The following is a 121,860-nucleotide window of genomic DNA, read 5'->3' on the forward strand; positions in this document are numbered from 1 at the left end:
AAAGTATTTTTTAAACTCAGCATAAATTAAAAGCACTTCAACAAATACTACCATGATGTATTAATACATTACAATGTAAATAATAATTACTGTTATTGATACCTGGCACCATTATTTTCATTATTTACATTGTAAAGTATTAATACATTATATTATTATTTAAAAAAACTGTAGAAAAATTATGTCAATGCATATTGGAGGGGAAATGTGCTTAATTGTCATGAAAATAATGTCATTTTGTCAACAAAAAATATAATTTCTGTTCATTCTTTGGATTTTGGGGTAAAATCTATCCCTGACATGTTCCTGACATGAGAAGGTATCACCACGGTAGAGGTGTCCTTTCTTTTGCATAGACTTTAAAATAAGCTATTTAAAAAAAAAAAAAAAAAAAATATTAGGTGATTTCAATGACTAAACAATAAATAAAAATTAGTACGTTACCAGAGGGATTGCACTAAATTGGGATTTTTCAGGAGGGGGTGCACATGGTCATCAGAATTGTTTATCAATAATTTCTGTGCTGAAGTAACATGTTGGTATGAGAAAAAGTGAGAGCGAGGCTGCGTGGCCAATGTAGTCAGCTTCACTTCCCAGCATGGCTCTGGCCTCTCTAACTCTCTCACTGCTGCGCCTGACCCCCTCCAAGCTCTTTTGTACTAAGACCCTTGCTCCCTATGGACTGCCCGCTTTCTGGCCTTTCACATGCGACTGTGTCAAATCATTCCCCCTCTGAATTCCGTCCCCTCTGACCCCCCTTCATTGCTCTGAGCCCTGCCACGCTGTAGCTTTCCCCTTCTCACATGCACACACACACTTACACACTCCCACCAGCCCAAAAAACAAAGAGAAGGAGGGCGAAACAGAGGTAATGAACGAGATGGGCACAGATCTCGGATCTAAACAGAGAGATAGTGTTTGATAGGGTTGTAACATACATGACCTGAGTGCAAAGATGTCTACAGCTACTCTTCTAGAGCGTGGGTCATGCTACCACCTTTGATTTCATTCCAGGACCTGTTGAATCCATACAGCCCCATACAGAGGTCTTTAGAGGCAGTGCAGGGCTCTCGGACAGCCTGCTGCTCTTGGCTTGGGCTGAGCTTTTTTCCCCTGACAAAATCCCATTCAAGAAGACAAAAAGCTCAGTGTGCTGAGGTACAGAGAGGTGAGATGAATGGGAACAGTTTGGGGCAAAAGCCGCCAGTATAGGCTGGGGAAAATTTAAAAAATGGATTCAGAATCTCATTGTGTGAGGATAATAACAATTCGATTGTTATATTCTCTGAAGAAATTGCTATGTGGTTGCTAAAGCATTGTTAGGTGGTTGCTTATCAATGACTTCATGCCTCATTTTATTAGTAGAATTCACATGAGATCAGTAAAAGAAGCTGCAAAGATGGGTGTATAAAAGAGAGTGTGGCACCTCTTGTTCATCGGAAAGGAGGAAGCGGGAACCAGTTTATCAGCCAAAAAGACTTTTAATAATAAAACACAACATAAAACTTCTTTTCAGCATAACCAAAACACACATTGACACACACATACACAGATCTGTGTGTGTCTCTCTCTCTCTCTCTGGCGTCTCCGGCTCCTCCTTATCTCTCTCTCCCGCTGAATGGAGCAACTCAGCGCCAGGCGTACATCCTCACGGCCCGGCCACGCCCTCCTCCTCGTCACATACCCCAAACGCCTGATTCAGGCCGGGGAATCAAGCTCAACTGATGAAGCGTTGCAGTTGCAGGCACGACATGTGACCCAAAAGTGTCATAGAAAAACCACAAAATGATGTGGTTTCTTCAGCAATTGTGTTTTTCATCTCAAATTTGCTTTTACGACACAATCGGTTAGGTTTAGATTTAAGGTAGGTAGGTAGGTTTTGTTGATTTGAAACTTGACCTTAAAAACTGAATCTTTTAAGGAGAACATTCCATTCACTTTTAGCACCACATAGTGGACATTTCACCTCGAAGACAAATGATGACAACAGTTTCATTTTTGGGTGAACTATTGCTTTAATACAAGTTCACCACTATAAAAGATTGAATTATTTCACAGTTTTAGAATTGATAACAGCTGTAAATCTGTTTTAAATAAAAAAAAATGTAATGGGAAAAAGAGAGGGAGAGCGGGCCATGGGGGATGTTGGCATGTCCAACTCTTCTCAGGCAGAAAAGAAATCAACAGTTGTCAGATAAGAGGGTCTCCACACTCCAACAGTTCTCTTTCTCCATCTCTACTTCTCTCTCTCTCTCTCTGGTGTCAGGGATCTGTAGGCTGTTCGGCTTGGCCGAGACCACAGACAGCATGTTTGGAGGAATTGGATCACACCTTCCACTGGAATGGGCTGTCAGATGGCAGGCAGCACCTGCTGTACTCCGGTCCGGGTGGGCTGCTTCATCATTCCAATGAGCCCAGCCTATGATTACAGGCGCAAAGATGATTATGCTATTTACACATGCCCATTCGCAGAACAGATGATTGCTTCACACACAAACTTGGGCACCCAGTACACTGTGAACCACTGGCTGTACACACACATTCACTCACACACACATTAACCAGCCAGCAATTCCCTCCACACCTGAACTACTCCCCACACACACCCTCATCTCACAAAGTGCTGAGGAAATAGTCCCAGCCAAACAACATAAGCCACGTCCAATTTACAATCCTGCGGCCAAATTTAACCCACTGAATGTAGCTACTCAAACAAGGCACAAACACACTCATTTTAACATGTGCTACAAGAGTGAATAACACACAACAGCATGTGCATTCTGAATAGAGTGTCTTACTGTGGTGTTTAAATCCATTTATGGTCTTTAGATACCTCTATCTTTTTTTGTAACTGTCCTTGTCAGTGATTGACTGAGGAATGTGCTCTTTACAAATATATCACATACTTCCTGAAAACTCCTGTATTGCTGGGGGTTATAGAGGCATGCAAACAGGGCACCACCTGCCAATCACAACAAGGGTTGACAGGTTTAGAATAGTGGAGAAAATGTATCAAATACATTTGATAGCAATAGCAGCACACTGTAATAAATTATGTCTGGGAAAATGTTCTGTAGATAGAAAGATAGACAGACAGACAGGCAGGCAGGCAGGCAGGCAGGCAGATAGATAGATTGATAAATAAATAGAAAGAAAAGTATTGAAAGGATAGTTCACCCCAAAATGAACATTCTCTCATCATTTACTCACCCTCATGCCATCCCAGATGTGTAGGACTTTCTTTCTTCTGCTGAACACAAACAAAGATTTTTAGAAGAATATCTCAGCTCTGTAGGTCTATACAATGCAAGTGAATGGTGACCAGAACTTTGAAGATCCAAATATCACATAAAGGCAGCATAAAAGCAATCCATATGACTCCAGTGGTTAAATCCATATTTTCAGAAGCGATATGATAAGTGTGGGTGAGAAACAGATCAATATTTAAGTCATTTTTTACTATAAATCTCCACTTTCTCATTCTTCTTCTTATGTTTTTGGCGATTCACATTCTTTGTGCATATCGTCATCTACTGGGCAGGGAGAAGGATTTATAGTAAAAAAAAAGATTTAAATATTGATCTGTTTCTCACCCACACTTATCATATCGCATCTGAAGATATGGATTTAACCACTGGAGTCATATGGATTGCTTTTATACTGCCTTTATTTGCTTTTTGGACCTTCAAAGTTCTGGCAACCATTCACTTGCATTGTATGAACCTACAGACAGGGTTGGGAGGGTTACTTTTGAAATGTATTCCACGACAGATTACAGAATACATGCTGTAAAATGTAATTTGTAATGTATTCCGTTAGATTACTCAAGGTCAGTAACATATTCTGAATAATTTGGATTACTTCTTCAGCACTGGTAGATTTTTTCACTTGTTTTGACTATAAAAACTCTGCCAGTACAGTAAGACAAAATACACATGTTAAAAATACATTCTCTGAAAAACCTAAATATCTTATGCAGTGTTGTTTCTAAAACAAGATAAATCAAATTGATCTTGTTTTAAGGATTTTTAGATATTTTTACAGGAAAACAATAAAAAAATTATTATCAAGAATAGCGAATATCAAAGGTCTTACTAGAAAAGAAGAAATTATGATCCAACGTGAATTTTCTTGATAGAAAATATGATCGTGTCTGGTAACATGTGCATGTAAAATGGCTTGAAATAGCATTTTAGCTTAGCATAAAGCTGACAATTTACACAAGGTTTATTTCTATTTCTTCTGCTCCAAACTTACTTCAAACGTACTTCTCTGTCTGCTCGTATGAATGTAACACATCATAAGAAAGTGTTTCACCGCTGTTCACATGCACTTTGGATCGCATCAATTATATGTATAAATGTTTTCCATCTGAAAGGACTAAATATTAAATGAAACAAATGACAATAAAATGCAAAGTAATCTCTTCAATGATCAAAATACTTTTTGAATGTAACTGTATTCTAATCACCAATTATTTAAATTGTAACTGTAGTGGAATACAGTTACTTATAATTTGTATTTTAAATATGTAATCCCGTTACATGTATTCCGTTACTCCCAACCCTGCCTACAGAGCTGAGATATTCTTCTAAAAATCTTTATTTGTGTTCTGCAGAAGAAAGAAAGTTACACACATCTGGGATGGCATGAGGGTGAGAAAATGATGAGAGAATTTTCATTTTTTTGGTGAACTATCACTTTAAGTGCCAAGCAATGTAATGGATTACATAATTATTTGTTCATTAAATTACATAACATTTAATTGCATTAGATAACGCTAAATTATAAACCATTTAAGTGTAATTACAACCATCAATTATATTAACATTTGTAATTAAATTAAATGTATAAATGTGTATGTATTAAATACTAATACATATTTAATAAAAGCAACTGTAATCAGAGTTAAATCCAGGTTGAGGATGGTTTTGGTTGTCGGGGTGCAAGGAGGCGGGTATGTTGTATATTCATTGGTACACACACACACACACACACACACACACACACACACACTCTCAGTCAAAGCAGTAGGGGCAACCCGCTGTAGGCTATAATCGAGCTATAGGGCTGGAACATTCCTGTTCTGACGATCTGCTGTGCTATCTGATCCTCTCTCTCTCCGAGTGTGTGTGTGTGTAGTAAAAGACAGTTGTAGAGAGAGAGAGAGAGAGAGAGAGTGAACGCGTGCAGGGAGAAGAGAAGAGAGAGCGAAACAGTTAGACGGGTACGGTTCACTTACTACGAACTTATCCAGGATCAGAAGTTTTGCGTTCATACTCAGTGACTTCAAACCAACGGCGGCGATCACACCTTCTTCTCCGCCAAGAACTGCCTCCAGTGCGGGACCGAGAGAGAGAGTGAAGCCGCGTATCGTTACTCTTTTCTCTCTGTAGCGTGCACTTTGCGCCCGTGTCTAATGGAGGGCCCCGTGCGGATTTGCCGTCAAGAGAATGCGCTTTCCTTCTAGTGTGTCCGGCCGGTCGCAGCTTTTGCCCTCCTGTAAGAGGTAAGAACAAAGTCTTCTTCATGCACCGCCGCGGACAAGATCCCTCTCCCGATAAAAAGTGTACATGTGAAAACAGAGTAATGTGTATTCATCTATTTACACTGCACGCGACGCGAGACCACTCAAACTCAACCGTTATAATCAAATCAGTTGTCTCCACTACAATTGGCTGAGAAAGTGTACAGTGTTAAAAGTGTTTTTGGAGTGCTTTAAAAAGGTACAGACATTTTAGATGTAAAAACAAAAGTTTTGCAGCTGTAAACAGTGTAGGTGCAAAATTGTATAGAGTAGCTAAATGATACGTTTAAAGTGCCAAGTAAAAAAAAGAAGAAGCTAATTTTGGAAAACATTAACACACTTCATCCTCAAATGTATAAAGTTTAGAAACTAAGCCTATAGTTTCAGGAGTCTGAAACAAAATCTTGTCTGAGAGTAAAGACAAAGCACCAAGTGTAAAAGACTTTCTTGTATTGAAAACAGTTGAAAACAAGAGTTGTCTCAGTGTCAAGTAGGTTGAAACAAAGTGTTTAGAGTTTGAACTCCTCTGTGAGTGTAGTGTAAGTGTTAAATACTGTATATCTCTGAAATGCATGAACACCCCATTTCCCAAAGTGTAAAGTGTTTGAAACAAACTCTTCCCCAAGTGTAGAGTGTAAATGTAAAAGTGTAAATTGGCGATCATCAAATCTGAACTTTTATAACCAATCTTTTGTAGCTAAAACAATGCAGATATGAAGAAAAAACAAATGGTAATCTTTATAAAAAATGAATAACTATCTATACGAAGAAAACACAAGGTTATTGTTGCTCTCTCTAGAAAGCGGGGCGCTGGCGTAGTCATCTCACCACAAAATATGAAAACATGCAACTATTAGTAAAGTTTTCCTATGTGACAAGTGTTTTATTGTTTGTATTGTTGATTGTATGTTCACAGGATCTTGTGTCTCTTTGAGGAAAAGTTTGGGTCAGAACTTGTGCATAAAACTCAGTTATAACATTGTGTTTTTTGACTTTGAAATCAGTGAATTATGATTTTCTATGATTATTAATTACAGTTTTGTCATTTTTTGTATGTGTGGAGAGATGGTTTTTCAGGCTGTGTAGTGTTCCTTCACCACCAATACAGCTTGATTATCTTTTCTTGATGAAAACGGACCACATTTGTCAGACCCAAAACATACAGCTCTTTGAAATGAGATACCTGTGAGACAGAACCCAACTTATTGCTCCAGAAAGCTTTCAAAGAACAGACACTGAACAAAAAATGGGTTATTTTAAATATTGTGTATTTTAAATAATAAAAAGAACTAGTTGACCTAATGACTTTAAAACATTACATTTATATATTTTTTATTTTCTGCTTTTTCTTCTTTTTACTTCAGAACATGAAACATGAAACATAAATGCTTATTAAGCGTGGAATTATGTGTTATAGATAGATAGATAAGATTTAAAACAAATATATTATTATATATAAAATAATTATAAATAATTTTCTTTAATATTATTTAAGGAAATGCGTTGAATTGTGTGTGTGTATGTGTGTAATATATATATATATATATATATATATATATATATTTAAATCAATTTTAACAGCTTGGGCTTTTGTGAATTTATAAAAAAATTATTGTGTTTATTTGCAACCCAATGTTTATGATTCCACGAGCAGATAGTGGTTTGTATCTCAGTATTGTTCCTTCTGGCGTAATGACTCTTTTGATGTTTTTCTTCTAAAGAGGCGTAAATGGATGCCTACATGTGGCATGTGAGTGTCTTTTGTCTGATCCGAGAGGTTAGGACAACATGACTGCTGGGCAACAAAGCCCTCATGCTTTCTGCTCGGGAGAGAAAGAGACTCAGAGATCGTCTCAAGATACCAACACAATAAAAGTTTGAAAAAGAGCTTTCCAGGATAAGGCAAGTGTAATGAATGAATGTATGAATAAGAAGCATTTTCGTTTCAGATTTTGCATGCATCTTTCACAGCTTTTTGCCGGCTCATACATTTAGCTGAAAATTGCTGTGCAGTTATGTTGCGGTATTTTATGTGATGTGTGAAAGGCGTAGACAGACAGCGGGGTGAGCATTTATCATGTCTTTATTTTTGTCCAGGCAGGAATGTTGATCTTGATCAAGTATAATCCAGCTTGTTCTCTTTCACCTGTTAGCTCTTTTGTCTTTCTCATTCTTAGCATGATCCTCTCGGAATAAAATAGAGCGAGACATGACAGTTCTGATTGCTGAAACACATGCTCATCATCTCGTCATAATCACTGCTTGAAAAAAATCACAATTAGACTTGTCGAAATTGTTTCCTGTTCTCTGGTTAGAGATAAACCAAAGTTTGAAGTTCGTAACCACCATTATATGGTGTATATATTGTTGCAGTAGCATGTTTCAGTTTTCTTTTTTTATGTAACTCAGTTTAGGTCTGTCTTTCCCTCCGGATGTCTATTTATCGACCTCATTTTGCAAGGTATATACTGTATGTTTTCCCTCTACTAGGTATATACTGTATGTTTTCCCTCATTTTACATTTTATCTTAAAAATCTGCTACTTATTATAATATATATATATATATATATATATATATAATGTAAAACTTGGATTATACAGTGGCCCAAAAAGTATTTGGACACTTGGCACCCCTTGACACTTTGGCCACATTTTGAACACATTTAAGCTGGTATTTTTAAACAGATATAGCACAAACACACTTTTTAAGCAAAACATTTAATAAAAGAGGAATTTGTTAGGTTTCAAATAATATAACAATAGATATAATGTTCAAATTAAGAAAGTGTTTGGACTGGAGGTGGGTAAAATTAGTGATTTCCCGATGCATTGCGATCTTCAGTTGGACGATCTCAATATCGATTCTTAAATCCCAAGATCTTTACTCTATGAACAACCCTCCGCTACAGTGAGAGACTAAAATGTATATATTTGGCACCTGGCTGGTAACTGTTAAAATGCGCTCATATACAGATGTTCTTTATAGAAATGCCGGTTTTGTTAAAGAGACAGTACCGATTTTTAGCATGTGTTCCGCAAATCAATGTGAATACCTGTATATAGTACAAATTATGCAATTAAACAATGAACATGTAACAAAATATAATATATGCAATATAATATCATACTTATTGATTGAATACATTGATTTTTTAATTTTTAAAAAGCTAAGATGTTACCAAAATTATTAAAAACTAATCAAATATAATTAATAAAATTTGCATTTTCGTAATGTACCTAGTTAGAAGGTCCCCTGTATAGTTAACAGCATTAGCTGGGAGAGAATGTATTTTATATGTGAGCAAAATGAGATTATAACTGATATATATGAATCAGTATTGAATCAAATCGAAATCTGGCATCTTTAATCGTTTACTGATACTGTTTATTAAGCTCCCCCATCTCAGATGAGATTTATTTTCTTTCTGCTACTACAGTGTAATGATGCCCGTATACCTCCACGGTTTCAAACAGACTTTTCTTACATAGGGGCACTTAGAATCTGGAAGAATTAGCGTTCCAGAAAGGGATGACATGAATATTTTTCCTGAAAGTACATCAATACTTTGAGCCACAGGTGGGCACCCTCAGAGAAACCATGCTTAAAGTCTCTCAATCTGTGTTTTATCCTGAGGGGGACAAGAAATAATTTCCTGTTCATTCGCATCCTTTAAATTCAGTTGCAGGATTACGCATAGTTTCTGAGGTCACACTTTTCTTGATAAGTTGGATAGAGAAGTACTTAGTATGCTTCCAAATTTTGGGGTTTCCAATTTAATTCATTTTTAATGTTAAATTTTGCTCCCCCATTTGCAATCAGGCCTTTTTAATTGGCCAATTAAATGGCTTAATGACATATTGTGATGTTAATGTCACGACCCATCAGTGTCCCTTTGCTAATTACGAGCATTTATAAATCATTAGCAGGGCATTGGTTATCCAGTACAGACTAGAGCTAAACACTGCAGTGCTATTTAGAGAGCTAGAATAATGTTTGGCCGTTTAGAGGGCTCTGGGTAATGATAAACACATGGGGCTGTTGAAAAGGTATGCTAAGTGGCCAATTTAAATGTAAGCATGTGTAATGATACGGACCCAGTGATGGCCTTTCCACTCATTCTGGTGGTCTGTCGTAGTTTATCCAGCATGTGGAAGTTGAAAGCTGTGCCTCACTTTAATACACTGAGATCACGAGTATTGACATTGACTACCACCCCTGGAGTCGTGAGTTCGAATCCAGGGTGTGCTGAGTGACTCCAGCCAGGTCTCCTAAGCAACCAAATTGGCCTGGTTGCTAGGGAGGGCAGAGTCACATGGGGAAACTTCCTCGTGGTCATGATTAGTGGTTCTCACTCTCAATGGGGAGTGTGGTAAGTTATGCATCAATCGCGGAGAGTAGCATGTGCCTCCACATTCTGTGAGTCTCCGCGGTATCATGCACAGTGGGCCACGTGATAAGATGCGCGGATTGACTGTCTCAGAAGCGAAGGCAACTGAGACTTGTCCTCCACCACCCAGATTGAGGTGAGTAACCGTGTCACAACGAGGACCAACTAAATAGTGGAAATTGGGCATTCCAAATTGGGAGAAAAGGGGATAAAATTGTAAAAATTATATAAAATATTTACAAATACACTGAGATCAATACATAACAAACTAGGGCTGGGCGATATGGGCAGAAATATTATCATAATATTTTTTTTCATGTCGTTCATGTGGGTGGAACTGCATTCCATATGTTAGATGGACCTCACTCAGTTTAGGATTTCTACATAAGGATTCTACATAAAGATTCCTACATAAGTTGTGTGACCTCATTTCGATTAAATTTCACCAATTTCATCATCTTCAGCTGACATTTGACACCACAGAAAGACTTTGTGACCCTCCATACTACAGCTCAGTAGGTGGCGGTAATTGCCAAACGGCAATAAAAATCACAAGAAGAAGAAACACTTTCTTGCCTGTGACAGCGCTATGGATCATGAAACAACTTTAACTAAATAGTACATAAATAAAAAGCAATGGTGTTGATGTCGGAGATGTTGTTGTGTTCAGTCGATAGCTGTATTGCATTGTCAGTGCTGTCCTGTTTGGTACACAATGATATCAGCTTAGCTGGATAGCTAGCTGCTAGCTAGCGGTTACCAAGCCTCATTACTGGTTTCCATGACAGCAGGGCTGCCTGCTAATACTTTCTAACAGGTGGATTTCATGACTGTGATTCAGTAAGCTAGTTGTGTCTAGAACTAGGGGTGTAAATCGGACGTTTCATCACGATATGATCTTGAATCGATTCTCTTGGCCTGCGATCCTATATTTGCCAATACTTCAAGTGGTCATCACTCGTTTGATGACAGCAAATTTTTCTGTTTAGTCCAATTCAAAATACTCATGACTTGTTACCAACTATCCATGCTATCTGTGGTTTTCTTGGCTACAACTTCCACAGTTGTAATGAAAAATTCTGTCACAGTTAACTGGGATAAATGTTAGTAAGGGTGTTGATGTGTAGATGTGTAAAGTCTTATAACTGATGCTGGAGCTGAGCAGGTGTTTCTCTTTCCCTTGTTAGTGCTGTTCAGAATGTCGGCATTTCACATGGTTGAACTTCTCCATGGTACTTTAAAATAGCAAATTCTCATGTAAAATTCAAATGGATCGCATGTGCAATGATATTGACGGAAGCTCGAATGAATCGCGCATTTGAGCTGCTCTGCTTTGGCACTAGAGCTCACGTTTTAAGGAGTGCCCGGTTGATGTGCTCGCACTGATCCTGTCAATGGAGCTTGCATTTCGCTGGAAGCCCGGTTGACGCATGCGCACACCGCACGGATAGCAGAGCACAATTTGGCTTCTAAGACCCCGCGCACATCCGTGTCCCACATGAAAAGCATATTTAGTGCTCATAAAGTCAAATGAATGTAATAAGGTTGCTTCATCGCCTGACGGAAATGCGTATGGACGTGGCTGACATGAGAGTATTAAAATAAAGGTACATCTTAAAATGTATATATCGATATTTACGCGTTGTATCGATAACATTGATCTTCATTTGATCGATGCATCGATCCAGATCGATGGATTGTTACAGCCCTATCTAGAACTGCTTGCATTTTTAGCAACACACATGATCCAATCGTCTAGATGTAGAACATAGACTAAATATCGAAAAGTATCGTTGATATCGAAAACCATGTTGCAGGAACTGCGCTTGTTGTGAGTGATCAGTCTGAGGCGGAAAAGGCGGCCGTGTTTTTAGATAGAAACGTATAGTGTATTGAGCATTTAGATTATGTTTTCGGTTCTTTTTTTGTTACATCTCTGTGTGTTTGGGCTGCGGGCTGGGTAGAATGTAAATGCTCATTATAAGTGAGTGATAGATGCATTTGAGAAGGTTTGAGTGGCCAACCGGGTGTGTCGGCGTGGAAGGCAGAGCACTTGAACAAAAGAGAGGGAGAGAGGGCATTTACACTGATCAGCCACAACATTAAAACCACCTGCCAAATGTCATATAGGTCCCCCTCGTGCCACCAAAACAGCTGTGACCCATTGAGGCATGGACTCCACAAGACCTATGAAGGTGTCCTGTGGCACCAAGACGTTAGCAACAGATCCTTTAAGTCCTGTAATTTGTGAGGTGGGACCTCCATGGATCGGGCTTGTTGGTCCAGCACATCCCATAGATGCTCAATTGGATTGAGATCTGGGGAATTTGGAGGCCAAGTCAACACCTTGAACTCCTTGTCATGTTCCTCAAACCATTCCTGAACATTTGTTTGCAGTGTGGCAGGGCGCATTATCCTGCTGAAAGAGGCCACTGCCATCAGGGAATGTGGTCTGCAACAATCTTGTGGTACGTGCCAAAAAAATAACATCCACATGAATGCCAGGACCCAAGGTTTCCCAGCAGAACATTGCCCAGAGCATCACACTGCCTCCGCCGGCCTGCCTTCTTCCCATAGTGCATTCTGCTACCATCCCTTCCACAGGTAAACGATGAACACGCACCCGGCCGTCCACATGATCTAAAAGAAAAAGTGATTCATCAGACCGGGCCACCTTCTTCCATTGCTCCATGGTCCAGTTCTGACGCTCACATGCCCATTGTAGCCGCTTTTGGTGGTGGACAAGGGTCATCATGGGCACTCTGACCGGTCTGTGGCTACACTGTCCCATACGCAGCAAGCTGCAATGCACTGGGTGTTCTGACACATTTCTAGAGTGGATTTATCCTCTGCCCTGCCTCTGTTACCCACAGATGTTGGGCAGCTTTTTTTTTTACCCCCTTCCTGGGTAAGGAGGGATGAAAGTGAATTCAGTGAGCTGTGTGGTTTAGAGGTTTATTTGGGTTGGGCCTATGATCTTTGCTCTCAGCACCATTACATGATCAGCTGTTTGCCATAGATGGAAAGATATAGTTCCAAATAGGGCTAGCCGATATATGGCTAAAAATCTGTAATATTTTAATATTTTTCAGCTTTGTGACAATATATATTTTAAAAGGGTTTTTAATGTGATCTTATGAGAATATGTTTTCTTATGTAAAGTTTGGTTCTAGCAAACGCACATTCTCTTACGTTTGCATAGACACCGAAACTTACAATATTGACATATTGACAGCATCTAAACATCATCATTTGACATATTAACGCCTATAGAAATGTACAAATGTTTATGTGTACTGTTTGAAGTGATTAATATTGAATTCATAGAATTAATCAGTTAATTACATTTAATTTATAATCAATTAGATTAGTTAAATGCCATCAAATTTATTTAATGCAGTTGACATTATATGACAGTTTAACGGTTTCATTCATTTACATTTATTCATTTGGCAGATGCTTTTATCCAAAGCGACTTTCAACAGAGGAATAAATACATCATAAGCGATTCATCTTAAGGAGACAGTAGTACAAAAAGTGCTGCATTACAAAGTTTCACTTGCATCAGAATAATAGTATCCAAGACAGATTAGAGTGCAATAAGAATAAATATTATTATTATTATATATTTTGAATGAGTGCATGGTCAAGTACTCATGGAAAAGATGTGTCTTTATTCAGTTCAGTGTGATTTCTGGTGCCCTATACAACGTTTTATAGGATTATATCACTTTAACCAAGACTATATTTTAAAACTAAAATTAATACAACTCTTTAATTGTTTAATCATTTACTAAGCATTTACTTTTATTTTTGTTTGCAATGGGACACAAAATGAGTTTTCACAATATGCCAAAAACTAAATAAACCACAAAAAGCCCCATAAAACAATAATAAAAGTAATCCATAATTTTGTTAGCTATAATCCAAATCTTCAGATTGCCTTCTGTGAGAAACAGACCCAAATTCAAGCCTTTTATTCAACGATTTCCATCTCCATCTGCTGTAGAGCCATAGCGCCCTCCGTAACCGTCAACCAGTGTTGTTTGGTTTTGTTTTCAAAATTAAAAAAATGCCACCAAGAAGCATTACGACCAGCGGTTTTACGGCAGTGATGTCACATGCTCATTGGTTCTCAAGTTTCGCGTGACCATTTGCGACTTCCGTATTCTGCGATGATATGGTGTGCATCAGAAGATTTACAGCAATTAATAATTTAAATTTCACTCTCTACCTCACACAAAGCTATTGTACGCCATCAGAGAGCACATCGGATGCAGCGCATTCCCCTTTGGACTACTTTTGTACTGAATTTAGCAGTTTTTCTGCATAAATTATTGTGATTAAATTGATCTGCCTGTTATGTGTTTTATATGCTTAATAAATGGTTATGGTTAGGTGTAGCAGTAGGTGTGGGATTAGCGACTGTAAAATATAGAAATTAATATATTGTAACAAAAATGATTACATTAATCTGCTTGTTGCATGTTTTTATATTGTTGAAAAGTGGTTATGTTTAGAGGTTGTTGTAGAGTTAAGGGATCTAAAATATCTATAAAACAGTAATAATGTAAAAATATATTTATAATCGATTCGTTTATTCAAATATATTTGTAATGGATCCATCAATATTTTACGTTTCTAAAGCTGTAACTACGTAAAAATGTTTACGTTTTAGATGCTTTCAAATGTCCATATTGTACATTTTAGTGTCTATCCAAACTCAAAAACATGTACGTTTAAATGTTACAAACAGTAACGTACAAATAGCTACGCATATTAATGAGATCAGGCTGGGGGTTTTCTTGGGTCAAAAATGGTCTTCGTTGGTGACTGACGTACGAGACGGTCATCCATACGCTCAAAGTAGGTTTGTTACATAATTGCATTTAATGAATATATAACATAATTACTTAATTACATTTCATGTTTACATTGGACATGAGTTATTTTTCACCATCTAAGTATATGGAACATTTTCAACAGTATTCTTAACTTTAAGGTGCTATGTGAAATCAAACTAAACTTAGTTTAATTAACACCTTATTTCATCATTTATTTTTTTAGAAAGACTAGCTACATTGACCTAACCACAGTAATGAAGAGACATCCATGGTCTTACCTGTGCTTATATTGCATTGCACTGTAAATATAAGGGCAAGTACATAAAGAGCTTTCACGTCTGGATCTCCATGACTTATCAGCAAATTATGGACAAAGATTTCCTCCTGTCTAATATATGTTCTGTTCAAATGATGTTTGATGTTATGTAATAAACTGGCCTTGTTTGCCTACAGGTATTCCTAAAGATGACTGAAATGATTAAGAGCCTGATGAAAGGAAAACAATATATCGAGAAGGAAACAGAAATTTTCACTTGCACAGTCCCAACTCAGTAAAGTGTTTACTCATGGAAACAGTCAGAATATTATAACTAGTCTTGCGGAATTTATTTATGAAAAACATATTTAAAAAAATAGTAGCCTGAACACATTTAGAAACTTTAACTACAACTGCCACAATTGTAATAATAAAGTATAATAGATTTCGCCTTATAGATTAGCATATTTAATATGACATTTTTGAAAATTTTTTGGTCAAAATACCACAGTTACTGTTACTGCTGTAAAATTGTAATCGATTTTAGTACGGGTGATGATGTGTATTTGAAAAGCTTTTATTATGGTGCATGTCAAAATAATCCAGCATACCGGACCGAATCCCTTGCACGAGCGATTTTGCACCTAAACCATTCTTCAGTTGCACTGCACAAACACAGGTCTCAGATAAGAAGTGCATATTTAGTGCATATAATGTGCCAAACGGCAGATGAATATCATTAATTTTGTTTCGCCGGCCCAACATTACACTCTGGCGGCTGCCGAATATTTTTTAATGCATTTTTAATGCTACTTAAAAATAATCAAAGCATGTTTTTGACTAAATTAACATAAAAACATTTTAAATTACAGTATATGTGACAATGTGCTGATGCATTAATTTAACAGCAATGTTAACCTGTTTTTTTTTTTTTTTTTACCCAAACATTTCAATACATGAAAAATAGGCGAGTTTTCCTTGGACAGTTTTGAAGGATGACAAAATTAATTGTTGGAAATAATTAATTGAAATGGACTGTTTAAAAAGATTCATGGAAAACGAAAAATGAAATCAAACTTACTAACTCTTAACAACATTTTGTTACTGATGATTAAATCAGAGACACTATTAAAACATACTTGCAAGTTGTGAGAAAAGGAAACATTGTAAAATGTATTTAATGTCACGCTCTTTAGGAAATGTAATAAAAGTGTATTGTAATAATTGCAATATTCACAATGGGGTTTAAAAATATTTTCCAGCATCTTGTTCCAGGCAGACAGAACTGGAAAGATGTGCTTATACAGTGCAGCAAGCATATTGTCACACAGCTTACATAATCAGCCCCATCCTGATTAGAGGAACCACCAAACAGATGTTAGGTTGACCATGAAGTCCTGCTGGTTGGGAAAGGAGAAAGGGCATTGCGCACAGATTGAACATTTCATGATAGTACGTTACACATGCTATAATGTAGTGATACTGAGTTGATCCACCACCCAGAATAATTGCCCTTAATCCCTGAAGTCCAGGTCTCATTAGTTCGGGTTAGCTGACAGCCGCCATCCTTCTGGAAAGCTATAGGAACAGGAGAGGGATTACGGCTGGCTGCCAAAGCTTTGCTGTGATTTAGGTCCCTGGTTATGCTGATGGACACCACCCAGCAGTTATGTACATGGGGTGATAGGTATATTCAGCCAGAGGGTTAATGGTTGTCTTTCTGGGGGTTGTTCCCCCTACTGGTAAAAGTCTAAAAGGAGCTCATTGTCATTGTTTTTCATAACCACTTTATGAAAAAACACCTATAAACTGCCTCTTAATAGATGATCTAACACAATGGAATTTGATAAACACCAAGGCCATCTCCCACTGGTCTGAAGCAACAATAAGAATTTATTTTTTTTGTGAATCATACTTCTAGCATCCTTAGAGTTAAACAGAAAATGTAGACACATCCCTTAAAATGTACTCCCTAGTTATTTTATTAAATTTCTTTGACATGCGTACTAAACAGAAAATCTCTACCTTTGGCTCACCTATCAGCTAGATATCAAAATATGTTCCTCTCCAGCTTACTCATAAGTCATTGCAAAGAAAAATCAATAAAAATGACAGCCTTAATCATGAGAATGAAAGTAAATGATGGGTCGATTCTGTTCCAAAAGTATGACATTCTGTCTTTTTCGTACTGTAATTTAACAGAAACAGGAAGTTTAACTGCACTTCCCAGCCCCCTGAGGAATCAAGGCAGCATAAAAATGTGACACCTAATTGTTAAAACAAACAAACTGTTTTGAGGCAATGGAAACAGATGTTTGAAAGTGCATCTGAATGCAACCTCCAAGTACGGCACCTGAAATTCAAGCAAACACAAATTTATAGGTACAATGTTTTTAGTAACGACTGAATGTTGTAACCATACAGAGTGAGGCAGATGCATTCAAGGAGTGCTAACACTACACAGACTATGGTAAATCCAGTTGAAAAGATCAGCAGAAGTTCTGTTGAATTCATAAAATCCACCCATTCAAAGCAGTCAACCTTGAAACCAATGACCAAACTAAGCTATTTGGAAGTTCACTTGACTAGCTCTTCATGGGACTGATCTTTGGTATCGTAATATAGACTTGGATATGAGGTGTTCCTGTGATGGTTTTTATCATCTGACTTTTCATCAATGAATGGGTCTATTTTCTGTACTTATTTTTCATCGTATTTTAGCAGGTTGTTGAGTTTCTGTGACATTTGACATTTCTGTAACAACCTCCTTTTGTGAAATTCCCTAATGTTGTTGCTATGCCTATTCAAACCTAGAAAGTTGAAGGCATAACTGTTTAAAAAAAAAAATGTCGCTTTAGGGGTAAGGTATTACCCAAATGAAAAGAAAAAAAACGGTTATAAACCTCAAATAAGCATGTTTTTGTTTATATGACACTTGAGAGAGTTGCTCTGGAAGTTGCATTATGGAATTATCTTAGCTGTTGTTGGCAAAAAAGAAAAGAAATAGATTGTTTTAGTAGCCTATCTGGGACTTCTGAACTTGTAGTTGACAGTTCCCACATTTTAAAAAGACAGGAGTGCCCTGGCCCTGTGCAGAATGTAGGAGAGAACCTTTCTGGGTCCTTTCAGCACCTTTCTGTTTTCAAGATTCTTTTCTCTGAGATTTCCTAAAACTGACCCTGAATCTTCACTAGATCCTTTTCCCAGTCCAGCCCTGAGAGCAGTGAAAATTCTTCCTTACATGCTTTTTTTTCTCTTTTACTTGTTTGGTACCAGCCCAGCTACACCACAGCCTTCTATTTCAAACACTGCAGCCCATAAGCGACATCTGACATGGTTTTCTCTGCAGCCCAGTGGCCAAGCCAGGCAGTGGATCAGCAAGACTATATTAAGGCAAATGCGGCCACGGCTGGCTCCCCACCTCCTCCTGACAAACAGACTGTTTGTTTGGAAGGGCTTCGTAACTGGCAGATCAGAGCCTCAGCCTGTGTGGGTAGTACTACTGTGAAGCCTGTAGTTGCGAGTGCCATTTTGAGTCTTGCAATGTGGGAAGAGGCAGCCCCTCTTGTGAACCGAGTTAAACGGTCATTTATAGAGTCTATTTCAACTGGTTGGGGAAACGGGAATTAATTACAGGGGTTGGCCTGAAGAAGGCCCTGTATTGTTACGCCTCTGACCCATCTCTGTAAAACAGCCATGATTAGATGGAGAAAAGGATGAGAGATTCATAATATTTATGATTCTCGGATGGACTAGCTTCCATGTCCGTAAAACCTCATCAACTGCTGTTCGGAATGAGGCTTTTTTAAAGCTTTCCCCATTTGTTGAAACCAATGTCGCTACTGCTCTCCTCCCAGTAGCGGGAAGGTGTACCGCAAACATATTTCGTACAAGTGGCATTATTGCTCTGTTTTGATGTTGTGCTGAGGTGCTGTTGGTCTTGGCACTGTCTAAAGCTATACGCCACCGTCCAGAGTCTATTCACACCTTCTGAAGAAAACCACCGAATTCAGAACTCTTCAGAAGGAAAGTTTAATGATCTGATGTGTATCCAGCAACAGAAATTCAGACAAGCATGTTTGTTGAACTCACACCACACAATTTGGTCTTGTTATTTTGGAAACACTGGGAAACATGACCTCTTGGCTTGCAGATGGCTACAAGACAAGACAGCTAAACATTTAGACAACCTAAATAGATTTAGTTGGAGGCAGTGTTTGGAGTGGATATTTATTTCAGAGCCATCAAGCTTGAACATACAAGGCAGAGAGTTGGCCTTATGTTTTTGGGGGGTTTTCAACGCACTCTGAGAGAGAGTGATTCAGGCCTTCTCAGCCTCTTAGATCTTGTTTGTTTTTGTTCTATATGGCTAATTTTTCATGCTCGAAGAAACCGGTGTATAAAACAGCACAGTGATCAAATTCTTCTTTCTTTTACTAAATCAAATATTCAACATCAATCTGAGTGAGGTTGTGATGCAGTTGTAGTTTTAATTTTGATCTCTTCTAGTGTTGTCACGGTACCAAAATTTCAGTAGTCTATACCGATACCAGAGTAATTTCATGGTTCTTGATAACACAGCAAAAATATGCTAATATGATAATGTGCTATTGAACACATAAGTTTAGTTACTGTATTTTTAATCATTTAATAATTATTATTATTTTCCAGAACATGTTTTAGTTTAATTTAATCATCAAAATGGTGTCTAATCAATTTATTCTTAAAACCTTTAATAAGTGAAAATAGAACTTTTTAACATGTCATTGCATTTTTTTTCTTTTATTCAACAGCTGTCTTACTTGTGATAAATTGATTAAAGCTACACTATGTAATTTTTAGCCCTCTAGCAGTTCAAAAAATAAAACTGCATGCGTCTTGCGGAAGAACATTGTTTTGGTTGTGGTTCGGCTCTGCTCCTCTGTATGTACACATGGATACAGGACATCTTATCAGAGTGAATGGACAAATAAATAATGAAAGACAGGAAAAGACGGATATCCGAAAACATGTCATCTGAGCAGATAAGTACCTTATCTTATGCTGTTGTTTTGACTTATTGGAAACATTGATGTTTTGAAATAAATTACGTTACAAAAGTTAGGCAACGTTCGATAACATTAGACATGACGATTGCTAGTCTGGTATGGTCAAACGTTGTAAAGTTTTTATAGCTGCAGGATATTCTGGCCAAATAGACCACGATAGTAACTAATTTATAGATTGTCATTGTTACCGACCAGTGGTCAACATAATTTCAAGACTCACATGTCCTTGGCAAGCCTTGGACTAAATGATTTATTTATATAAATTATTGCCGTTATAAAGAAAAATACACACGTGTGCTAGCAAGTGAAAAGTTCTGCACCGATTACAGTATAATTATTGTATTTCACTACACACACACACACACAGGCGTGTGATTACACAACTATACATAAACCATATCAATAAAATATTTTACCTGTTGAATAAGAAAAAAGCCATCTCTGGGTCGCATTTAAATCCTTTCAGTTGTTGCCACCTCTGAAAATCCAAGCCGATGTTGATTTGGGTATTATTACGGACTCTGTCGCTTTCCCTTTTTGCTTGAAGACTCTGCTCTGTTCAGGGTTTCTTTGTTTTTACAACCGGTGATTCCCCAGAGGTTTGCCGTTTTGAATGATCCATGGTCAGTTTTTCTCGTTCGTTGTGACAACAAACGTTTAGCTTCACGCCACATGCACTACAGAAGCCAAAGCTTATTTTCTCAGTGTACGGATACGATGTCAACACACATGGACGAATGATGTATGTATGCAGTTTCCCACAAAATCCATCCTGACAGCTCTAAAATATAAATTATTATTATAGGTTTATCAAAGTGTATTTGGGTAAAGACATGGTTTCGAAGATGGATTTTTGTTGCACTCTCCCATTAATAACATTGTGTTATTTCTTTAACAATAAAAAGTTACATAGTGTAGCTTTAATTATTGTTATTATTACTACAGAGAATATTACATTTTACTATACAGTTGTAATATATTTTTTTTCTTAAATTTTTTATTTAATTTCTTCAATTTCAAGCATCTAGATTTTATTTTGAATCGTGCTTTTATTATGACGTGTTTTTTGCCGGAAGCTTCACTTTTCCGGATAAACGGTTCGCAACATGGCCCAGCGTGATCATTGAAAACTTTTAAGTCACATCTAAAATCTCATCTGTTTACACTGTCCTTTGATTCTGACAAATGAAATGTAGGACACAGTTTTGGAGTGTTTGTATTTTAGATTACTGGTGTTTGTGTATGTAGTAATGTTGAAATGTTATGTTTTAAATGCTATTACTGTGAAGCACTTTGGTCAACCCTGTTGTTTTAAATGCTATATAAATAAAGTTGAGTCGAGATTAAAGTGCAAATGCTGTGATTTAATTTTACAAATATAGTCATGTAATACACACTTTACAGTGAACTAGTGCTCTGCTTTGTCATCTCAAACAATGTGAATGATTCTCAATGTCTGTGGAGTTTCCAGTGTTTGAGCGGTCGGATTTATATATTCATTTAAAGTACGCAGCTCATCCACGCTGAGATTGCAGCCTTCAGTGGTTTAATAAATCACACTAGGACTTGCATAAATTGTCAGGGTAAAAGGAGTAACAGAGCATGCATTCAAAATAAGCCTGTGAACATTTGAATGTTGTGGTGTGTCAGTCATATTGCACACTGTTACCGGGTAGAGTCAGTGCTCGGTACTACCAGTACAGCAAAAACACTGCTATTGTTACATCGTTTTTATTTTAGTACCGAAGTACTGGTACTTTTGACAACACTAATGTCTTCCCTTCCCTACCATAGCCAGTTAAGTCATCATTAATGTCAGCATGACATTTTTGGTCTTTATGATTTCGGGTCCTTCTGTCATACATTGTTTGTTTGTTTTTTTTAATTTTTTTATTTGCACATGTTTTGCATTGCAGCTTTTAATATATGTCCCTGCCCTGTGAGTGCTTTTGGTCGAAGGCCAAAGACCTATCGGCAGGATACTTAGCAGATCCCCTTGTGTGGTTGTATGTCCGGCCTAGTTGCCATGGTGATGGAAGAGGTGATGGAATCCAGAAAGGCCAGGGAGGATTGACTCTGATTTCAAGCAAAAAGAGAGGAGAGATACAGCTCCAACTTTTGTGCAGCCACTGTTCTATTGCAGTCTTTAGCAATAAATGGTGCTGGAGCATTCTTAAAGCTAGGGTATACTTCATTTTTGGGCCATTAAGTATCGCTCACAATTGGGCACTCTAGCCTTAAACAGTATACTCTTTGGACAGCAGACAACACACACAGATGCAGACTTTCCGTGGGGTCTAGAAAAACAAGGCTGCACATGGACAGTACTGCGCTGATGACAAAATTTGCATTGCATGCACTGAGTGCGAGACATAGTGGGACACAGAAAACCAAAGTATACTTTGGCCTTTAGCTGCTTATATCAGCATAATTGAAGTAAAGCTTTGAATTTAAGTTTTTTTTAGAAATCACATAGAGAGAAAAGGGGTACAAGGATCAGGACTCGATGCATGTCAGATTCAAACTTGCATCTCCCCCATGAGCACCATTGTTGAACATGTCTGTAGCAAACCACAAGGCCACAGTTCAGACATGTTGCTCTTAATTTATATTCAAAGCTTGTGGAATTTGAGTTCTCAGCATTGACCAGAGAGGCCATCCAAAGCTCTGCTGACTCTAAACACCATCCACAGCTTGGCTGATGAAACAAACACTCATGGTACAGCCTGCCGATCAACCTCATCTCTCAGCACACCCTCTAGGCAAGCAGAACCTCAGTCTCTCCTGTCTCTAGAATTCCTCTCCATTTGAATTACTGTTCCTGTGTGCAAACATCCCCTCGGGGGTTCTGAGTAGCTGTGAATTCTGGAAGAATATTCTGTAGTTCCCACAATGCCATGGGTGTTGGTAGTTATGTGTGTTGCTTTGCAGCAGTTTTGGCCTTGTGCGGCAGCAATACTCTTGAGATCCATTTCCAGTGTCTGAGACAACCCTATTGAGTTTCAGCCCTCTGCCTAATCCCTGTTGTTGAAAACCTTGGGAAACGGTCTCCTTACCTCTGCACCCCTCCTTTCTCTCACCACCTCCCCTTACATACCACCTCTTTCCTCCATTCCCAGGCAAACAAGACACCAAAGAACAAACTCCAATTAAGAGGGTTCCTCTGTACTGTACTGGGCCTAAGGGTCTCCCTCCCACTCTTTCTCACCGGGTGATCTGTGTGTGGAGTGCTTGTGACCGAGGCCAAGTCGCCAGGGGCAGGGATTAGCACTGTCTCCCTGGTCTGAGGCCTGGCACTCTAGGGAAGGAGGTGGAGGTAGACTGGGTCGCCACTGCTGAGAAACATCAGGGAGGGGAGACGAGGGAAGGGGATGTGTGTGTTCTTCGTAAACAGTTCTTTGTTAGAGGTGACTGTCTGTTCCCAGGGGCCTCTGTTCTCAGTCCTCTACCCTTTCATTTCTTTTTCCTTCCACTGTTAACCACACCACGGTCGCCAAGGCAGTGCCCTGTCACCCCGCGAGCATTTCACCCCAAAGCCGCCCGCACTTCGCAGACGCTGATGTGATTTCCCATCACAGAGGCAAGCTGAGTTTTATGGCCTGGGGGAGGTTAGTCCTGGAAAGCAGTATCAAACTATTGACATAATACTTCTCCACGCACATGCATGTTCATCCACTCTCTTTCACAGCACCAAAGAGAATAGTTGACGGTTAACCTCTGTTTGCCTTTTCTTTTCGAACCACAGACTTTTTAATGCAGATATACAGTCATTTAGTTTGATTTCCACGTCTATTTGTGATAAAAGAGAGATTCCATCCTTGTTTTACTGTCACTTTTACTGCTTACTGTACCTTACAGATTAGCATTCTTTTTTCTCTTTCTCTTTCCCCAGGCCTTCTTGCCCTCTCTCTCTCTTTTAATAATGTCTGCCCCCTTTAATCACACATAGACTGCTCAGTTCAGAGGCCCAGTATTTCCATTCATTACTCCAATCTGCATGGCCTGGAGCTGCCCTCATTCTTGCCACTTAGACCAATAGTAGCCTGTTATAGCCCCGCTTGGGCCATCCAAACTGGGCCTTGCTTACCGCCAACCGCCCCCCCCCCAGTTTGCCTCATTCTCCCTCTCCTGTTTGCTGGGTCTCTCTTATTGCACACCAAGTTGTACCATCAGTTGACTGGGAGGACTGCAAGCAAGGTTCACACAGTATAAGTTTGTCTGTCAGGCATTAGCTGGGGAAATGAACTGAGGTTTGGCAAGTATTCACCTCCCAATGAATCCCTTCTTTTTTTCACTGGCCCTCCCTTCCTTGCTCTCTCCTGCCTCCTGTTCTTCCTGCTTGACTTTTTTTTGTCTTTCTCTCACTGTTGAGGGGGTTGCTCTACTCACTTCCACCTCTGTCTTTGTGGTCTTTGTGTCTGTGTCATGTTTTTCTTATTTTATTTTTGTAACCTTTGTACTGCTTTATTTGTTTTCCTTCACCTCCCTCTCTCTCTGTGAAATGTGTGGAGAGCAGCTCTTCTGTCAGAATTTGTGGAGGCGAGTGTGGACAGGTTCAGGATACGACAGAATTATCAGGCTCGCCACATAGGTCAGATTAGACAATCAAAAAAAAAATAATGATTAACTAGCTTGTGTTTTTACTGGTGTCACACTTTCACTGTGTCTTCTGTTTTCTGCCTTTCTTCTGTCTGTTTCTTTCACCATCATATTTTCACTGTAGGTTTTTGTGCCCTCTTTGCTGTAATTACCTGCATCCTGTAGCCATACCAATGATTTGTGTTAAGTTGTTTGTTTCCTTAGAGCTTTTGTCTAGAACTCTGAGTCATTGACCTCACTGGATCTACCATTACAATGTTCTCTTTCTCTCTTACCTAGCTGTGGAGTTCAGACTTCCAGTTTTGTACCAGTCATGACCTGTTCTACCAGAGACCTGTGGGGTCTTTGATTCTTTGTCTGCATTTACTCAATATGACAGGCAGATGACATTTCAAGCACTGCCTGCAGAGTAGCACTCATCTTTTCTCACTTGCACCTTTTTTGGGACTGCAGGTGCCACCTCCCACCTCCTTTATATATACACCTAGGGGCTTGTCAGAATGTTTATTTTCCTTGTTGTCATCCCGATAATACCCCTTTTTGCTTACACTGCATCCATCTTATAGTGCCCCAACATTCTCGAATTGTGTTATTTCAGAGGTCATGTGTCACGTACAGGCATGAGGGTATCAGAGCCACCTCTATTTTCAGCACTGATACTCTGTATTGTGCATGAAATAATTGTCAGGATAACCTTGGTAAAACTGCAGAGGATATATTTTTTAAGGACGATGCTCACGGACATCCCATTAGAGACTGAGTCTTCCTTCCCTATACTTTGGCAGGATTTGAGGTATGACCCCTGAACTACTCCCTCATTCCAGAGAGAAAACAGAAAGGAAAAACAGCTATTGCACTGACAGCTGATAAGGTTTAATTTATGATCATCAACTACCTGTGGATTTGCTGGACTGCTGTTAAATCGAGCTCTTTGGAAGCCCCTCTCAGAAAAATTAGAACGTGTGTGTGTCTTCACCTCTGGCTTGACAAAATCCACACTCAAGCTTATAAGTGAAAAAACAGAATGGGAAGAGACAGAGATTACTGCTTTTCCAAAACATCTGACACGTTGGCCAGAGATTTACCCCTGTGAATCAAATAGCCCCACTGAAAAGTTAATCACCAACACATGTTGTGTTTTAGATGTTGGTTACCAGCTATGTTATTGTTCCCTCCAGGCTTCAAACTAACTAACTTTACTAGTAAAAACTCCTGACAACTATTGTCACTTGAAAGACTGTGATGGTCGATCAGTTTTGCTAATGAACAGTATGGCTGTACTGGCCAACTAGTTGGACCAGCACAAAACCAGCATAAACTAGAGTGAATCAGTATGAAAATGTATGCTGGTCTTAGCTGTTTTCTTCAGGGAGACTCTGGACTCTTATTTATATCAGTTAACACAACCAATAATTTTAATCTGATATTTGGGAAACAGAACAAGCTTGAAGCTAACTAGAAGATCCCAATTCATTCTCTTCATCCTTTCCTCTTTAACGGTCCAGTTATTTATAGATACTGAGAATTACTGTAAATTCTCAAACTTCATACACATTTAATAATTTAATTTGATGACAATATCATGCAGGCCACAAAAGAGGGTTTGCGGGCCAGATGCAGCTTGCGGGCAGCCTGTTGAGTACCATGGACCTAGAGTAAAGCTTTCCCAGCTGTCCCCAGTTCAAAGAGTGCTAACGCCTGTAGCATTGGCTAACATTCTTGCTCAGGTCAATGGGAGTGTAGTGATGTTACCTAAATAGAGGCACTGTCGGAATAGAATTATGTTGTAATTCTCGCTTTGATTGTTAGCCGCTAGTTTCCTGCACTTTTTTCCTCTGCCCTTAATCTTCTCTTTAGATGTGGCATGTGTGATGGAGATCTTCAGCAGGTATAGAGGACTTCCCTTCCCTTATGCCATCAGACATGTCTCTGCACTCCACTACCCACTCTGTCTCTTTCTTTTTACTTGTATCTTTCTTATTGAAGGCTCCAGATTGCTCCAGTTCCCTACTGTCTCTCTCACCTGCATCTAGTAAGTATGTGCCTGTCTCTCTCTCTCTCTCTCTCTCTGATAGAAGTCAGCAGATATCCTGTCAAGTGTCTCTCTGCCCTGAGCCTGGCACATACAGGCGGATATCAAAAGAAAGGCATAGAGATAAAACCCAGGAATGATGCTTGTGTTTCCTCGTCATGCCAGATCTGTTGCAGAGATAATGAGAGGTTTAGCATCGCTTCTCACACCAGATATCTCGCTCTGGAGTTATATCCACCCCTTTGGGTGTAAATAGCCTTCTCTGCACACTCTCATAGACATGGTGCAATGTTGCCCGTCTTAGGCTGTGTGTTTCATTAAAGGCTGTTGTTATTGTTGAAATTATATATTATTATTCTGGGAGTGAGAAGAAGATTGTTTCCACTGATGGCATAGGGGCACTGCAGAGACTTGTCGGGACTTGTGGACAAAGAAACGCTACCCTAGAATCCCAGGACTGACAAACCAAGCACACACACATACACTTATAGTCATTGCACACACGTTTCCTTAATCTTTTAGTTTATGACTGATCTTTGTAAAGTTTCTTTGAGATTTGTTGTGACCACAATGTCTAGTTTATAAAAGGCCTGTCTGTCTTTCTGCCCGTCTTGCTCTTGTTTGTGCTTGTAAAGTGAAGACATTGTCCCCCTTTTTCTCACCCTGTTTTTGGGGTGACCCCATGGGGTGGGGCCATGTCTGGCAGACACCCGCTGATTCTCTGCTCTCTGGTGACCCTTGAACTCTGGGGTTAGAGTGGGTGTGAGCAGGAGGCTGAGAGAGTTTATTATTTCCTGTGTTTCCTACTTCGTCTTCCTCTGAGTGGTCCCGCATGGGGCGGGGTATATGTATATGTATGTTTGTTTGAAGCTTGTGGCGAGTGTTTTTAGGCCTTTTGTAATTTAAAATAAATGATGGGTCATTGAATTTTTTTTATTTTTTAGAATGCTGCAGTAACTAGATTTTACATTTTCAGTGTAGACAATTAGAGTTCTGCTTGCTCATGCTAAACTTGCCACCAAGATCTTAGAATAATGTGGGTGGCTGCCAGGGTGTTGCTATGCCATTGCTAGGGTTTTATGGGTGGTTGCTAAGTTTGCCCAAGTCAAAAGAGCCCACCACCAAGTCTGGTATGGTGTCCTGAGTGGTTTTTGGCATGTTGCTATGAGGTGCTAGAGTGTCTTGGGTGGTTGTTAGGGCATCGCTAAGTGGCTGCTAGGGTGTTATGGTTGGTTTCTAAGTGGTTGCTTATTGGCCCAGGTCAAAAGAGCTCAATCCCCTCCGTCAATGCAAGACTATGGGATTTAAATAAAAATATACAGTTCTCTCAAAAGTGTAAAGGACTTTGAATTGTAATGAGCAACACAGTAGAAGGTATCAGTTTGCCTGAGTGTGAAAAAATGTCAGCATGTGTGTGTAAGAATTTAGGACTGAACGGTTTGGACCAAAAATCTAATTGCGATTTTATTTTATTTTTTAAATATTGTGATTGCGATTTAACTGCGTTATGATTATTAACTCTGAAGAAAAAAATTCCTCTTGACCAAAATTAAGTCATGTGCAAACATGCTCTACTGTCAATAGAAACACTGTTCAAGAAATGATGTTTACATCTTTATTTTTTGGAACCCAATTATATGTCATTATTACGTTAAGAAATTATCATGGAAGTATATTTTTGGATAACATCATCATTAACAACAACTATTATTATGATTATGTTTATTATAAAACAGTACCATATTTATGGAATATTTCCTTAAGCCTTTATTTTGGCTGAAGCTTTTATTTTGGCAGTACACTGAAGGAAGACATTTCTATTTCCACTAACTTTTAGCAGCCAAGCATATTTGGAATCACATCAGTGTGCAATTAGTCAATCTAGTATGCTGTAAAGTGAGTTCATTAACCTCAAGCGTACTTAGAATATGTGTAACACTACAGAGTACGGAGTTGCGCACATACAGTAAGCATAGCGAGCAGCACGTGCAAACTTTAAATCGCAGCCTTTGCAGTTTGATAATCAAACTACGTTATATAGCAATTTTAATTTGATTTAGATTAAAGCCCTATGAGGATGTGTGTCTCCGTCAGAGACCTGTTCAGCTCTAGTGGTCCCACCCAGAAATCACCCCTTTAATTTCACCTAGTCAAGTGGCCTGTCCTTTTGGCTGGTGTTGGGCCAGGCACAGAGCCCTATGGCACCCACAGTGTGAATATCACAGCTGGATGGCCATTGTCCCCAGGCCCCTGGCCCAAACTACATTCACAGACCAGGAGCCTGTGATCAAAGGCCCTTCGGATTAATGCAGCCCTGATACAGAGGACTAGCGCTAGGGGAGGGACGGGTTCAAAAGCAAAGAGGAATGCTCCTAATTACGTTCCTTTCACTCATTTTCGTGTCACTCTTTGGGTGCTCCCCTTGTCTTTCCGTTAGAGTGTTTGAGACTGTGTGAACAGCATGTAGCGGCTCTTCAGGCTACAGTGGATCTGTGAGAAAGCAGTGTGCTGTGACAGGAGAGTGATATTAAGAACAGACTGCTGTAGACCCTGCGACTGCAGTCCATCAGAGACGGGCAGGACTGAAGGCGAGGGAGAGGCAGGGTTGGGGGTGAGGGGGCGTAGAGCTTCAGGAATTCCTGTTTTTACTGGAGAGGCTCTATGTGGGAATGGGTTGTAGATCAGCAGAAATAAATTTCTCATCAGGGGAAGGCTGTGTGAGATCAAGGAGTGTATAAGGGGATGTGTCGTAAAGAGTATTGAAAGTATTGTTTGGGATTAACCCCACGACCAACTACAGATGTATCACAGGATCTGTAGAGAAAGTGTCCATGTCATGTTTTATTTGCAAAGGCAAGTATCACTAGTATTATTATATTTCAAACCCCAAACACCAAGTATTAAGCTTGGACATGCAATTCATTTTGCACTTTTGGAATATGGTTATGAATGAGACTTTGGAAAAAAAATTATTGGGGACAAACAATGGGTAAAATGATCCTATAGATTTATGGTTGTTTCTTTAACTTAGGGCACTTTTAGCACTGTTGACTTATACAAAAAAAAAAAAAAAAAATCTACAGTGTCCAACATTGTATGTACATGCATCACAGGATATTTGTCATTTTCTTAATTTTTTTCTCAAAATCACTGAAAAGTCCACAGTGCCATCACATCTCAAATTCTGTATTGTGTTAAATAGAATTATGTGGTGAGTATGATTGATGGAAAGATTCTCTGGAATGACTAATTTCATAGCTAACATTTTAGGTTTCAAAAATACACACATAAATAATATTTTCACTCTTTTTGCATAATTGTACAAAATTACAGCTTGATTGGAAATGGCGGCAAGTGATATTTATCTCATTTTCTTTATTTTATTAAAAAATCACTTGTCTCGTAATTAATCTAAAAAATGCTCTTCACTGACACCTTTATTGATTCAGTAAAAAAGTACACTAAGTTTAAGAAAAAATATAAGGGGCAAAATTGTGCTGGAAATGACGCCACAACTGTGGACAATTGGACAGTTGTAATTTTCACACAATAAATATTGAAATTGTTTGTTTTAAATGTAATAATTTGTATTTTATAATTGATTTTCATAATTTAGTATTAACATAAGTGTTGGTCTGGGACAAGGCTAAAACAGTAAAATTTATACATAAAAGGCATTTGAAAAGTACCAAAAATAAATGATGACGGTCTGGTAAATAGTTTCCAATTCAGTTATAATGAGACCTTCATATAGCAAAAAAGTTTGTTTGTTCGAAATCTGTTCATTTAACAAAAATAACCCCCTGGGACATTAAAGTGTTGGAAGTTGAAGAAACACCCTGACAAAAAAGTAGAGACCCAACCAAAGCCATATCTAGGGACAGAATATCATCTTTTGACCTGTAAGCAACATGCTAAACACACTCGGAAAACCTTAGCAGCTGCATAGCAAAACACCTTGGCAACCACCCACAGTACCTTAACATTATGGCAACAACTTTTGAATGGGACTCTTTGATAATAGCTAGACCTGGAATCTACGTCCACAGAAAGCTAAACAAATTTCCACAGAATTCTGAAAGCCTTCATTGTCGAAGTTCTGCATGTTAATTTGTTTGTTTATTAGACATTTTATTCGTTTTACCATATTATTGAAATCCATTTCACAGAATTCCAGAGATGTTTTCCACAATCAGGGAAGATAATGTGTGCAGATTCTGTGTGGCCTAACAAACTTTTGTTGTCATTGCTGTTTCATCGATGTGTTCGGCTTTTTGAAATGTTTTTGAATGGACTGTTTTTTACATGTCTGTATTGTGTTTTTGTGTGTGTTTCAGGTGTGAAGTGTGTGGAGGGGGTGTGTGTGAGCCCCTGGTTAGCACATAGAGGTGAAACTGCGTCATGGAGGACGGTGGCCTGAGATTACTCTCTGCTGTGCTGTGTGTGTGCCATACCCTGCTCCTCAACTGCCCATGTGAGTACACACAGAAAAAATGTGGTCCCACATAGTAGTTAAAGACACCTACTATAAAGTGGGTCCAAAAATACTAACACACACATTCAAAATAACAAACATTTCTATGAACCTACATGATGCCGTTGGAATTGAGCAGCTAATAGAGACATTTGGCAGATTTTCTTATATTTCTGCTGCTCTGTTTCACACACGATTAATAATAAGAATGTTGAAGCCAAAGAATGTTCTATTACTTTTTGCCCAGGTTTTGCTGGTAAGCGTAATGGCTATGCTTGTTCACTAGTTAGACCAGCACCACACGTATGGCTTATGGTCTGTTGATGTCTGCTTCCTCTGTCTTTCTTTCTCTCTCTGGCTCTCCTCTTCAGCTGTTCTGTCTCTCTCTTTCCGTGTGGAGCCTCTCTCTGTGGTACAGAAGCAGGGTGGTACGGTCCACCTGCGCTGCGCGGCTCGTCCCGCCACCGCCAGACTCAGCTGGCTCTTCCAGGGTCGGCCCCTAGAACCTGCCCACCAACCTGGGGTAGAAGTCAGTCAAGGATCCCTTTCGCTGTCCTCCCTTCAGTCAGATCTCATGGGCTCCTACCAGTGCGTGGCTCACTCTGAAATGGGCTCTATTGTCAGTCGCCATGCACGGGTGCTTATTGCAGGTAGGCACATTTGATTAAACATGCCGTATGCTGACTCATGCGTTCTTAGTACAGCTGTAGGAATAACACTTCTACAAGTATGCACTTCAAAGAGACTGCAGGAAAAGAAAGGCAGGAAGTATCAGAAGGCGGATTTCTCGAGCCATTAACAATGTGAGAATAGGCGACCGTAAACGAGTGTTGGAGGGGAAGGAAATGGTTCTTTATTTTCAGTCTGGCACTTATCCAGATACCTCTTCAGCAGTATCCTTAATGAGCCCGGGGGCTTCCTGTGCCGTACCAAGGGCTGATGCCGGGAAGGACGCCGTATCAGACGCAACCCCCCAGTGGTCTGCCCGGGGCCTGATCAGGCTTGCAGATAAGGCCACATTATTCAGTGGAAAGCACATGTTATCTGCCACTCACAATCCAATATAAACACCTCTTTGACAGAAGGTCTTTGTGTGAATTGCTGCTGCCATGGATGAATATACCAGTTCATTACAGAGCTCTCTGGAATACTTGATTCCGATTGATCAATTGAAGCATTCTGCTGTCAAACATTTTTGTATAATGGCCTCTGTCCCAGGAAAATGTTTTCCTACATAGCTGTGCAAGTTTCATGTCTCTAATATAATTTCTCATATAATCTTTCTATCGGCATAGTAAAATCATTTTAACTCAAATCAATATTTCATGTCCGTTTATTAATTTGGTAAGTAGCTGTGTAATAAGTGGGATAATGTATACTGCTGTACAAAGGCAAAATGCAGTAACTACACATTTTGACATATTTTAGTTTTCAAAATCAGGTCTCTTAGACTATGTTCTGTCCTGTAACAGACGGCTTTGGGTCAACTATACTCAGATTCAGAGAAAAATGGCGTATGTAAATCGCAGTAGCTACAAAATCCACGCTATTGAGCATTTTGTTGATGTCTTCATGTAGGAATTGAGGAGTTTTCAGAGACCCATCGGCGGTCATTAACAGTGACGAAAGGCGACACTGCTGTTATAGAATGCCCCCTTCCGCGGAGCAATCCACCGGCTCTGCCACGCTACCGAATACGGGGAAAATGGCTGGAAGAATCCACAGGTAGGGAAGAGACAACCGCTAATGCCAAACCCTCCAGGAAACACATAAAGATACAATTGAAACATTTTGAGAGTTTGTTTGTTTTGTCTGTTTTTCAGACGAGTATTTAATCCTGCCCTCCGGGAACCTTCAAATCATCTCAGTGTCTTCAGAGCATCAGGGCATGTACAAGTGTGGTGCATATAATCCTCTTACTCAAGAGACTGAAGTAGAGGCCCATGGCACTAAACTCATAGTTAAAGGTTAGTCGAGTACACTTGATACACTCAACTGTTTTTGGTGATCACAAATATATGAGAATTAAAAAACATGGTATTACCCTAGTATATGTCCAAAAAATGGTAGTACAATGGTACCATGTCCAAAAAACATAGTATTACCATAGTACATGTCCCAAAGCACATGGTATTACCATGGTACATGTCCACAAAATGGTAGTATAATGGTACCATGTACAAAAAACATGGGATCACCATAGTATACAGTGGTGTGAAAAAGTGTTTGCCCCCTTCCTGATTTCTTATTTTTTTGCATGTTTGTCACACTTAAATGTTTCAGATCATCAAACAAGTTTAAATATTAGTCAAAGATAACACAAGTAAACACAAAATGCAGTTTTTAAATGAAGGTTGTTATTATTAAGGGAAAACAAAATCCAAACATACATGGCCCTGTGTGAAAAAGTGTTTGCCCCACCTGTTAAAACATAACAAAACTTAACTGTGGTTTATCACACCTGAGTTCAATTTCTCTAGCCACACCCAGGCCTGATTACTGCCACACCTGTTCTCAATCAAGAAATCACTTAAATAGGACCTGCCTGACAAAATGAAGTAGACCAAAAGATCATCAAAATCTAGACATCATGCCGAGGTCCAAAGAAATTCAGGAACAAATGAGAAAGAAAGTAATTGAGATCTATCAGTCTGGAAAAGGTTATAAAGCCATTTCTAAAGCTTTGGGACTCCAGAGAACCACAGTGAGAGCCATTATCCACAAATGGTGAAAACATGGAACAGTGGTGAACCTTCCCAGGAGTGGCCGGCCGACCAAAATTACCCCAAGAGTGCAGCGACGACTCATCCAAGAGGTCACAAAAGACCCCACAACAACATCCAAAGAACTGCAGGCCTCACTTGCCTCAGTTAAGGTCAGTGTTCACGACTCCACCATAAGAAAGAGACTGGGCAAAAATGGCCTGCATGGCAGAGTTCCAAGACGAAAACCACTGCTGAGCAAAAAGACCATTAAGGCTCGTCTCATTTTTGCCAGAAAACATCTTGATGATCCCCAAGACTTTTGGAAAAATACTCTGTGGACTGACGAGACAAAAGTTGAACTTTTTGGAAGGTGTGTGTCCCATTACATCTGGCGTAAAAGTAACACCGCATTGCAGAAAAAGAACATCATACCAACAGTAAAATATGGTGGTGGTAGTGTGATGGTCTGGGGCTGTTTTGCTGCTTCAGGACCTGGAAGATTGCTGTGATAAATGGAACCATGAATTCTGCTGTCTACCAAAAAATCCTGAAGGAGAATGTCCGGCCATCTGTTCGTGACCTCAAGCTGAAGCGAACTTGGGTTCTGCAGCAGGACAATGATCCAAAACACACCAGCAAGTCCACTTCTGAATGGCTGAAGAAAAACAAAATGAAGACTTTGGAGTGGCCTAGTCAAAGTCCTGACCTGAATCCTATTGAGATGCTGTGGCATGACCTTAAAAAGGCAGTTCATGCTCGAAAACCCTCCAGTGTGGCTGAATTACAACAATTCTGCAAAGATGAGTGGGCCAAAATTCCTCCACAGCGCTGTAAAAGACTCATTGCAAGTTATCGCAAATGCTTGATTGCAGTTGTTGCTGCTACGAGTGGCCCAACCAGTTATTAGGTTTAGGGGGCAATCACTTTTTCACACAGGGCCATGTAGGTTTGGATTTTGTTTTCCCTTAATAATAACAACCTTCATTTAAAAACTGCATTTTGTGTTTACTTGTGTTATCTTTGACTAATATTTAAACTTGTTTGATGATCTGAAACATTTAAGTGTGACAAACATGCAAAAAAATAAGAAATCAGGAAGGGGGCAAACACTTTTTCACACCACTGTATGTCCAAAAATGGTACTGCTGTAGTACCATGTCCAAAAACATAGTATTACCATAGTGCATGTCCAAAGAACATGGTAGTATCATGGTACATGTCCCAAAAATGGTAGTACAATGGTTCCATGTCCATGGTGCATGTCCAAAAATGGTAGTACAGTGGTATCATCTCCAAAAACTTGGTATTACCATAGTACATGTCCCAAAAAACATGGTACTACTGTGGTACTATGTTCAAAAAACATAGTGTAAGGAGGAGGTGAGAAGCAGCTTTCCTGGTTCAGGTAAGGATTTATTTTCTCTCTCTGCAGCACAATTACAGTCTCACAGTCTTTGCGTTATGCACTAAGTTAATCTACAATCACACACCGCTTCACAAAATAAACTCTCATCATTTGTAATAAAAACTCTTTGCTTCTTGTTCGGGTCTGTGGTGCCCAGGCTCTCTCTCCCTTCTATTTGCGGTGTGTCTCTATTTATGCCGCTCTCCCCGTGCTCACTGAAATTAGAGACAGGTGTTAGACATAATTTAGCTCAGGTGTAAGCGCCCTTACCGCTTTCTCTCTCTCCGGAGAGATGCTTGACCACGCCCCCCTGCCACACATAGTATTACCATAGTACATGTCCCAAAGCACATGGTATTACCATGGTACATATCCAAAATATGGTAGTACAATGGTACCATGTCCAAAAAACATGGTACCACCATGGTGCATGTCCGAAAATGGTAGTACAGTGGTACAATGTCCAAAAACATAGTATTACCATAGTGCATGTCCAAAGAACATAGTAGTACAGTGGTACATGTCCCAAAAATGGTAGTACAATGGTACCATGTTCAATAAACATGGTATTACAATAGGACATGTCCCAAAAACATGGTACTACTGTGGTACGATGTCCAAAAAACATGCTGTTACAATAGTACATGACCAAAGCACATGGTAGTACCATAGTACCATTTCCAAAAAACATGGTATTACCATAGTGCATGTCCAAAAAATGGTAGTACAATGGTACCATGTCCAAAAAACATGGTATTACCATAGTATATGTCCCAAAAACATGGTAGTTCAGTGGTACCATGTCCAAAAACATGGTATTACCATAGTGCATGTCCAAAAAACATGATATCACCATGATACATGTCCACAAAATGGTATTACAATGGTACCATGTCCAAAAAACATGGTAGTACTGTGGTACCATGTCAAAAAAACATGGTATCACCATGTTACATGTCCAAAAATGGTAGTAACGTGGTATCATGTCCAAAAACATGCTAGTACTGTGGTCCCTTACAAAAAATCTAAACTAGCCGCAAACTTGCCACAGATTTGCAGCTAATTATTTTCACATGCAAATGAGCTTGTTATTCGCTGCAAATCTTTGCCAGAACTTTGCAGCTCTTCACCTCTAGTGGTGAACCTGCAGCAAACCTTTGGCAACAGTGGACAATTTGCTGCAAGTTTGCTGCAAAGCTCATTTGCATGTGAAAATGATTAGTGGCGAATTTGCGGCAAGTTTGCCGTTAACTTTCGATTTTTGTAAGGGCTACCATGTCCAAAAAACATTGAACTTTTGGTGTATTTTTTTATTTTTATGTATACTGGTCAACCAGTAAGATTAGCACGAACCGGCACAATCTAGTCTGAACTGGTCTAGTCTAAGCTGGTCTTCTCAGAAGAGTACAAGTACTAGTTTTGTAAAGCATATCAAAGAAATAATTACACATATTCTGTGATTTGTGTTTTTATTGTTAGAAAATTGGCAGTACTCTTTAAATTGTAATTGTGTGTAATATCTCTGGAGAAATGAATCATAAAATACATATTTTGTGCACATACACCAATTAGCCACAACAATAAAACCACCTGCCTAATATTGTGAAGGTCCCCCTCATGCCACCAAACCTGCACCAACCCGCATCTCAGAATAGCATTCTGAGATGCTATTCTTCTCACCACAATTGTACAGAGCGGTTATCTGAGTTACCGTAGACTTTGTCAGTTTGAACCAGTCTGACCATTCTCTGATGAAGTCTCCTTGAAAATCCCAGGAGATCAGCAGTTACAGAAATACTCAAACCAGCCCATCTGGCACCAACAATCATCCATGCGATTATCTAATCAGCCAATCGTTTGGCAGCAGTGCAGTGCATAAAATCATGAAGATACGGATCAGGAGCTTCAGTTAATGTTCACATAAACCATCAGAATGGGGAAAAAATGTGATCTCAGTGATTTGGACCGTGGCATGATTGTTGGTGCCAGACAGGCTGGTTTGATTATTTCTGTAACTGCTGATCTCCTGGGATTTTCACACACAACAGTCTCTAGAATTTACTCTGAATGGTGACAAAAACAAAAAACATCCAGTGAGCTGCAGTTCTGTGTACGGAAATGCCTTGTTGATGAGAGAGAATGGCCAGACTGGTTCCAACTGACAAAGTAACTATGGTAACTCAGATAACCACTCTGTACAATTGTGGTGAGAAGAATAGCATCTCAGAATGCTATTCTGAGAAGCGGGTTGGTGCAGGTTTGGCGGCACGAGGGGGACCTACACAATATTATGCAGGTGGTTTAATGTTGTGGCTGATCGGTGTATATGGTTTCTTGGAAATGTAAAGTCATGCTAATAAAAATAATAATAATAATAATAATTTACTCCTTTGACCTTTAGATTCAGACAGCCCTTCTCCTGTTAGGATAGTCTATCCCGTTACCCCTCAAAATCTGTCGGTGGAACAGTCCAGGTCCTTGACCCTTGAGTGTGTTGTATCAGGAAGAGCATCTTCAAAGATCAGATGGACTAAAAATGGGGCGGAGCTTTCACTGAGCTCCAAACAGATATTGTTGCATAGCAACCTGGTGTTGAGTGACGTTCAGCAGAGGGATGGAGGCCATTATTGCTGCTCTGTTCTGAATGATGTTGGAGCTGTGATCAGTGTCAACTACACTGTGAATGTACATGGTAAGTATTAATTTCAGATCATGTTTCCAAGGTTTGGGTTTTCGCTCAGTGTTACTGCATGCACTTTAGTTTCTTCTCAGGTTTTTCTCAAATTCTTTAGGTTTCTGTGTTGCATTTTCAGCCAATGGGCAATGTTCTCTGCATGAAGAATCTTAAATAGTAATTGTAACCAAACAAAACATAGTAGTGCTGTGGTGGCGAGTTTTGCGATGGCAAGCACCATTCACGTTTTGCCAGAAAATGTAAAAATCTAGTTTTATTTTTAAGATAATAATTCCAGTTGGCTTCCTCTCTCTACAGAGCATGTGAGCATCCTGCAAGGCCTGTTAGACCAGGCTGTGATCATAGGCTCTTCTGTGCGATTTACCTGTGCTGCCAGCGGTAACCCCACACCCAATATTACATGGCTGCTCAACTCTGCCTCTCTCACTTCCTCATCCCACCTCCAAATCTCTGGCTCCTCCCTTCACATCTCCTCAGTGCTGGCTCAAGATCAGGGAATCTACCAGTGTCTCCTGGACAACGGGATTAGCTCTGCCCAATCGGCAGGCAGACTTAGCATCCAGTTAGGTAAGTCAACACTGAAATGAAGTAGCAATCAAAAAGCATTTTTCCACCATGAGGCCAAACAGTTCTGAGCACGGTGAGTAACGGGTCCAGTAGTATTTTTACTACACAAGGTGCAAACATTCATTGATGCTAAAGAAGACAACACACTACTATATTCATAATATACTTTCTGTAAATATCTGTAATGTAGATTCTGAAGAGCTGTACTAAATAAATGTTTTTTTTTATCTCTTATATTTTTATAAATTATGAAAGGGGTGTGAATATTTATGAGAGAAAAGGGAATGCAAACTTATCTTCTCAACTATATATACTCTTTATTAAACCTCCAATTAATGGGTTATCAGCCATCTTCCTTTTCTTTGGCTGTCTGTCATGTTTCTGAACAGCAATCTAAATCGAGCATTTCTGTGATTTGGTGACTAAAAACAGCCATTTGGCTCCTTAATGTTTCCGTTTAGGAGCCAATGGCTCCCAAGTCATTTTTATAGTCTGGAGCCCTGACATAGCAAGAGGGCTAGGAGCGAGATGAGACACACTCTATATCTTCTAGCAGAAGGATACTATTGTTGTGTGGTAACCCTTTAATAAATGTAATAAGGCACTCAAGGCTCTGCCATATTGTGAATATAGTCATAGATGAAGGGATTGCTGGCTCTCCGCTTTGCTCTTCAGGTATGACTATATTCACAAATATAGCATGGTTTCGTATCTTAGCACTGATGAATCATGCAAATAATACCAGGAACATTTATTAGGAAAGGAAATAGGTTTAATTTTGATTTCATGTTGTCTATAGATTTATATAGTATTCTCCTGCTATGGAGCAGCAGAAGATACAGGTTTACAGTATAGTTAAGTGTTAGGACAGTATATCTTTCCAAAGAGTTTAGAAGCTTGGCTGGAGAAGGGAGCGGGAGGGTTGGGGGGTACTTGGCTGGCAATAAGAAAGCTGTGAGAGTGAGCTTTGTGCGTGCTGTTGGGGAAAAGTTCTTGGACAGTGGAATGTAAGGAGTAACTACACAAAGTTATGATGAGGAACAGACCACCCAGCTGTCAACATCACACACATCCAGCCCTATATTTATTAATACACACACACACACACACACACACACACACACACACAGCCTCTCCCTGCCCTCCTTTGGGGCTATTCTTCAGCCTTGCTCTGTGTCTCCAAACATGATTGATAAGCCTAGCAATATGCAGACTTCACAATAGATAAAACATGTCAGAGGTCTTTTCCAAATGTTGGCTCACGTCGTTTTTTTTTCCTGGCTCGGCCACAGGGGTGATTTATTTTGCATTGATAAAATGCAGGTCAGTTTAAAAGCAGTGTTGGTTATGTTTAGCGGTAAGATTGGAGTTAGATTCGTGATCTGTTGGCCACTGGAAAGAGAAAAACAACATTAGACATGATCAGATCTGAGCCTGAGAAAACACATCATGGATTTAATGCTTTAGATTTATCAGATTATAATGACTGGCCTTGTATTTTTAAAGACCCCATGAAATGGCTTTATGAGCACAGTTTATAATGTTGGCATATTTCCTTTTGAAACACAGGAAGTTGATATTGATATTGCTAGTAAGATCCTTTAAAAAAAAAAAAGAAAAGAAAGAAATGTGTACGGAATGATGCTGCCTTCATGTGCTATCGGAATGATCCTACTTCCCTCTTCTAAGGTCATATTTACGAGTGTGTTATATTCAAGTGTTGTGTTGTCAGAAAGAAAAGGAAACATGGAGGCCGTCAGGTTCATTCTTTGCATATTTCTTGGGGAACTTTTATTTTGACATCGTAATATGTGTTAGCCAGCTTGCCTTGTTGATGATAATGGAATTTTGGTCAAATACATGCTATTTTCTGTGTGAAAAATGTACAATATGCATCAAATGGGTACTGATATACATAAATGTATATGACAGAAACAGCGAGAGATAACAACCCTTACAAAAAATCTAAACTAGCCACAAACGTTTTTTTGCCACTCATTATTTTCACTTGCAAATTGGCTTTTGATTCGCCGCAGATGTTTGCCATAAGTTTGCAGCTCTTCGCCAGTAGTGGTGAACCTCCGGCAAATCTTTGGCAACAATGGACAATTTGCCAAAAGTTTGCCGCAAAGCTTATTTGCATGTGAAAATTATCAGTGCCGAATTTGCGGCAAGTTTGCGGCAAATTTGCCAGGAACTCTCGATTTTCGCAAGGGCAGCCCTTACAAAAAACCTAAACTTGCTGCAAACTTGCCATTTTCTTCTCGTTATTTTCACATGCAAATGAGCTTGTGATTCGCTGCAAATGTTTGCCAGAAGTTTGCAGCTCTTCACCGCTGGTAGTGAACCTCTAGCCAACTTTTGGCAACAATGGACAATTTGTTACCACAAAGCTCATTTGCATATGAAAATTATCAGTGGCAAATTTGCATCAAATTTGTAAGGGAGGTAGCTGCATTTAGAAAAATAAATAAAACCTTTCATTCACTACAGAAATCGTACTGTCCTCCACCATGTTGAAGGTTTATGTCTCCTCACAACTCAGAAACTCCAAATTATGTCATTGAATTAAAATTATACTTGAGGGGCTGTTCATGTGCAACTTCCAAGTAGGAAATTCGTATTTATGATAATTCCGAAAGCATGAGTCAGCAGTATTTTTGGCCGTTTTCCCGGTATAGAAAGACCGAACATTTTAAATGTGCACAGTAAATATCTAATTTTGTCAACTTTTGGGAGTACACTAGCATATGGATGGCCACAAAGCTAAAATTATTTGGACTTAAAGCCCCTTAAGTCAAATTCTGATGCAGGGGGTCTTTTTAGGTGAGAATTCCAAGCCCATGATCAGTGGGTGAGTCTAGATGATACAGGGCCCAACCAAAGTCTGTTATGACTTTTGCATGTGCAAATACCACTACGGATGCATTCACACAAGCACTTTTGGTGCACACCCGTGGTCAAATGACATCAAAGCTTGGTTCGTTTGGATAATGTGAACGCTGTTTTCTGAACTCTGGTGCGCACTCGTGAACTGCACCCGAGTCCACTTGAAAAGGTGGTCTGGGGTATGGTTCGTGTGCACTCCAGTTCCAGAACTCCAGGTTCGCTGCTGATATGAATGCAATTGTACCAAATCGTGGAAGTGAACTGCTTGTGATGACGTATAATTTGCTTCTTTGCAGGCTCGTGATCACAATTATTGTGGTATAATGCATAACTGCTATTATACCACTCATACCTAAATTCTTATATTGTGTCCAAATAAATCCCCTTCAGAGAGCAGCTCACATTCTTCACATCTTTTGCAACACATCCGCGGGCTCACGGCAGACAAACACAAACATTCATCACATTATTCATTGCATCAGCGGCAGACAGTACGAGTGTTGTTCTGTGCATGGTAAGTTTTCGTGGTAAATCCAAAGAGACAACTTTAATACTTGACTTAACACAGTAAGGTCTTCTCGAGTTTTTACCTAATTACAGTGGTAAACAGCTGTCGCTTGTACTCATGTTGTTGACGTAATCGGACCGCAGTTTGGACCCAAATAATATGATGTGAACAGAGACCAGCGGGGGCAGTGGAAGAGGGGGGAAACAAACTCGGGTTCAGTCCTGGCAATCGAACCAAGCGTGAAAGCACCCTTACATTGTCTTGAGAAAATGTAAAAGTGGAGTTCTATATATAAATCATTTCAAATGCCTGGTGCAAGACCATGGCTTATCCATGAAGCTCACGGATAGGCTCAAACAGGACAGATTAATTGAAGAGTTAAAGAGGTATTGGTCTGGGAGGTGGGTATGTGAGCTGGTGTAGGGCTCTGATTCTCTCTGGTATTTTAATGGCTGATGGGTGGAATGTGAGGCGGCTGGCGGCAGGCCCAGTTTGAGCTCTAGTGTTACTGGCTCTGGGCTGTTTGTTTTGTAAGGTAAACCAGTGCCACACACACAATAACAGGCCCAAAAATCTCACATCTCAAACAACTGCTTTTCAGCTGTTTTGCTGGCTTGATAAAGTGGCTAACCCATTCTTCCTCTGCTGTGATGTGGATATTGTAACACACAGTGCATGGTCACCTGCAAACACACCTGAATTTACACACGTTTTTACACAGAATTTACCTCCTTGTCGTCCACTAAATTATGTGTGACCAATTGACTACCAAACCAGTGGTATATATATATATATATGTACACACCGATCAGCCACAACATTAAAACCACATTCCTAATATTGTGTAGGTCCCCCTTGTGCCGCCAAAACAGCGCCAACCCGCATCTCAGAATAGCATTCTGAGATGCTATTCTTCTCACCACAATTGTACAGAGAGGTAGTCTGAGTTACTGTAGACTTTGTCAACCAAGTTCGAACCAGTCTGACCATTCTCTGTTGACCTCTCTCATCAACAAGGCGTTTCTGTCCGCAGAACTGCCGCTCACTAGATGTTTTTTGTTTTTGGCACCATTCTGAGTAAATTCTAGAGACTGTTGTGCGTGAAAATCCCAGGAGATCAGCAGCTACTGAAATACTCAAACCAGCCCATCTGGCACCAACAATCATCCATGCGATTATCTAATCAGCCAATCGTGTGGCAGCAGTGCGGTGCATAAAATCACACAGATACAGGTCAGGAGCTTCAGTTAATATTCACATCAACCATCAGAATGGGAAAAAAAATTGATCTCAAGTGATTTGAACCATGGCATGATTGTTGGTGCCAGACGGGCTGGTTTGAGTAATAATAAAGCTTTATTATACAGTATACTGCTGTGCAGCTCCCTGCATTTGTTTTTATGTTGATTGCAAAAAGCCAGATTGTATTGTAAAATATTCTTGCCTGCCTCATTGGCAGTCAGAGTAGTAATGGCTGTGTTTAATATATTCCAATAATACTATAAGTAATATATAAAAGAAGAAAACACAGAAAGAAATTATAACTGTATTAACAACATTTTTTTTAATAAAAATGTATTTTTTTGCTGCAAAAACTCATTAAAATTATGCTAGGATGTTGTGGGTGGTTGCCAGGATGTTGTTAAGTGGTCGTGAGGGTTTATTTGGGGTGTTGCTATGCGGTTGTTAGGGTCTTCTGGGTTGTTGCTAGGTGCTAAGTTCAAACGTTTCCCCAAGTTTCTAATATAATTACATACACAATTCCAGTTTGCTAATATAACATTTTTGTCCAATCACTTAGAAAAGTAATAGCACACATCTCCTCAACAAGCCATACCATTTGAGGTATCATTCATGTCTGTAGCACAAATGGTATAGGATGACTTACACTTTGAATTGTAATTCTTTGTGTTTTTTTTTGTTTTGTTTTTTTTTTTTTGCAATAATTATAGCAAATACCAATAGAAATTGTAATAAAAGTGGAAGTTTTGTGGCCAAATCTGTTCTTTTTTGACAGAACCCCAGTCAAGTTCCATGTCTGGAGTTCCCATGGAGACACTACCATCCGTCCACCCTATCCAGAGTGATGAGGGTGATGAACTCCTTTTGCTGGGGGAGGAGGAGCTTGGGGACACCATAGGACCACCCACTGAGAGAAGCAGTGACAAACCCACACCTGAGGCCCCAATCATAATAAGCCCACCTCAAACGCACAAACCCAACATGTATGATCTCGAGTGGCGAGCAGGTCGAGACTGGGGCATCCCTATTAATGCATACTTCGTAAAATACAGGAAGGTAAAAAATTGTAAATATGGTTATGGATTTTTCCATTATTTATGTTTTACTGATTTACTTTTTAAAGGTAATGTGTGCAATTGTATTTTATGTGGGTAATGTGGGTAGACAACATATATATGTAAGCCATTTATAGGTTGATTTTACCTTTAAGTGGGATAAGTAAAATATTCTTACTTCGAAGTAAGACTGAACTTTACTCCACCCACTTTTTTTCCCCCTGACATTAGTTATCAGATCAGATTTATAGTTATTAGATTTGAGAATGAGCAAATACTCATAACAACGCCCAGTGACTGTAAAAGTCAGTGCTAACACAATTCAGCAACCTCTGCCAACTGAGAGCATTTTGGTAAGAAGTTGGTCATTTCCTCTTTAAAATCCCATGTTTTATTCAATAATAAGCTCCCTTGGCTAATAAAACTCCACTGGTTCTTTTCAAGATTGTATTGGCAGTGTTTGTCACATTGGCTCAGGAAAAAGTGACACAGCTTACGCTCTCAGGAATAGTTGAGTGGGCTGATCTTTTGTCATGATTCAGAGTAGGAGAAAAAGAAAGAGATTCACTGTTCTTTGTTAGATTGGACGTGCAGTATGTGTGAACTTTTCCATCCCAAAAGTCAAAGTCAGATTGTGAGGGTTGATTCGGTACACCTGTGTGCATGAGATCACAGCTTGTATGGATATGGTAATGTCAAATGCACATTACAAAACTGAAGGTGGTGCTCACATTTAAAGACTCACAGTTTGTTGTTTTCTGTTGTGTTGGAGCATACTTTCCATAACTAATGGCAGATCAGGTTTTCAATTTCAAGGTCATTCTCCTCCCTGACTGTAGTTATGATCCAGAAATTCAGTTTGCACAAAAATTCATGCACACAGAGTTGATTCTTGACAACATGTCAAGAAACAAAAGGGAAGAATGGCTCATTTCCACACTGATTAGCACAGAATGTGAAATACATTTAAAGAGACGAAAAAACAGATGAGATAGTGATTGGGAAGATTTGAGCAGCTTGTTTTGTTTTGTTTTTGTTTTTTTGCTTTTTGTTTTGTTTTGTTTTGGTTTGGTTTTTGGTCTTAGCATCTGCAACTAGCCGCAGTGTGTCAACAAGCATGTGAACTGAGGCGTTATGTCGCAGACTTAAAACATGAAACAGGCGACGAGCTTGATTCTCGTAGTGTGCGCTTGACTTAAGACCGTCCCCTGACTGTGTGTGTGCTCTGCATGTCTCTGTAGGTGGATGACATGGGGAATGTGGTGGGGAACTGGCACACTGTGCGAGTCCCTGGCAGTGAGAAATCTCTGCCCCTGTCTGAGCTGGAGCCGTCCAGCCTGTACGAAGTTCTGATGGTGGCCCGCAGTGCTGCAGGAGAGGGCCAGCCCGCCATGCTCACTTTCCGCACTGGCAAGGGTAAGAACGCAGCTTTAGGAGTCATGCAGTTGGATACACTTGTAAACTTTAAAATGAATGAATAATCTGTCATTAATTACTTATTTTACTACATTTTGAAGTACATCTGATGCTGAGCTGAAAGTTTACTGTCAAACTCCAAAAACAATCTGTGCTCAGGGTTTAATAGCTTTGAAAATTAAAGCAACCATCTGATCATAATGTTTTTCCAACTCAACAGAGTACATGCCAGAACTCACTAAATTCATTATGAATCAAATCATAAACTTTTTCTCTCTCTCAGAGAGGGCCTCCCCCAATAAGAACCCCTCCAAGGCCCCATTTGTGTCTATTCCAGAAAAAGCACTGGAGGACAAAACCACTAATACATATTATGGAGTGGTTATACATGACAGAGGTAAGAGGACGGCCCCATGACATTACTACACCTTAAGGACTTGTATTTTGCTTACTAATGATCAATGATATACAGTGTCTCCAAAATATGACATTCAGACATGTCTGCGTGTATATGTCCAAATACGTTTGGGACCACAGCACAGGGTATCACAAATGTGCTTACATTAAATGTATTTCTGGATTTAGAGTGTGAAAAACAACTCCAATGTGTGTGTGTAGATCCTAATGGGCTTAGGCCCACTCTTTATTTGTTGCATAAATTTTTCTCTCTCTATCTTTCTCTGCTTGCGTCTCTGTGTCTATGGCTCAGAGCCTATTCAGTAAGTACTTCAACTGACTCATTGCATGCTGTTGGTCTGTTGTGTGTTCATTTATTTGATTTTGGTCTGCTCTTTTAGTCTTTCAATGATCAGTGTGTAGGTTACAGCTTGCACTTCACATGAAAGCTGCTGTATATTTTAGGAAGCAGAGTAATCAGAGTTTGGTTTAGGGTTGGGTTTTGTAAACCTCTGATTGGTGGGTTTCTCTCTTTAAGTTCCTGAGGCCCCAGACCGCCCAACTATTTCTATGGCAACAGAAAGTTCAGTCTATGTCACATGGATCCCTCGAGCCAATGGCGGCTCCCCGATCACAGCCTTTCGTGTGGAGTATAGGAAGCAGGGACGGAGTGGTGACTGGATCATTGCAGCCGATAACATCTCACCCCTTAAACTGTCGGTGGAAGTGCGCAACCTGGAATCAGGTGAGGTTACAATGTCAGGGAATTTCCAAATTGTGATTTCCAGGACTGTGAACATCATGGGCATTCATGAAATTGTAAAAAAATAAAAAATCATGGAAATCTCTTTAGTGAATATATTTTTTTTCTAGTTATGCTCAGCTCTAAAATATTTCATTGGATAGAAATTGCTCTTAACCTCCTGAGACCTCGCGTCCACATGTGTGGGCATTACTTTTTGGCTATGCTTTAGGCTATGCATTATTTAATTTAATTTAAACTGACTGGTCTCAGTTCAGGAGACTGTAGGCTGTCATTAAAATGTTAAACTTTCTACGCACCAAGTCACGTGTCAAAACATGGCGCCAATCTCAGCTGAGTTTGTCTTTGGGAGAAACGGCAAAAAAACTATATCTGGTAAGAAACATCATTAAGTTTGACATTAAAACCTGTTTGAGTCAAAATAGTATAGAGTCTCTAGTTTCATCCGATATGCCATTTAAAAATTTTCTTCGATTTATCACGAAAAGGTACGCTGTTAAACACAATGGCCACGTACGTGGACTTTAGGCTAATTTTCCTTAAAATATCCTATATTTGGGGGCCTGGGTAGCTCAGCAATAAAAGACGCTGACTACCACACCTGGAGTCACAAGTTCGAATCTAGAGGGTGCTGAGTGACTCCAGTCAGGCTTCCTAAGCAACCAATTGGCCCGGTTGCTTGGGTGGGTAGAGTCACGTTGTGTTAACCTCCTCGCTATAATGTGGTTCTCGCTCTTGGTGGGGCGCGTGGTGAGTTGTGCGTGGATGCCGTGGAGAATAGCGTGAGCCTCAACACACGCTAGGTCTCCACGGAAACGCGCTCAACAAGCCACGTGATAAGGTGTGGATTGACTGTCTCAGATGCGGTGGCAACTGAGATTTGTCCTCCGCCACCTAGATTGATGCGAGTCACTACGCCACCACGAGGACTTAAAGCGCATTGGGAATCAGGCATTCCAAATTGGGAAGAAAAGGGGAGAAAATCCAAAACATAAAAAAATATCTATATTTACTGCGCATTATCACATTGAGAATCGATGGATGCTTCCAAAAGCTGGAAAAGTTTGCTTTCAGAGGCTGTATGCAGAGTTAGGATGAAAATAAGGTGCATTGCAGGTCAAACTGTTCTGAGACCAGTGCAGACATACAGCACAATGGAGGTTATGTCATTCCCTAATTAGGCAGTTAGCAAGGGAGCATCCCATAGCTTTCCTGTGCAGCCAAGTGCATTCACTTCTAACATCTGGTCAAAAGTTCAGTTTTAGTCTGCAGATTATGTTTGGACCAATCAACATGTTTGGCAGACATTGGACAATGGTAATCAGTACATAGATTCAATTTTTCTGAATCTATGGCAGTTGGTTGGCAGTGATTGGATAATGCTGGCTATTACTTTGAATATATATATAATAATAATTTATGCTAATTTCTGATGTAATGTCTGTAATGTCTCAAAAACATGAATAACCAACACTCCTAGAATAAACTAATAAACTATTTGAAAAAATAAATAAATCTGACTTTATAGGGGGCCTGGGTAGCTCAGTGGTAAACATGCTGGCTACCACCCCTGGAGTTCGCTTGTTCGAATCCCAGGGCGTGCTGAGTGACTCCAGCCAGGTCTCCTAAGCAACCAAATTGGCCCGGTTTCTAGGGAGGGTAGAGTCACATGGCGTAACCTCCTCGTGATCACTATAATGTGGTTCGTTCTCGGTGGGGCACGTGGTGAGTTGAGCGTGGTTGCCGCGGTGGATGGCGTGAAGCAACGCATTCAACAAGCCACATGATAAGATGCGTGGGTTGATAATCTCAGACGCGGAGGCAACTGGGATTTGTCCTCTGCCACCCGGACTGAGGTGAATCACTACACAACCACAAGGACTTAAATAGCACATTGGGAATTGGGCATTCCAAATTGGGAGAAAAAGGAAAAAAATAAAATAAAATAAATAATAATAATAAATCTGACTTTAAACCTTAGTCCCACTGTCCACATATGTGGACATACTTATGCATGTTTTTTAGGGGCTACTAGTTACAAATCAAAAAGGGAAATGGAAAATGCACACAGTAGTCACGCTCTGGTCTTAGGAGATTAAATATCTAGTAATCTTAAAATGACTGAAAAAGTCATTGAAATTCATTGTTTGAAAGGTGTAGGAACACACATACAGTCATTGACATAAAATTCTTACAAAATATTTTATCAAGATATAAATGTATTTCATTTTCTGTAGATCTTATAAATGTTTTCATGACAGGTTCCACATACCGTTTCCGAGTCATTGCCATGAATAACTACGGTGAAAGTCCCACCAGTGCCACCTCCAGGCCGTACCAGGTCTCTCTGTCAAATCCACCTGTCTCGAACCGCCCAGTTGCTGGCCCGCACATCTCTTCCACCGACGCTGTCAGCGATACTCAGATCATGCTCCGCTGGACTGTGAGTACACTGTATTACACATTAACTGCCAGTTAACCTTAAATTAATAAAATACATCATTTAGCTCTGTTTCGAAACCCTAGTGAGTTGCCTACCTAGATAGCATTTTAAGGCACATAGACATGACCCAAAGACTGTTCCAAATAGTAGACAGCAAAATATGCTCCCTTAAAAAATACCTTCTTTTGGCAAAACTTTAAGGCAGCATCACATGTATCCATGTAGAAGGGAATACCATGGGGGCCTGGGTAGCTCAGCGAGTATTGACGCTGACTACCACCCCTGGAGTCGCGAGTTTGAATCCAGGTTGTGCTGAGTGACTCCAGCCAGGTCTCCGAAGCAACCAAATTGGTCCGGTTGCTAGGGAGGGTAAAGTCACGTAGGGTAACATCCTCGTGGTTGCGATTAGTGGCTGTCGCTCTCAATGGGGCACATGGTAAGTTGTGCGTTGACCGCGAAGGGTAGCATGAGCCTCCACATGCTGGAAGTCTCCGCGGTGTCATGCACAACGAGCCACGTGATAAGATGCGCGGATTGACTGTCTCAGAAGCGGAGGCAACTGAGACTTGTCCTCCACCACCCGGATTGAGGTGAGTAACCGTGCCACCATGAGGACCTACTAAGTAGTGGGAATTGGGCATTCCAGATTGAGAGAAAAGGGGATAAATTGTGAGCATTAGTTAAATCTTTTGTGCACTTTGTGTTGTGCGTGACTGACTGTTAAGATTTGCAAGAGTTATATCAGTCACTTATAAGGTTCCATGTTGGTTAGGATGCTACCTTAGAAGGTTGCTGTCTATATAGGCAGTACACAGTGAGGCAGCTCAAAAGGTTTTGGAACAGAGCTTCTGTCATGCACCCAATAAGTCATCACTGGATAAACTGTGAGTTTTGCTGTGCTTCCATGCTTCTGCATGTGTATTATTAGCACATTCATCTTGAAAAGGGTCTCGCCACTTGTACAAACAAATATTGTTTCTGTTTCTGGCCTGTTGAAGGAATAACGATGAGCCTCACATAACAGCTCAGAGGCTGGAGTACTAGTATGTTTGTGTTTTAATGTTTTAAACATATGCCTTTTATATCTAATGGCCATTTTAATAATACTCACATTTCAAGTTTAATTCGAAAATGAGAGTGTAAAAAGTGCCAGAACTAACCACATAACAAGCTCGCTCACAATTCACCTCCCCTTATTGGTCTTTTCTATGGTGTCAGTGGTGCAAAGCATTTTTCAGCACATTAAGCAAGAGTGTGTATGTGCAATTTTCTAGATACTGTGTGTTGTAGGTTTAATGTGGGAGTGGCTCTTTTTGCCATTAGCCGCTGAGAGCCATCACAAAATGCTCAAATAGACCACTAATTTGCACACTAGCCGATGCTTACTGCTGCCTGTTTCAGCAAGGAAACAGGTTTGGCTATAATTGAAGTGCTCGCTAATATTGTGAAACATATTGAAAACCAACTTGAAGACATTTGATGTGGTCTTCAGTATTTGAAAGGCTAATAAATCATCCAAATCATGTTTAGCTTTAAATCCAATACTGTCAATAAGTTTATGGTAGGGTTAGAATTACGTTTATGGTTGGGGTTTAGAAAAGATAATCACATCCATATAAAAACCATTGTGTATATGCATCTAATTAATAGATTACCTGTATGTATGTGTAAGTGTTTTTAGTACAGATTAAGAGGCCTTATCAAGAAAGAGCTCTGAGGAGTGGAATGGAGCTAGCTATTTTTTAGAAAAAAGACATGAGAGTTTGAGGTGCCTGAAAGACCCACAAAAGAAAGAAAGAAAAGATAGATGTTTGACTTTGAAAGTGATCATGAGTGTATGAGATGTTTGCTAAAACGAGTCATTTAGAAATGATCATGGTTATGACAACACAATCATGAGCACTTTAGTATATGACCGCTCGCATTTACGTATAAACGCCTATACAGTTTTGGCCCTCAAGGTTGTTTTTATTCATTTCACATGCAAAGAGGTTAGCCAATCAGAAGCAAATGTTATTATTTGCATATGGAAGTTTTAAAGAGACAACAGCTCCAATAACAGCCTGTTTAATTTTAAGGTTTGGAAAGAAGGTGGAAACTGGTCATGTAAAACTACATATTGCGTTTTTGATGTACCTTGACTAGAATTAAATACTAAAACTGTTTTATGCTTAACTAGACCATAGACCAATGTGCTATACATTAAAAACCAATTAACAAGATGAAGCAAATTTACAAAAGAATCAATAAAAACAAGGTAATTTATATAAACAATGCATATAAACAGAGAAACATACAATTGGGACTGTTCAGTACACAATGGCCTTTATGATGTTGCTGAAGCCACAGTGTGTCGTAAGGCGGGGTTTAAACATATTTATAGAGGTAGAGGAGTTTTAATGCATCATAAAAGTTCTACACATTCCCCATCCCTTGCAGGTTTATTAAATATGTTGGCTAATTTAATGATGATTTCAGCTACCAATGAGAGTGTAGTTGTAACGTTGCTGGCTGCTGGCAATGGCAATGATGAAGACGAAGACGATGAAGTAGAGAGAACCCAAGTGCAGTTTATTTACAATTGTGATAACCAGTAACCCTAACTACAAATGTGAAACATAAAACATAAACTTGACTATAACATGACTACAAAGTTACATTGTGACAAAGAGACAATGGAAAACATGAGGGCTTAAATACAAGACATGGGAGAACATAAACCAATGAACAAACAGAACTGATAACAAGATAATTAAACAATAAACCAATGAAAACATGACACATGAACATGGAGGGAAACCATGAAATCACATGATAAGGGACCAGGAACTAAACGTTTCAAAATAAAAGACATGAATCAACAAAATACACATGACATATCCCCCCCACTAAGGGGTGGCTCCCGACGCCCCAACCCAAGAACAAACTAAAAATATTACAAAGTTCCAAAGTTCTGTAGGGAGCTTGGGGGGGGGTGTCTTGGGGCGTGGCGAGGGGCATGGGACCAGGGCAAAGTCCATGGGGGGTGGAGCCATGGGGAGAGTAGCCAAAGACTCGAAGGGCCAGGGTGGAGCTGATGGCAGGGAGGACCAAGGCTGTGCTGGAGGCTCGGAGGAGCAAGGCAGAGCTGGGGGATCGGAAGACTGAGGTGGTGCTGGTGGGACTGAGGACCAAGGTGGAGCCATAGGGAAGGAGGTCCACGGTGGAGCTGACAGATCGGAGGGACGAGGCACAGCCAGAGGATTGGAGAGCCAAAGCGGAGCCAGAAGACCGACAGACCAAGGAGGAGCCGGAGGGACGAGGGACCCCGGCAAAGCCGACAGGCTGAAGGACTGCAGTGGAGCCAAGGGAACACCGAGCTGAGGCAATGTCGAGGGACCGACAGGCCAAGGTGAAGTCCAGGGCTCGGAGGGTCCAGGCGGGGTCGGAGGGCCGAAAGTACCCCTTGCCTGCTCAGGAGAACTAAGGGTGGGAACCATCTCCAGGTCCAAATGCTCAGGCGTGGCTGTGACGTGGCATGGAGCAGGCTGAGGCGTTGCTGTGACGTGGCATGGAGCGGGCTGAGGCGTTGCTGTGACGTGGCATGGTGCAAAAGATGGTGCTAGCTCAGCAACCATGATGAGGAAGACGATGAAGTAGAGAGAACCCAAGTGCAGTTTATTTACAATCGTGATAACCAGTAACCCTAACTACAAATGTGAAACATAAAACATAAACATGAACTTCACTATGGCTTGACTATAAACATGACTTCAGTACAAAGTTACATTCAATACTTGACAAGGGACAATGGAAAACATGAGGGCTTAAATACAAGACATGGGAGAACATAAACCAATGAACAAACAGAACACTAACAAGATAATTAAACAATAAACCAATGAAAACATGACACATGAACATGGAGGGAAAACATGAAATCATATGACAAGGGGACAGGAACTAAACTTTTAAAAATAAAAGACATGAATCAACAAAATACACATGACAGTAGTACTCTCAGCTCCATTTAAAACATTTTACTACATTTAAATCCCCTCCTCAGAATTCCACAGATTCTGAACATAACTATTTTAAACATAATTTTTCTAAACCTTGAATAGTTAGTATGCATGCAGTTTTAATGATCTCATATTAATTGAGATAATAAATTGAATATGTTGTTGCAACTCTTCCCCTTACAAATGCATGAACATTTTTAACCTTAAATGAAAATCTACCGTATATGAGCAGATAGTCTTCTTATGAGTATGGTTAATCTTTACTCCGTTTCTAATCTTTTAATGGAATAATCTTTTGCCAGTGTGCCAAAGTGTGTCAAAAAAAATAATACTTTTCTTTCACTCTCTCTTTCTCTGTTTTTCATAGTACACTCCTTCCAGTAACAACAACACTCCCATCCAGGGATTCTACATTTACTACCGGCCGACAGACAGCGACAATGACAGCGATTACAAGAGAGATATGGTGGAAGGTGAGATCACGGTGTTTGTTTTTGTTCTGTCGTTCCTCATGCTGTGGATTTCCTGAGCGGAGGAGAGCGGAGCTGTTGGGGAGAGTAACGGTTTGAGAGTTATCGCAAAATGAACCCTGACAAGGTGATCAGGACCTCAACATGAAGCTCAGGAATTTTATTTTGTGATAATGACCAATTGACTGTACATTATCCCACTTAATACAAGGATATTTGATAGTGATATCAGAATCTAAACTAGCACAGCTATGTAGACAATCAGTAGCCTGGGATATCGGTTTATTCAGTTAAGCAGTTATACAAATATGCATCCCGCAGAGTGCTGTGATTGACGAATCAATATCAAGTATTCCAGAGAGTGTGTAATAAGAGTGTGTAATGTATATTCTGTCTGAGAGGGGGCGGGGCAAGGGAAGCATAATCTGTTGATTGATGTGTAGTGAGTCCCGCACTCTGAGTAATGAGCCAGTGTAAAATGTGTTTTTAATAAATGGCTGCCGCACTAATGGGCCTGAACTGAAACTCGACACTGACCACTCAGTGAGAGACTTGAGTTTCTGAGAGGAATGTTAACTGCCGTCCCCCCTCTTTTTACTTTTCCCCCCTCTTTCTGTCTCTGCGTCCAGCGTGACCCTCATACCTCTCCTCCCGCCCAAATGGCAAGTTGTTAAAAACACACTGGGCAGATAAGATGACCTCATAATTCTCGAGGTTTACTAGCTGTTCACAGTGTCAAGTGTTTGAGAAAACTGAAGGGTTACCCATGTAAAGAAGTGTATTGCAGTGTTTCCTAGAGAATTTTGTGAAGTTAATGTGAAACACCATTCGCAACCCATTTTACTTCTGTAATCTGTCATATTTCCAAGTAAAAAAGGATATTCACATTTGGCAGTGGTAAATGTGGGTGCTGCCAAAGTCCCTTTCATGTCAAACACATCTGGGATGGCATGAGGGTCAGTAAATGATGAGAACATTTTTATTTTGGCTAGTCAGGTCATGGCAAGTCAGTCCATTCGGCGGGGACTCATTTGGGGGTGGGGGAGGATCTACACTGCATGTTGGTAACGCTCCCAAGCAGCTATTTTCTATGTAAACAAGCATCATAAAAGTACAGCTCCTATCTGTTTGAATGGGAAAAGACCAGAATCTCCAAGATTACTATCAAAGAACAAATTTCAAATCAGCTGTAAAATCTGACAACAATGGTCTTATAAATTTAGCATGTTAAGCTCAGAGGAAGGAAAAAAAACAAAACACTTTTTTTTCAGACTGGTCCAGTTAATGCGCATGTATGTTTTCGAGTTGACTGAGAGGCGATGTTTGTATCTAAAAGGTGGTTGGCTCTTTTACCTGTAAGACGGACGTCCTTTGCTACATCGGCCATACTGGGCTATTATAACAGCAAAACTGTTGGGAATATGTATCTTTAGAGGGATAGCTCACCAAAAAATAAAATATAATCTCATCATTTACTCACCCTCATACCATCCCAGATGTGTATGACTTTCTTTCTTCTGCAGAACACAAAGGTTTTTAGAGAATATATCCATACAATGCAAGTGAATTGTAGTAAGTTAATTGTAAGGTTAAAAAAGCACATAAATGGACCATAGAAGTAATCCATATGACTCCAGTGGTAAAATCCATATCTTCAGAAGCAATATGGTATATGTGGGGGAGAAACAGATCCACATTTAAGTCCTTGTTTACTATAAATACTCCTCCCTGCCCAATAGGTGGCGATATGCACAAAGAACAAACACAAAAGAAGAAGAATGTGGAAGTGAAAGTTAAAGTGGAGGTTTATAGCAAAAATAAAAAGCACTTAAATATTGATCTATTTCTCACCCACACCTATCATATCGCTTCTGAAGGCATAAATTTAACCACTGGAGTCTTATGGATTACTTGTATGCTGCCTTCATGTGCTTTTTGGAGCTTCAAAGGTCTGGTCACCATTCACTTGCATTGTGTGGACCTACAGAGCTGAGGTATTCTTCTAAAAATATTTGTTTGTGTTCAGCAGAAGAAAGAAAGTCATACACATCTGGGATGGTATGAGGGTGAGTAAATGATGAAAGAATTTTATATTTTTGGGTGACCTATCCCTTTAACTACACGTTGTCATATAGATATATCCCGTGAGTGAGTCTGATTCAGAAACCGCTCTGATGGATTTACCAAACAATTTGTTAGACTGATTTGAATCAATAACTCAGGAGTCCATGAGTCTCTTTTTTTTATTTTTTTTTATATTTATTTTTTTTTACAATTCATGAAAAGAACTGCCTCATTTTAGTACTTGAGTCATTAGTTTGTGAATAGGACAACACTGGTTGCACTGAAAATTAGTTTTTGCATGCACGGTACATTTACAAAGACAACATTGTTTCAAATGTTTATATATTGTCTTTGTATTATTTGGGGTATACATTTGCAAATTCAATTCAGAATGCAAATGCACAACTAGGGTTAAATGTAATTTCTCTTGTTGTGGTGCTGGAGATTCAGTAGTGATGCAGGAAACATTGGTATATTGTGTGTGCAAGAGCAATTACACCACAAAACAGTCTGTCGATACATCTACAAGTGTGTGTGTATTGTGTTTTATCATTCTCATTATGCAGTATAGCATCTGGTTGTTTAGAGTACTTCATGTCTTCACTGTATTAAAACGTGAAGTGAGCTACACAAATAAAATAATGTGCCACAAACTGTAATTAGAGAGCTGGCTCTGAATATATGTGTGCGGGAGACTGCGGTGAGTGGCTGCTGCGATGTGTGTGTGTGTGTGTGTGTGCACACAGGGCCGTGAGTGTGTTCAGTGGGAATACTGGAGCAGCGCCAGAACAAACGTTAAGCTGCCTTATAAGGAGGCTGTCTGGAGTAGAGCAACTGTCTGAATCCTAGTGGGACTCAACTGAGCGAGAGCGTGTGTGAGCGGGAGAGAAAAATGAGATTGAGCAAATGAATTGTGGTTTGGAGAGAACAACACATGCTTTGAGAGAGGCCCGTCTCATTCAATAATGTCACTCTGTTTACCCCTCCTCCCCCCAGGCTTCAAATTCTGGCATATGATTGGTCAGCTCCAGCCAGAGACATCATACGACATCAAGATGCAGTGTTTTAACGACGGCGGTGAGAGCGAGTATAGTAACGTCATGATCTGTGAGACCAAAGGTGAGAGATAGTGGAACGCTATACTTAACCTGCAGACAGGAACCCATAAACCTCCTGCTGTAATGACAGAGTAAAGAGAGCTATCATTTTATTAGAGGCAAGACAAAGAGACATTTTGCTTAGTCTCCTTGACATCATTCTCTGATAACTGATTTAATGCAGCACTGTCGAAATCAAACCAGAATGTCATTAACAGCCAGAGCAAATAAAAACAGACTGTGCAAGACTATTAGCTACTTTAAAACAGACACATTGTAATATGCAAATAACGTGTAATAATCTCTATTACTATTGCTCAAACTTCATGCAGAATTCAATATCACCTGATAGTTATATATTTGATTAGGAAACATGTCCTTACTAAAATTAACCATGGTTTTACTACAGTAACAATTGTTTAACCATGGTATTTGTAGTTAAACCATAGTAACCACAAAATTAACCATGGTTACTACAGGCATGGTTACTATAATATTATCATAGTAAAACCATGCTTAATTACATCAAAACCTAGGTTTCCACAAAAAAAAAAAAACATGGTTATTACAGACGTAGTTACTACAATATTACTATAGTAAAACCATGGTTAATTATCGTAAGGGTTAAACAACATACATTTATACTTAATATAGACTAATAAACTAGAAAACACCTTATTTTATATAACTAAATTGAAATATAGTGATAAACCGCTGCAGTACACTAAATATTTCGCTTAAAAAAAGAAGGCCTAGTTCCTTTAAAGGCTAGTTTAAACTTACTGGGTGAACAGGCTTCTTTTAGTTCACCTAAAAAGACAAAATCCAGTGACGTTTTTGTTCTGCCAAGGTGTTCATTTGGTGATATTGCTCCTGTTTGCGCACATCTCTAAAATTCTGAGCAGGATATTGCTGCAGTTTGAGCTCCAAGCAAACCAAACCGCCAGCAAAGAAATCAGGAGCACCTAACCTAACCCTTTCCCTCACCCTAACCGTGTGTGGAAGTGGCGCCCCCTTTTGGATTTGGCGCAACCCCCTTTTGGAGTAACCCCGCCCCTCCTGGAATAACCCCGCCTTCTTTTGGAACTTCCACCCCCATTTGGAGATCTTCGGCCTGCACCTATACCTACTTGAGCAAAGACATAAAGAGCCACTAACTGTGGGTAAAAGTGCCACACCACTTTTGAATGTGGTCCAATCCAAGAACTCGGCTACACAAAGAGAGTTGATGATTGGTTAAAACTAATCATGGGGGTGGTTTGGAGTTGGCATTTTTGTTTTATTTACAATTGCACGTGCCAGCTGAGGAGTAGTTACCTAGGTTACTATCGTTAAAAATGGATAACTTTGAAGCCTGTCTTCAGAAATTTTGCAGAAGTCATCTTTTTTTTTCTTTTTAATGATTTATAACAAAAGCAAACTCATTTTAAACTGACACCGCATGTAGTGTAAACGACGGTTTCTTTCGCCTAGAGTGCTTCTATAGTATTAATCAGGCTGCGCGACACTCAAGTGAATCAGTGGATCATTTATTAGGTCCTGACGCGAAATCTAAGGAAATTGTTTATTTTAACCTGCTCATTTACATGACCTTTCTGAAAGAACCGATTCACTTAAATGATTTGGTTTTCCCAGTGCTACATAACCCTAACCTAACCCTAAATGTGAATGTAAGTGAGCATGTTTGATCACTCCCTTGGCTCCATTGCAGCGTTCGCAATACAAGATTTAACTTTACAGTAAATCTCAACAGCAGAGAGTGTCATATTGTCTTGAAAGACATTTAGATGTTTAGTCCTCTTAAACTCACTTTTGTTCTCTCTCTCTCTCTCTCTCTCTCTCTCTCTCTTTCTTCAGCCCGTCAGCCTCCAGGTGTGCCCAGTCAACGCCCCATCACCCCTCCAGGCATGTACCCTGTTGATACTCCCAGCCAGCCTGGCGGTCTGCTCTACCTGATCGTGGGCTGTGTTCTGGGTGTCATGGTTCTCATTTTGCTGGTCTTCATCGTCATGTGTTTGTGGAGGAACCGTCAGCAGAACAGTCTACATAGTAAGTGCTTGACTTCATGTTTACTTCCTGGTCTAGTTGTTTTTGGTTTGTCTCATTCAGACTGTGTAAAACATTATTTAACATGAATGAATTATCAGAGTATTTGATAGTAAAACCTTGGTACTTTTATCACTACTGTTGTAATGTAGTGTAGTGTAATGTAGTAATGAGACTAACATCAGTGTGTTTTTTTTATAATTTTTTTTCGCACATCTGTAAGGTTAGAGGTTAAAGGATATGCCAAAACCCTTGCGAAACTGAGTTAGAGTCCACTTTCCAATCTAGGCCAGGTTTTCACTCCTACTTCTCGAGAGCCGGCCCTTTCAAGTTCTCTCTCCCTCTCTCAATGAGATTGAGTAACAGTAAACAGTGCTGGTTACAGTGGTGTGTATAAGTAGTAACACAGATGCTCCTCTCCTGAAATAGGCCACAAACAGGTCCTGTGTTATCTTTGATCAGACATACTCTGGTTCACTGCTAGGCAGTTTTACGTGTGTTTGACATAAACATTTTCATGTTCTAATTTAGTAAATTGTTGCTGTTTTCAGCATTTGTTCAATTTAGTATTGACTTGTTGACCATCATTCAATCTAGAATGGAATAGATAACAATTTATCAACATCATGATTTTAGATTAAAATAAATATGAATGCATTGAGGAAAAGTTTATATCTTAGTGTAGAGCCGAGGAGGGCGGGGCCTGGCTGGAATGATGCACGCCCAGTCCCCAATCAGCCTGATGGGGCGCGCGAGGGATAAAGGCGGCCGGGGACGACAGTTCGAGAGAGAGAGAGAATTACAGGCAGCTGTACTGTGTGTTTATGGTTGTGTGTTTTTGGTTAAGTTGTTTATTAAATTATTATTTAAGTTGTCAAGCCGGTTCTCGCCTCCTCCTTTCCACTGAACCCCCTTACACTTAGGTCCTGTAATTGGTCCACATTGTTTAGTTTTACACCATTTTTAACACCTTTTTGCCATCTAGTACATTTTAATTGGTCATGTGGTGTGACAACTTAAGTTTTAAAAGTATAAATTATTCATGTACTTTCCTTCAATAAGGTCATAAAACTGGATTCATAATAATTATAAAAGGCTGTTTAAAGAGTTTTAGATGGAGTATATAGCATGTCTCACCACAGTTCAATTTCTCCAAAGTATTTTATGTCATCTATCCATTATTAAATGCAATAACAAATTTCAAAATATTCTTTGTAGAATACGACTCTCCTAGTTACCTATACCAGTCTGCGGAGATGAATGGCCATGTTCTGGAATATTCCACTCTGCCTGGCTCCAGCCATGTGAATGGAAGCATACACACAGGCTGTGGGCACACCGCTCCCATGATGCCCCAGGGCTGCCATCACCTCCACCACAAGCTACCCAACGGACTGGCTCTGCTGAATGGATCAGGAACCCTCTACCCTGCTGGGCATCCCCACACACATGACACCTCCCTTCCCCACAACATCATGGAGTACGATCACTCACACCCTCACCACCTTCATAATGTGAGTAAATGTTTGATCAAACGAGGTTGTTGAAATAATTTGCTTTATGTATAGTATAGTACAGTATTGTGTTAGTATATTATATTATAGTATAGCATAGTATAGTACAATATAGTATAGTATTTTGCATAATGTTTGAGAGGTTGTGTTTTATTGTGAATATAGCAGCGGAGTACCTGCAAGCCCTTCAGTCATGACTGCATTCACAATTTATTTTGTGAAAATATCATGTTAGTATAGTATAGAGTGGTATTGTATAGCATAGTATTATGTACTATGGTATAGAATTGTATAAAATAGTACAGTATAGTATAGTATTATGTACAGTGGAATAAAACTGTATAGTATTGTACAGCATAGGATAGTATAGTGTAGTATAGTATAGAGTAATATAGTATAGTATAGAGTAGTATAGTATAATATTAGGTACAAAGGTATGGAATTGTATAATATACACTGCCTGGCTTAAAAAAATCACTGTTTGGATTTAAATAAGCAGATACTTATTGCAGTGAATAATATGTTTTAGCTGGCAACAATTCTTTTAACCCTAACTGATGCAGTGTGTAGCTTCTCATTTCTTAAACAACCATGTCGGAAGATGTATCCCGTGGTCATGTGTTTCAGAAGGGGCAAATTATTGGCCTGAATCAAGCAAAGAAAACAACTAAGGAGATTGCTGAAATCACTGGAATTGGGTTAAGAACTGTCCAACGCTTTATTAAAACCTGGAAGGATAGTGGTGAACCGTCAGCTTTGCGGAAGAAATGTGGTCGGAAAAAAATCTTGAATGATTGTGATCGGAGATCACCAAAATGCTTTGTCACATTGTAAAAAATCGACAGTAGAACTCACGGCTATGTTTAATAGTGAAAGTAAGAGCATTTCCACATGCACAATGTGATGAGAACTTACAGGATTGGGACTAAACAGCTGTGTGGCCACAAGAAAGCCAGTTGTTAGTGAGGCTAATCAGAAAAACTACTTCAATTTGCTAGGGGCATTAAGATTGGACTGTGGAGCAATGGAAAAAGGTCATGTGGTCTGATGACTTCAGATTTAACCTATTCCAAGTGATGGGCACGTCAGGGTAAGAAGGGAAGCACATGAAGCGATGCACCTGTCATGCATAGTGCCCACTGTACAAGCCTCTGGAGGCAGTGTTATTATCTGAGGTTGCTTCAGTTGGTCAGGTCTAGGCTCAGCAACATTATGTGGCAATAAAATGAAGTCAGCTGACTACCTGAATGTACTGAATGACCAGGTTATCCCATCAATGATTTTTTCTTCCCTGATGGCATGGGCATATTCCAGGATGACAATGCCAAGATTCATCGGGCTCAAATTGTGAAACAGTGGTTCAGGGAGCATGAGGAATCATTTTCACACATGAATTGGCCACCACAGAGTCCTGACCTTAACCCCATTGAAAGTCTTTGGGATGTGCTGGAGAGGACTTTACTGAGTGGTTTGACTGTCCCATCATCAATACAAGATCTCGGCCAAAAATGAATGCAACTCTGGACAGAATAAATGTTGTGACGTTGCATAAGTTTGTCGAAACAATGCTCCAAAGAATGCACGCCGTAATCAAAGCTAAAGGCAGTCCAACTAAATATTAGCATATGCAACTAGTTTTTATGCAACCAGGCAGTGTAGTAAAGTATAGTGTAGAATAGTGTAGTATGGAGTGGTATTGTATAGTATGGTGTAGTAATATAGTATTATGAGCAATGGTATAGAATTGTATAATATAGTATAGTGTAGTAATATAGTATTATATACAGTGGTATATATTTGTGTAATAATAGTACAGTTTAATAGAGTATAGTATAGTATACTATAGTATAGTATAGTATAGAGTGGTATTGTATAGTATAGTATTGTGTAAAATGGTATAGAATTGTATAATATAGCCCAGTGTAGTATAGTATAGTATTATGCATGTAACGATACACAGATACAATGCATAGCCTCACGATACGATACGAGCACCCACAAATGTTTCGCTCAAACTTATATAAGGATTCTACATAAATGTCATAAAAATGTCTGACATTGGCAAAAAAAAAAAAGCAGAGCTCTAAGTAACTTAAACAACAGCAATGCATTTATTTTGTTTGATTGTTGAGAAAAACTAATATGACTCACAATTTTCGTGTTTGTCTTGAGAAAATAAGTTTGTCTACACTCTAGTCATTTATATTTGTATAGCACTTTTCATAATACACATAGTTTCAAAGCAGCTTTATAGAAAATCATGCCTTGTTGTCTGAAAGCCCCCTGTGAACAAGCTGAAGTGACTGTAGCAAGGAAAAAAGTCCTTTCAATGTTATTTAGTGGTGAAAAAAAAAAACCCCACACCACCATAGTGATGTCGGCATAAATAAAATGACATACCGGTAATTGATGTACTGTAGCACCAGGACATAACACCGTTGTTTGCCAAATTCGACAAGCTGTACCGCTACAGTACAATCTGTTTGGCATTTGCCATTGATCTTCTCGTACTGTAAGTGTGTTGCTCTGTTTTCCTGTGAGCGCTCAACGCCGCCTCTCCAGGGAGGAGACTGTTCCGCAGCTCTCAATATTGTGCAGCTTGGTTTTAATTACAGTATAATGTGCTTGTTTATGTATCGTACGATACATATGGTATTGTATAGTGAGCGTCGTATTGTGAAATACAATACAATATTGTTTTACATCCCTATATTATGGTTTTGATTTGTGTAATATAGCACAGTGTAGTAGAGTAAAGTGTAGTATAGAGGGGTATTGTAAAGTATAGTATTATGTGAAATGGTATAGTAAAATATAGTATAGTATTATGTACAGTGGTATAGAATTGTATAATATTGTACAGCGTAGTATAGTTTAGTGTAGTATAGTATAGAGTGATATTGTGTAGTATAGAGTAGTATAGTGTAATTATATGGACAAATGTATTGAATTGTAAAATATAGTACAGTATAGTATAGTATAGAGTTGTATTGTATAGTATAACCTAGCATAGTATAATAATAGGTACAAAGGTATAGAATTGTATTATATAGTGTAGTGTAGTGAAGTATGGAGTAGTATTGTATAGTGTAGTGTAGTGTAGTGTTATGCACAATGGTATAGACTGGTATAATATAGTACAGTGTAGTATAGTGTAGTGTAGTATAGTATAGAGTTGTATTGTATAGTATAAACTAGTATAGTATAATAATAGGTACAAAGGTATAGAATTGTATAATATAGTACAGTGTAATGTAGTGTAGTGTAGTATAGAGTGGTATTGTATAGTAGTGTTGTCAAAAGTACCAGTACTTCGGTACCAAGTCGATACTAAAATAAAAAAGATGAAACGTTACCAGTGTTTCTGCTGTACTGGTAGTACCGAGCACCGACTCTATCCGGTACCAGTGCGCAATATAACTCACACCACAACTCTAAAATGTTCACAGGCTTATTTTGAAAGCATGCTCTGGTACTCCTTGTACACTGAAATGGACAATTAATCAAATTAAAATGTGACATGTTCTAGTGTGATTTATTAAACCGTTAAAGGCTGCAATCTTTCTGTGGAAGAGCTGCATACTTCAAATCCGACCGCTCATCCACAGGGTATCCGTGGGTCCTTAAAAAGTCTTAAATGTACTTTTTAAAATTTAAGGCCATAAAAAGTCTTAAATATCTTAAATAAATCACAAGAAGTCTTAAATTTCATTTGCTGAGGTCTTAAATTTTGCGGCGTGAATGGAGGAGATGCTTAAAACAGCAGAATCTGGGGGACCTGGGCAGCTCAGTGTTCGAATCCCAGGGCGTGGTGAGTGACTCCAGTCAGGTCTCCTAAGCAACCAAATTGGCCCGGTTGCTAGGGAGGGTAGAGTCACATGGGGTAACCTCCTTGTGGTCGCTATAATGTGGTTCGTTCTCAGTGGGGCGCATGGTGAGTTGAGCACGGATGCCGCAGTGGATGGCACGAAGCCTCCACACGTGCTATGTCTCCATGGCAACACGCTTAACAAGCCACGTGATAAGATGCGTGGGTTGATGGTCTCAGACCAACTGGGATTCATCCTCTGCCACCCAGATTGAGGCGAGTCACTATGCGACCATGAGAACTTAAAAAGCGCATCCGTCATTTAGCAGCTGACACTTGAGTTTAGTGTGAGCACACACAGGAAAGCGCATTTTTACTAAACTTACGATGTTACACATGTTTAAACCTTCATAAACCCGTTAATCAGAAATGCAAATGGCGTTATTTTGCGTATCTAACACGGTCGCTTCTGCTTATAATTGACAAAGCTGTCAACGTTACAATTTGCAAGCGTGCAAGGCTGGAGCGGTCTTTTGACGCCTTTCAAATCATTGCGCTTCCTTATTTTACACTATACCTTTGAAAATAATTGTAAAGCTAACAGAACTGCTCAGCTGCAGAGTTACACCTGTTATATCTCTCATCTCCATCTCTCTAGATCTAGGGCTGCCAACGTAATTGACACTGTTCTCACGCTCTTACGCCACACGTCCCTTTTCTCACGCAGTGATAACGTCGCGGAGCAAAGAGGACACTGACAGCACACGGACAGACAAGACAGAGCAGCCTGCATGATGCTGCGAGTTATTCAGACCAATCAGGGGAAAGCAGCAGCACAGCATCTCTCCCTCTCTTTCTCTTTCATAATTTAATCTGTTAACATTTTCAATACATCTTGTCAACTTTAAACGGCAATTTTTAAGGTAACTGATATTTGAGATATTTCCCTCAAAAATTAAAATTGTCATCACTTAACTTTATGCTGTTGCAAACCTGTATGACTTTATTATTTCAGTGGATGTCAAAAGGAGATATTAGGGAGTTTCAGTCACCATTCACTTACATTGAATGAAAAACAAGATGCAGTGACTGTTAATGGTGACTGAGACTAAACGTTCTGCTTAACATCTCCTTTTTTGTTCCATGGCAGAGAAAAATTAATTCAGACTTAAGGGTGAGCAGTGATGACAGAAATACATTTTTTAAATGAACTGCCCTTTAACTACCTGTTAAAGTATTTGTTAAAGGTATCTGCCAAGAAAAAATATATAAATGTTATTCAGCACATGCTAGACCTTATTCACAGCAGCAGTATTTTTGATGTTTAATGACAATGACAACAAGGCTGTGCAGGCTAGACGTACAGTCTCTTCGATGAGCTGTACTGCAGTTTAACGTGTTTTTGGATCGTTCCATAGACAAAACATTGAAAAAATATATTTTCAAGAACACTCAGTAGACAAAAAACTCCAGACAACATGAGTTGTGGAAAAACAGATGGGATCTAGGAGCTTTTTACAGCTTTATACCGTGTGTGCCATTGAAGAGATGGTAAGTCTATTCCTCACAGCCTCGTTTCCATTCCCATTAAAAATCAAACATGGCGCTACTATGAATAAGGTCTATAGACCAATCTTCTTATTTACAAAAATGTCGGCGCATGCGCAGTAAGTGGTGGCAGAAAGCCCGCTGATTGCTGTGTTAGATTTGACAGATTAGAGGATTAAATGAAAGTATGACACAAAACCATCATAAATACAAACATGTTCTTAGCAATACAATTACTATAATGATATGAGTTAATAACAAACATGTAATCATGTTCGCTATAAATTTATGCTGCAGATTTGTGAGTTGAAATGATCTCCTCAGTCCAGTCAGCTCTGTTGATGATCTTGAAGCCACAGCAGTCAACGAGAGCCCTCAGAATAATTTTTCAACAACGTAATCCAATAAAAGTTTATTTTTTGCGCATGGTTTTTGCCACCACTTCCGTGTTTGACATAAACGGTGATGTTGCCAAAGCATTGGTCTAATGCGTCATGTCTTGCTAGAAAGCAAGTGACTAAAGAGAAGGGTCACAATATAGGCTACATGCATTTTTAATGATTTCATTTAGAGTTTTAATGTTGTATTAACTTATTAACACATAAATGCACAATAAAATATATATATAAAAAATAAAAAAAACATGTCCAGATACATTCAAGTAGCCTCAGTGGTTTTGTATTTACCAGCTAATAAATTTAAGTTTTTTTTTTTTTATTGTGAAAGTGGTCTTAAATCTTTCTTAAAGTTGGCCTAAAAAGTCTTAAAAAGTCTTTAATGTCATTCCTTTGAACCTGCAGATACCCTGATCCACTAGAAACTCCACAGAAATTGAGAATCATTCACGTTGTATCAGATGACAAGAGCAGAGCACTAATCTACTGTGAACCACGCAGCACATGTAAAATATACATTTATATAATTAAAATCACAGCATTTGCACTTTAATCTCAGCTAACTTTATTTATATCCCATTTAAAACAACAGGGTTGACCAAAGTGCTTCACAGTAATAGCATTTAAAACATAACATTTCAACATTACTACATACACAAACACCAGTAATCTAAAATACAAACACTCCAAAACTGTGTCCTGCATTTCATTTGTCAGAATCAAAGGACAGTGTAAACAGATGAGATTTTAGATGTGACTTAAAAGTTTTCAATGATCACGCTGGGCCATGTTGCGAACCGTTTATCCGGAAAAGTGAAGCTTCCGGCAAAAAACACGTCATAATAAAAGCACGATTCAAAATAAAATCTAGTTGCTTGAAATTTAAGAAATTGAATAAAAATATATTACAACTGTATAGTACAATGTAATATTCACTGTAATAATAATAATAATTAATCAAAATATCACAAGCAAGACAGCTGTTGAATAAAATTTTGGCAAAAAAAAATGCAATGACATGTTAAAAAGTTATATTTTCACTTGTTAAAAGTTTTAAGAATTTTTTGATTAGACACCATTTTGATGATTAAATTAAATTAAACTTTAAAAAATGTATTTAATTATTATTCAATACTCAAACCAACCCATCTGGCACCAACAATCATCCATGTGATTATCTAATCAGCCAATCATTTGGCAGCAGTGCAGTGCATAAAATCATGCAGATACGGGTCAGGAGCTTCAGTTAATGTTCACATCAACCATCAGAATGGAAAAAATATGATCTCAGTGATTTGGACCGTGGCATGATTGTTGGTGCCAGACGGGCTGGTTTGAGTATTTCTGTAACTGCTGATCTCCTGGGATTTTCATACACAACAGTCTCTAGAATTTACTCTGAATGGTGCCAAAAACAAAAAACATCCAGTGAGCTGCAGTTCTGTGTACGGAAATGCCTTGTTGATGAGAGAGGTCAACAGAGAATGGTCAGGCTGGTTTGAACTGACAAAGTCTATGGTAACTCAGATAATCACTCTGTACAATTGTGGTGAGAAGAATATCATCTCAGAATGCTATTCTGAGATGCGGGTTGGTGCAGGTTTGGCAGCACGAGGGGGACCTACACAATATTAGGCAGGTGGTTTTAATGTTGTGGCTGATCGGTATAGACTGGTATTGTATAGTATAGTATTATGTTCAATAGTATAGTACAGTATAGTATTATAAACAAAGGTATAGAATTGTATAATACAGTACATCATAGAATAGTATAGTTTTATGTACAGTGGTATAGGATTGTATAAAATAGTACAGTAAAGTACAGAATAATGTACAGAGGTATAGAATTGTATAATATTGTACAGTGTAGTATAGTATAGAGTTTTATTGTATATTATAGAGTAGTTAGTATAATAGTAGGTACAGAGGTATAGAATTGTATAATATTGTACAGTGTAGTATGGAGTGGTTTTGTTTAGTATAGTATAGAATGGTATTGTATAGTGTAGCATGATGTAGGCTATTAAAGTATGATGCAGCATGGTATAGAATTGTGTAGTATAGTACAGTAGAGTACTGTGCAGTGTAATGTTGCATTGTATAACATGGTAGTATTGTACATTATAGTTTGGTATTGTGTAATATAATGCAGTATAGTATAGAGTAGCATGATATAGTATAGTGTGGTACGTGTAATGATATGGTATAGTAGTATAGTGCAGTGTAATATAGTGTAGTGATACTGAATGTGACATGCAGTTGCATTTTATGTTTTACAGTATTGTTTGAGGAATGAGAAGTGAAATGCAGAATGTTTTATTTGTGATCTGTAACGCTCATGTCCAGTATGTGTTTCGACAGGGTGGTATATACACGGCTTTGCCCCAGAACGACTCGTCTGACTGCATGAGCTGTCAAAATTTCTGCAACAACAACAGGTGAGAGAGAGAGAGAGAGAGAGAGAGAGAGAGCTTGAAAAGTCAAGCCCAGTAGCTTGTTAATGTTTGGTGTTTACATGCCTGCAGAATTATGTTTCGCTCAGCACGCCTCCAATCAGTAAACCAATCATCTGCCCCATCTGGCTCTCATTTCACCCCTGACCTGAGCTTATTCTGTTCTGCTCCAAACACACACACACACACACACACACAAACGGCAGCACCCCTCCATGAGATTTGTTTGTGTACTTTAGTGTGTCCGGCAGTAACAGTTTACACTGAACGCACCCTCGCTACAGTCTTAATGAGCGGAGTGTTTATTTAGCCGCAGTCAGCGGGAGAGCAGAGGGAAAACATTCAGAATGGATCTGATATCAAGAGAGTTTACAGCCTACTAACTAACTGTGTGTATCTGTATACACTTTATATCCCTCATTACTTCCTGAGTGCATATATACAGTTATCTGTAAGTATATTTATGCTCTCAGGTATTGTTTGTTTATATGTTTATGCATATGTGCATGTTGAAGCCTCTACATCTTATCAACATGTACAAACACACAGAGACACTGGCTGTTGAGTCTGGTCAGGCAGCATAGAGGCTTGTGGAAATACATCTGTGATGCCATCAGTGTTTGATCATAGCAGAGATGCTCAGAGTCCTGTTACAGCCAGTCCACAAACTCAAGCTGTACAGTAAAGGGATAATGCATGCAAAAATGACAGTTCTATCATTATTTATTCACCTTCATGTTGTTCCAGACCTGTATGAATTTATTTCTCTCATGGAACACAAAAGGAGAACTTTTAAAGAATGTTGACTCTGCTCTTTTCCATACAATGAAAGCATATAGTGACCAGGTTTTGCAAGCCCTTTCGACATTAAATCATGTGCATTGTGGGTTATAGATATCTATAATTCAGTTTTCACTAGTTAAAATGTAAATTCTTTAGATCAAGAATGGAATTACAACTAGTGCAAATGCTAATTTTTGATATCATTAATTACATTTGCACTTGTAAAACATTAACTCTTGATATAAAAAACAAAGTCATTAATTATGGAAATACCCATTCTTGATATAAAAAATACAGTTTTAACAATTTTAGGAAAAATTTACATTTGTGAAATCTGTAACTGCGTTTTCACTAGTAGAATTTCACAATGTTCTCCTGTTCAAAACGCAATTACAGATAGCTATAATTGATTCCTTACTAGTTGAAATTCCAATTTCACATATCAGCTACAGTATGTACTTCGTACAAAAATTATTATTTTTGTATGTTCATTATATTGTTACTAGTGCGAATATCCAGTCCTGATATCAACAGTTGTATTACAACTAGTAAAAATGCTAATATTTTTCTATCTGTAAATGTATTTCAGCATGTTAGATTTGGTATTTCAGATATCTGGAAATAGATTTCAGATATCAATAAATTGAAGGTTAATTAAAGATATATTCAAAGGCTTTCTTACTAATTACAATAACATTAAAGATGTGAAAACCAAATTCCTGGTATCGAAAATGAGCATTTTTACTATTTATAATTCAGTAGTTGAAGTTCAAGGATGGACATTTGCACTAGTAACAATGTAATTATTTATTTATTTGCTTTGTGATCAAAAGTATGTATTGCTTACAACAATACAGACAAGCAAGGAACAAGTGGGGAAGGGGGGACAATATAAATATATCAAAAATTATTTTATGTTTTTTACTAGTGAGAAAACCTTTTAGTAATTAGTAAGAAACCCTTTTAAGATATCTTTAATTACTCTTCAATTTATTGATATCTGAAATCTATGTCCAGATACCTGAAATTCCAAATCTAACATGTTGAAATGGCATTTTTACTAGTAAACATAATTTTTACAAGTAAGAAGTAAATATCTGATGTGTGAAATTGGAATTTCAACTATTAAAGATTGAATTATAGATATCTGTAACTGCGTTTTAAACATTAGTGAATGACAGATCATTGTGAAATTCTACTAGTGAAAATGCAGTTACAGATACAAAAAAATTACAGCTTTTACTTTTTGAAATTCCATTTTGGATATCAAGAATGAGTATTCCTGCAAGTGATGATGTAATTTTTGATATCAAGAATTAAAGTTTTCACTAGTGCAAACCTAATTTTCTGATATCAAAGATTAGCATTTTAACTAATGAAAATGTGAATTATCGATATCTATAATTCATATCCTGCACATAATTAAATGGCGAAAGGGCTTATCAAGCTCCAAAAAGGACCAAAGATGTTGTCCATATGACTTGCATGCTATATTCCAGGTCTCTGAAGCCATACAATAGCTTTGCACATGGAACAGATCGAAATTTAAGTTGTTATTCACTGGAAATCTTCCCTTCCGCTGTAACTTACAAATCTTATTCGCATTCACAAATCAAATTTGGAGTGTCAAGATGTGGCAAACCAGGCTTTAGGTCAATGTCACCACATGCCATTGGTTGTCACGTTACACAAGTTTAAATATGCACAATAAAATAGATTTGAGTGCTAAATTGGAGCGGAAGATTTTCAGGTTTTTCCACACGATTGGCTCGAAAACAGCTATTGTATGGCTTAAGAAGAATAAATAGTGCAGGTTGTATGGAAAAAATAGCACAAAAATCATATGGACTACTTTTATGGTACTTTAATGGAACCTTTTTGGAGCTTGACAGCCCCTGGTCAGTGTATACTTTCATCACAAGGAAAAGAGCAGCATGAAGGTTTATCAGAAATTCTCCTTTTATTGTCTACAGAAGATAGAAAGCCATATGGGTTTGGAACGAAATGAGTAAATGACTTTTCACTGAACTTTTTCTTACGCCTCATTGACGTCAACACTCTCTGTCATTACATCCACTTGCGTTAAAGACAGGCCAAAAACCTGTCCATGCAAGTGTCATAACTCTTGACATATTTTGACAGATCTGAGTAGAAATACTTCATAAATTGAAATATTGGCAAGAGGACATCAGTTTGTAGCCATAGGCTATAAGTTACGAGCATGAGAATATTTGGAAAAAGCTAAGAATGTTTGGTGGAGGTCACCTATAGTTAGAAGTCAATGTCTCAGGCTCAGTGAGGTTGCTGTTTACCTTCTTTCTTTAGTTTTGTCACCATAAGTTAAGCTTTGCTTTTGTGTTTTGTGACCAGGTGTTACACAAAAACCAATGGCACTTTCTCGGGTGGCACTCTCCCTCTAATGCACCGTGTGGCTGCGCGCCAACCCGACGGACTCGAAATGATGCCGCTCAACTGTGTTCTGTCTCGCTGCCATGGACATGACAGCTCACAGCTTAACGGCACCCTGGAGAGAGATTCAGCCAAGGAGGCAGAGGAGGGCAAGGCTCCGCCCCTTTCCCAGAATTCCTCTTGTCTGCCTGTGGAAACGAATTCCTGCTTTGAACAGCAGAGAGGTGAGAGAGTTCCAGCATTATAAAGAGCTCTCTGATTCAGTCTGCCCTCCTGCTGAATAAGGAAAGTCAGTGTTTCCTCTAAAGCCTTTCAGGAAATTACTGCATTGGCAAATCGTACATTACCCATCATGCAATATTATTTTACCTGACTAGACTGCTGAATACTAGTACTCAGAAGCTCCACCTCAGATTTTATATCCAATTCTATCCAATCCATACTGCAGGGGAGAGTGTTTTTTATAAACTGCATTAGTGCTCAATGCGTCAAATCATGAACAAGGTAAACAATCTATCAATGTATGAATCTAAGTAAAAAAAAAAAATGTTCTTGATGCCCCTGCTGGTTCTGGTGCCTAAATTTTTTCTCTGTGTGTGTGTGTGTGTGTAACAGGAGGACAGCCCATGCAGCTTGAAGATTCGGAGGGTCCTGTGGTGTGTTGGGAAAGGCTGGGATTGCCGAATTTTGACTGTACGGAAAAACCAGTCTGGATCTCTACTGGAAGCCTGACTGGAGATCTCATCCAGCCCACAGCGCAGGAGGTCTGAACACACTTTTAATGAAAAACAGACACGGCAAACGTGCATGCATTCACAAAACACACAGAAGAGAATGTGAGAAATGGGAACATGGATAAATTCAAATCAGGAAACGGACAGTGATGGAATGGTCAGAGACAATGTGATGTGAAGTGGACACTAAACTGATCGAGTACAGAGCTGGAACAGACCGATAAGGGAAAGAAGGATGGAAATAAACAATGTAAAGGAAAGAATGAAGAGACTTTTTAAGGAAGGATGGTGGAAGATTCCAAGGCTGAAACTGTCCCATTTATGGGAGGACTTTTAAAAGCAAAAACTTAGATGACTTATTTATTTTTTGTAGTAGTAAAATATTATTTCATATGAATGTATCTGTTGTAAGAAAAAAGTTTGTCTTTTATATTATTTTTTTATTTATGCTTTTGTTTCGGATGAGATACTTTTTTATTTTTTGTTGTTTATTTGACTTTATATATGTATTTTTTTTGTTTATGTTCCACACTGTGTGGAGTTTAGCCATTGTATGTGTAAAGTTTTGTAATAATATAAAGAGAAGATTAAGTATTACGCCTATCTTTTTCTTCCTCTGAAGTCCTCTTATGCTGTGCGTTAATATGTGAAACACAAGTTGCCCTTCACAGCTGATCTGAAGTCAATATTAGTCACACTTAACGTGTTTCCACTGAAATGGTACTGGTACCAGGGCTCTCTTAGGCCACATTCACACAAATCTGTTTTTGTTTGAAGTCCACATTTTACGTTTTCCAATTTCATTGTTTTCCAAAGTACGTGGTAATGTAGAGCGTTTCCGATACACGGCGTTCTATTGTGGATAAGAGGCGAAAACATAGCAAAATGAATGCGTTTTTAAACAAAAACTTATTCGTGTGGACGTAGCCTAAGAATGGCCCACGTTTCCTCTGACTTAAGAGACAAATGAAGATGTAACGACGTAACCAGCTCACAAGCAAAGGTGGTTCATCACAATCTTTGGCCACGTCCACACTTATATGTTTTCGTTTGAAAATGCATTAATTTCACTACGTTTTTGCCTGCCGTCCACACTGAGATGTAATTTTTGTCCAGCGAAATTGAGCTTTTCGAAAGCGCGCTCCCAAGTGGATACATTTTGTGGACAGGAAAAACTGAGATATTCGAAAATGATGACATATTTGTTGTCATGTGACACAGTCATGTGATCCATTCAATCCAAACAATCAAGATGGCGGACCATGTTGTAGCGCCGTTGTTGTGCCCAATGTTTACTTTGATAGCGTTTTTAAAGATAAATGTTACTTTGTACAACCCACACATTGCATTTCTTCAAAGGCGATGGGAAGTTTACTCAGAATTGCTGTCCGGTGATGAAACATGAGGACAATTGCATTTCAGACCATACGTGGAAATTACGCTGGGCTATTTTTTTCCGCATGCGCAGTAAGGGAATTGAAACGCTTTTGTACGTTTTGTGTGGACAAGCAACTTTTGGAAAACGTTTGAAAACAGCCGTGTGGACTGAGGCCACGTCCACACAAATAAAAGTTTGTTGGAAAACGCATCTTTTTCTCTACGTTTTGGCCTTCTGTCCACACTAAAACGGTGTTTTGACAGTGAAAACTGACCTTTTCGAAAATGCTCTTCGAAGAGGATACATTTGAAAATGTCGTCTTCACGTTGTTGTGTGGACGGGGAAAACTGAGATATTCAAAAACGATGACATGTTTCTTGTCATGTGATCCATTCAAGCCAAACCAATAAAGATGGCAGCCCATGTTGTAGTAGTGGTGTTGTTGTGCCTGCTATTCACTTTGATAGCATTGTTAAAGATACATTTTACTTTGTACAACCTTTACAATGCATTCCTTCAAAGGCGGCAGATGTTAACTCAGAATTGCTGTCCGTCAACAGAACACAAGGATAATTGCGTTACAGACTGTACATGGAACGGCAATTTTATGCATGTGCATTTGAGAGTTTTCAAGCATTTTAGTGTGGATGAGAAACTTCTGGAAAATTCTTGAAAACGGCATTGTGGACAGAGAGCAAAAACGAAAATGCAATTTTCAAATGTATCTGGATTAATGTGGATGTAGCCTTTAATAACGATTTTGTTTACAACGTTTTTTTTACATTGTTTACTCTTAGTTTTGAGAACATATTTTAACATCGAAAGTAAGGCCCAGAAACACATTTTCTTCCATGGAAATGCTCAGAACGGTGCCAGATTCGGCATCAGTACCGGCACCCTGTCGGTGGAAAAAGGGGTATCAGAATTATTTACCCCCTGAGTATCCTGTAATTGCAGCAGGTCTTTGAAGTTTGACCCCAGTCTGTCCATCACTCCTACAGTGACCCACAACTGGCAGAGGGTTCCTCATAAACCTCTTCATCTTCCAGCCACACCTCCTCATGTCTTTTTGTTAACTACAAACAAACATGAGAGTGTTTGGATGACCTTTGACCCTCCCAGTCTGTGTTGAAGGGAGCTGGTTGTGTTGACAACACACAAGTGTTTATGTTTGGTTGCTGAGTAGAACTCATTACTGCGGTCTCCTTTCAGGTTCAGATGTGGTTTGCACTCGGGTTGACTGTCTAAACAAGCAGCGGTCCATGTGGCGGATGGTGCGTCGTCATGTTTGCAGTCTTTTAACAGCTGATTTCAGGGTAGTACACTGCAAAAAGTTTTAAAGGAATCATTCACCAAAAAAAAAAAAAAACAACATTCTGTCATAATTCACTCAAATTCTTTAGTTGTTCCAAACCTGTAGGTCTTTCTTTCTTATGCTGAATACATAAGGAGAAATCACTTTAAAGCTTAAAAAAGGAAAAGTATTATAAAATTAGTCCATGTGACTCGTGCGTCCTCTAAAGGCATTCAATAGATTTTGGTGAGAAACAACCTGAAATATACGTCGCTTGTTCACAGGATAACTTTTATTTTATTTTTTATCGCTAAGCAACGCAAGTTCTATTTCATCAAAATAAATTAATTCATCAAAATGATATAAACTATTGAAAAACTATTGTAAGATTTTGGGGATTTTTTTGTGCAGTGTTGGCGTAACCCAACCTAACTCATATTCAGGCGCTACGCCATGTGACGTCACAACTAGCCAGTTTTTTTAAACAAAGTGATGCTCATGGCTTCGATGTTGAACTTCTGTATATTTTGGCCTGACCTTTAACTGAAGAAGGCAGGAGTGTGTGTTTATGGTGGCTAACAGAGCTGGCAGGTCTTTATTGATGGTGTTTACTGTGTGTGACTGTCTGCCCATTTTAGTGCCAACACTGCCTCCAGACACTCAGGCCTGTTGGCTGTTCCAAGCAAACCCTATAACAACATGATGCATACTTCCATGTGTCATTCTTGGTTGGAAAGAATGGAAATGGAGGAAAGACAGGAGGTCTTACTGCTGGCAGATTGTTGCAAAGCATTTAGCGTTCTGTCTAGAACATTCCAAGGTGGTTTGTTGAACTCTGGTTCTGGACTTTAAACTTTCCCTACTGCTATACTGGGTTTCAACTGCAGAACAAGAGCCAGGATCCAAACAACAGGCATTGGTAGGCACAGAGATCTGAAGCATAACAGATTATATACAAGGATATCGTAGCTTATCATTTGGACTCGTAACTGGATTTTATTCATTTGATTTATTATGGTGAATATGGCTTTTAGTGGGGTGGCCTCTATTGGAGAGCCAGAAATAGAGGAGATTCACAAAGAATGAATTGCGTCCCCTGATAGCATTGTTTATTTGAAAACGCCATCTGCAATGATTTAGCACCCCATTCACTAAAGGAATTATTCAAATCAGATAGCAGCACAAACACACCCAAAAATGTAGTGCTGAAAGTAGTTTGCATGCTCGCAATTACCCATTTTGCAGGTCGGAGTGTTGTAGAGGATGCAGCAGATTACCACATGAATTTTGAATGAATAAAGCACAATTTAGAGTAAGCCTAATTTACGTAGAAAGGGGTGTGTTTGCGCTGAAAAAAATAGCTGTATCCCAAATGACGCACTATACACTGTTCACTTATACTATACAGTATGTACTTGGCCATCTAGTTATGAAGTTTCAAAGTGTAGTATCATCTCATGGAATGATGTTTTTACTACACAGAAGCAGTCTCAGTTTTTCAGCTGAAGTGAAGTTTCAAACGCACACAAAGTGTTGTTGTTAGCTAGCCATAGTCTTAACAAATATATACGTTATCTCAGATAACGTACAAATTCATTCATTTAGCGTGAGGTGATGGAAAATCATTCAACTCACATTTGCAAGGTGCTGTCTTCTCAGAAGTTTCAGTAGTTCACCTTCACATTAACCTGTAATTACAATTGTTTTGTCACACCATTGCTGCCAGGTAACCCTATTACATAAGGCAAGCGTTGAGTTGAGTGGATGTCCATCATTCCACAAGGCGTTATTTCGGTTGAAGAAGTACATCATCCAGGTACTCGTAGTACTCTTCTTTTCATTGCATTTTCAGTGTGAACACATTACTCACACTACACTACAAAATGCCGAAGAATAGTGCAGAAATGTGAGATTTGAGATGCATTAATGCTCATGGTGCAGTGCTATTTCTGTGCATTTAGCACCTGGTTAAACTGGATTGTTTGTGTTTAGTGTATTATATTTTTGCCAAGGTACTGAAACCATTTTCTCTGATACTCTACTGAGAAAGAGTCTGGAAACGGGATGAGAAAATTACACTGAGGAAGAATAGGGTGACTGTTATGAAGAAACAAAGAACGAAAGAGAAAAAGAGGAGAGTTGATGTTGACAGAGGTCTCGGGTCATTTGATGAGATCTGATTCTGTCTGAAGTCACTCTACTTTGCCTCAGTGCTGCCCTGTTGCCTCCTACATGACACTCAGACCCCTTATTAAGGGCACCATGGGAACAAATGTGCCCACTGTCCACCTCAAAAATTCCTCACCTGTTAGCGCCCTCTCCAACCCCCTCCTCCGTCCACCATTCTTCACCTGTCTCTTTGGCACACCTTGAATGAATGTTACACTCATGGATTTGGCTTTGTTTCTTTCTCTTTTCTTTTCTCTTGTTCCGAGAGTGGCCTGATTTGACTCTGCTTCCAAGCCGGTTATTCACAAGAGGTTACATAACCACACAAAGAAGCCGAGAGGTGGCCCTGCCCCAGACCTCTATTATTTTAGGCAAATTTCAGCCCCATAATCAGTGTTGTACAAATAAACTACCATTTTATGACTGTAATCTTGGCAACCAACAGGAAATGTATGCACAACCTTCCACATCAGCTGATGATTGGGTTTATTTTTTCTTGCTTAGTTGTTATTTTATATGGAGCTTGAATTAGGGATGGATATCACTGTATTCCTATTGTATGGAAGGGCTATATATCTCGCAGGAGTCGGACAGAGTCTCGTAAAGTTAAATGTATGAGCTTCCTGTGTTTCCTGAGGTCAGAGTTGCATCAGGCATCTTTCCCATGTGTTGGTGCTGCTGCTCAAAATTAGACAAACATTGACAACTCACTTATACATGCTGGAAGGGCCAGCCATTACCTCAGTCAACCTTTACAAAATTTTCCGAAACTGACTGATGTTGTGTTTTATGAGTTAAATGTCTAATTAATAGGGCTGCCAATCGATTAACATTTTTATTCAAATTAATTACATGGTATACCGATTAATTAATACAATTAATCGCATATATAAATATTTGCAGAGAAAACCCCTCAAATAACAATAATTCATTATATAATGTTTAAATAATTTTATATATATATATATACGCACACTGGTGGCCAAGAGTTTGGAATAATGTACAGATTGTGCTGTTTCGGAAGGAAATTGGTACTTTATTTCACCAAAGTGGCATTCAACTGATCACAAAGAACAGTCAGGACATTACTGATGTAAAAAACAGCACCATCACTATTTGAAATAAGTCATTTTTGATCAAATCTAGACAGGCTCCACTTCCAGCAGCCATCACTCCAACACCTTATCCTTGAGTAATCATGCTAAATTGATCATTTGGTACTAGAAAATCACTTGCCATTATATCAAACACAGCTGAAAGCTATTTGGTTCATTAAATGAAGCTTAACATTGCCTTTGTTTTTGAGTTGTCACAGTATGCAATAGACTGGCATGTCTTGAGGTTAATATTGGGACAAAAATGACAAAAAGAAACAGCTTTCTCTAGAAACTCGTCAGTCAATCATTGTTTTCTGGAATGAAGGCTATACAATGCTTGAAAAAACTGAAGATTTCATACAAAGGTGTACACTAGTCTTCAAAGACAAAGGACAACTGGCTCTAACAAGGACAGAAAGAGATGTGGAAGGCCCAGATGTACAAATAAACAAGAGGATAAGTACATCAGAGTCTCTAGTTTGAGAAATAGACGCCTCACATGTCCTCAGCTGACAGCTTCATTGAATTCTACCTGCTCAACACCAGTTTCAAGTACAACAGTAAAGAGAAGACTCAGGGGTGCAGGCCTTATGGGAAGAATTGCAAAGAAAAAGCCACTTTTGAAACAGAAAAACAAAAAGAAAAGGTTAGAGTGGGCAAAGAAACAAAGACATTGGACAACAGATAATTGGAAATATGGATCTTAACCCCATTGAGCTTTTGTGAGATCAGCTAGACTGTAAGCTGAGTGAGAAGTGCCCGACAAGACAGCCACATCTATGACAAGTGCTACAGAAAGCGTGGGGTGAAATGTCACCTGAGTATCTGGACAAACTGACAGCTAGAATGCAAAGGATCTGCAAAGCTGTCATTGCTGCACGTGGAGGATTTTTTGATGAGAACTCTTTGAAGTAGTTGAAATTTTTTCAAATTGTAACAGTCATTTTTCACGTTATTAATGTCCTGACTATACATTGTGATCAGTTGAATGACACTTTGGTGAATAAAAGTACCAATTTCATTCCATAAGAGCAAAATCTGTACATTATTCCAAACTTTTGGCCGCCAGTGTGTGTGTATATATATGTATGTGTATGTATGTGTGTATATATATATATATATATATATATATATATATATATATATATATATATATATATATATATACACATACAGGTGCATCTCAATAAATTAGAATGTCGTGGAAAAGTTCATTTATTTCAGTAATTCAACTCAAATTGTGAAACTCGTGTATTAAATAAATTCAATGCACACAGACTGAAGTAGTTTAAGTCTTTGGTTCTTTTAATTGTGATGATTTTGGCTCACATTTAACAAAAACCCACCAATTCACTATCTCAAAAAATTAGAATACATCATAAGACCAATAAAAAAAAACATTTTTAGTGAATTGTTGGCCTTCTGGAAAGTATGTTCATTTACTGTATATGTACTCAATACTTGGTAGGGGCTCCTTTTGCTTTAATTACTGCCTCAATTCGGCGTGGCATGGAGGTGATCAGTTTGTGGCACTGCTGAGGTGGTATGGAAGCCCAGGTTTCTTTGAAAGTGGCCTTCAGCTCATCTGCATTTTTTGGTCTCTTGTTTCTCATTTTCCTCTTGACAATACCCCATAGATTCTCTATGGGGTTCAGGTCTGATGAGGTTGCTGGCCAGTCAAGCACACCAACACCAAGGTCATTTAACCAACTTTTGGTGCTTTTGGCAGTGAGGGCAGGTGCCAAATCCTGCTGGAAAATGAAATCAGCATCTTTAAAAAGCTGGTCAGCAGAAGGAAGCATGAAGAGCTCCAAAATTTCTTGGTAAACGGGTGCAGTGACTTTGGTTTTCAAAAAACACAATGGACCAACACCAGCAGATGACATTGCACCCCAAATCATCGCAGACTGTGGAAACTTAACACTGGACTTCAAGCAACTTGGGCTATGAGCTTCTCCACCCTTCCTCCAGACTCTAGGACCTTGGTTTCCAAATGAAATACAAAACTTGCTCTCATCTGAAAAGAGGACTTTGGACCACTGGGCAACAGTCCAGTTCTTCTTCTCCTTAGCCCAGGTAAGACGCCTCTGACATTGTCTGTGGTTCAGGAGTGGCTTAACAAGAGGAATACGACAACTGTAGCCAAATTCCTTGACACGTCTGTGTGTGGTGGCTCTTGATGCCTTGACCCCAGCCTCAGTCCATTCCTTGTGAAGTTCACCCAAATTCTTGAATCGATTTTGCTTGACAATCCTCATAAGGCTGCGGTTCTTTTGGTTGGTTGTGCATCTTTTTCTTCCACACTTTTTCCTTCCACTCAACTTTCTGTTAACATGCTTGGATACAGCACTCTGTGAACAGCCAGCTTCTTTGGCAATGAATGTTTGTGGCTTACCCTCCTTGTGAAGGGTGTCAATGATTGTCTTCTGGACAACTGTCAAATCAGCAGTCTTCCCCATGATTGTGTAGCCTAGTGAACCAAACTGAGAGACCATTTTGAAGGCTCAGGAAACCTTTGCAGGTGTTTTGAGTTGATTAGCTGATTGGCATGTCACCATATTCTATTTTTTTGAGATAGTGAATTGGTGGGTTTTTGTTAAATGTGAGCCAAAATCATCACAATTAAAAGAACCAAAGACTTAAACTACTTCAGTCTGTGTGCATTGAATTTATTTAATACACAAGTTTCACAATTTGAGTTGAATTACTGAAATAAATGAACTTTTCCACAAAATTCTAATTTATTGAGATGCACCTGTATATATATATAATACACCGATCAGCCACAACATTAAAACCACCTGCCTAATATCATGTAGGTCCCCCTCGTATCTGGCACTAAGACATTAGCAGCAGATCCTTTAAGTCCTGTAAGTTGCAAGGTGGGGCCTCCATGGATCGAACTTGTTGGCCAACACCTTGAACTCTTTGTCATGTTCCTCAAACCATTCCTGAACAATTTTTGCAGTGTGGCAGGGCGCATTATCCTGCTGAAAGAGGCCACTGCCATCAGGGAATACCGTTGCCATGAAAGGGTGTACGTGGTCTGCAACAATCTTTAGGTAGGTGTTCCATTTCAAAGAAAAATCCACATGAATGCCAGGACCCAAGGTTTCCCAGCAGAACATTGCCTCCACCGGCCTGCCTTCTTCCCATAGTGCATCCTGCTGCCATCTCTTCCCCAAGTAAAAGATGCACACGCACCCGGCCGTCCACATGATCTAAAAGAAAATGTGATTCATCAGACCAGGCCACCATCTTCCATTGCTCCATGGTCCAGTTCTGACACTCACGTGCCCATTGTAGGTGCTTTAGGCGGTGGATAGGGGTCATCATGGGCACTCTGACTGGTCTGCACCTACACAGCCCCATACGCAGCAAGCTGCGATGCACTGTGTTCTGACACCTTTTTATCATGGCCAGCATTACGTTTTTCAGCAATTTGTGCTACAGTAGTGCTTCTGTGGGTTCGGATTAGACGGGCTACCTTTCGCTACCCCCCCACGCATCAGTGAGCCTTGGGTGCCCATGACCCTGTCACCGGTTCACCGGTTCACCGGTTGTCCTTCCTTGGACCACTTTTAGTAGGTACTAACCACAGTATACTGGGAACACCCCACAAAACCTGCCGTTTTGGAGATGTTCTGACCAAGTCGTCTAGCCATCACAATTTGGCCCTTGTCAAAGTCGCTCAGATTCTTATGCTTGCCCATTTTTCCTGCTTCCAATACATGAAATTCAAGAACTGATTGTTCACTTGCTGTCTAATATATCCCACCCCTTGACAGGTGCCATTGTAACGATATAATCAATGTTATTCACTTCACCTGTCAGTGGTTTTAATGTTGTGGCTGATCAGTGTGTGTGTGTGTGTGTGTGTATAGTGTATATATATATATATATATATAATATATATATACAGGTGCATCTCAATAAATTAGAATGTCATGGAAAAGTTCATTTATTTCAGTAATTCAACTCAAATTGTGAAACTCTTGTATTAAATAAATTCAATGCACACAGACTGAAGTAGTTTAAGTCTTTGGTTCTTTTAATTGTGATGATTTTGGCTCACATTTAACAAAAACCCACCAATTCACTATCTCAAAAAATTAGAATACATCATAAGACCAATAAAAAAAACATTTTTAGTGAATTGTTGTCCTTCTGGAAAGTATGTTCATTTACTGTATATGTACTCAATACTTGGTAGGGGCTCCTTTTGCTTTAATTACTGCCTCAATTCGGCGTGGCATGGAGGTGATCAGTTTGTGGCACTGCTGTGGTGGTATGGAAGCCCAGGTTTCTTTGACAGTGACCTTCAGCTCATCTGCATTTTTTGGTCTCTTGTTTCTCATTTTCCTCTTGACAATACCCCATAGATTCTCTATGGGGTTCAGGTCTGGTGAGTTTGCTGGCCAGTCAAGCACACCAACACCATGGTCATTTAACCAACTTTTGGTGCTTTTGGCAGTGTGGGCAGGTGCCAAATCCTGCTGGAAAATGAAATCAGCATCTTTAAAAAGCTGGTCAGCAGAAGGAAGCATGAAGTGCTCCAACATTTCTTGGTAAACGGGTGCAGTGACTTTGGTTTTCAAAAAACACAATGGACCAACACCAGCAGATGACATTGCACCCCAAATCATCACAGACTGTGGAAACTTAACACTGGACTTCAAGCAACTTGGGCTATGAGCTTCTCCACCCTTCCTCCAGACTCTAGGACCTTGGTTTCCAAATGAAAACTTGCTCTCATCTGAAAAGAGGACTTTGGAACACTGGGCAACAGTCCAGTTCTTCTTCTCCTTAGCCCAGGTAAGACGCCTCTGACGTTGTCTGTGGTTCAGGAGTGGAATACGACAACTGTAGCCAAATTCCTTGACACGTCTGTGTGTGGTGGCTCTTGATGCCTTGACCCCAGCCTCAGTCCATTCCTTGTGAGGTTCACCCAAATTCTTGAATCGATTTTGCTGGACAATCATAAGGCTGCGGTTCTCTCGGTTGGTTGTGCATCTTTTTCTTCCACACTTTTTCCTTCCACTCAACTTTCTGTTAACATGCTTGGACACAGCACTCTGTGAACAGCCAGCTTCTTTGGCAATGAATGTTTGTGGCTTACCCTCCTTGTGAAGGGTGTCAATGATTGTCTTCTGGACAACTGTCAGATCAGCAGTCTTCCCCATGATTGTGTAGCCTAGTGAACCAAACTGAGAGACCATTTTGAAGGCTCAGGAAACCTTTGCAGGTGTTTTGAGTTGATTAGCTGATTGGCATGTCACCATATTCTAATTTTTTGAGATAGTGAATTGGTGGGTTTTTGTTAAATGTGAGCCAAAATCATCACAATTAAAAGAACCAAAGACTTAAACTACTTCAGTCTGTGTGCACTGAATTTATTTAATACACGAGTTTCACAATTTGAGTTGAATTACTGAAATAAATGAACTTTTCCACGACATTCTAATTTATTGAGATGCACCTGTATATATATATAGATACATACAGTATATTATAGAAATAATAATTCAGATAATTAAAATGCATTTCATAATTGTGGCAGACGAGTAAAGCATTGATAAGACAGAACAAAAAGTGGCTTTAGAATCCAATATATGGTTTAATTCCATATTATTTAACATAAACCCATCATTGGCCTACAGTTCACAGCAATCTATTTTGCAATTGAATTTGTCAATCTGTCCGAGACAGATTTATTATAAGGAAGCATCAATGTACACCTGTGTCAGACGTACGCTTTTGGAGCGACACACTTTGGTGGCATTGCGTCATTAATATACCGTTTTTACAAGGTCGCTGTGTCAAGTTAAACGTAGTTTGAAACTTGAGATCCCTGCATTCGGATCTGCTCTCTGTCAAGCTCGTCTTGTGCTGTCTACTGTTGGTAAGTGTGAATTGTTCTCTGTATAAGCTGCATGTTGCCTATACAGTTGGAGTTTTGCTTACTGCCCCCTGGAGAAAACAGGTGGTACTTCAAGCTTTAATTGCTCCGATGGTAGGAATATTCCTCATTACGGTCCGGAGACATGATTAATTGCGTTCATTTTTTTATGCATTATTTTTTTATATTAATTTTTGCACTGAATAAACGTGTTAAATCGACAGCCCTACTAATTAAGACTGTTTTAACTTATTTTTTCTTTCATCTTTTGGTGTGGTATAAGGAGGGTGTGTCCCTTTCGATATTGTCACTTACCATAATTTCGCCAAGTAGGACAAGTCTGTAACAGTCACATGCCAGTTACTATGTGTCTCTCAAAGTTATTCTACTACTTCCCACTGGGGGGGGGGGCACGCTAGGAGGCTCTAGTGATTAGTATATATAGATTTGTTGGGCAGAGTAAGCATGGCTTACGTTCTGTGTTGCCACAAGCCTCACTGAGTCCTGATTGGGAAACTGTGGGTTCAAACTCAATTAATAAGGACTCTTCATTCCTAGTAGTAGTCTGCTGCTTTTGTTCATTAGTTGAAGATTAAAAGTATTTCCACTTACGGACAATTGTACTACATTGCCTTGTGGATCTTTGGGATCTATCGCACAAGGATTGTATCGGTGTCTTGATTATTTTGAAAGCACATGGGGGATCATTATTGTTTGGATTATTGTTTGTCTTCACTCATGGATTTGTATCTCATCGTCGTCATCATCGTCTACATCAAGAACAATGAACATTCGTGCTCATCATTGGACAATACTCAGATAAGGCTTTCTTTACCTCTGTTACTCTCATTTTCCGTTATGCTGCTGACTTTCATATCGAACAGATTTATCTATTTCTAGGACTGGTGTTTGTTACAGCCGTTCCTGTACTCATTGTAAACTGTTTATATTCATACCATATATTCTTTCAAAGGTTGGTTTTTCATTTACATCATCTGGTCATTCTTTTCATGATGTGCCAACAAACTTGCATTTATATAAATACACAAACTCATTTCTGTGGTAATATTTGTTTTATTGTGTCAAACCTGGTTTAATCTGATTTATTTGAGGTACATATATTAATTATGGTTGGTGGTTCTCTCCCTTAAAACTGATTATAGCTGTGTCCTTTTGTAATTATCAGGGGGAACAGTTATAAGTCAAATGTTCCTGTTAGGACAAAGTAGGGCAAAATTCCTATTAACCAATCAGATTTTAGGTTTAGGATTAGGTTTAGTTTGAGATTTAGGTTAGGGATTTGAAAGAAATTATCAACCTATGATTTCTTTCTGATTTAGGGGTTTGTTATAGTTAACAGTGGTGGGGAGTCACTAACTAAATGTAGCAATGTTACTGACTTGTCTACATTCATCGGTAGCGTGACAGTACAGCTGTTCTCAAAAATGCTTGAGCCTTTCCAGTAATGAGGTACTTAAGGTGTGGTCACATTCACATTTGCACAGCGAAATTCCACAGGTGAAATACAGTCATCTCAATGGGAATACGGACTACCAGGAAGTAGTTTGAGGGTTTCACACTCGCTTTACATGCGTGCCCACCTTCGCCTGCAAAATTTTGCAGTGCAAAGGGAAATGTGACCATGCCTTTATTCCAGTGAGTAACGACAAAATGCTAAATCGCAATTTTTTGTAATATTGTATTGCTCATGCAGCTTTACAACAGAGAAAATTGAGCTACTGATTGAGGGTGTTTGCTACAAAAGGGTCGCTTTAATGACTAATTGCCTTAAATTATAAGTAGCTTGTACTGTAGCTTGACAATGTACAGTTTTAAAGTAGCTTCCCCAACACTGATAGTTAGGGTAATATTTGGCGCTTTGCTTTGGGATAGGTTTATGATTGTGTTTTTTGGATAGTAAAGTTGTTCCACAATCAAAAAAGGATCCAGGAACACATCCTATTTGGCACCGATCACTGATATTGTCAGTCAAATCATGAGAAGCAAAGAAGTCTCAGGTGAGATTGATTGAGAAATAAGTACACTTCAACACAAGACATTTTTTGTTTACACTTGCCACAACTGTGGTACAGTCTTGTTGCCTTAACATAATAAAGGCCAAGGCTAAATTCCCTATCATAAAAATAACCGAGTTAGACCAGTAATTTCAGGATGAGTCGGCACTTCTGGTTTTCCAAAGTATCTATTGCAGCATCGAAGCCCAGACTTGGTGGTTTATGTGTCCGTTACTTCAGGCCAAAATCTTTTAATTTCCCACACTAAGGGATAGTTGTGTTCCAGTTATAAGCTGGTGGTGTTTGTAGTATATTTTTACAAAAGTAATATCCACTGAAGGATATGACTGTGTTACTGGTACTTCGGAGGAAATGATGGCAACTTGGAAGATGTCTGCAGAAATTGAGTCAGTTGGACATGGTGTCTAAGACATACAAATTAGTAGTAGAAAAATAAGAGGTTTATGGCAGACAATAAGTTGTGTAATCATTATATGATCTATATATACTTTGTTTAATGATCATAAACAAATCAAGAACCCAATGTACAACAGTTTATTTTTATTTAAAATTGTTTAATACCTTAAATTTGAATGTTACTCTTAGGTAGCCACCTTTTGAGTTTAACTTAATCACACATGGAAAATACCTTCGAACCCATAAAAAAAAAATGTCGCTTTGACATCTGTGGTCATGAAGTCATTTGAGAGACTGGTGTTGGCCCACCTGAAAGACATCACTGGACCCTTTCTATATCCCCTTCAGTTTGCTTATAGAGCAAACAGGTCTGTGGATGATGCAGTCGACATGGGATTGCATCATATCCTGCAACATCTGGACAGACCAGGGACATATGCAAGGATCCTTTTTGTAGACATCAGTTTGGCTATCAACACCATCCCAGCTCTCCTATGGAATAAATTAACCCAGCTCTCTGTTTCCACGTCTATCTGCCAGTGGATCACCAACTTTCTAACGGACAGGCAGCAGCTAGTGAGACTGGGGAAATTCACTCCCAGCACATGGACGATCAACACTGGTGCCCACCAGGGATGTGTACTCTCCCAACTACTCTTCTCCCTGTATACCAACGACTGCACTGCCAAGGACCCCTCTGTCAAGCTCCTGAAGTTTGCAGATGACACTACTGTCATCGGTCTCATCCAAGATGACAAGAAGTCTGCATACAGAAGGGAGGTTAAACAGCTGGCTGTCTGGTGCAGTCAAAACAACCTGGAGCTCAACACGCTCAAAACGGTGGAGACGATTGTGGACTTCAGGAGGAACATTCTAAACAGCACTGTGGCAGCAGTGGAGTCATTCAGGTTCCTGGGCACTACCATCTCACAGGACCTGAAGTGGGAAACCCACATTGACTCCATTGTGAAAAAGGCCCAGCAGAGGTTGTACTTCCTTCACCAACTGAGGAAGTTCAACTTGACACAGGCCACTCTGTGGACATTTGAACTGGAAATTGGACCTCACATGTGCCTATACATTCAACACTTCCAGCGTTGATTATTGGGTGGTAGTGATTCGAATTTTGGTGAGCCCAGACCGATTTCAGCAGCAAGTCTTTCGACCTAGTGTTGCAGAATTTTCAGTGCGATCAGCCTGCATTTCCCAATACCACCCTCCCTACTGTTTCCTGTTACCATGTTTGCAAATAATTTTTTTTTATTTTTTTATTGTAGGTTGAGTGAGCATTGACAATTCACATTTCAGGTATTTTTGCACCACTAGCATCACCAAATGGCTGTTTTAAATAGGTTTCCTGAAAACTTCAATTTCTCTTTCTGTAGATGGTCAGATAGTCCCGCCCTAAACTCGCACCATTGGTTGAGATGATGTTGCTATGTCGGACTGGTTAGGCAACTAATCTATAAATAGCTTGCTTATAGTTGTCTCTGTGAATTAAGCTAGTATAGCAGAAAGTATTTTAACATGAAATAAAATTACACACACAAATGATCACATGTATTCTAAGCAAGATTTGTTCGAGTTGTTTCAAAATTATAAATGGAATTTAAAACCCATGAGCATGTGATATTCTCAGTAGCATAATGCAACAGAATCAAACTTTGGTTCAGTTCCACAAAAAAACAACTTTCTCCCCAGCAGTTACTATCCGCATTAATAACCATAAACAACCGTCTTTCAAACCAAACTTTCTTTCTAGCATATATGACTTACGGACACCTTTCAACACAAACTTTTTCCTCTTGCTTTATATCGAAAATATTCTTGACACAATTTTGTTCAAAATGCTAAAACAGACACTCTCCATCACTGCTCCTAACCTTGAAAAAAAAAAAAAAAAAACTGAGAGGAAGCAACAGAGCAGGGGAATGAACCACGCAATCCCCATGATGCCAAAAACTTAAGGAAATGATGAAAGCAGACCTATAAGACAGAAGGTATTTGGACAGATCTTAACCAGAACCTTCCAACGAAGAGACTACAGGGACACAGGTAACTGACAGAGTACTCCTTCTCAGTTACTTTAAATTATTAACTAGTGCCTTACATTGCCCAGGTGTGCCTCGTTCGATTTCTCTAGTTCTGAGGGCAAGAGAGGTATAAAATGTCTGGATGGTGGCACTGCATTATTTATTACTGAGTAGGCTGCTGAAGGACAGGCCTTTCTGAAATTCCATCAGACTATTACTCGCTTGAATAAGAAGCAAGTTCAGAGAAGTACAATGGGAAGAACAAACACCACTATGCAATATTAACTTCAACTGTAAGGTAGCAATCAATTGTGCTCACTATGATTGATGATTTCGGATGAACTGTGGATCAAAGAATGTTCACAACATTGGATCCATGGTCTGGCATTGTGGTACAGTATAGCCACTTTTCCACCATCGGGCCGAATGATTCTGAGCACGGTACGGAGCAGTTACAGTAGCATTTCCACAGTTTGGCACGGCACGATTATAAACCATTCTCGGCCTGTAATTCTTGCCACGGTTGGCTAACTGTACTCAATCATGCTGGTGCAATGGCTTTAGTAAGTAGTGACTCATGATTGTCAATTTGCCAATGCCAAGGTAACTTCTAGCGCATTTACAGTAGTTGTTTCTAGCTTGCCAAGTTTGCTAATATTTGGCTGAAGTTAATAAAAGTTAATAAACTTTCATGACATTTTCATGATTTTATTATGATGGTTTAACTAGTATTGTAGCCAACATTTATTTTTCTACACATCTTTTTCGTTAGGAAGTAGGCTAGATTACTAGCTCATTAAAAATCAGAATGTCTCAATATATTCTCATACTATTTACATATAAAACTTATATAATATTTTGTGAATAAATATCCTTTTTAGCTAGTCTGGGAACTTTTACCTTGATAATAAACCTCTCACCTTTATCTCTTTGCTTTCCTTTTCGCGACATGGGCCATATTTTTCCTGTGCTTTAGCAGAGTAAAACCAAGGAATAAAGCAGTTCTAAAAATCTGCAACGTGATCATCCTCCATAGCGCACTCGCTCCAATGTTTACCTCGCCCGATGGATCTGTTATGTACATTCTCCTGATTTCACCACACCACAGTGGAAAAAGAAACTGTAACTGCACCAACTGGCTCAAATCAGCATGGAACGGTACGATTTTGCGATAAGAACTGTTCGGCCCGATGGTGGAAAAGCAGCTTATGTGTTCCAGACACACTGAACCATGGTGCTCATGTGGGGATGTTCCTAAAGCCCAATCAAAATGAACTAATCATTTCTTTCTGATTTTCAGGGGAGGTTAAGGTTGGGGTTAGAGATTTGGAGAGTTTGGACTGTTTCATAGAAATGTTATGAGAGGAATGAAAACAGTTCACACTGTGAATTCAGCAACAGTAGGTCGAAAGTTTTGCTGCTGAAATCCGTCTGTGCTTACCAGAATTAATATCACTGGCCCAGAGTGCCGAAGCTGGAAGTGTTGTTGAACATATGGGCACAAATGTGCTACAGTTTCAAGGTGAAATGTCCACAGAGTAGCGCCAAAAGCAAATGTATTTTTAGTTGTAAATGATGTAATACAGTCAACAGGATTGCATATTTTATTAACTCTACCCCCTAACCCAAACCCTAACCCTTAAGCTAATTGTCAATAGAATAAAAACTTAATTTTAGAGCAATAAAATGAAAGTCCCGAATAATTTTGGTGTGTGAATGGAATTACTTCATGGTTCCCAGTAACTGTGTCTTAAAGGTTACTCATGCAATGCGCTATCAGTAGTAATAGAGGGAAATGTGTTCACCCAGGAATTTGTGCAAAAATGTCTGATGGGGGATGGTTCTTTTCAGTAATTCTGCTGAATGGGGTTGATTTTAGGGTACTTTTGAAAGCAACATGTCAATGTGCACCATGTGAGCATCTATTGAATATCAAAAGTTCCTCATTCACTTCATGAAGTAACTTGCTTTCATACTTAGTATACATATTTTCCTGGCCTGTGGGAAGTTCTCTTTCCTCCTCCTTTGAGAGCTAAGCTAGAGGCTTTTCATCATTAGGCCAGCACTCTAATTAGCAAGGCCTTGGTGCTGCACTTCTTCAAGAGAATGCAGCTATTTTTTAGTGAAGTTATGGATGACAAACACTTGCAAAACAGGATAAGTGTAACAACATGGCTTCTGAGGCAAGTGTTTGAGTGAATGATTGAAATGGGTGATTAGAACTGTGCATCAAATGTTGACAAGTAGCTAACTGAAGTTAGCATTTTTTTAAAGTTTAAGTGTAATTTCTGCGGCACAAGCGGCACCAGACAGAATTGCAAAAATAACCACTTTTTTCAAGCAGATTTCAGTCAACTCCCCCTGTTGTCCATTGGATGTACAATCAGATAGCCCTGCCCCAAACTCATGACACTGGTCGGCCATGGTTGTTTTGTCAGGCTGGTTGGGATGATCAAACAAGTGTATTTACAAATGGTTAACTTATAGTTGACTCTGCATATTAAGCTGGGTTATGAGAAAAATGCCCCCTTAAATCGCTTCCAAATAATAAGCTACTTTTCTTTATTAGCATTTAGTGTAGCTTACTACATTTTACAGGTAGTATGATTGTATTGAGAAGCTTGTCCCCAGCACCGATTGGGATATTCTAAAGGATAAGAATGATCTTGCTTCATCCACACCGCTGATGACAGGTACTGGTGCCAAGCCATCCTCATAAATTTGAACCGTGAGGCATTTTTATTAGGTTTTAGCTGAGATAAGCTAAAATCAACAAGTAGATGTGCACATGATGAGCTGGATATTATTTGGCAGGAACGCCACATTTCTTCAAGTTTACGCACAAAAGACAAAAGCAACCCCTGCCATTTTATTACCACTGATGCAGCATCACATGATGACAATGATGAAAGGCAGATAAAAAGCAGAGATTCCAGAGAGGAGTTGATTTGTGATGAGTAGGATGAGTAGGGCCTGCTTCAGTTGGGGCAGACTGGTCCAAATTCCTTACCGGTGAAGCACATCCCTTATTAAAGCAGTCTGAGACTGCATAGGCCAAACACATCTGCTCCGGCAGACCTACAGGCCTTAGAGGGAAGTTGGGAGGGAGGGAGGACTGGAAAATGTGAGCAGCAGAAAAACAAAATATTTTGGGGGTGTTTTTTTCAGGAGGGGGGTAACTGCGGTGAGAGGAGATAGGATTGGAGAGAGTGGAGTGGAAGGTATTACAAGTCTCTGAGTCTTATCTGGGGCCTGTTTGTTGGGTAAAAGCTTTCAGGTGTGGCGCCCTTTCAACACAGATCCGGCTGTGCCTGGCAGGGGGGGTTGGCAGCACATTAGAGTGAGGCCCCAATCGCTATGAGGGGCACAGGTCTGTTGGACCTGCTGCCTGAATTAATGCTGCGATCTCGGCGCACCAATGCGCTGACATTTTGGATTATAAAACCCAAACAAAAAAGTACTGTGTGGTGGTACCATGATACAGAGATGGTATCAGATAGTAATACCATTCATAGGGCCATATTAACGTATGGGCTTACTGGGGCATTTGGGGGACCCCGAACTCTCAGGGGGGGCCCAGTTGCGTCATCTTACACCATATTCTCCCCCGTCAAAGTTCTAGGGAAGGCGCGCATGTAAACGTGTTCTGCGGGAGACGTTGATGTAAACACAGGGAAGGTGTGCAACGGTTAAACCCGTCCGAGTAGCGCATGGTGATTGAGTGCAAATCTCTGCCATTGACTTCCTTCTCAATGATCACATGACTGTCTAATGATTTCAGCAGCTGGCTTCAGCTAAAAATGCTAAAAGATAGAAAATTGATTTCATCAGGGCTTCTGTGTTTAAATTTTGCACTCACTCAAGAAGGCCTTATCCAGATCAGATGGTGTTTTTGCTGTATTTGTTGAGTATGTTGTTGAGTTGTTGAGAGTACAGAGACTGTGTGCCATTATAGTATCAAGCTTGGCTCTGTGTGTAGTTAATGTGCAGTACTGCGCAGTATCCCTCAGTGTGCTTCAATATTCAGCCTGGTATTTCCTCTCCTGAGAGGTCCTCTGTTTACAGTATGTGTGGTTTCCACTGCTTCATCGTTTCTCATGGTACTTGCAGTTGGGATTGAGTAAATGCACAAATATGTATAGACACTTACAGATTTTTTCTTCAAGCTGATAGTCATGTAACAGTCCGAAGGTGAATTTTTCTGTCATCACTGGTATGCCTGCTTGCAGAGAAGCTCTGCTGGTGCCCAAGCTTCCTCCGAAACCATGTGTGTAGCTCTCCTCACTTCTAGTCTTGTTTCATATCCTCTTTTCTCCACTCATTTTATTTTTTCTTCTCTCGTCTCTTCATGATACCTGTGCAATTTAATTCCATAGTTCCATGATGTTCATGAGAGACTTTTTGGGAACATTGTGTAACACAGTAGATGTGCTATAATTACTTTTTGTACATATTGTGTTAAAACTGTGTTAACATTTTGATGTCTAATATATATAATGTTATATTAAAATATGTTGTTTTTAATATTTTCTATTAATTGTATTGTTAACTGTGTATTAAATGTATACATGTATATTGTGTAAATTGTGTGTCTTGTTCAAATATCCTGTATTGTATTTTATATGGTATGCTTTGTATACGGCACATTGTTGATTATCTGACTGCTAATGCACCTCTATTTCCCAGACGGCATCCATCCATCCATATTACCAACCAACCATGCACTCCGTCCATCCATCCATCCATCCAGCCAATTCGTCCATCCAACCTGATTCAACCAAAAACCGTGGTAACATTTTTGTACAATGAAATATTGTGATTTATTACACGTTTAGCTGCAGATTCCCAGTGAAATGTCCAGTGAGGGGTGCCAAAAGGCAAAACACCTAAACCTAACCAATATGGTCCTAAAAGCAAATGAGTGTTAAACAAAACAGACATCCTTACCCTAAACCAACACCTAAACCTAATCAATAGTGTCCTTAAAGCAAATGCGACATGAAAAGCAAACTTTCTGAAGCAACCACGTCATTTCGGGTTGCTTCTATAAAACTTTCGGCTCACATGTCAGCTTTCGGGCTTGGCTGGGCTCCACAGTCTAACACTCTATCGGGTGCACTACTGTGCAAGCTAATTACGTTGGAATATGTGTCTAATTGTAAATAAGTCTGTAATACAAGCATTAAAATGCATTGTTTTTCAAATGATGCATTGGAGTAAAAGTGTTTCAATGTTATAACATAGCAGTGTGTGAGTAATAGAGCGAAAAATAAGTGTTTATAAAGACATATTCAGCCGTTGTACTCATGATTTGTGTGAAAGTGAATAAAACGCACAGTTGTTGTAGCACCTCTAGTGTTAATTTCACCAGGAAACTGCGGCGAAATGTAAAATGTGGCACGTAAAACTTAGTTTGTTCATTCTATGAGACAAGGTTGATCCATCCATCCTACCAACCATCCGTCCATCCATCCATTTGAGGTCAGAGGACAGATGACAAAAATAAAGTGATGATGAAAAAGGAGAGCTGATCGGAGGGGAAAGAATTAGCACTCTCAAACTTTCATAACTTTGAGCCACGGAAGGATTATAGTGGAGTCTGATGCATGGTACATTCCAACAACATCAGATTTAACCAGACTAGCTTCAGGGAGAGTGGTGAACAGGGCCTACATATTTACTCCTAATTCCGTCATTAATGTAATTGCTGACAACTTTCTTTTTTCTTGCTGTACACACAAACCACATTTTCCCAGGTTTCGTGCTCTTTAGAATTCTCAAAGTTACTGTATACTGCCTTCCATCCACAAGAATAATACCTTTGTCCGCCACACTAAGGACTCTACTGTAATGGCTTCTTCCAGGCCCACTTTAGCCTTCTAATGATGGAGAGGGGCTTGTGGCCTGTCAACACAGTGTGTTGGGCTCTGAAAGGATCAGCTTAACTGCGTCTCAAAGTACTGTGAATGTATTTGTGATGCTGCCAAGCAGTGGACACACTAGAATGAGTTTTACAGCTCATCTGACCTTATGACGGCACGGCGACATAGCAAGACCGGCCTACAAATGGCCTGTGTGTATATGAGTGTCAACCACAAAGCCCGGAAGAGGGTTTGCTAGTGTTTGAGGAGTGGCTTTGAAGTGAAACACAGGTTCACGTCAGGAAACGCACATGTGAGTCGGAGAAGAGGGCGAGAAAGTTGACCTAGAAAGAGCCAGATGGGGAAAAGGGCTTTCAAGCACCACAGAGGCCTTCTGCAAACAACATGTGGAAAGGCTTTGGCCTCTAATGTAGCATGGAGCGTTTATGTACTGTGCACAGACTTCTCTACTGTCCATCAGAGAGAAGTTCCGCTAACTACGCCTATGTCTGAGTCTGCTCGCGGTTGAGCACCTACGACGACCCAGGGCTCTCGGGGCAAATGTTCTACCTCGTCTTCTGCTTACCCACAATCCTCCCCGAGCAGGTGGCCCCATAACAGGCCTCTTTGTTTTTCTGTGTCTTGCCAAAAGAAGCTGAAGTGAGAGGAAATGAGAAGCTTGTGAAAATTTAAAAGAAAATGTTTTCCTCCACTGGTTTCACGTTTTGGCAAAATGCTCTTGGCTCTTGTCGGCCCAAAATCAGAAATGTATATGAAGCACTCATTGGGTCCAACAGGATTTTCTGCATTTGTGTGATGTCATATAGTGAAGGCCATAAACGAACCAAAATGTTTAGGGTTTTGAAAAATTCTAAACAAAAGATATGAAATAAAATTACAAATAAATATTTAAGATTTTATACAATTTCCTGGGCGATAATCAAATTAATGACATTGACCATGTTAACTCCTTGGTGCAAAATGTCATATTTTCTTGCTTGCATTGAAGCACATGATGCTCTTTGAAACATTCTCAAATCATGCTGGATATATAAATCTATAAATCAACCTTTTGTTGCCTTAAGGAGAAAAAAAAAATGAGAAAAAATTGAGAAAAAATTTATTCTCAGAGAGAGAAAAAAATTTTTTTTTTTTTTTTTTTTTTTTTTAGTGGCATATAAAATCATTCTAAATTGTAATGCTGTACTGTGCTGTTTTATATTGTGAAGGTTTTTTTTTTTTTGGCTGCATCTTTCTCTACACATTTGCAACTACTGGTGCAGTGGTGCTAAAAGCCCTTATATAGAGATGGTTTAGGCATGTTATATGCAAATGACTAACTTTGAGGAGGATCTACATCATTTAGAATAATCCGGATTCATTAACATTTGAACATTGGTAAAAACAAATTCATATGCGTATGCAAACTCCATGCAATTATTAGTGAGTATTAGTAGTACAAGTATTAGGGTGGACTGACCATAGGGAGAACAGTGACTTTTCCCAGTGGGCCGGCCGCGAAACAGGGCCGAATGGGTGGTGATAAGCAAAGTATATTATGTAAGTATAGTAACATGATTCTGAGACCAGGTTGCAAATTATGTTGTTCATGGCAGTTCGAGTGCATTTATTTTTCAGAATATATTGTTTTAGATATTCAAACGAGATATAACATAAAACAAAGGCATCCTGAGTAAACACAAAATACAGTTTTCATATATATATATATATATATATATATACAGTTGTGCTCAAAAGTTTGCATACCCTGGCAGAAATTGTGGCATTGATTTTGAAATATGACTGATCATGAAAAAAACTGTCTTTTATTTAAGGGTAGTGATCATGTGAAGCCATTTATTATCACATAATTGTTTGGCTCCTTTTTAAATCATAATGATAACAGAAATCACCCAAATGGCCCTGATCAAAAGTTTACATACCCTTGAATGTTTGGCCTTGTTACAGACACACAAGGTGGCACACGCAGGTTTAAATGGCAATTAAAGGTTAATTTCCCACACCTGTGGCTTTTTAAATTGCAATTAGTGTCTGTGTATAAATAGTCAATGAGTTTGTTAGCTCTCACGTGGATGCACTGAGCAGGCTAGATACTGAGCCATGGGGAGCAGAAAAGAACTGTCAAAAGACCTGCGTAACAAGGTAATGGAACTTTATAAAGATGGAAAAGGATATAAAAAGATATCCAAAGCCTTGAAAATGCCAGTCAGTACTGTTCAATCACTTATTAAGAAGTGGAAAATTCAGGTAGACCAAGAAAGATTTCAGCCACAACTGCCAAAAGAATTGTTCGGGATACAAAGAAAAACCCACAGGTAACCTCAGGAGAAATGCAGGCTACTCTGGAAAAAGACGGTGTGGTTGTTTCAAGGAGCACAATACGAGGATACTTGAACAAAAATGAGCTGCATGGTCGAGATGCCAGAAACAAGCCAATGCCACAAATAAGCCTGGTTACAATATGCCCAACAACACCTTGACACACCTCACAGCTTCTAGCACACTGTAATTTGGAGTGAGGAGACCAAAATAGAGCTTTATGGTCACAACCATAAGCGCTATGTTTGGAGGGGGGTCAACAAGGCCTATAGTGAAAGAATACCAAACCCACTGTGAAGCATGGTGGTGGCTCACTGATGTTTTGGGGGTGTGTGAGCTCTAAAGGCACGGGGAATCTTGTGAAAATTGATGGCAAGATGAATGCAGCATGTTATCAGAAAATACTGGCAGACAATTTGCATTCTTTTGCACGAAAGCTGTGCATGGGACGCTCTTGGACTTTCCAGCATGACAATGACCCTAAGCATAAGGCCAGGTTGACCCTCCAGTGGCTACAGCAGAAAAAGGTGAAGGTTCTGGAGTGGCCATCACAGTCTCCTGACCTTAATATCATCAAGTCACTCTGGGGAGATCTCAAATGTGCAGTTCATGTAAGACGACCAAAGACTTTGCATGACCTGAAGGCATTTTGCCAAGATGAATGGGCAGCTATACCACCTGCAAGAAATTAGGGCCTCACAGACAACTATTACAAAAGACTGCACGCTTTCATTGATGCTAAAGGGGGCAATACACAGTATTAAGAACTAAGGGTATGCAGACTTTTGAACAGGGGTCATTTAATTTTTTTCTTTGTTGCCATGTTTTATTTTATGATTGTGCCATTCTGTTATAACCTACAGTTGAATATGAATCCCATAAGAAATAAAAGAAATGTGTTTTGCCTGCTTACTCATGTTTTCTTTAAAAATGGTACATAAAATACCAATTCTCCAAGGGTATGCAAACTTTTGAGCACAACTGTATATCATTTTTTTTTTTATTGAAGTAAAAAAGTTATCCAACATCTATATCACCCTAAATGTAATAGCTGGTTGTGCCACCTTTAGCAGCGATCATTCAGAGGTGGACTTACTCTTATGCTTTGGATCAATGTCTTGCTGCATAATTCAGTTGCGCTTGAGCTTCAACTCATGGACTGATGACCAGACATTCTCCTTCAGGATTTTATGGTTGAGAGCAGAATTCATGTTTCCCTCAATTATTGCAAGTCACCCTGGCCCTGAAGCAGCAAAGCATCCCTGCACCAACACACCACCACCATGCTTGACCGTAGGTATGATATTTTTTTTGTGGAATTCTGTGTTTGATTTACACCAGATGTAATGGAACCCCTGTTTTCCAAACTGTTCTACTTTCGGCTCATTAGTCCACAGAACATTCTCCCAAGAAGTTTGAGGATCATCAAGGTGTGTTTTGGCAAAATTCAGATGAGCCTTAATGTTCTGGGTTAGCAGTGGTTTTTGCCTTGCCACTCTTCCATGGGTGCCATATTTGGCAATTGTCTTTCTGATAGTGGAGTCATGAACGGTGACCTTTATTGATGCGAGAGAGGCCTGCAGTTCCTTGGATGTTGTCCTTGGCTTTATTGTGACTTCCTGGATGAGTCGCCGCTGTGCTCTTGGAGGAATTTTGGAAGGTCAGCCAGTTCTGGATAGGTTTACTACTGTGCCAAGTGTTCTCCATTTGGAGATAATGGCTCTCACTATGGTTCTTTGGAGCCTTTGAAATAGCTTTGTAACCCTTTACAGACTGATGTATTTCAGTCACCTTTTTGCTCATCATTTCTGGAATTCCTTTCGACCTTGGCATAGTGTGCTTCAAAGGTTCTATTTAGGTGTTGATTTGATTGAACAGGGCTAGCAGTAATCAGGCCTGTGTGTGTCCAGTCCAGCTGAACCCCATTATGAATGCAGTTTCATAGATTTGGGGATTTAGTAACTAAGGGCAAATACTTTTTCACACAGGCCCAGTTGGTATTGGAAAACTTTTATGCTTCAATAAATAACATTATAATTTAAAAACTGTATTTTGTGTTTACTCAGATTGCCTTTGTTTTATGTCAGATTTTGTTTGAATATTTGGAACAACTTAGTATGAGATATAGTCAAAAACAGAAGAAATCAGGATGGAGGTAAAGACTTTTCCACAGCACTGTAGTTGGTGTCCACGAGGTGGGAAGAGTCACAATTCCTCATCCATTCAGTAGAAAAAGATATGATATCTTGCTTTGAATGACTTCCTGAACTCTCTCTGATGTCTATCTCCTCAGCTAAGTGCAACCGGCTCTATTTGGCTCCCAAAGCTGCATGTTTCGGTCTCAGAGCCAGTGGGCAATTATGTGCAATTAGCCTTTTACAATCCAGTGCTGCTTCTGGTGATCTCATGGATAAACGCCATGGGGATAAAGAGAGAAGCTTAGTCTGAAATGTGAAGGATATTTGGACAGAGGGGCCTTCAAAGAGATCAGGCTGGACCTATCCTCTCAAAACCCAGCTGGAAAACTGATGAAGGACACCATAAGGAGACATCAAGGACAGCTCTGTGAGCAACTGGCACAGGCTAGCCTTGAACTACTAGCCAATGTGTGTTCTTCCAAAAATATAGTACAAACAAAAATCTCTTAAAATGAATATTCAGGGTTAAATACAATGGAAGCATGCTGTCCAGAGAAAATAAGTTTGAAAAACAGAAGAAAATATGCACCTAGAATGAAAGTAAGTTTAGGGGGTAAGATGTTCTGAACAGTTTAAAATCAGAAATTTTAAGCTTGTATCTTGTTGCATGAATTCTTATGCACAAATGTTTGATGTTGGGACTATTCTTGGTCGATGGATGTCTCAGTTACCTACAGAATTCCAGTGGGTGGTGTTTGCTCCATGTTAAAAGTCTATAAAGTCTATGGGTCAAGTATACAACGCTGTGTATATGTCATGTTTAAATGTGTTTTTGTTCATGTTTTCAGGTCTTATTTTGAAATTAGTTCACTTCCTTGTCTAGTCATGTGATTTATCCTGTTTCCCTCTTGTTCATGTGCCTTGTTCTCATTGGTTTATTGTCTTGTTATTAGTTTAGTCTTGTTATTGGTTCATGTTTCATTGTCTTGTTATCAGTTTTGTATTTTCATTGGTTGTCTTGTTAACTTGTTTACCTAGTCTGTGTATTTATAGCCCTCATGTTCTCTAGTCCTTTGTCGAGTATTGTTGATGTAATGTTGTCAAGTCGTTTATGTTTGTTTTGTTTTGGATTGACGTGTTTGGATACCAGAACTTTGTAAATAAAACTGCACTTGGGTTCTCACATCATCATCGTCTTCGTCTTCGTCTTGCTCCTGTTTGCCTGTCCTGCCTGCCTACACGTTACAGAATACTTGACCCACAAAATGAACCCAGCTGTTCAGCTACTACGTTTATGCCAGGGAAACCGTTCCAAAGAGGAATGTGGAAGACTTCTGCGCTCTGGCCAGCAAGGTGGATGGCCGCCAAGCCAGAGTTCCCCGTCATGGCCGCCAAGCCTGCCACATTCCACAAGCCAGTTCTTGAAGCCTCATCCCTCCCAGGGCCAGCGTTGCAAGCCTCGTCTGCCACGTCTGCCTCGTCATGCCATGATGCCACATCTGCCACGTCATGCCATGTTGCCACACCTGCCACGTCATGCCATGTTACCATGCCTGCCATGACTAATCAAGAGGCCCTGCCTTGCCATGTTGCCACATCAGCTACATCATGTCATGTACCCATGTCTGCCTCATCATGCCATGTTGTCCCACCTGCCATGTCAAGCCAAGCCACTACGCCTGCCATGCCTAGTCTAGCAGCCCCGCCTTGCCATGTCACCATGTCTGCCCTGCCTTGTCAAGTCGGCACGCCTATCCCGTCATGCCAAGTCGCCATAACCCCTGAGCCTGCCACGGCTCTGTCCCCTCTGCCTCCCATGGCTCCATCCCCTGAGCCTCCCACGGCTCCGCCCCTTGAGCCTCCCATGGCTCCGCCTTCCGAATCTCCCAAAGCTGTGCTCACGGCCGTCCGGATGTGGAAAAGAAGGGATCCTACTCCCCAGTCGCTGCCAGTGCTCACGACCATGGAGGTCATTCTCCAGTCTCTGCCAGTGCTCACGACCATAGAGGTCATTCCCCTGTCACTGCCCATGCTCATGACCACGGAGGCTGTTCCCCTGTCACTGCCTGTGTCCATGACCACAGAAGTCATTCCCTTGTCCCCTCCTGTATTAACAGCCACAAAGGCTGTTCCCCTGTCAGTGCCCATGCCCATGACCACGGTGGTCGTTCCCTCGTCACAGTCTGTGCTCACGACCATGGAGACTATTACCCCTCCACTGTCTGTACTCACAGCCACTAAGACTGTTCCCCTGTTGCAGCCAATCCCTGAGACTTCCACGGCTCTGGCCTCTGAGCCTCTCCCTCCTGAATCCTATCCAGTGGCCGCAGCCCAGAGCTCTGTCTCCTCTGCCTGTGGCTGCCTCCCAGGCCTCCTGACCCTGTCCCTGCCCTGTGGTCACCCCCCAAACCGCCAGACCCTGCTCCCTTCCTGGAGCCGCCACCCAAAGCGCCGGACCCCGCTCCCTTCCTGCAGCCGCCACCAAACCCACCGCCGGCTCTACCCTGGTCTCCTGCTCCATGCCCTGTCTAGCCAGGCCATGCCTCAAGGACTGGTTAACAATAACGTTTTTCTTAATAAGCTATACATTTATATTGAAATAATGTGTAGGTTTGTGCTTCTTTACATATTACAGAGGTACCCCAAATTAGTTCCACACAATAATGTAAAGCTAAGGAAAAAAAAACAACACTACTGGTATCAGATCGGGATCGGACGATACTAACATTTCAGATATCGGAATCAGATCGGAAGAGAAAAAGTGGTATTGGTGCATCCCTAACCAAAACTTATATGTGCAAAGTTCCAATCTTTCAACTCATGTCATGACCATATAAATCCAGTAACTATCAATAAAGCACTTTTTACATGGAGATAACTCACAGAAATTACATCAGTAACACATAACCAGAGGTTCATCCACCTAGAAAAGTAGTCCCACTTCAAGAGGATGGTTTTTAACTTCATATGTGTTTTTCCAACTTTGGCCAATTTCATGTCCCAGCGGTTGATTTTTATTCAAACTAACAAGTTTCAACTTTTTTGTTTTTGTTAAATGAAGGTCACATTAAAGCTGAATTAATTTACTTTTTTGAACTTTTCAATTGCCTTTGTACAGTAGGTGGCACTGTTGCTTTTCTTAAACTATGAAAATCCATTATAAAAATACTAAATATTAAATGTTTAAAACTATATCTAAACCATGAGTGAAATAAACATAAACCATTTAAAAATGTATTGTATGAAAATTATTTCTATAAATAAAAATAAATAAAATAAATACGACATACCCACAGTTCTGGCATTGTTTCCTTAGATATAAATGCATAGATACCTTATTAGCAGCTGTTCCAATGGGCCACGATATGCTGGAGCATCCGCCATATTGGAAAGTTTAGGAGCCGTGTGTCAACACATGAAAGTATATGGTCTGCAACAGTCTGGAGTCTTTTCCAGCCAACTTTCACATTATCTGATTTTCCATTAACATTGGACAACAGTTTAGATGATATAAAATTCCAAATGAACCTGACAATTGGTAAAACGCTATTATAAATAATGTCGAAAATCAGAGCACTGTCTAATGCTGGAAGCTTCAAATACTATATAAGTACATAAACGCAATGGGATAGATGGGTCATCATAACCATAAAGGAATTTAGCTCCAAAAACATCCATAATGTTTATTCAAATCATGAATTTGTTTTTTAATCTAACATCCAGAATATTAGGGATGTCCCGATACCAGTACTGGTATCGGAATCGGGTCAGATACCACGCTCATGTACCTGTACTCGTACTCGTAAAAATGCTCCGATACCAAAAACCGATACCATCTGACGTACAAATGTCATTACATATGATGACATTCAGCGCAGATTAAAATCATGCCATGTCATATTGAGATTATTTAACAGCAAAAGCTGTGATTTAATGTGATAAATATATAGTTTGTATGTGCAGCGTTTTAAATGTGAGTGCTTGTGAATGTGTGGAGTCGGTGTTGTGCTGACATAAAGACACAAAGTGCTCAAACCTTTTAGAGCTTGTTGGCTCATACATGAAAAACACCATCATGAGCATTGCACCCTCTGTTTGTAGCAGATGACAGCAGACAAAGCGCTAATTCACTTTTTAGTGCAAATCGTATACAGACTACATGATTGTTTAATTAAATAGCAGCCTTTTGCAGTTTAATGATCACTTTGTGTCATGTAGCAACTGGCTTTTCCAGAATGGGAAGCTGCCGTCATGTCAGAGCTCCTTGGTCAAAACAACACAGAAACACTTCAAAATAAAACTCCACCAAAATAAAAGCTACATTTAAAGACACAAAAGTACTACAGAAATAGATCACTACTGTATAGTTATGCAATATTCCCTGTGCTATTACTAATACTAACAATAATAATAAATCAATAGTAACTGTATTATATTCAAGCAATCTCACATCTGTGCTGTTATGCAGCACTTTTTTTTTTTTTTTTGACAAAAATAAAGTGCTGCATAATAGTGCTGCTGTGAAGTTCTGTATAGAAGCACTTCATTTGCTAAAAATAATACAATATCATGTTGAAAATTTATTGTTATATAATTGTTAATTGTTTCATTTGATAAAAGTTTTAATGAATATTTATTTAAACACCATTTTGATGATAAAATTGAAATAAACTATTGATATGGATTTAAAAAAAAAACAAAAAAAAAAAAACAACAGCTATTGGACTCAGTAATGGCGAGTACCAAAAAAAAAGTATCTGTACTCGTACTCGTTCTCAAACAAAATGGTATCAGGACAGCCCTACAAAATATCATATAACATCAATAGTACATTCATATTACTACACATAGTAAGTTGTATTTATATATAGAACTTTTCAGAGTTGTATGATATTAAGTTACTGTAAATAAATCTTGATGCAATTTCCTGAAGTTTTTTTTTGTGTGTCTTATCAAATTGCAAATAAAGTGCTCTACAAATGAAAATATCATGACAAACCTAATGAAAATTAGCACCCAGTCAGTCACTTCATTACTTGATGAACTGTTTCCACAAAAAAGCAGTTTATGCAATGATCTGAGGCATCTCCTTCTTTCACTTGCATTCAAACAGCTCTCCTTGTTGACCGCTCCAAGATGGCGCCGCGGTTGACGTATCCAAACAGCCAAATAAGGCATCATGAAACATCAGAAAAGTGGTGTTTGAAGAGAGAGAGAGAGAGAGAGAGAGAGAGAGAGAGAGAGAAACCCACAGCAAATATCACTTGTGAGCAAGTATTTTTATTTTCATTTCTAGTCAAGCTATAATTTTGCCAAATTATGCAAAAAGTGTGAAAATAATATAAATTGTGTGTATTTAGGATACAGAACATGTTTGCTAGGAAATTATCCTTAGCAAGACAAAAGAGTTGCCCATTTTATTTAAAAAACTTATCTGCCAAAATGTAATTTTCATCACCATCATTTCCACCACAGAATTCTGTTAAACTCAATTCAGAATTTGAGATGAGCTGGAATTTTTGGGGGGAATTTTACTTTCTAGAAATTCACAGGGCTAAATGTGCCTGAAGTTGAAGAAAAAGAACAAAAATATGAGCTTCCACACTCTCTCATCTCGCCCTTCCCATTAGCGTGGCAGAAGAACTGACCTCAAAAGATGATCCAGCAGAACAACTCAAGCAACTCACCCAAGGGTCTTCTTCGGTGGAGGACTATAGTGCAAGGTTTTGGAATTTGGCCTTTCAAGTGAACTGGAGTGAGAGAATCCTCTGGACCATGTTCTGGTTGTGACTGAATAAACCTGTGAGGGAGATGGTCCCTTTGGACTGCGATGGTCTGCCCCTTTGGGACTTCATTGCTAATATCGTAATGGCTGGCTGCTATATACTCCAGTGGTCAAGGAGACTTCGACGTAGGCCATTTCTCCACTGCTGCTGCCTGCCACAGTCAACAGCGCACACGCCTGCCATGGTCAACCAGCCAGCGCCGGAGGCCTCACCCGTCCCAGTGCCAGCATCCTCAGCCATGGAGGCTGTCCCCAAGCCTGTCCAGTTCCCCGGGCCAGTCCCCTGCCCCTGGAGTCTTCCGCCCCCAAAGTCTTTCACGGCTCCGCCCACTCCTCCTGAAACTCCACCTCCTGCAGCTCCGCTCACTGCTCCTGAAACAACTCCTCCTGCGGCTCTGCCCACTTCTCTAGCGGCTCCACCCGCTCCTCCTTTAGTGACTCCACTCCATCTGAGACTCAAATTCCTGATCCTCAATTGGCTCCGCCTGCTCCACCTCCGGCTTCGCCCCCTGAGTCTCAATTCCCTGATTCTCCTGCGGCTCTGCCCGCGTTCCACCTCCGGCTCTGCCCCAAGTCTCAATTCCCTGCTCCGCCCACTCCACCTCCAGCTCCGTCTGCTGAGCCTCCTGTGGCTCTGCGTCCTGCAGCACCACCCCCTGAACTTCCCACGGCCACCTCTTGCGGCTCCACCCCCTGAGACCTTGCCTCCTGAAGCTCAGTCTCCTGACCCTCTGCCAGTTCCATCCTGGTCTCCTGACCCTCTGCCACTCTCCTGACCCTCTGCCAGTTCTGTCCTGGTTTCCTGACCCTCTGCCACTCTCCTGACCCTCTGCCAGTTCCGTCCTGGTCTCCTGACACTCTGCCACTCTCTTGACCTTCTGCCAGTTCCGTCCTGGTCTTCTGACCCTCTGCCAATCTCCTGATCCTCTGCCAGTTCCGCCCTGGTCTCCTGACCCTCTGCCAGTCTCCTGACCCTCTACCAGTTCCGTCCTGGTCTCCTGACCCTCTGCCAGTTCCATCCTGGTCTCCTGACCCTCTGCCAGTCTCCTGACCCTCTGCCAGTTCCCTTCCTGGAGCCGCCTCCCAAACCGCCGGACCCCGCTCCCTTCCTGGAGCCGCTTCTCTGGCCACTGGCTCCACCCTGGACTATCATCATTTTTCTTTTTTTATGGGCACCAGGAGTTGCCCTTTTGGGGGGGGGGGTTTAGAAATGTGGAATGGTTTCATTAGGTACAGCAGGACATCCAGCTTATCCAGCCACTTAACAGTCCATCAAATAGTTTCTACCACATTTTCTTGCTGACGATTTTAATATCAGATTTCCAGGTCGAATTCATTTCTTCATAACCCATAATGCACACCAACATGACTGCCCTGGAAAGCCACCATCGCAAAGTTTTCTCTCTCAATGGAAACCAGACCACATCGCAAAACATGGTGTTTAAAACGTACAAGGATAATATGCTTGTTTAACACTTAGGAGAGCAAACAAACATTGGTACACATTCAAACAAATGAGGATAACAAATTTTCCTCAAGAATTTGGCCACTAATGAAGAGACAATGCTCATTTTCTCTCTCTTGTTTTCTCTTTTTTCTAATGGCCTACTCTTTCGCTCTTCCCAACTCTACATGACTAGAGGTACTAGTTTACCAGCCTGCTGCTTAATGCTGCTTTTTATGTGAGTCAAAGACATTATAGCATTCCATTTTCTGAAAAGCAAACTTGAACTCTGTTGTGCCTTCCCCCATCTGGAAATAGTAGAGGGCTTGTCTGAAAGATAAAAACTATATGAAACGCTCCTGGCAACACAAACAGACAATCTGGGATCAATTACAGGGACAGCGTTCTGAAAGTAAAAACGCATGATGGGGGAGCAACAAAGAACAGACTTAGTGCAACAGTCATGCCAGATACCCACATACACACAAAAACATTAACTGCTAAGGCTTCCTGTGACAAGTACGCTAGCTAGTAAGGAATAGTTTACCCAAAAATGAAAATTCTGTCATTTACTCACCCAAATAACTTTCAGTCTTCTGTGGAACACAAAAGGAGATGTACCAAGTCATTCAATAGCTTTATGAGACATCACAGGCCAGCTGCATTAGTATGTGAGATAAAATCACAGTTTTTGAGTCAATTCTTCACTTACTTATGGATATATCTGAAAGCACAATTACCAACAAACGTGCCCATAAATTTACAGTTGTTGCAGTTGTTGATGTATGCCAGTGAAGTCCATTAATGCCTTCTTTGTGCCTAAAATCTTTGAGAAAACGTATTCTCAAAAGTTGCACAAAGTTAATACAGACAGCACATATCTAACTTACACACAATGGTGCCCCAAACTGTGAGACATCTGCAAGGCAGCCTAAGAGCAGTGCATTGTGGGAGCAGCAGGACTTAATGAAAGGAATATGGATATCACAAAGTAAAAGCAGAGAAAAAACAGGAGGGTAGAGATGAAAGGAGGAGAAGTGAGAGAAAGAGACAAAATTGAATGTATGCAGTCATTTGTTTGGACCCCGTGTCGTTCCAAATAAGTTATACTATGACAAGTAAACTTGTAAGCATGTTGTACAACCTGAAAATATAGACACAATGTTTCTCCATGCCCCAGTGCTCCTCATTTTATCACAACAAAAATGGTGTTATCTTGATGGAATTCAAATTCATCATTTTACAAGCACATTTTGGTGCCCTGAAGATGCCTAAGTGCTCCAAAGTTATGTTTATCTGATTGAACAGTAATTAAAAAAAAATAATAATTATTATTTTTATTGGTTTATTTGTTCACATATCATGCAGTGAAGATCTATTAAAGAGTGTGGTACAAACACACACAGCATGTTTAGCCTATCATAATATTGTACGATGTTGCATGGCAAATTTAATAGTGAAAACAGTCATTGATTGAAACAGTTAATGACACTTTAACAATTATATTTTCTTTATTTTATTTTACAATCAACTCAACATTAGTATTTATAATTACAATCAGTCCATTCGGCTAGTAAACAATGTGTGTTCAATAGCTTCCGTTGTTGTTGAAAAGCTTGAGGTTCGAGTCTTACATAAAGACATCTGGCGCCATCTAGTGGTTATACAAATGTCATCTATCTAAAATACATATAGGTTTCATATTCTCAGTACTATGTTTCCTTTAACACTATGCATTTATTAGACAGTGTTAAAGGAATATATCTCCCAAAACATACAATTCTACCATAATTTACTCACCTTCTTATGCTTTCAACACCGTAGCCATTATATTCTCTCTTCTGTAAAACACGAAAGGAGAACTGAGGCCACGTCCAAGTTTGAAAAACATGAATTTTGCTAAGTTTACACCTCTCATCCACTGTAGAACAGAGTTTTCCTCCACTGGAAACAAAACACTCTTCATAACTGCATTCTTTGGAAAACGATGATGTTGGGAAACTGAAAACGGAGATTTCAAACTTAAATGTGTCATTGTGTTTGTTGCCTTAAAGGAATAGTTTATCCAAAAATGAAAATTCTCTCATCATTTACTCACTCCTCATGCCATCTCAGATGTGTATGACTTTCTTCTTCTGCTGAACACAAACAAAGATTTTTAGAAAAATATTTCAGCTCTGTAGGTCCATACAATGCAAGTGAATGGTGGTCAGAACTTTGAAGGTCCAAAAAACATATAAAGGCTGCATAAAAGTAATCCATAAGACTTCAGTGGTAAATATATCTTCAGAAGTGATATGATAGGTGTGGGTGACAAACAGATCAATATTTAAATCCTTTTTTTACTATAAATTCTCTTACCTGCCCAGTAGGTGGCGACATGCACAAAGAATGTGAATTGCCAAAAACATAAGAAGAAGAATGTGAAAGTGAAAGTGGAGCTTGATAGTAAAAAGGACTTAAATATTGATCTGTTTCTCACCCACACCTATCACATCGCTTCAGAAGACATGTTTTCGAATTCGACCTTCTTTCACTGGAATTCGGAGGATGCAAGAGGTGTATCCTTTGTGAGCACCCACAACCCACAATTCTTTGCTTCAACGGAAATGTCTAAAAACAATGACGCCAATTTGCTCCTAAATATGAAGGTCCTATGATGGCCGTCTCATTTAAACGAGACTTGTTTAAAGGAGGATGCTCGGTATACTGCAGCCTTCAAAGGACGCGTCCTACCTAGTAAGCAGCCTTCGAAACGAGACACAGCACTTGTCATTGCAGTCTCTAGGCACGATCATGATTTCAAGCTCGATTACACTTCCTAGTGCTTGACGCATGTGCAGAGCGCAGTGTAATCGATCCTGAAATCATGATGGCCAAGGAGAATGCAGATTACCTTTATGCTACCTTTATGTGCTTTTTGGAGCTTCAAGGTTTTGGTCACTTTACTTGCAGAGCTGAGATATTCTTCTAAATATCTTTGTGTTCAGCAGAAGAAATAAAATCATACACATCTGAGATGACATGAGGGTGGGTAAATGATGAAATTATTTTAATTTTTGGGTGAACCAATGCGCCAAGTTGCTATGTTGGACAACCATAAATAGCAAACAGTTACTATAGGCATATTATTTGGTGGGAAAATGGCTTATTCCTGTTTTTCATTAATAATACTTAACTGGTGTCCTTTTTGCTGTTGCTGTGGCATCATTAAAGCAATACAGCACTTGAGGCCATGCGTTCAACGAAAAATACTTTTATTGAGACAGAAAGCACTTCATCATTAATTACAGTTTGAATATTCTTTTCCCTATGCATATTTTTCCTCTCAATCCTATTCAATTCTCGAATGAGAATTATTTTTCAAAACAATAAGTTCAAATCTCTGAACAATTAGTTTCTTGTTCACACCAGATTTGAATTTCTTATTAATTTTAGCAAATTGTTTTGGCACGTGTGCAAAAGAGTATGTACAATTGTCTACAATTTGCACAATAACAATGCACATGGCTTGCTGATGAGTTGATTCTTAGTGAAATTGTCATACTCTTCACAACTTCTAAACATTCTTTCATTGTGTGAGCCATCACATGTAAAATGATCCATTCAGTTACAAAATCTGTCAGACATACATGTATATTCTATAAATGTCTATGACATGGAATGTTTGTGATGTCTGCTAAATCTCTGGCCAGACCAACAAGAGCGACAGGATGTCAACCAAGAAGATGGGAACTTGTAGTGTTATGTACTGTGAGGAGGTACAATTTATTGTTTTTTACAGAACTACCGCAGGTTTTTTCATTGTTGCAAGTTTTTTTTTTTATTTTGTGTCAATTTTCTTTTCACTATATATTACTTCACATGTAAGAAATGTGTAAAAATGGACATGCAAATGTGAATTTTCTGTTTACATGTAATACATTGCTACAAAAATAAATGTACTGTATACATACTGGGACGAGGAGTAGGGCATGGCTTAGCCATGAGGGTGCATGGCCGGCGCTGAATCAGATGATCAGCGGGAGAGTGAGATAAAGGGTGGCAGGAGGCACCAGTTCGAGAGAGAGAGAGAGAGAGAGAGAGAGAGAGACACACGCACGCGGGCGTGTCCTTATGTTTTATGTTGTTTTAAGTTTGAGTTTTGACATTAAACTTACGTTGACAGTTCAGCCAGTTTCCGCCTCCTCCTTGCCCACCTTTACCTGTACAGTGATGCTGAAATCCAGGAGGGAGGAGGGATGCGCTGTCACGGAGTGGTTCCGTCCACTAGAGTGCTCACTGCCATCCGCCTGGGGATGAGCGGTTGAGGACCGGGCGACAGCGTGTCCGGGAACCTGTGAGCAAGTTCTTCTCTTTCTCTCTCTCCTCTCTCTCTCTCTCTCTCTGTGTCTCCCGCTCGCCCTTTCCCTTTCCCCACGCCTCCCCTCGTCTCTCCTCCAGGTTCCCAGGAGGCGGGGTGGACCACCGGCTGACAGAATGGCCAGAAGGGGAGCATCTACCCTCCAGAGATGGGGGAGGGAATAAGTCAGTCCGGTGGCGCCCCGGTCTGAATCGGCCGGGGGAGAGGGAGAGGGTGATCGGGGGACACAGAGAGAGAGAGAGAGAGAAAAACTTGCTCGCCGGTTCCCATACACGCTGTCACCCAGTCCTTAACCACTCCTCCACACTCTGGCGGACGACAGCTCGCTCCTTCCCCGGCAGATGGCAGCGAGCCCTCCAACCTCTGGTGGACGGAACCGCTCCTCCCCTTCTCGGCGGATGGCGAGGACTCTGCGACAGCACATCCCTCCTCCCTCCCGGATTTCAACACCACTGTAACAGGTAAAGGTGGGCAAGGAGGAGGCAGGAACTGACTGAACAGTCAATGTATGTTTAATGTCAAAACTCAAACTTAAAACAACATAAGGGGCCTGGGTAGCTCAACAAGTATTGACACTGACTACCACCCCTGGAGTTTGAATTCAAGGGTGTGCTGATTGACTCCAGCCAGGTTTCCTCAGCAACCAAATTGGCCCGGTTGCTTGGGAGGGTAGAGTCACATGGGGTAACCTTCTCGTGGTCGCGATTAGTGGTTCTCGCTCTCAAAGGGGCACTTGGAAAGTTGTGCATGGATCGCGGAGAGTAGTATGAGCCTCCACATGCAGAGTCTCCACGGTGTCATGCACAGCGAGCCACATGATAAGATGCGTGGATTAACTGTCTCAGAAGTGGAGGCAACTGAGACTTGTCCTCCGCCACCTGGATTGAGGTGAGTAACCGCGCCACCACGAGGACCTACTAAGTAGTGGGATTTGGGCATTCCAAATTGGGAGTAAAGGAAAGAAAAAAAAAAAACCCATAAAACATAAGGACACACAGACACACATGCAGCGCAGCCACGTGTGTCTCTCTCTCTCGAACTGGCGCCTCCGGCCCCCCTTTATCTCGCTCTCTCACTGATCATCTGATTCAGCGTCGGCCGTGCACCCTCACGGCCCACACATGCCCTCCTCCTCGTCACACATACAAATGTGCATATCCTTTTTCTGTGTACTACAGTATTGTACAGTATTAACTTTTCCCAGTAAAATTTTACCTACTGTTGAAATCGGTGTCTAAAAAGCTCAGTGTGATACACAATAGCATTCAGCTAGACATGCTTCCCCTGGGAGATATTATCAGGAATCATGGAATAAGTTTCCACTGTTATGCTGACAATACCCAACTTTATATTTCTTCTAAACCCAATGAAATCAGTGTATCATTGAAATCAAAGATTGGACGGCCAGAAATTTCCTTCTACTCAATTATGTCAAAACAGAGGTACTAATGATTGGACCAAAAACCTCTAAAAATAAGCCGCTAAAATATAATTTGACTCTCGATGGATGTACTGTTACGTCGTCTTCTATAGCAAAGAACTTAGGTGTTATATTTGATACCAATCTGTCCTTTGATAATCAAATTTCCAATGTTTGTAGAACAGCATTCTTCCACCTAAGAAATATTGTTAAATTATGACACATGCTCTCTGTTACTGATGCCGAAAAACTAATTCATGCATTCATGACCTCAAGACCAGATTATTGTAATGCATTACTGGGAGGATGTCCAGCAAGTTCAATAAATAAACTTCAATTGGTTCAAAATGCAGCTGCCAGAGTGCTGACTAGAACCAAGAAATATGATCATATTAGCCCCATTCTATCATCGTTACATTGGCTACCTGTTAAATTTTTTATTCATTTTAAAATTCTGTTAACTACGTACAAAGCTTTGAATGGTCTAGCTCTACAGTACTTAAGTGACCTTCTGACACGCTATATTCTGTCACGTTCATTACGATCACAAAATTCTGGCTTGTTAATAATTCCAAGAATATCAAAATCCACAAGAGGTAGATCCTTTTCATACTTGGCTCCGAAACTATGGAATAGTCTCCCTAACACTGTTCGGGATGCAGACACACTCACTCAGTTTAAGTCTAGACTAAAGACTCATCTATTTAGGCAGGCATACACCTAATTTATCTTTCAACTCACAATTAGGCTGCTATAGTTAGGTCTGCCAGAACCAGAAACATCCATCGTGATCTATAACTATGCATAAAATTTAATGGCATCTATGCTAATATAATATAATCGTGATTCATATCCCGAGGTTACCAGAGCCAGCCAGATCCAGCTCCGTTCCTGCTTGGTGTCAGACTCTACTGTTACGTGTCGCTGAATGATGACGATAAACTACAGCCGGTGCCAGCCAAGCATCACTTCAGTCCAGTGGCGGACTGGCTATTGGGAGAACCGGGACTTTTCCCAGTGGGCCGGCTGCAAAATGGGGCCGCCTGGGCCGCCGCGTTATGCAGAACGCCCCACAAAACGGCGCCGAGATATGCGGAAGGGGGCAGCAATATGCAGAAAAGGACAGAAAAATCATTAATCTTAAAGTAAAAAAACAAAAACAATGGACTTTAACGCATACTTAATTTACAAATTTTAAACCATGACTTGCACTGCACATAAATAACTAATATTGGCATTATATTCATGTTGTTTAGCCAGAGGGGAACTGGCACCCACAGTGAGCCTGGTTTCTCCCAAGGTTATTTTTCTCCATTAACCAACATCTTTGTGTTCCTTGCCACAGTTGCCTTCAGCTTGCTCACAGGGTTCTAAATACAATTAATATTGAATTACTTATTTTCTGAATACAATTTACAGTCATATTTAATCAAACTACACAATGATCACTCTAAGACTTTATAGATATTACAGTTACATTTTTTGTTAATGCATGATTTCTTGTAAAGCTGCTTTGAAACGATGTGTTGTGAAAAGCGTTATACAAATAAAAATGACTTGACAAAACTGACATTTTTGTATAGTACAGTAAGCAGTCAGTGTCAACAAAAAATTAGAACAAAAACCAAATTTGTATATAACAAACATTTCCAGGGTTGACTGCCATGGTGAAAAACATCTAAACATTTTGACCAGTACAGCTCACACTAACTTTTCATTTTGGTGCCATTGGCCAATTTACTGATTTTGGGTGAGTTACTACATTTTGCAGACATGCAATAGAGTTGTGATGTCCCATAAAACAGTTGTGACAATTGCACTTACAGTTTCGAGAATGTTAAGACTGTTTCAAAAAATGAGCCAAAGCGACTGAGAAAAACTGTAAGTCTTGCCATGGTTGCGCTTGTCTGTGTGCAGACATGTCGCTGACCCCTAAATCAGATATTAGTGTTGGCTTATAAACATCTGTGCTTTACAACTTAACAGATAACAGGGGCTGTGGTGAGATTCATGAATTATTTACTGTAGTGCCTCATTAGCCCAACAAAACTGTACATTAGCCCAATTAACACTGTGAGAGTATGAGAGTTAGCATGCTACTCAACAGGTTATTTTTCAAGAGCCAGCCAGTGTGCAAAGCACATGTCACCCTTGTGCTATTCTGCACACCTGCATATATAACTCTATATGTGTGGCATACATTCTGGTGCTGTGAAAACTATTTGAATTGAAATGCGCTTTAGCCTTTTAAGTGCCATCATATTAGAGCAATAGTGGGCTAACTCTTCTCAGGGTACTTTCAGAAACAAGGGTCATTCACAGTGAAGAGCAGGTTAAGATGACTTACAGACACAATGGCAGGGGTATTGTTGTCACCACGGAAACCATTAGTTGCCAGGCAACTGACCTATCAAGGCAAGACTGTGAGCATGTCAACTAATGATGGGATTCCAGCAGCTCAGAGTGTTAAGATATATCTGCGTGATGTTTGTGTGTGTGAGCAAGAGAGAGAGAGAGAGAGAGAGAAAGAAAGAAAGATAGATAGACTGAGATGTGGGTGGTAAGCTGTGGGAAGAGTAAAGTATTGCTTTGAAAATCCAAAAAGATCAGAGATTGAAGGTATTGAAAATGTGAAGAATACAGAAAATGAGCTTTCTCTTATTAAGGAGGATAAATTTTGTTGGAAGTGAGTCACTTTGCCTTTAGCAAGTGTGTTGTAACTAAATGTTCATTAACAGGAGTCTTTGTATAAAGTGTATCTGGCCTTGGAACTGTTCCAGCTCTATCATCTCTGACATGTCCTTCAAAGTTTGAGGAAAAACTGCAGCGAGTGGCTGCCATTTCTCAACAAAGAAACAAGCACCGAACAAAGGCAAGACTGGAGATGTGATTAAAGCAACATGCCACAAATGTATTCATTCAAAGTCTATAGAAAGTGTATAATAAAACATTAAATCAAAATTGAAAATGTCCTTTTTTTAATGCAGATTCTTGGTCTTATTGTGTATGATTCATCTGTGCACATTATTCCAAATAAAAGACATTTGTCTTTGTAATATCTTGTTTTAAAATTTAGAACAGAGCTCTTTTCAGTACTTGATTCTTAACTTATGTTACTTATGATAACTTATAGCTTCAAAATAAGCTAAAATAAGCCAGTGTTTACAACAAATCTGTTGAGTCAATTTGCCTGTTTACATGCACACCAATACACTGATAACTACCAAAAATCAGCTTATTTAAAAAATCAGACAAAACAAGAAAACCGCATTTACATGAGATATAAAATATACGTGTTATTCTCTGCTTTTGATATCAAACGGTGAAGAGGTATGCACACAACACTTGCGCACATTGAATAAGCCAGTAAGAATGCTGGTAAAGGTGTTTACGTGCAAAGCTGTTTGGGTAATGAGCAAAAATCTATCGATCGGTTTATTCTTACGCCTGATTCACACATACTCCGTGAGTGGGCCATGAGCGAGGCGTGAGCAGCGCGTTTTCATTTCAGCACCCATGTTAACAGATTACACCCTTCACATTGCAAGCTTGAGTCACAAAGTGACGCATCCCAGAAGCGTCCAAGACATGCCAGTGAGTGGATAGTTTCGTCGCCGAGCCTATTTTTGCCACGTGGCTCATGCTGAACTCAGTGGCTCTGGGTGCAGTAGAAAACTAAAATAATCAGGAGATTATAGAAAAGACGCAAAAGCAAATAAACTACAGTATATTTAAACCAAACCTACTATACACTACAATTTATAGGTCTGCATACAAACAAACAAACACAAAATAACAAAATAAAGCAAAGAAAGAAATTACATTGCAAAACTTTTGCTGTATATAAAGAGACAGATTAGAAGAGACAGACCACTGGTATTGAAATTAATGGGAAAAATTGCAACAGATGTAGAAAGGAAGTCCCACTTTACAGGTAAAAGTGCCAATCACCTTTTAGATACAGACATCGCATGTGCATTAGCTGAACCAGCCTGAAAATAATTGTATTTTATTTTTTTTATTTTTTTGGGGGTTGATTTGAGTTAAAAAAAAGTACAATTTATGATACTATTGTTGTCAGATTTTACTGTTGATTTTAAATATGTTCTTTGATCGTAATCATGACCAACAGTTTTGGAAATTTCAGTCTTTCCCCATTCAAGTAGATAGGAGCTGCACTTTTATGCTGTTTGTTTACAAAAGAAAATAGCCCAGCCTGACCGAGAGCGTTCCAAAGATGACCGCAGAGTGGACTGACTTGCCTTGAAAGGGACTTTGATATATTAACCAATCACGACCATGTACGCTGATAAACAAGTACACGTGACTGCCTGCTGTTGCCGTAGGAACCTAGAAAAGAATGTGAAAGCCCAAATGCGACGCATTGCTCACGCCCCCCTCATGCCTAGCTCATGCCCCACTCACGAGTATGTGTGAATCTGGCGTAATGCTGTTTATGACCTTACGTGATAAAGGAAAGCCGTTTAATGCATTTACATGACCACACACACATTATCGGCTTATTAATCATAATTGTTGTAAGAGCATGCATGTAAACGCTCTCACTGATTGAATGACTCTCATATGAAAGCTGCTCATTTGTCACCATCTACTGGTGTAAAATTTCCCTTTCTAGATAAGTCTGTCCACACAGCAGCCATCTTGGGAACACTATTTTCTGTGGATACAAGCAGCGCAGCTCCTATCTACTTGATTGGGGAAAGACCGAAATCTTCAAAACAGTTGGTCAAGATTAAAATCAAAGAACATCTTTTTTAAATCAGCAGTAAAATCTGACAACAATGGTATTATAAATTGTGCTTCTTTAGCTCAGATCACACTAAAAAAAAATGCTATTTTTCAGGTTGTTCCAGCTATAGGGCATTCATGTTCTCGACTTGACTGACAGGCGATGTCTGTATCTAAAAGGTAATTAGCTCTTTTACTTGTTAGGCAGAATTTCTTTTTCTACATCCACCATATTTGGTGTTCCAATTTCTCCCATTCATTTTAATACCAGTAAGAATCTGATTGGTTAAAGGTGCAGTATGTAATCATTTTCATGTAATATTCACTTTTTTTGCCAATGTGTGAACAGCTTGTACCGCAACTTAAAAAATGAGCCCATCCCGGACTTCCTAGGTTGACTATTAAAGCCCGTAGACTGATTTTCATGTGAAGGGAGCGGGTCGGTTTTGCCAGGAAAATCCAAAGGATGTGACGTTTATGCGCACTCCTGAAAACCTTGCCTCAGTGTTTCTCTTCCGCTATTCAACAGCGACATCAAACAGTCTGGCTAAGCGGGAATGTGATCATGGTTGAGCGAAAACTATAGTGAACATCGGCAGGGCATTTGATTCCTGGAAGGACCTTCGTTTGGTTTTGGGGATCAAAACCGACCCTGAATTGGCGTTCTTCTTATTGGACAGGTAAGCTTACATAACTGCAAAGCATGTGAAATATAGTGCCATAAGGGTTGATCTGTGTAATTTTAGCTAACTTGGTCTTGCCTGCTAACGCTGACGAATTGCAAGCTACCTTGCTTCGTAACTTTCAGATAATTTCAACGATCTTCTCTTTATACAAAAAGTCAGGTATACAGGATACATTTAAGCAAATACGCTGGTTTCTTGATCGTAATACAACATATGACATACAAAACATACAATAGTGCAACATAACAGTGCAGTGCAACAGTAAACTGTCTGGTATAGTTCAGTAGTATGTAGCTGTATGTGTGTATCAGTATGCTATGTTAGCTGATAATTATTTTTAGTTTAGTCTCAAAGTTTGTAATAAAGCAATCATAACTGTGTAATTTTAATTATGCTACCTCATCTGTCAGCATGATGCCGGTGAATCACATTAAGTCTCTTTGTACGTTATATCATTGTTTTGGCCGATGCTCGCTCACTCCCTCACGTCCCTATGGAGTTTATGCACGAGCACGAGCACGAGCACGAGCAACAGGTAGCTGGCTCCAGTTCACTTAACGGCCACAGGTGTCATTAATAACAAGGGTTTCTGAATCTTACATACTGCACCTTTAAGTGGCATTCCAAGAGTGCTGATATATAGTCCAGCAGCACTGGGATGCTTGACAATTGGTATCACTCTGCTACTCTGTGTTTGTGACTTTCCAAATAGTGGTGAGCAGGGGCGTTTAAGAAATAATAATTACATTTGAATACGTTTATTTTGCTTAATTGTAGTGCAAGGGAAAAAAGTGCACCCGTTCGCTTAAAACGAAGCCTTGAAGACCCAGCAGAAACCTCATCCAGCTGGTTGCTTCAGCAGTGTGCAGAACTAACTCAAAAGCGCTAATCACATTGGCTAGTGCTTACATGTTACAGTCCACGCTTTGATTCAGTAACACTAAATAAAAGTTTAAAGCCATTACCGTGACTAAATCCTCAGGAATGTTTTAATTGGTCATCTCAATCACGCAGTCACCTGTGAATAGTTGAGACTCCAGAAAGAACATGAATGGATCCAGTGTCGACCAGTGTCGACCAATGGTAAGATAAGCCCGCCGGTAGTTTTAAATAAGGGTGTGGCTTGCACTCAGGTGGTTTGGGGGAAACAAATCACGCATACTACTCGCTTAATCTCAGTAACCGTCCTGTTATTTTACACTTTCACTCATTGATTAAAGTAATGATGGCTGACTGTGAATACTACATTTCTACAATGGCATCTGAAACCGAAAACTGTTGATTTTAAATTATGCTGCATCCAAGCCACTAGGTGTCAGTGTCCAAGATGACACAAAGACAAAAGTTAAGCAGGTGGTGACAATGAGTGAGTAATTTGGTTTCTTAAATAATGATTCATTTACGAACAAAACACCACTAGTTCAAAACAGAGTATGAAAGCAGTGCAGAGAGCAAGTTGAGCTTGATGCTTTGGCGTGTTTTGGAACTATTTACGCTGGCGGAGAAGAAATACACAAACTATTAAACTATTTGCATGCACATCGCTCTGCGCATGTGTAAAGTGCAAGGAAGTATAAAATGACACAACACAGACACAGATGAATGGTTGAACCCAGTAGCGGGAGCTTTATTGAAGAAGACTTTTCAGGTAAGTCAACAGTTATAGGAGGGATTGGTAATTTAGCTTATAATGACTGAGTTCGTGTTTCCAGGGAGATTGCAGAAGGAGCGCCACTCCAGGAGGTCAAAGGAGGATGATGAGCCCTTGGGATATCTTAGACGAGGAATTTCGAGGACATGAATGGAGCTTCACGTAAGTATAGTACTCAAGGAGAGTAGGTAAGTCTGAGTGTTCCGACTAGACAAGGATGGAGTGGTGGGGTGAGTAATTATAGAGGTGATGTGATAGAGTGCTGGATTGGGATCAGGTATAAGTGATTAGTAGTCCGGGGAGAGAGAACGTAGTGTGGAGTGAGAGGGGGAGTTCGGTGTGGATGTGACATTACCCCCCTCTCCACGGGCCGCTCCAGAGTGGTGGTCTGCATGGAAGCTGGTTAATAGGGCCGGGATGTCGTCCCGAGCCACCCATGATCTTTCTTCTGGGCCGTACCCCTCCTAGTCAATGAAGTACTCGAGATGACCTCTTCGACGTCGAGAGTCCAGGATCTCACGTACGGTGTAGTCTGGGCCTGCCGGGGACAGCTTGCAGGAGAAGAATACGCACGGGTGCAGCTTGGTGGAATTCCCCTGCCGCTGCGAGAGGACAGCTCCGACACCGGTAGAGGGGGCATCTACTTCGACCACAAAAGGTAGATTGGGATTAGGGTGTACGAGGATGGGAGCAGAGGTGAAGGCATCCTTGAGCCGTTGGAAGGCGTTGGCATAGACCAGGACAGGGACTTTGGTTTGGAATGGAGGATTGAGGTGCGGGGTGAGGTGAGGATGCTGTAATTTTGAATGAATCGGCGGTAGAAATTGGCAAATCCAAGGAAGCGTTGTAACTCCTTTACAATGGTCAGTGGTGGCCAAGACTGGACTGCCTGGACCTTCCCTTGGTCCATCTCCACTCCCTCTGGGCTGATGTTATAACCCAGGAATTGGACCGAGGGTTGATAGAAAGTACACTGCTCTGCTTTGAGGAACAAGCGGTGTTCGCAGAGCTTCCGCATGGCCAGTGTCACATGGCAAATGTCTATGTATATGATCATAGATATCGTCTATGTATATGATCACGAAGCGCTGGAGGTACTCCCTGAAGATCTCGTTCATAAAACCTTGGAAAACGGAGGGGGCATTAACCAGGCCATAAGGCATCACCCGGTATTCGTAATGCCCTGTGGGTGTGACAAAGGCGGTCTTTCACTAACCCCCCTTCCGTATCTGGATCAGGTCATATGTGCTGCGTAGGTTGAGTTTGGTGAACACTGTTGCTCCTCTGAGTAATTCCAGGGCGGCCGGTACCAAGGGAAGGGGGTAGCGGTACTTGACAGTGACATTGTTGAGCGCTCTGTAATCAATTCAGGCTCTTAACCCTCCATCCTACTTGGCCACGAAGAAGAAGCTGGAAGCGGCAGGGGAGGTTGATGGTTGTATGTACCCTTAGGACAGGGCCTCCTCCACATATTCCTCTATAGCGTTCTGTTCTGGAAGTGAGAGGTGGTAGACACGTGCCCTGGGCAGCTGGGCACTGGGAAGCAGGTCGATGGCACAGTCCCATGGCCGATGGGGAGGAAGTTGTGTGGCTAGTTGAGAACTGAAGACATCTTGGAATTCGGATTAGGCTTGGGGGATGTCAACCTGGCAGTTGTGTAGGGGAAACTTGATGGAGGTTGAACAGAGACGGGTAGGAGTTGGGCTCTTGCAGGGAACAGTGTTCTTCAGCAACCGGCGAGGAAGGATTAGGCATCCGTGGAAACAGTTCACACCCCATGTCAGCACCTCTCCTGAAGTCCAGGACACCACAGGTGAATGTTGTACCAGCCAGGGTTGACCGAGGATGATATCGGAAGTTGAACCACCTAGTACTAGGAAGGAGATGTCTTCAAAATGGGTAGCACCCATACACAGGTGAATGAGAGCAGTCTGGTGGGTAATCTGTCCTTTCCCCAATGGCTGGCCAACAACAGAGTGGATTGGATGCACGTTGGGGTGAGCGATTAGTGGGAGGTGGAGCTGCTGGCAGAGCGCCCGTGAGATGAAGTTAGCGGCTGAACCAGAGTCGAGGAGGGCGGAGACTGTGAAGGATTGGGTCGCAGTGGAGACAGTCACAGTGGTGCTCAAGGGTGAGTAGATGGTTGGAGAGGTGGTGACAGAACTCACCGTGAGTCTGGGTGGCCTGACAGGACATTCGGCGATGAGGTGACCAGCAGCCCCGCAGTATAGGCAGAGGTGGCCCTGAATGCAATGTTGTCGCTCAGTGGAGGTTAAACGGAATGCGTCAATCTGCATGGGCTCCTCAGTAGGCCCAGAGTGACAGATGGGAGGTGTTGGTTTGGGTGGAGAAATTGATGTGATAGCGCTCTTGGCTAGGCAGGACCTCATTCGGATGGCCACATGAATGGAGAGTTGGATAAATCGTTCCAGGCCCATGTTGTCATCGTAGGCTGAGAGCTGTAGTCGGAGGGTCGGTTCCAGTCCCTGGCGGTAGGTGGTAAGGAGAGCAGGTTCATTACAGCCACTGGCAGCTGCCAGGGTCCG

The 121,860-nt window shown here is 40.0% G+C and overlaps 1 protein-coding gene across 1 annotated transcript; it reads left to right on the forward strand.

Moving 5' to 3' along the window:
• Window positions 1–5,048: 5,048 nt before the first annotated feature.
• LOC127455711 (cell adhesion molecule-related/down-regulated by oncogenes-like) lies at window positions 5,049–74,381 on the forward strand. Its single transcript, XM_051723774.1, has 19 exons — window positions 5,049–5,509; window positions 31,033–31,169; window positions 31,541–31,819; window positions 32,748–32,894; window positions 32,993–33,136; window positions 37,681–37,971; window positions 38,272–38,541; window positions 43,956–44,236; window positions 45,477–45,651; window positions 45,935–46,048; window positions 46,586–46,792; window positions 49,072–49,253; window positions 53,622–53,727; window positions 56,785–56,907; window positions 58,743–58,934; window positions 60,150–60,445; window positions 68,558–68,634; window positions 71,803–72,065; window positions 72,457–74,381. Exons 2-19 carry the CDS (start codon window positions 31,097–31,099, stop codon window positions 72,609–72,611), a joined length of 3,375 nt encoding a protein of 1,124 aa, XP_051579734.1. The 5' UTR covers window positions 5,049–5,509; window positions 31,033–31,096; the 3' UTR covers window positions 72,612–74,381.
• The last annotated feature ends 47,479 nt before the right edge of the window (window positions 74,382–121,860 follow it).

Source organism: Myxocyprinus asiaticus, chromosome 18 (assembly GCF_019703515.2).
Source record: "Myxocyprinus asiaticus isolate MX2 ecotype Aquarium Trade chromosome 18, UBuf_Myxa_2, whole genome shotgun sequence".
Taxonomy (NCBI): domain Eukaryota; kingdom Metazoa; phylum Chordata; class Actinopteri; order Cypriniformes; family Catostomidae; genus Myxocyprinus; species Myxocyprinus asiaticus.

Bases quoted from the DNA above. Each gene is read 5' to 3' on its own strand.
- LOC127455711 (XM_051723774.1), top strand. From the start codon at position 31,097: ATGGAGGACGGTGGCCTGAGATTACTCTCTGCTGTGCTGTGTGTGTGC. The intron at 38,542-43,955 runs GTAAGTCAACAC...CTTTTTTGACAG, and splicing joins CAGACTTAGCATCCAGTTAG to AACCCCAGTCAAGTTCCATG. The intron at 53,728-56,784 runs GTGAGATCACGG...TCCTCCCCCCAG, and splicing joins CAAGAGAGATATGGTGGAAG to GCTTCAAATTCTGGCATATG.